Source organism: Sinohyriopsis cumingii, chromosome 12, assembly GCF_028554795.1.
Source record: "Sinohyriopsis cumingii isolate HCF-2022 chromosome 12, ASM2855479v2, whole genome shotgun sequence".
Classification (NCBI taxonomy): Eukaryota; Metazoa; Mollusca; class Bivalvia; order Unionida; family Unionidae; genus Sinohyriopsis; species Sinohyriopsis cumingii.
In genome coordinates, this window is record NC_142972.1 from 29476732 (window position 1) to 29592370 (window position 115639).

A 115639-nucleotide genomic window follows, 5' to 3' on the forward strand; every position below is an offset into this window, starting at 1 on the left:
ATGTAATCTGGGCTACTAGGTTCTTTTCCTGGTAGCCCAATATGTTTTATATATATATATATATATATATATATATATATATATATATATATATATATATATATATATATATGTCAGACCCTACATTTATGCAAAACAAGTAACAATAAAGCATTTATACACTTATACACATTCCTAACACCTCTTAAGAGAACAGTATTGGTAAATTCTGTTACATTAAATTCTCTGGAGGAAAGTACAAAATTTAAATGTCAGGACAGTAAATGCTATGTGTAAATCATGGACCATTTTTGAAGAAGTTCCTAACACTTTGGTTGTCATGGATGCTATTACAGTTATATGATTAACAGTTTCCAGGAAATCCCAACAGTAATCCCTTACAAGCATTATAATGAAATACAGCCACATCTATTACAATGTTGATGCTAATAAACAGGAAGTGGTACTAATTACGTTCCCACTCAAGAAAATCCCATAGACCTGTATATAGCAAATTTTAATTTATTTAAAAGTTTTACATTTAACATAATATAGCCCAATTTCACTGCAATCACTCATGTATTGTAGGAAACTGCAACCATTACTTAAAAGTGGAAATCTGTTGCAGTTATATAAACAATTTTTGCTAGCCATTAAAGATATACTGTAAGATTTGTAAACATTAAGTCCACATAAGCCTCCATTATGAGAGGTTATGTAAAATATTATCACATGCAATCAAAAAACGGCAACTGCCAAACATATTTAAATTTGTAGCATAAGTTTACTGTAGAATAAGTTATTGAATATACTGAACAATTGTTGTGTAATTCATGCTAATCTCATAATTTCTTTACCTTGTCCATAAAATGTCAAGTACTAAAAAAGTGTATGACCATTTACTGTATGCATTTCCAACTGCCTGACAGAAAACGACACATAACAGCGAAGGAGGCAAAAATGTTATCAAAAGAAACAATCATACCACATTTAAGGTAGATGAGGTTCTCAATGTGAATCAATAAAGATATTTAAAATATCATTAAGAATGTGTCTAAACAAATTGTATCAAAATAATGTTATCACAAATCAGAGACATTAAAAATCTATGTGACAGATAATCTGTGAGTAATTTCTTCTGAAATATTCCTAGAACTAATGTCCATGTTATTTGTATTCTCATTCTAACACACTGGATGGAACCTTCCTCTGTTGATTAAAATCTCCCTAGAATTCTTGTCCCTGTTATTTGGAACTCTCCTTCTAAGACACTGGATGGAACCTTCCTCTGCTGATCTGGCTGCTGGCCTCCTACATATAGTTTCATCTTTCCTGCAGAATATATGATTCAAAGCTGAATTAGCATCCTATACCAAGTGCCAGAAGGTATATCATTGAAATGCCCAGGGCTTACAACTCTTTTAATTGTTTCAAGAAGGTATATGAATGAAATGACTGGGCTTTCTGACCATAATACCTTAAAGGTACAACCACTACCTCCCAATCCAAACCTCGAAGGGAGTTCAACATTGTCTGGCCACATATGTAGGAGTCAGACAGTGATCTCCCCTTGATATAGAGACTTGCACTAAATACAATGTGTAATTTAGTTACTAATTAAGTGGAATGAATACTCTCCTGATAGGATTTAATTTATGGGAGGCTGTATCTGTATTATGACTAGTCAGACATTATTAAAATAAAACAAACAGAAACATATTTTGTTTCATATATTGGTTTCTTCTTCAAATCTGTTACCCAATCATAATACCTGAGGTGAATGGGGAAGAGATTGCGGAAATTGTATCCCCTTACCCAAGAGAGACCGACTCCAGTCCCCTAAGGTGTGTGAGTCTGCACTTGATTGAAATGACCTGGAGTATTAGGGAGAAGGGAAAAAAATGCACAGATGCAGCAAAACTTGTATTACTATATGCATGAGAAGCTGCCAAACAAAGCAGGACAGTAATGTGTTGCGCTACAGCATTAGGTCACAGCAGATCTAGCTGAACCTTTTGGTAAGTAAGACCTCTGAGGTAAAACATGAAGAAAGTTGACCTGACCTCCATCCCACAGCTTGCATAATGTCAGCTAGGGAACAAGTTGGAAAGAGGTTTTGCCACAAAAGGCTGAATACCCCAAGAGCAGGAGCCTGTTCATGGCAAATGAAAGCACAGGCTGTCATGCAAGATACAGACCCATCCTGATCGAACTGTAGATAGTCTGGGTCGACAGATAAGGCATGTACTTCACTGATTCTGCTTGTTTTAGCTTGGACAGATAAGAAACAGGTCTTATACAAGAGGTGAACCAACAATACTCTTGATAGTGGTTAAAACAGTGCCTTATTTAACCATGTTAAAACCAATGATAGTTCCACTTTGGGCACAGGGCCAATGCCTACAGGAATGTCTATCAGAATTGACCAGATGATCAGAGACATCTTTATTTTGTCCTATATCCTCTCTTCTGTGGTGACACAGTGTGTCAGAGATTGAGGAATGGTAAAAGTTTATCATAAAGGGAACTAATGTTTTCACTTTGAAGAGCCATGGTAAAAAGTGAGCTATTTGAGATTGGTGACTTAAACCGAGTAATGTGTTCTTCCTCACACCACTGAGAAAATTCTCCATTTCCCTTAAGATACTTTCTTAGTGGTTGGCTTCCTTGCACAAGTGATTCTCTCCACCACTTGTTGTGTGAACTGATTGTTCTTGAGGGCTTGTTCAATATGATCAAGACATGCAAGTTGAACAGATCTTAGTTCGGATGAATTTCCTGCCATTAAGGGTTGTTTGAGAAAATTATGAAATATTACTATTTTCCCTGGAATTTCTACTGTCAGGTTTCTCAAGATATTTATCCATTGAGCTATGGAACCAGAGGTGTTGGTGGGTAAGCATCAGAACCCAAAAGATCAAGCCAATACACACAGTACGGATGCCTTAGTCTGTCTTTTAGCCAACACATACATTAAGGATGCCTTGCTGTCTTTTAGCCAAGACATACAGTAAGGTTGCCTTGTTCTGTATTTTAGCCAACACATACAGTATGGATGCCTTGTTCTGTCTTTTAGCCAACATATACAGTAAGGACGCCTTGCTCTGTCTTGTAGCCAACACATGCAGTAAGGATGCTTTGCTATCTTTAAGGTAACACATACAATACAGATGCATTGCTCTGTCTTTTAGCCAACACATACAGTATGGATGCCTCATTCTGTCTTTCAACCAACACTTACTGTAAGTATGCCTGGCTCTGTCTATAACCTAAAATATACAGTATGAATGCCTTGCTCTGTCTATTAGCCAACATGTACAGCAAAAATGCCTTGCTCTTTTAGCCAACACACAGTCAGGATGCCTTAGTGTCTTTTAGGCAACACATACAGTAAGGATGCCATGTCCAGTCTTTTAGCCAACACATATATTAAGGATGCCTACTCTATCTTTTAGCCAACACATACAGTATGGGTGCCTTGTTTTTTCTTTTAGCTAACACATATGGTAAGTTTGCTTTGCTCTGTCTTGTAGAAAACACATGCAGTAAGGATGCCTTGATCTTTCTTTTAGGTAACACATATGGTAAGATTGCCTTGCTCTTCTTGTAGCCAACACATACAGCAAGGATGCCTTGACCTTTCTTTTAGCTAACACATATCGTAAGATTGCCTTGCTCTGTCTTGTAGCCAACACATGCAGTAAAGTTGCCTCATATAACTTATTCCTAAAAACAACTCGCCACCTAATTGGTTATACCTTCTAGGATTGGTGTCTCCACCTAGTGAATACAATGACATTGTGAAACAAGCCTAGTCATGCAACAAATTCATGAGTGCCAGTCAACACAACCAGTCATTAGAGGAGACAACTAACAAGAAAGTTAACTGTGGCTCATGTGGACACAAGAGCTGAAACACCCTACCATCCACAGATTGTGGGTCATTTTTCCCATCCCCCAACCCCAAGTGAATGAAGTGACTTAGTGACATGCATTGTGTGTCTCTTTCCCACGCCCAAATCCCAAGTGATTGAAGTGACTCATTGCTGTGGATACTGTGTCTTTCTTACCACCCACCATATTCCAAGTGATTAAAGTGATTCAATAATGTCAACTATATTTCTCTTTCATACTCCCAAATCCCAAGTCAAAAGTGACTCAGTGACATTTTAAGACTCACCCGCTTCTACAACAAATCCATTAGCATCTGTCCATACAGCCATGCTGTCAGGGGAGATAACAAACTGGAAATTAATTGTGGCTCCTTTGGACACCGAAAACCTGTCAAACCACACCAGCTGTAGCTGAGGCATTTCTTCTTTTGTGTCAAGCCATTTGATGTATACCTGGACCACCTGAAATATATAATAATAAAGAATACTTCATTTAACAGGCTCATGCAGAGTAACAGTAATATCACCAGTACAACTACTGTGTTGGAAGGCCCTATTCCTAGTTCTGGTCCATGCAAGTGTCGGTGATTGCTAGTGAGTCCTGGTACATGCAAGAGTACATGCAAGAGTCAGTGATTGCTATTGAGTCCTGGTACATGCAAGAGTCAGTGAATGCTAATGAGTCCAAGTACATGCAAGAGCCAGTGATTGCTAGTGAGTCCTGGTATGTGCAAGAGTCAGTGATTGCTAGCAAGTTCTGGTACATGCAAGAGTCAGTGATTGCTAGTGAGTCCTGGTACATGCAAGAGTCAGTGAATGCTAGTGAGTCCTGGTACATGCAAGAACCAGTGATTGCTAGTAAGTCCTGGTATGTGCAAGAGTCAGTCATTGCTAGCAAGTTCTGGTACATGCAAGAGTCAGTGATTGCTAGTGAGTCATGGTAAATGCAAGAGCCAGTGATTGCTAGTGAGTCCTGGTACATGCAAGAGTCAGTGATTGCTAGCAAGTTCTGGTACATGCACGAGTCAGTGAATGCTAGTGAGTCCTGGTACATGCAAGAGCCAGTGATTGCTAGTGAGTCCTGGTACATGCAAGAGTCAGTGATTGCTAACAAGTTCTGGTACATGCAAGAGTCAGTGAATGCTAGCAAGTTCTGGTACATGCAAGAGTCAGTGACTGCTAGTGAGTCCTGGTACATGCAAGAGTCAGTGATTGCTAGCAAGTTCTGGTACATGCAAGAGTCAGTGAATGCTAGTGAGTCCTGGTACATGCAAGAGCCAGTGATTGCTAGTGAGTCCTGGTACATGCAAGAGTCAGTGATTGCTAGCAAGTTCTGGTACATGCAAGAGTCAGTGAATGCTAGTGAGTCCTGGTACATGCAAGAGTCAGTGATTGCTAGCAAGTTCTGGTACATGCAAGAGTCAGTGATTGCTAGCAAGTTCTGGTACATGCAAGAGTCAGTGAATGCTAGTGAGTCCTGGTACATGCAAGAGCCAGTGATTGCTAGTGAGTCCTGGTACATGCAAGAGTCAGTGATTGCTAGCAAGTTCTGGTACATGCAAGAGTCAGTGAATGTTAGCAAGTTCTGGTACATGCAAGAGTCAGTGACTGCTAATGAGTCCTGGTACATGCAAGAATCAGTGACTGCTAGTGAGTCCTGGCACATGCAAGAGTCAGTGATTGCTAGTGAGTCATGGTAAATGCATACTAATTGTTCATAATTTCCACATCAGAAGTTATCATTATCCTTTCTTAGAAGCCAGATTTTACTGGGTGTAAGTTATTATCGCTACCCACCCCTAGAAGTCAGACTTTACACAGCATAAAAAGACATATAACAGTTTACAAAATTACATTCTTTTCTATGATATCAAAGTAGAGGTACCATAATGAGTTGAAAAAAGCACATAATCATCTCACTTCTTTTAATTTTTTTAAATCACCATTCTTAAATACTGCTTCAGAAGCTATTATCATTGTACCCACTAGAAACCAGATTTGACTGATGAAAGTCATGGGCTTTGAGTAACCCTGGAGCAAAAGTCAGCAGTACATGTATTGTTCATACCTCAATAATTACTGATTAGTTGTTACAGATAACGTATCACATGAAAAGCATGCTGCATGATTTCCATTCATCTGACTCGTATACGATGAACCATAGTCATTAATATGTAAAATTTACCAGTGATAATGGTTTCCTTTGCTTTTAAAATTTTGTATTGGTCACATCATAAAAATTAAATGAGTGCTAAGTGCCTTTCCAGAGAACAAACTGAGGCAGATAACAAAGGCTGGCCAGGGTATGTATTGAACCCAGGACCATAGAATTACAAGTCTGATGTTCTACCAACTTAGCTACCATGGTTCCCTTCTGAATGAATAAACATATCTATTCCTCCTTCCAAATGCTTTCCAGTGAATAAATAGTTATTCCTATTTCCAACTGTATTGGTCAGAAAGAACTTTCTAAGTAGTCTTGGATGTATATTGCATTGAAGAATATTTAAACTATCAAATGTAGGTAACTGTGACCTTTGTTTGTGAGGGTTGAGTACTAACAGATATGCATCCAATTATCAAAAGCAGAAACAATTTAACAAAATCAATGAAGCATGAAAAATGTCAGAGACTTCTTTTACAATAAGAAAATAAAACTTGTCAAGAAGCATCCACTTACTAGGTTTCATGATTCTAGCTCAGATAGTATTCATGCATAAAGCATACCAACACTCGTGCAGCTATGAACTAAATTCAAAACCTTAACCAAAGCCAGTATAATAAGATGAAATCTAGATCATAATTGCTTCTTTACATGTGGTAGTAACAGAGATGCATATAATCATCAATTTAATGATTATGCTCCAGAAATGATTACTAAGCACAAAATACAACTCAACTCAGTGAAGATAAAATATGAGTCATAATAACCTATAAATGAAATGAAGGTGTAGTAATCAAGAATATGCATCTCTTGACCATCTTTTGTGATTCTAATTAGAATAGTATGTACATAGCATGCAAAAAACCTGTATTGTCCTAAGTTAAATGCAAAAACTTAACCTAAGCCAGTATAATGCAAAATGTAGGTCAAAATGACCATTTCTATATGGGCGTTGTACTGAGATGTGTACAATTTAGTTTAATGATTCAAGCATAAACAGAAGAAGAAAACAAACAATTCAAGCAAAGTCAATTAGCATGAAATACAAGTGACAGTACTTTAACATAAGGGTGTAGTACTCCTCCAGATGCATCCTCTCACCAAGTTTCATGATTACAATTATAACTGTACTATATTGGGGGTAAAAAAACATACATGATCATCAGCTAAATGCAAATTTCTTAGCCAAAGACAAGTAGAACATGAAATGTCGGTTACAGTGGCTTTTCTTTGTTGTAAGGGTGTGGTAATAACAGAAATGAGTACAATCATCTATTTTATTCTGGCATTAACAGTTCCTGATAATGAACCCAATCCAGATAAATATGAGTCACAGTGACCCTCTTTTGAGATCCGGGTTTTAGTAATCATCAAGATGTATCCATTCACCAAGTTCACGTTTTGGCATTTCTTGGCTACCATCAGTCTCTAGAAGACAGCAGGATATGGGAATATATTTCCAGCAGTAGTAGCATTAGTGTTCATAGCATTAAAAGTATTATGAATTTTTACTTTATTGTGGGGTATGATATTTTTGGGGAACCATAAATTTAAAAGATTCAACATATAGCCTTTACTGTACTGATTTACTATTAAGTGCTAATACATACATACATACATACTACATACACACACACACACACATACATACATATAATGACTCAACCAACAATGAGCCTTCTGTGGAAACAATAACTTTCCAAATCTATGATTCAGTGGAAACGAAAAATTCCCCATTCCCTGAATCTGTGGAACCAATAACAAAACTTACCCAATCCATGAATTTAAATAAGAACAAAAATATTTTTTCTGTTAATAAATTCACTGAATTATGTCATTATTCACAATGCAAGTCATACTGCGTACATCAAAGTGCAATTACTAAGTGGGACACACTGCCCTATGCAAGATGGTTTTTCCCACATCCATTTCTGAATAAAGTGGTCAAGCCAATCAATTTGTACACATACGGTTCTGGGTTCATCCCTAGGGCATAAATACATCATGCAATATACTAATGGTTATCCATGATGTCCATGCCTGTCTATGTACTCAAGTTTATTCCACCACAAACACAACATCATTACATCACATTTACAAATTGTTAACACTCATCTATAAACTTAAGTAATAATTATTTTAACTTCAAATTAGATATAACATGGATACCTCGTCCCCATCATATTGTCCTGTGTTTGTAACCTGCGCCTGAACAGTCAGTGGATCCCCAGCCCTGATCTGTGACACGAAGGTCAGATTGGAGTACTGGAATGTTGTGTAGGACAATCCATATCCAAATGGATAGAGTGGATTCCCTGTGAAATATCTGTAGGTTCTTTCTTTCATGGAGTAGTCTGTCATTACAGGAATCTATAAAAAGGAAAAGCAAGACATAAGTATATCTTACTGTTAGGGTACAAAAATTATTAGATCCATGATTCAATCAGTCCTATCTGTATTAGACTAAACTGTATTCATTAAGACTGGGGATAAACTAAATATATTTGTCAAAAATATGGGGTGGTCTTATTATCAAGTAAATGCTGTCAAACCTGTCCCTAATGGTCAACTTTATTCACCAGTCATCTTTTAACAATGGCCATTCCGAATTTCCTGTATAAATGTCCTGTATGTAATGGTCACTTGCCTTCTGCAGTCGCAGACAGATATTTTCTAACTAAGCATTGGTTTCCCCAAGCCATACACAGCCACTAGTAAGTATCTACAGTATTGCTCAGTCAATGCAAACTAATATTTTCCTTCATGAGGAAGGCGTTGCTTAGATAAAAGAATATCATGTGAATTGATGTGCAAACATTTTTTTTTAGCTAACTTGTATTCACAGTACTCCAGTCATGTCGACATAGTAATTCAAAGGTGTAAAGGCATGAAAGTCTGTTTTTTTCATTAACGTAGAGGGCTGAAGCAATTTGTTTACTGGATGGCGTGAAAAGCAATTGAGTAATTGCAGCAGAAATGGAAGTCTCCCTTTTGTGCCAGTGTGACAGGTATAGTTGGATATCTTCATCTATTTGCCTGGGATTTAAACCTATCTCTGAAGAAAAAAATTAATCTTGGTGAAAAGATATGAGTAACATCCACTATTCATTAGGGGCTGGGGTCATTAAGCATTTATAATTTGTCTAAGATGCCAGCTGAAGGTTAGGTTCATGGGTCACAAAGAATAACCAAATATGTCTTCTTTTGATTTCCAATTCATCACAGGCTTCTCATATAAGCCAAATGTCTTTTAATCTTGGCTAGTTGAGCAACTGGCTTATCCAGATACCATTTTTTTAAATGTGAACAGCTGTTTCTAAGCCCAACTTGTATAAACTGATCAAGCACTTAGTCAGTCCTATGTTTCAGTTATATGTAGGTTGTTAAGCAGTAGAGATGTTTCAATGGTGGACAAAACAAAGATCAGTGATTATTTAAAGTCAGTGATGATTTAACTTACATGATGGATTGAAGTGAGCAGGATACAGTACCATATACTCTCACATATATGCTGAATAATTTAAGGGAAAAAAAGCAAGGAAGAAGTGGGGAGGTCGGCTTATATGTGGGTCAGTGTCTAAACTTTACAGTTGTTAAGTCTTTTTGCTGACTACTATAATGGCTGTAAATCTTGGGCCTTGAAAAAATAATTTTTTCTGTGTCCTAAGACTTATGTGCATGTAAAGAAAAAAAATCATTTTCTGTGTCCGGAAACTTATTAAACTGTCATAAAGTACTATGATTTTGTTATTATTTTGCATGTGCATATTTTCTTATTTCTCCAACATGAAATCAAATAAAGGCAAATACAGACTTCATAATTCACAGGTCACTTGAGTTTACTGGTGAGACTAGACTGAACTATAATGTATAGTACTTACACAGTGCAAATCATGCATAGCATCACTTAAATCCTTATTTATTCCCACACGTATTAGATGCAGATTTTGCTTTATTCATTGTTTCAACCAAATTGCACTTTTCCAGATAACATTTCAGCTAGTCCCTAATAGCTGTTTCATTACACTGAATCATGCGCTCATGAGTTACTCATTTTCAATGATACAGGTGATCCTACAAACTGAGGTAATATTTATGAAAAAGTACACACATTTAATTGTACAAGGCACATGACCAGCATAACTGTTACACGTTCACAAAGAGTGGTAATAATAATGCTAAAATTCTCATCACTGATCAACTAAGATGATCCTCAGTCTTTGAAGTTTTGTGTTTTGGCTGAACAACATCACAACTTTCCACACAATGCAAAGCTTGATGTTTCGGTGTCTCCTTTGTTGATAATTGACAGATCTGTCTTTTGTTTTCTGACAGCAATACAGGCCAGTTATTCAATAAAACCCTGAAACTGGCTTGTGTAAAGAGGGAATTTTTACTGGCAACTATACCAGTACATTGATGTGTAATGCATTTCATTCCATAATACAAGCATGATTACCGTAGTTTTGTAAAAGAGGGTGTAAGGCATACCTGTCAACTTTGCAGAAGCCAAGTAGGGAGACTGAATGAAAAATAGGGAGATTGGGAACTAAAATCGGGAAGTTTCTTGAGGCACTTTTTAAGCCTTGTTTTCACTAAATATTGACCAATCTTCTTGGTCAATTTTGTGTGAAATTCGCAAAGAACTCACAGTTTCTCCCTGTGACGTACCCTATTTTCATATCCTGGTCAGCTGTGGCCAAACTGTACAATAGCTAAAAGGTTAGTTTAAAATAAACAAGAAAGAAAGCCAGCACAACTAATTAAAAGTTAATTCTTATCGAGGCAACTTTTTTGTGAAAACGACTGGCCCTCCATCATAATTCAAAGAAACTATGTTCTGCACCACTCTGTGTAATGCAAGCACCAGCAATTGATGGCAAATAAAGGATGTTCAATTTCTTTGAACTAAAGGGACCTAAATACGCAGACCCTGGTACTGTACATGTGGCAACTATTTTTCCCTCATATATCCGACCTTATTTTTTTATTGTCAACCCACAAGGCATTCAGTATTGTTTATTATAAAACATGTATTCTGAATTAGTTTTTTGAAGAGACTGTGTGGTTATGTATTTTCATTCCTTCTTTTAATTTAACGATGGTAATTAACGTTTGTATATATGGTATAAAAATGCAAGATGATCACTCGTGTAAGTTTCTTTGGTGGGAATGGAGCTATAGCATATGGAGTTACAGCATTTATAGTGATCTTTCTTAGGAATGAAACTAATTGATGAAAATTTTATTGTTGTGGTTTATTTTGTTCTGGTTTATTTTCTGATTTTTGTATTGTTGTAGAGATATAGAAAAAATTATAAATATACGTGAATAATGTTTAAATTTAACATTCTATTAAGTGAAGAAGCAAATTCTTTCTAGTGCAGTAATTATTTCGTCACAACAATATTCCCAGGTGATACAACAGAACATGACATCCATGGATTACATATATATTTTATGTAGGACTTTATATAATTTTTTATGATAAATGAAAATTGAAGACAATGTAATATTCGGGAGTTCTCTGCAATATGAGGCATGTATTGACCCAAAAGATTAGGATGGGGGGGGGCTTGAGAGTTTACACGTCCTTTACATCAAAGCAACCTACAACTCAGCTTTTACAGTATTAGTGTAATGTTTGAAGTATTATTTCTGAAACTCCATTATTGTATTTTTGAGACATCATTAAAGTTTAGTGCAGTGGTGCCCATTATTTGACCCTAAGGGATGTACTTCATTCAGTTGAATGTACTTAATCCAGTGGGGGCCCCGAGTGGCCGAGTGGTCTAAAGCGCTCTCCGTTACGGATCACTGCCATTTCATCTCTGCGTGGGTTCGAGTCTTGGATTCGGCCAATGTGGGTATGTGAGAAAGCTTGCCAGTAGTTTCTTGTGGGTCGGTGGTTCTTTCCAGAGTTTTCCAGGTTCTTCCTACACCATTAATACTGGCCGCCATGTATAGCGTATCTTGTGCTGAAAAATGGCATTAAACCACACAACAACAACAACTTAATTCAATCCTACAATGTACATGCAGTGGCGCCATTATGTAAATATGCTCAGCAGCCTAATTCTCAGAGTTGAATCAAATCATACTGTGGTTTGTTGTGTTGTCATACTTATTTTAATGAGTTAGGTATTTACAACTTCACGGCAAAATAAAAACATAACTACTGGTGCAGTGATATAAAATGTCCAATGCAATAACGCATAAACCAACAATAACTGAGTCAAAAGAAAGAGGTAGTATTACAACCCACGAATGCTCAATTCTTGTCATCATTCGATCAAGTTATACACAAATTTGAATTAGGCAGAAACAATAAGAAAACAGAAAATTAAATAAATTACTTTTCAAGCAAGTTTATACCATTTCTTTTTAATAATCACACGTGCCAACCCTGAGAGAAGTAAACATGTAGTTTGTATTAAAATAAGTTTGCCTAAATAAATGTGTTTAGAACTTACCATGTGCATCCTGTGATGTCTCAGAGTTGTGGGTCAGCTTATACGTGGGTCTTGCACTTTTTTGTGTTTATACCTATTCAGTTGGGAGGACGCGTTATGTGCAAATGGGTTTATATGCAATTATATACGGTAATTATGTGTGGAACATAAATTTAAAAAAGAACATATGTGCATATTTTATGATTTTGTTGTAAAGTAAACATAAAACATTCTTGATAACAATAATAATAATAATAATAATAATATTCTGGGAATGGCATTTGTTCACACACCAATCTTAGAAGGTCAACATGTGTACATAGGTCACCTATGCAAAAATGTTACCTTGGCCTTTTCCCATAGGTGGCCACTATTCACAAGTTTGACTGTATATCCTTATTAAATACTTGCCAAAAAGAAACCGTAACAAATTGTGAGGAGGGTAAACTTACTACTAGGCATGAGCATATCACCTGATAAATAGGGCATTTAATTCCTACAAGCATTTTTATTTTCCTGTAGCATATGATAACCAAGTAGATTTCCATCCTACAATTCCCCTTACAGTAAATCAGCCAAAAATAACATAACACTCCATTATTTATGTCCCAGGCCTGTATTAATGCCCAAGACCTCTATTTTCAGTTTAACTTGATGAACAGTACTTGAATTAAACATCAAAAGCACCTTTTCACAATATTTGCTTTAGGAGTAAACTTTTATCTGATGTTCTAGAAGGGTTCCCACAAATTAAAATTTCCTGACCAATGGCACATTTTCCCTGACAACACATTTCATTTCCAACATACACTTTCCAATATTAAACATAACCAAATAAATGTAACATATTTCTTCAACGATAAGTCCATGCATGATGATTAGATACCATTTCAAGAACATCTAGAGTGGCCCTGAGTAGCCGAGTGGTCTAAAGTGCTAACCTTACAGATCGCTGCCATCTCACTTATGTCTGCATGGGTTCAAGTCTAGAGCTCAGCCTATGTGGTAAGTGAGAAAGCTTGCCAATAGCTTCCCAAGGGTCAGTTGTTCCTTCCAGGGGTTTTTCCATTCTTCCTCCACCAGTTACACTGGTTGCCATGTATAGCCTTATTTTGAAAAATGGCATTAAACCACATAACAACAACAACAACAACTTCAAGCAAATTTTATGCTAGAAATGAAGTGTTCCATGATATTAATTCAAATCCAAACTTTAGACAAATTTAATCGACTGGTACTATCGAGGGAAAAGTAGTGCCATTAACGCTGTCCTCGACCTCCCCTACAACCAACACTAAAGAACCAACACTATACCTTACATGCAACCAAACAGTATGTTTTTTTTCCCTACAACCAACCCAACAGAATCTTTCATTTCACATTTTTACCGAAGAATGTTATGTAACCTCAACAAAACAGATTTAAAATGGTTGAAAAATGTGCAAGAAAAAATCAAAAATACATTTAAGCAATTTATATAACGCTAATAAATTTGCAATTAAGTGATGAAATCAGCTTGAAATCATCATTGGCCATTTAAATATATATCTATGTTCAAATAAAACAAAATAACAATATCATGAATTATACTTAATCTTGGTGCCATATATAAAGGAAATATTGGAATTTCTTATTTCAAATTATTATATAAAAAAAAAAATTATAGGACATAAACTGAATATATGAACAAAAAGATATACACCATGGAACCAAACATGAGATGACAGACTCATCCTCATCCTTTTTTATCTGATTTCTCCTCCCAAAATTAAAGATATTATATGTAAAAAATGTTATGAGTCTATGCTTTAAAATAAGTAACAGAGAGCGTAAAAAGCAACAAGCTTTGTAAAATTCAACAATTAATTTATTTCCCAAGAATACAAAGTAAAAATTTAATACAAAGGCGCTTATGGTATTATGAATCAAATCCCCAATAATCCAAGAATTACAGACTGAAGTCCTAATAATTTAAACTCCATTCAGTAGAAGTCCAAAGTAAATCCAATCTGAAGGCAATGATGTGTCTGTGTTAGCATGTTGAGTATTGATATTACAATAGTCTTTTGTTGAAACACAGTAATATAATTCAAGGTTTGAATTCACAATAAATTCCAGTGAATCTCTCTATCCAAGAATTTTATCAGAGCACCTTTGTATTTCCAGAGAAAATAATCATTTGAATTCAATAAGTTAAAGAAAATAGAGTCCAGCCAGAAATAGTACTGGACACAACCATATAATACAACTTGACTGTACTAGAAATCAAAGCACAAATGAATTTTCACTTAAGTGACAAGATTATAGTCTTCTACATGATCTCAGATCACAAATACCATTTTCTGATAACTATTACTTAATGGAAAATAACCTCCTAGAATGATCCTGATGTTTATAAAATACAAATATCAGTTATTATTAGAAACCAGAACCTGGACTATGTCAAATACACACTGGAAATTCCAAAACTAAACCCAAATAAACATATTTACTTCTACTACTAATAATTCAGATTGCAAACTCATACACAATGACGACATGTTTAGCTATGTATTAGTTGTTTATAGAATTCAAAAAAATAATTCAGGTCAGGCAAAAATGAACTCAGTTTTGGACAAGGTTAAGTCCATTAAACAATGTTACATTACAACAGTGTGTAATGAAATATAAAAATATATATAAAAAACTATCTAATAAACAATGTAAAATATATTAAATACATATAACACATACACTATAAGTGAACAGGTTACATCCAGTCACATCCAAAGCAGTTTTACATGCAAGCATAACATCATTCAATTATTGTTCAACTACAATATCATATATCCTTGACTTAAATTACTTGATTATAATAAGGACCAACCAAGAAAATATATACTTGACGTAGATTAGATGTAATCAGGGGACAACAAAATTTTGCAGATAGCTGTTATTGTAGTCATACTGGATTTATGACTGGTACTATTTTCATTTACAACAATCTAGGTATCATATGAAATCTACCAGTGAGCACTCTATGTTGCTTTAGCCATCCAATTAACTGAGGAGTAGAGATAACAATATTTTCAAGATGGCTACTGTGGTGGCCAGATTGGATGTCAGATCTGCACCATATTCATTTAACATCAACTGGACATCATAAGAAATCTTCTGAAGAAAATCCACGTCATTATGACTTTCTGTTGAATTAAATTTGTGATAAAGACTACTACCATGGTGGCCATATTGGACATTAGATAAGCACCATTTTTATTTAGGACCAGCCTTAAATCATAAGAAATCTTTCAGTGAAAATCCCATACTGATATCACCATCTATTTAAGAGCAATGATAACTAGATTTTGAAGATGGCTGCTGTGGTATCCATACTAGATATCAGATTAGCGCCATTTTCATTTAGGACCAACTTAACAATATAAGAATTACAAGATGGTCTCTGGGGTGGTCATACTGGATGTCTGAGCATCATTTTCATAGACCATGGTATGAATGTGTCTGTAAACTTTCAAGGAATTCCTCAAGTAGTTTAGGAGGAATAGCAATAACAAACTTGTATTAACAGACATATGGACAATAGACCATCCCATAAGCTCTTTTGGTCTATGACCAGCAAAGCTAAAAATCATGCTAACAAAATTTGTATTGACAAAGTGTATCATGTCCTCAAAATAAAAACAAAAAATAAAATTCCTAATTCATTCATATAAATATCTAATCAGGACATCTATATTTAAATACCTAAATACTATCTATTGTATCTGAATACCATGTCTACATCAAAATTTCAATTGTTGATGTCATTTTTTTGCCTAATCATGCTAATAAGCTCTTTGGGATGCACCGAAGATCAATGGATGAAGAGACAGACAGATGAACAGACAGATGCCTGTGCAGATAGATGGATAAATAGATCAATAGATGAATGTAGGTACAGATGGATGGATAGATAGATCAATAGATGAATGTAGGTACAGATGGATGGATGGATGGTTAGATGGTTGAATGAATGTACAGGAAGATGTATGAAAAGGACTGAATCAGGATAAAAAACTTTGATGAAAGAAAAAAAAACGACACACACAAAAAATTAACTAAAGTGTAAACAAACCTTTCTATGAGAGGGGGTGGAGTTTGTGTATTATCTGTTGATCGGTACATACCTGATCAGCAGTTCTGTACCAGGTAAATGGCAGTCTGGCAGCAGGGTTGGCTCCAGTTCCTGTGTTGGTCAGGACATTATAAAGTGCCTCTCCTGTTGACTGGGCTGGGAAGAAACACTCCAATATGGCTGATATTTGTGGATTAGGGTCATACATAGTGATATTTACTGGACCAGAATTGAATAAGACCAAAATTATTGGAATTCCAAAACCTGAAATATTAAATTAAGAGATGTGAAATCTTATTATTAAGTATTACTGAAAGATTACTAATGTAGCAATAGCATTTAAAATGGTCATGTATTGAGGACAAGATCTTTTAAACTGGAACAATCTGAGCACCTTGTATTCGTCTTCTCTTTGAAAGCTAGTAATTTGACAAGTGAATACAAATGTGTAACTACAGTACAACAGTGTGTACTTAGACAAGTCAACAGGAACAGATAACTACTGTGTGTAATCTGACAAATGAATAAGAATGTATAACTACTGTATAACTGTTACAGTGTGTAATTTAATAATTGAATAAGAATGTATAATGACTGTATAACAGTGTGTAATTTGACACCTGAATAAGAATGTATAACTACTGTAGAACTGTTATGGTGTGTAATTTTACAACTGAATAAGTATAATAACTGTATAAGAGTGTGTAATTTGACAACTGAATAAAAATGTAAAAGTACTAGATAACAGTGTGTAATCTGAAAACTGAATAAGAATGTATAACTACTGTATAACTGTTACAGTGTGTAATTTGACAACTGAATAAGAATGTATATTGACTGTATAACAGTGTGTAATTTGACAACTGAATAAAAATGTATAAGTACTAGATAACAGTCTGTAATTTGAAAACTGAATAAGAATGTATAACAATTGTATAACAGGCTGTAATCTGACAACTGAATACAAATGTATAACTACTGTATAACAGTATGTAATCTGACAACTGAATAAGAATGTATAATGACCATATAACTGTGTAATTTGACAACTGAATAAAAATGTGTAAGTACTAGATAACAGTCTGTAGTCTGAAAACTGAATAAGAATGTATAACTATTGTATAACAGTCTGCAATCTGACAAATTAATACAAATGTATAACTACTGTATAACAGTGTGTAATCTGACAATTGAATAAGAATGAATAACTAATGTAGAACAGTGTGTAATTTGATAAGTGAATAGGAATGGATAACTACTGTATAACAGTGTGTAATTTGATAAGTGAATAGGAATGGATAACTAGTGTATAACAGTATGTAATTTGATAAGTGAATAGGAATGGATAACTACTGTATAACAGTGTGTAATATGATAAGTGAATAGGAATGGATAACTACTGTATAACTGTGTAATCTGACAAGTGAATATAAACAGTACAATATAATCATATTATATGTGTCTGTGATGTAAATAGTACAAGATTATCATTTCAAATATTCATATCATGGTCACTAACGTATCATAATATAACATCTTTCTATCTGTTACTTAAATGGTACAATATTATCATTTCATATATTGATGTCTGTTATATGAACAGAACAGTATTATCATTTCATATATGCATATATGCTATATACGAACATTATATTTTCATATATTCTTGTCTGTTATGTGAATAGCACTGTTCCACAATTTCACTCTCATAATTTCATACCTGTCAAGTGAACAAAACAGTTTATTATTGGTCAAGTGAATCAAAATTTCATGTCTGTCAAATGAACAGAAGTTTCTTATCTGTCAAGTGAACAGAACAGTTTCACGTCTGTCAAGTGAAGAGAACAGTTTTATGTCTGTCAAGTGAACAGAACAGTTTCTTATCTGTCAAGTGAACAGAACTGTTTTATGTCTGTCAAGTGAACAGAAGTTTCTTATCTGTCAAGTGAACAGAACAGTTTTATGTCTGTCAAGTGAACAGAACTGTTTTATGTCTGTCAAGTGAACAGAACAGTTTTATGTCTGTCAAGTGAACAGGACTGTTTTATGTCTGTCAAGTGAACAGAACAGTTTTATGTCTGTCAAGTGAACAGAACTGTTTTGTCTGTCAAGTGAAAAGAACAGTTTTGTCTGTCAAGTGAACAGAACTGTTTTATGTCTGTCAAGTGAACAGAACAGTTTTATGTCTGTCAAGTGAACAGAACAGTTTTATGTCTGTCAAGTGAACAGAACTGTTTTATGTCTGTCAAGTGAACAGAACAGTTTTATGTCTGTCAAGTGAACAGAACTGTTTTGTCTGTCAAGTGAAAAGAACAGTTTTATGTCTGTCAAGCGAACAGAACTGTTTTATGTCTGTCAAGTAAACAGAACAGTTTTATGTCTGTCAAGTGAACAGAACAGTTTTATGTCTGTCAAGTGAAGTTTCAAATCTGTTAACAGAATAATATTATACTTCAGGTTTGTTACATATATTGTTGAACAGGCAATGGGTAGCTATTCACTACTTCATATAGATTTAGTGAATCTTTAAGGTAATTATATGTAATGTTGAATAGGCAATGTACCTACATTCACTACTTAATGCACTGACATTCACTTTTTCTAGTTTATTATATGTATTGTTGGATAGGCAATGTACCTACATTCACTACTTAATGCAATGACATTCACTTTTTCTAGTTTATTATATGTATTGTTGGATAGGCAATGTACCTACATTCACTACTTAATGCACTGACATTCACTTTTTCTAGTTTATTATATGTATTGTTGGATAGGCAATGTACCTACATTCACTACTTAATGCACTGACAGTCACTTTTTCTAGTTTATTATATGTATTGTTGGATAGGCAATGCACCTACATTCACTACTTAATGCACTGACAGTCACTTTTTCTAGTTTATTATATGTATTGTTGGATAGGCAATGTACCTACATTCACTACTTAATGCACTGACAGTCACTTTTTCTAGTTTATTATATGTATTGTTGGATAGGCAATGTACCTACATTCACTACTTAATGCACTGACAGTCACTTTTTCTAGTTTATTATATGTATTGTTGGATAGGCAATGTACCTACATTCACTACTTAATGCACTGACAGTCACTTTTTCTAGTTTATTATATGTATTGTTGGATAGGCAATGTACCTACATTCACTACTTAATGCACTGACATTCACTTTTTCTAGTTTATTATATGTATTGTTGGATAGGCAATGCACCTACATTCACTACTTAATGCACTGACATTCACTTTTTCTAGTTTATTATATGTATTGTTGGATAGGCAATGTACCTACATTCACTACTTAATGCACTGACAGTCACTTTTTCTAGTTTATTATATGTATTGTTGGATAGGCAATGTACCTACATTCACTACTTAATGCACTGACATTCATTTTTTCTAGTTTATTATATGTATTGTTGGATAGGCAATGTACCTACATTCACTACTTAATGCACTGACATTCACTTTTTCAAGTTTATTATATGTATTGTTGGATAGGCAATGCATCTACATTCACTACTTAATGCACTGACATTCACTTTTTCTAGTTTATTATATGTATTGTTGGATAGGCAATGTACCTACATTCACTACTTAATGCACTGACATTCACTTTTTCTAGTTTATTATATGTATTGTTGGATAGGCAATGTACCTACATTCACTACTTAATGCACTGACAGTCACTATTCTAGTTTGTTGTGTTTATTATTGAATAGGTAATGCATTGACATTCAATACTTCTAGCTTGTTATGTGTATTGCTGAATAGGTAAAATGTAGACATTCGATACATCTAGTTTGTTATGTGTATTGTTGAATAGGTAACATGTAGTCATTCAATCCTTCTAGTTTGTTATGAGTATTGCTGAACAGGTAACATGTAGACATTCACTACTTCAATTTTGTTATGTGTATTTTCGAATAGATAATACTCACTACTTCAAGTTTATTCTGTGTATTGTTGAAGAGGCAAAGTGTATCCATTCAAAACTTCTTTCAGATCTAGTGTACAAGTTTCAGTATTTAGTTGTGGATGTCTAGGCTATATGCAGCAAGTATTTGTTAAATTTGGATCATTTACCAGATCAAAATTAGACTATGTAGCCAGGTGGTATCAGAGCTGCACATTAGAAAGGAATGTATTCATTTTCATATTTGTTTTTACCAGGTAGTGCAAAGCCCATTTGGATGCACATACCAAGAGCTGGTACCCACCCTTCCCTAATATATATCTGGCATGGACAAGAGGGGAAATTTCTGCATTGTGCAAAACCCAGCCAGGTCCAGGTAGATGGGCCAGGTATAAATCCATATATATATATATATATATATATATATATATATATATATATATATATATATATATATATATATATATATATATATATCCTTAAAGGAGACTAGAAATCAAAATTTTCCTTTTACGTATGTAATTCTCTACAGATTTTAATCCGACTGTCATGTTTATAAATTAAATATTGTAAGCGGGTAGTGATTTTACTGCATGGATAGTACCACGATTCCGTAAATTGCCGAGTTTTTCTGAGTTTTGATGAGACGACAGATCATGTGGTACTGTGACGCAATACTAGCCAGTCCTCGAATACAAACATAAACATTGGCGAGCAAGGCAGACGGAAGGAGACCACATTTGGGGTGCACATTCAAAACTTGAATCTGCAGTCTGATATAATAGTTTATGTACTGTACTGGTCAGTGCAAAATAATTTTTTTAGGCACAGGTCCCGGGCTGGTGACTTTTAAATAAACTCAAGCCCTGAAAGCCCTGACTGAAATTCCACAAGCCCAGACAGTTCATACCTGTCAACTCTCAAGCTGGGAGAAAAACCTCCAGATTTTGATGGTATTTCCTCATCTACATCCCGATCTCGTAATATCTCTAAATTTTTCGCAGCGAAGTCCCGATTATTACATTATGTCTGCCAATTTTCATTTGTCAGAAGAAAGAAAACCCCAACTCCAAACCATTTATAAATAGATATAACGTATGCAATCCACAGTCTGAACTGCCACACTGCACACACCGTAGTGATATGACTGAAAATTTTTTAAAGTTACATTAAAAATTCAAATCACACACACACACATCTAAATCCGGCACTGGACGAAATAATTAATATCACACAACAGCTTTTTTTTTTCTTTCTTTCTTCTTCAGTAAATAGAACATGACAATAAAACATTATTCAAGTAAATTTCAGATGTTTTTAAACAACTACAACTGTACTATAGTATAAAAAAATTAAAAGAATAAAATTGTCACCAATTAGCTTAAATGAATGATCACTGTGAAATTTTCTCTGCAAACAAAATCGCATCTCCATTTCCGCCGAAGAAACTTGGCCAGTTAACACCTGACATTCCTCTACCGTATATGTAAAGTTTAATTACCATGATTAAATTACAAGGAATAAAACAAAATATACCATGCAGTATATGTGACCCTAAAGAACTAATTCTGAATAAATATTTTGTTCAGCAAACAGTGTTAGAAGACTTAAACCTGAAGTCCATGGCATTCGAAGTAACAACAAAATAGGCATCGTTTATTTTGGCAATCAATTGCTGGTGCTTACATATACACACACACTGTCGAACATGGTTTCTTTGAAGTATGTTTGAAGGACAGTCCTTTTCACAAGATCAATGCAAGGATAAGGAGTCTGTTCATTAGTCACATCGGCTTTATTGTTTGCGTACTTAAATTAAAACTTTAGCTATTTTGCAATTTAGCCAGAGCTGACCAGAATATGCAAAATGGGCTTGTCCTGGGGGAATAATATGGCGTATCACATTGAGAAAAGGTACGTCCCATGGGCGCTCGCACATTTGGGCAAGGGGTTGGGGGTTGGGTCAATAGTGTCCCCCCCCACCAGTTTATATTGTCAGCCATTTAATGTGAAACTTTGACCTCTTTTCTTTTAATCGCTGTTATTTAAACTGCCCAAGGAATAGTTTTATATCAGTTCCAATCATAACAGATTACCATTTATACATATTACATGTATACAATGATTTTTTTAAAAATTTGTCATTTTTATAAGATTACTGAAAATTGTGTTTGCTCGAAACACGAAAGGTTTAGAATATTATTTTTGGCAAAGCCTCCATTTGATTAAAATCAAATCTAAATTTCACCTTGGACAGTAGTGATTTGATTTAGATTATGCCGTGTTAAGGCATGTATGTCAACATCTTGAAAATACATTTACTCATTTCACCAACGTGATCAAAGTTTCCTCAGGCAAACAATTTTTGTTTCGACAAGCCTGACGGGCACCTCACTTTGAATACAGGATGGGCCGGAACTAAAACCAGAGGGGCCCAGGGTGTCGGGCTATCAGATTTATTTTTAGCACTGCTGGTGTACATAAAAGATCTGTGAACTGATTGTTGCATTTTGTGGTCACTTACTCGGCCTTCTGCCTATTTTCGTAACTCGCACGTTTAACACTTTTCCCAGGATTTAAAATATTCAACGTTATGTCTGGAACAGCGCCAACTTTTAGTCTAGGCCTAGCATTTGCGTATCCTTGAGCTACCATTTTTTCAGAATCCCTCTCGTAACAGTCCTTTGAGAAATGTAACGAGCACATAGTGCTGTATGGTGTTGCTTTGAAATTGACTCGTTTGTAATAATGTATCCATTCTTTCATTATGCCTTTATCTTTCGGAAAAGAAAAAAAAATGTTGTCCACAGGCTTTTCTTAATGTTCTATTACACCTGTAAGCAACGCAAAATGGTACTGTCTATAACTCTGGCAACTACCACTTGGGCTGCTGGAGTTGCTACTATGACGTCACATCTCGAAAGTAACCGAATAGGCACGGAAATTTTGCATACGAGGTCACGGAAATTCAGCTCCTAGAAGATAGGCCAATATTTTAATATTGACATTACAGTCGCAGATGATACTTCAGAATAAGGTTTTCTACTATAGTACTTTTATTATTATTCTATATTTCCATTGGTTTCTGGTCTCCTTTAAGACAATATAAACTTGTTCCACTTTTTCAATTTACTGCAAACTGCCAAAATCCCACAAAATAACTCTTCAAAAGAACCTTTAAGTATTTAGGTGCCATTGCATGGAATAATATTAAAAAAGAAAACTTAAACTGGGATAAAACTGCTCAAATAATTAATGACAGAATAACTACGTGGGTAAAATAGAACAATTATATATTCTGTGTTCACCATTTCCTCAAAGCATTTCCAAGTAAATTTATGCATACATTCTCTTCATAAACATATGGCATATTAGGCAGTAGGCATTTCCATATATATCTGCTCAGACACTCTCTTAATAAGTTCAAACACACGTTATGTAAGGCAGTGAATAAAGAGTTGACATTTTTCACGGTTACTGCAAGTGTCCAGACAACTCTGATCTTTTACTTATTATTATTCTTAGTCATATTCTTGTTCAAACATTCCACATCATGTATTTATCTTGTTCATATTGTTCTAGTATCAGATCAAGTGTACAGACATACTGAGAGTTGTGTATTGTGTGCGTATTGTGTATGTAAATGCAGCGCGCGCTTAGGCACAGACATCATTATAGAGGGTATATAGGTAGATTAATCTTTATAACTAATTGAATCACCATCTCAAAATAAAGACATCATTATTATTAGCATCATTAGTAGTAGTAGTATTAGTACAGTACTACCTCTACTAACAAGATTTTCAAAATGTCAGTCCTGCGAACCCCAACAAGTCCCTCTCAGCAAGGCAGTGGCTACTGATTAGCAATACAAACCAATTTTCAGTAATGTGTAATAAAATATGATGCAGTGCTATTGTTAACTTAAAAAACATGCATTCAAAACATACTTAAGTTTGATCAAAGACTGATGCATTGAAGGCAAACGTTATATTAAACTAAAGTCACTTAGAAATTAACTGCCTCCAGTAGAGTTTCAAAAGCTGCAGTTCAAAATCCCATGGAACTTAATGGTTTCTTGCTATCTCCCAACTTAATGCAATCTTTAGAGGATTTTTTTCTCTCAATTTTACATGGTGATGGCAATCATCTCTCCGAACCATGAGACATACTCAAATCAATATGACATGATGTCCATTAAATGTAATTGTTGACTTTCTGCTTTCTCCAAGAATCTGAAAATTCCTTTCAAAACTTCTGTGTTGAGTGTTTAAACTTTTAAGGGGCTCACTGTCCCTTTCACCTTGATCGTGCTTTTTTTGCTGGATGCCAGTTTTAGAAAATGCTAATAAGAAAAGCTTAATCATGCAGACATTTTGCATGAAAAATATGAGTCTGACATAATGCTGTAAAGTCAGTCTGACGCCCTGATAAATTCCACTGAATCTAATATAGTACCCTGATCAAGATCAAACACACACAAGTCAGTATCTGAATTTGATCACAATGATCCTATTTTCAAACTTTTTGTTACTATTCCACAAGTCTGTAATTTATGTATCATTTCAGTAAGACTTGCAGGACAATTTTAAGGGTTTAAAGTTCTGAGATGGGCACTATGGTGACCATACTGGGCAACACGATAAAAAACCTGTGCTAACTGATGGACGGACACTGAACAATGTACAACAGGCCATCCTGTAAGGTCTAATAGATTTGTTCATTTGAGCAACACATCACTAAAACTTTGAGTCATTTACACCGCTGGTGTTCCAAAGAAGTTCAAAATTGTTTGTATCTGGATGCAATGGTAACCATAATTAGCAGCCATCAGAAGAGATATTTGTGGTTCAGTAACATGATTACTTGCTTGTAAGTCAAGTCCAACTGCAACCTGTACACTCAGATCTGCCATTTTATAATATGGCAGCAGATCCAGATCCTGACAGTTTATTAGTACTAATTAGTACAACACAGACCCTGATCTGCTGCGGCATTATGTCATGTCACTCAACTTGTATTTAAGTACATAGAAAATGTAAAAAGAACATACTTTTTTTACCCTGGAGATGTGGGGCCCCCAAGTGGCCAAGTGGTCTAAAGTGCTCTCCATTACGGATAACTGCCATCTCACCTGTCTGCGTGGGTTCGAGTCTAGGATTCGGCCAATGTGGGTATGTGAGAAAGCTTGCCAGTAGCTTCTTGTGGGTCAGTGGTTCTTCCTGGGGTTTTCCTGGGTTGTTCGTCCACAATTAATAGTGGCTGCCATGCATATCCTATCTTGTGCTGAAAAAATGGCGTTAAACTCCACAACAACAACCCCGCTGATGTAAATGAAATCCACACACAGCCATTCAAAATATTATTTTGGAACAGCATATCTTTGGGAGTATTTTCCACAAACATTTTACTTAATCTTTGGGTTTTGTTGGGTTTGATACTATTTTTCAGCACATGCTATTTTTCAGTAAAATGTCAAAATTGTATGTAGCATAAGTGTGTAGCAACTTTATTAAACAAGGTATCAAATGATGCAATCTGAATCAGAGACAGATGTACATTCTAAACCCTTATAGTTTTACATCTATTCCATGAGTTTTATTTGACCTGGTGGCATAGGTCAAAGTTCCTTTATTAATTCTAATCAATCCATGCAAGTGAACAAATATTAAAAATACTATTAAATTTTTAGAGGAAATAGTTCTGCTAAGACATCTCATCACAATATGCATAAGAGTGAAGATTATTTTGGTTTTCTCTCTTTATTTTTTTTAAACTAATGATTTTGGTCTTTAATCCACACTAAGTTCCATTTATTCCAATGTCTGTAACAGTTTAATAATTCTATTTAAACATAACAAAAGTAAATTTTAATCAAACTCTTAAGCCAGAAGTATTATCCTTTGGAAATATAGGTTTTTTAATGGCTGAAAATCTGCAAAATGTCTAGATTATTTGTTGTCATGTTTAAACCAAAACTTTGCTTTTTCCATGCCACTTAAGAGGATCTATCAGGGATCAGCAGTTTCCCACAAAGTGTTCATAAATTATTCATTAGTGAGGACTAGCACTCATAACTACATTGGTCAGGACTGGCACTCATGAGAAGCACCTCATAACTACATAACTACATTAGTCAAGACTGGCACTCAAGAGTACCACCTCAAAACTACATTATTCAAGACTGGCAATCATGAATACCACCTCATAACTACATTAGTCAGGACTAGCACTTATGAGTACCACCTTATAACTACATTAGTTAGGATTGGCACTCATCAGGACCACCTCATAACTACATTAGTCAGGACCGGCACTTGTGACTACCACCTTGTAATTACATCAGTCAAGACTGGCACTCATGAGAACCACCTCGTAACTACATTAATCAAGACTATCACTCATGAGTACCACTTCATAACTACATTAGTCAGGACTGGCACTCATGAGAAGCACCTCGTGACTACATTAGTCAGGACTAGCACTTATTAGTATCACCTTGTAACTACATTAGTCAGAACTGGCATTCATGAGAACCTCCTTGAAACTAAATTAGTCATGACTAACACAAAAAGAATGTAATGTTATTAGTTATCTTACCACCTCAAAACTACATTACTCAAGACTGGCAATCATGAATACCATCTCATAACTACATTAATCAGGACAAGCACTTATTTGTACCATCTCGTAACTACATTGGTCAGGACTGGCACTCACGAGTACCACCTTATAACTACACTAGTCAAGACTGGCACTTATTTGTACCATCTCGTAACTACATTAATCAGGACAAGCACTCAAGAGTACCACCTTATAACTACATTGGTCAGGACTGGCACTCACGAGTACCACCTTATAACTACACTAGTCAAGACTGGCACTTATTTGTACCATCTCGTAACTACATTAATCAGGACAAGCACTCAAGAGTACCACCTTATAACTACATTGGTCAGGACTGGTACTCACGAGTACCACCTTATAACTACACTAGTCAAGACTGGCACTTATTTGTACCATCTCGTAACTACATTAATCAGGACAAGCACTCAAGAGTACCACCTTCTAACTACATTGGTCAGGACAAGCACTCAAGAGTACCACCTTGTAACTACATTGGTCAGGACTAGCACTCATGAGAACCACCTCATAACTACATTAGTCATGACTGGCATGAAAAGAATGTAATGTTATTGGTTATCTTACCATATTTCATGGCATCCTCCAGCAGACGTGTCTGGTTGGTAGGAAGATCCATGGTGGACCTGTCATTATTTTCAGCTTCTAACTCCTGACCTGTAAGGCCATTAAAAGAGGAATCATATTATTCTCATCAAAATTCATTCCTGTTATAAGAGATCTGTAGAGCTTCATGGAACAGTCATGTGAAAAATGGAACAGTCATGTGATTAATGGAACAGTCATTCAATATAAAATTGCTAAAACAAGTAATGCTCCATGCCAGAAATTGCTTCCACTGTCTTTGGTATATTGCATTATTGATCAAGTTTCCTCACTTTCATTTATGGGCTGCTTCATTTCAACACACATCATACCCAAGAAATGCACAGTTTTTAAAATATATGCCAACATACTCTGATTATTCAAAGATTTCATGTGAAAAGAATACCAAATTCTGAACTGCATCTATGGATCACTACTCCAAACTAAAACTGCCTTGGTTCCAAGTATATTTTATTGGAACAGCCCTAAATGTATTTCCACATAATTTATGGTACTTAATTATGCTGCATCTCCAAAGCATTTGCTAAAAGGTTAAGAATATTACTGGTAACAATGCTAGGTAGTAGGCAACTGTGTGATATTTATAGATAAGAATGCTAGGCAACAGACCACAATATAGCATTTATAGTTAAGAATGATAGGCAACAGACCATAATATGGCATTTATAGAAAAGAATGCTAGGCAACAGACTATAATATGGCATTTATAGGTAAGAATGCTAGGCAACAGACCATAATATGGCATTTATTGATAAGAATGCTAGGCAACAGACCATAATATGGCATTTATTGATAAGAATGCTAGGCAATAGACCATAATATAGCATTTATAGTTAAGAATGCTAGGCAACAGACCATAATATGGCATTTATAGGTAAGAATGCTAGGCAACAGACCATAATATGGCATTTATAGGTGAAAATGCTAGGCAACAGACCATACTATGGCATTTATGGGTGAAAATGCTAGATAACAGACCATAACATGGCATTTATAGGTGAGAATGCAAGGTAACAGACTACAAAATGGCATTTATAGGTGAGAACATTAGTTTAACAGACCACAGAATGGCATTTAAAGGTAAGAATGTTAGGTAACAGACCACAGAATGGCATTTATTGGTGAGAGATTTAGGTAACAGACCACAAAATGGCATTTATAAGTAAGAACATTAGGTAACAGACCACATAATGGCAATTATAGGTGAGAACAGTAGGTAACAGACCACAGAAAGGAATTTATAGGTAAGAATGCTAGGTAACAGACCACAGAATAGCATTTATAGGTGAGAATGATAGGTAACAGACCACAGTCACTGGGGGTAATTATAGGTAAGAATGCTAGGTAAAAGACCACATACTTGCATTTATAGGTGAGAATGATAGGTAAAAGAACACACTGTGGCTTTTATTGATTAGAGTGCTTAGTAACAGAGCACTGTGTGACATTATTTATGACCTGTTATTATGAAAACAAAGAAAATAGCTCTAGTAAAACATATCTGGGACCCAGGGATGACAGTTTTAACATGGATTAGTCATCAATATATGCTATTTAGAATCCTGTATCATTTTCATATGAATAATTAATGTACAATGGCATGTACCTTTATATTAAACAAATTGTCTTCCCTAAAAAGGGTGTTATACAGTGTAGTATTCTTAAAAAATTAGTTTAAGTTTACAGGTACAAATATATGGATTTAATGAATTGTGCTATGTTCACAGACCACAATATGGCATTTGTAGGCAAGAATGCCCAATTACAGATAAGTGTGGTATTTGTAGGTAAGAATGCTATACAACAGACCAAAGTGAGGCATTTATAGGTGACAATGCAAGGCAAGAGACCAAAGTGTGGCATTTGTAGGTAAGAATGCTAGGCAACAGACCAAAGTGTGTCATTTGTAGTTAAGAATGCTAGGCAACAGACCAAAGTGTACCATCTGACAGTGAAAATATGTGGTAACATACCAAAGTATGGCATTATTTATGACACAAAACATGAAACCAATAAATATTTTGTTTGTTAAGTGTAGTACAGAAGCATTTTATTTCTTGTATAGATATAAATACATAGATAAAATCCATTCATAAAAGAAGTGATGTATGAAAGTAAACTTTTTCTTGTGCAACCTGCATTGGAAACTAAAGTTAAGCAAACAAAGACAAAACAACACTATTAAAAATGTCTGCATGATGGACAAAATTGCTGGTTAGACTGTAAGAACAAATTCATGTTACCATGACAACTTTGAATGATTAAACATCATCTTGATTAATCCAAGTAGAACAAATGTGAAAGAGCTTGTAAGATGGTTGACGAGAAAATAATCATGGAGTGATAGAAGTTGTTTTTTGCAAATTCTTTCCTGCCTCACTGATAACATCTACCAACACAAGTCAGTGACCTTATAACTTTGTAATTGTAATGCCTGCTCCATGGCAGACAACAATGATTTGTTTTTCCTGGAGAGCATGAGCTAAAAGTGAAAGGCACATACATCAAATACTTATTGCCCATGTATTACCCTTATTATGCTTTGCTGCCCATATATTATCCTTATTATGCCTTGCTGCCCATGTATTACCCTTATTACGCTTTAATGCCCATGTATCACCCTTAGTATGCCTAAATGCCCATGTATTACCCTTATTATGCCTTAATGCCCATGTATAACCTTTATTACACCTTAATGCCCATGTATTACCCTTATTATGCCTTAATGCCCATGTATAACCCTTATTACGCCTTACTGCCCATGTATTACCCTTATTACACTACCCTTATTACACCTTAAAGCCCATGTCTTACCCTCATTATGCCTTAATGTCCATCTATTACTCTTATATTGCCTTACTGCCCATGTATTACCCTTATTTTGCCTTACTGCCCATGTATTACCTTCATTACACCTTAAAGCCCATGTCTTACCGTCATTATGCCTTAATGTCCATCTATTACCCTTATATTGCCTCACTGCCCATGAATTACCCTTATATTGCCTTACTGCCCATGTATTACCCTTATATTGCTTTATTGCCCATGTATTACCCTTATTATGCCTGAATGCCCATGCATTACTATTATTATGCCTTACTGCCCATGTATTACCCTTATTACACATTAAAGCCCATTAAAGCCCCTGTCTTACCCTCATTGCACCCTAATCTCCATCTATTACCCTTATATTGCCTTACTGCCCATGTATTGCCCTTATTTTGTCTTACTGCCCATGTATTACCCTTATTATGCCTTATTGCCCATGTATTACCCTTATTATGCCTGAATGCCCATGTATAACCCTTATTATGCCTTACTGCCCATGTATTACCCTTATTTTGTCTTACTGCCCATGTATTACCCTTATTATGCCTTACTGCCCATGTATTACCCTTATTACACCTTAAAGCCTGTCTTACCCTCATTACGCCTTAATGTCCATCTTTTACCCTTATATTGCCTTACTGCCCATGTATTACCTTTATATTGCCTTACTGCCCATGTTTTACCCTTATTATGCCTGAATGCCCATGCATTACCCTTATTATGCCTTATTGCCCATCTATTACCTTTATTACACCTTGATGCCCATGTATTACCCTTATTATGCCTTAATGTCCATGTATAACCTGTATTAATTACTTCACCGTCTCCAGCATGTATTTGGCATTCATGATACAGCCTTACTCTGGTTCAAGTCCTGCTTGGTCAACAGGACACAAATTGTATCTGCAAATGGAATACACTCCAGCCCAGTTGATCTATGTTGTGGTGTTCCACAGGGGTCTGTTCTTGGACCCGTTATCTTCATTATGTACACTCAGTCGCTCTCAAGTGTCATAGATCATCATCCAGTGTCTCACCAATTGTACGCTGATGACACCCAAATATACAAATCAAGCCACCCAACTGAAGTTATGCTACCATCCAAGGTGTAGAGAGGTGCATTTCTGATGTGAAATCATGGATGACATGTAACAAGCTGCAGATGAATGATGATAAAACTGAGGCCATTCTGATCACAACACAAAGACTTTCTCATTCAAATCCTTTACCTCAAACAATAAATATCAGCAACACCAACATTAAATTCACACAATCAGTACAAAACCTAGGTGTTATTCTGGACAGTACTCTCACATCGCACCAACATGTCATGAACATATGCAAGGCTGCATATCTTAAGCTGAGACGCATCAGCCCAATTTGCAAATATCTTTCAGTTGAAGCCACTAAAACACTTGTGTGTTCATTAGTAATTTCAAGACTGGACTATTGTAACTCAACTCTGTCTGGTTCATCTCAATATCTGCTCCAGAAACTTCAAAAAGTTCAAAACACAGCTGCTTGGATCATGCTTAGAGTACCACGATTAGAGCACACGTCCCCGCTGCTCTGTACCCTACACTGGCTATCCATTCGATCCAGAATCAAACACAAAATTTGTTCTCTGTGCTATGTTTCACTGTCGGACTCTAGTCCAACATACCTACCCGACCTCACCCATGTGTACACACCAGATACTTACGCTCCTTTTCTGACAATCGTATACTCATTATTCCCACTATGAAAGCAAAGTCATATGGACAGCGTTCTTTTGCATACCAGGGCCCAGCAATGTGGAATGAATTGCCCACTGAACTTAGACACAAAGACACGGTGATCACATTCAAGAGAGCTCTCAAAACTCACTTATTTTGACCGCAAGAACAAACTTAAAGACCTAATAATGTTTCCTACCTTAAATATTCTCAGCATGTTTTTTTAATGTTTTCTAATTTCATGGTGTTTGTTTTTGTAATCATATCATTATATTTGTTTTATCTTATAGGTGTTGTCTAATGTTATAAAGCGCTTAGAGCTTCTAAGATTAGGCGCTACACAAAGTCCTCATTATTATTATCATTATTACACCTTAAAGCCCATGTATTACCCTTATATTGCCTTACTGCCCATGTATTACCCTTATTATGCCTGAATGCCCATGCATTACCCTTATTACGCCTTGTTGCCCATCTATTACCCTTATTACACCTTGATGCCCATGTATGACCCTTATTATGCCTTAATGCCCATGTATAACCCTTATTACACCTTATTGCCCATGCATTACCCTTATTATGCCTTATTGCCCATGTATTACACCTTAATGCCCATGTATTACCCTTATTATGCCTTAATGCCCATGTATAACCCTTATTACACCTTAATGCCCATGTATTACCATTATTATGCCTTAATGCCCATGTATAACCCTTATCACACCTTAATGCCCATGTATTACCCTTATTATGCCTCACTGCCCATGTATTGCCCTTATTCTGCCTTATTGCCCATGCATTACCCTTATTATGCCTTATTGTCCATGTATTACACCTTAATGCCCATGTATTACCCTTATTATGCCTTAATGCCCATGTATTACCTTTATTACACCTTTAATGCCCATGTATTACCCTTATTGCCCATGTATTACCCTTATTATGCCTTACTGCCTATGCAGTACCCTTATTATGCCATGCCACAACCTGGACAACTACATTACCAAGTCTGTTGTAATTTCCCCCACCCATATTCTACCATGCCACAATCTGGACAAGTACATTACCATGTTTGTTTGTCTCCACCCCTATAGTGCAGAAGTTGAGCACATGACATACAAACAGGTAGATGAATGAATGTATGAATGGATGGAGGAATAGGATGGATGGATGAAGGAATAATAAATCATGGAGATACCAAATGTGTCACATACAAACAGCAATGTATGAATACCTGTTCCCAGACAGACAACAACCAGCTGTGCTCCCTGGACAGCCTGAGCAATGGTGGATGGAAGGTATGTGTCACACTTGTTGTCTATACATCCTGGAGCCAGGATCACCTGCTGGGCCAAACTCTTCAGCCCCTGATAGGGGGTTGTGGAATACTGAGGGTCTATGTCTGCACTGTAGTCCCCGAATAGTTGCAGCAAATTGTCAGCCATGGGCCCAACAACCTATGGAATACAAGTGGAAATCAAGAGGTGAAAGACAAGCATGCTTCTAAGCACCATGACAGCGTTTATTATTATTTATGGTTACATGATGAAAGCTAGGCTAAGTTCAATTATCATCTGACTGGTTTTCCTTTTGTTAAAAAAAAGCAAAGCTTCCAACCTGACATGTTTGCAAATCAAGATACATGGCAATTAAAGCATGTAAGATATTCCACAAAAAACTCCTATTACTTGAATAATTGGTTACATTTCAAGAATCAAACTAACTTCAGACGCCAAACTTTGGGTAAATGATCAGGATAACACCATACAATCAATGGCAACCTTTCTTTTCAAATTTAATGCGCCTAGAGTTTGGAACTGCCTATCAAATCACCTACAAACCAATTCCTGATTCAAGAATTTGGAAGAGCCTTCCCAATGACCAACAAACCACCGATTTCAAAGAATTGAGGAGGTTGACATGAACCATGTCAGTGCCTCAGTGCAATCCAGATTTCAAGGAATTGAGGAGGCTGATATGAGCCATGTCAGTGCCTCAGTGCAAATGTGCTTTGCATTGAGGTTAATATGAACCGTTAGTGCCTCAAGGAATATCTGCTCTGCATTTTCAGTTCATCCTCCTTTCATTCAGCTCAAACGCTACTTCCTAAATTAGCATTTTACTTTTTTAGCATTGTAACTGTTAATCTGACTTTTTAACATTGTAACTGTTAATCTGACTTTTTAGCATTGTAACTGTTAATATGCCTTTTTAGCACTGTAACTGTTAATCTGCCTTTTTAGCATTGTAACTGTTAATCTGCCTTTTTAGCATTGTAACTGTTAATCTGCCTTTTTAGCATTGTAACTGTTAATCTGACTTTTAAGAGTGCATGCTTTTAACAATATTATAATTTCAACAAACTGCTTATATGTAGGTTTTAGTTCTACATTTGGTGTAATATTTATGTGTGCATGCTTCATGAAAAAATTGAACACTGTAATAATGTACATATGTACTGCTGCTAAGTACAGGGACTGAAATTACTTTTGTCTGAGGCTAATTTTTCATAGGCACAAACCTGTAATATATTACCAGCCTTGTCCCATCAGACCTTTAATATTTCTTAATTGTTCCTATAAACTTAATACTGCTTAATCTATTCAATTTCCGAGAAGAGTAATAGAACTGAACTGATGCAAGTGGATGCTGATCATTTGATAGTGAGAGACTGGTGTTGTAACATTAACAAAATTCAGCATATTTTTAGCAACCAATTTACTGAGCACCAGTCTATGATTGATCTTAGTCAATCAAATGTTTGCTTTTCCTCAGCTCAGCTAAAACCTGGTAAGTACTATATGGACTTACCGAATGTTTTAGGTGAATTTGCAAACCATTTATTAATCTGCAGGCCAAATTCAAGCACAAGGAATTTGTCAACAACAAGTAGAACTGTTGAACTGTAGGACAGCTAACATTCAAGTTCAGAAAAGAATGCCAACTATGATAAAAGATACACTAAGGACTGTATATAACTTTTTATCCTCTCAAGAGAGTTGATATTCTATTCAGTTTATTAAATATTCACGTATCAGACATGTTGCTGCACTGATGTGTGGCATTTACACACCTTAGGCTCTAAAGTATATATTGTAGTTTGTTATTTGTTGTCTGTAATAATAAATATTTTAAATATGTACTTGTTACATTGTTATTCTGTTTTATTATTGCTATGCATGTTATATGCTGTGTCAGTAAAATATGTCACCTAAAGCAAGTGTTTATAACGTTGTGCAGAATATGAAGATTAAGTTTCTTGTATCTTGTATTGGAAATACGAATGCTTTTGAAACAGAACAAATTTAGACCTTGTATCTTACCCCACCTCCCTAACTGATGACATCCTTTGAAACCTGCTACAAGTTTTAGTCATCTCTCTGCGATGGCTGACCATTAAAAAATTTGTTCAAAATTATTTAAACATGTCATAACCCCTCTGATGGTAATCTCTGGGCAAAATGCAAAATAAAAACAAAAACAGCAAAAATAATTGCTCTTTCAAATGGTTATCAGATGTACAACTTATCCTTTCAAGTTTTTAGGAATTTCAACTCAACTGTTTTTAAAAAGAGTAGAGAAAAGGCCAACAGACAAACAAAAGGATGGATTGATAGACATGGAGGATATGACACTGTAATTGACCTCTATTATGATGTGTGGGGTAAAAATTCTTCATGGATTAGTCAGGATATATTGTATCGTTTTAAAAGTCTGACTCTTCAAATCATGAAATGAAACTAAACGTACACACTTAAGAATAATAGCTCCCTGCAAAATATAAATTATACTTCAAAAGTCAATGCATGAACATCTCTACCCATCATAAAGTAACACAAGGGTCAGCAATTTTTTAATTAAAAAAAACATTCTCACCAACCGATATCTCTACCATAAAAAATATACCTACTGCAATTTTGTTGAAATATTTTGCCAATGGAAGGATGTTCTTATCATTTTTCAGCAGGACATAAGATTTCATGGCTGCTGTAAGTGCAAGTTTTCTATGCTCAAGGCTCTGGACCACAGAAAGGTTTAACTGCGAGTATGGGTTCATGGATGGTGGGTCGAACTCTCCCAGCCTCATTCTGGTATAGAAAAGAGGCTTTACTCTTTCTCTGACCAGTTCCTCTGAAACCTTCCCTTGCTTGACAGCATCAACTAAGCAAAAGTCAAAATAATAAGTAAAATCTTATAATAATAAAGCAATGTATGAAAACATTTAGCTCCAAGTCCAAAAACTTACAGTTTATAACTTTAATTTACAGTACATACTCATTTTAAGTTGAGTCAAACTGCACAGGTAGATCAGGGTCTATGTGCTCTATTGATTACTTCTAACAAACTGCACAGGTAGATCAGGGTCTGTGTGCTCTATTGATTACTTCTAACATACTGCACAGATCTGCAAAAATTTATGGCTGCACTCAACTTTTAATTAATCATGTATATATTGCAGAATAAAGCTAGGATCACAAAAGTTTGGAATATTTCTTAATCTGGATCTCTCTACTAGGCAATGGTGCACCCTAAATATTATATCTGATTTTGTAGTTATGAGCTTCAGCTTAAGTTCCTTGCTCAAAGTTCTGAAAATACTGGGTCAGGCCTGCTACAGTACAACCTATCTTGAGAGACCACTGCTCAGATAGGCCACCTGCTTTGACAAACCAGATTGTCAATGTAAGTATTTATTGAGTGTAAAGTGCTGTGACCTGTAATGTGACCACCTGTGTCAAGGGTCAATAACACATCTTTCTAGAAGGAGCTTTCCACTGTGTTTTCTAAAAAAATTTGGGCATGAAACAAGTTCAAAGTGCTAAGTGTGTGTGTGATTTAGATTTTTAACGTAGCTTTAACAATTTTCCAGTCATATTGCTATGATGTCTGCAGTGTGGCAGTTTAAGGTGATGTCTAGCACTGGGGCATCATGCCACAGACATGCAGCATGATGTCCCACCCAGTCACATTATCCTGATGCCAGGCCAACCAGTCCTAACACTAACCTCTTAATGCTGAGCGCCTACCGAGGCAGCTGTTAGTACCATTTATTAAAGTCTTTGGTATGACTTGGCTGGGTTTGAACCCACGACAGTTTTTACCTGAATTATAATAAACATAGAACAATATAACTTAATACAGTCTTTTTCACTTGAATTCCTCTACTCAAATAGAAACGTTTATGGAACTATGTGTACTGTGCTTGCAATGTATCTAATCTAGCAGTCGGGGATTTGGAGTTTTAATGGAACCAAATGTTCTGTGATTGCACAATATTTGGGGGCATTTGGAGCTTTCATGAACTACATGTACTGTGCTTGAATCGTATCTGATTTGGGGATTTGGAGCTTTCATGGAACCAAATGTTCTGTGATTGTACTATATCTGATCTAGGGGATTTGGAGCTTTCATGGAGCTAAATGTACTGTGCTTGCATTGTATCTTTTTGGGAGGGGGTTTAAGCTGGAACTTGAACTTGAGTTTCTTCCTCAAAAACTTGTGATAAGAAGGGACCTGCTCAGCTGTAGCAAAGGACAGCCTGATCAGCTGTCACAAAGTACGCTGCAGATTAGGGACTACAGTGTTTGTCCTACTTTAGAAATCAAGGAAATTTTGTAAACAATGACCAAAATGACTGTATCTGCAAAATGTTATAGTCCTTAACTCATTACCCCTGGTGCTGCGTACTGCCGAGCTCTGTAATGTCAAGGTCATGTATGATACACTACAGTGGGTGGTATTATAGAAAGGTAGACAGATGTAGCTCTACAATGATACCAACTTTCTAGTTGCACTACAAAATACTGAGGGAAAAATGTAATTTTTTTGACCCAATTTGCTTCCACCCAAAATTCACCGGTGGTTGGAATCCGATTTGTGTCTGGCTTTTAGACTTTTTGGCCTCAGATCTAAGGCAGCCTGGTCTGAACTGCACAGACAGACAAACCTTTGCAAAAAGTATGATAAGATGGGCATTTGGAATGTTTCTAACACAGCTAGGCATTAGGTTAATGGGGAGTCTCTTGGAAGCCGATGTATTAGGATGTATCCAGAAATAGCCCCCAAAATGTGTTTCCTACTCATATTTCAGGCAAAAACAACACAAACCTCCAGGGGTTAATGATATAATGAACGAAGATCAACTAACTGAATTGGCCATTCTGAAGTACTTTCATGTCATATTTATACTTGCAAGGGTTCACTGACTGATCTAAAAATAAAGGCAGAACGAAAAAGATTTTGTGACCTGCATCCTCAGTCCATTTTTAACCGCAACAGATAACAACTCTCACGTGGACGACTTATACTGACATCGTTATCTCAGATGAAATATTGGGTAATTGTTATAACCTTTAACTGATTTAAACTTGTTTTTTTAATTATATAATTCTTTTCTGGATATAATGTAACACACATTTTAAAAACAAAATGTAGAAAAAATAAACTGCAAGCCTACGGGTGATTAAACTTAAATTTTAGGAAAGTAAAACAGTAGGCTAACAAGTTATCACCATCCTGACAACAGTCCAACAAGATCAAAGACACTCGAGTTTAGCAAACTGAAATACGGTATTCAGTCCGCAGTTAATGTTTAATCTTTAAATATTTTTTATGTAAAAAAACAACAAATGTAATTAGTTGAGTAGTGCCAAGATTGGGCCCTGTGTCACACAGGGATGCCACACATTAAAGGGAATAAATATATCAAATGTTAATTTTCTTTTCTTTTTATTGAAAACGTTTTGTTGACACCACTGAAGTGCTAGATTATAAACAGTCCTGCTAGTACAAAGAGTCTCTGAAGCTTGATGACATTTAAAGAAAGCAGTCTAAAAAAGACAGGATGAGGATTGGTCCAGAGTGTGGGACTAGTTGTTGTTGTTGTTGTTGTGGGGTTTAACGCCATTTTTCAGCACGATAGGCTATACATGGCGGCCAGTATTAATGGTGGAGGAAGAACCCGGAAAACCCCGGAAAGAACCACCGATCCACGAGAAGCTACTGGCAAGCTTTCGTGTGGGACTAGTAACATTTACGCTATTGAAATCATACAATGTAAGGTGTCCAGTGTTATATTAGTTTTAATTTTCATGACTTTTCGGCAGCCCATAGCAATAGTTAAAAATAAACTATATCAATCTTTATTTAATGCTTATGTGCTAGCATTTCCTACAAAAGCCAACAAGATGTGCCAAAATGAATTTACTATAAAGTGGAATAGTATCAAGAATGACACAGATTTTGGCTGAAAAAGTTAACCATATGTTGCAAGAGCTGAAGACAATCTCCGTTACGAAAAGAGGATCACTTTCTAACTCTTGGACAAAACAAGCACAATCAGTCTCAAAACAAATTTCTGCTCAGGATAATTAAGAGTTCAATGAACAACCGACTGATATCTTGAATATCATTGCTTCTGAAACATTGCCTTCTACAAGCCATTTGGCTACTCCGAGAAATGCTACTGTTCAATTATATTTGAAATCCCAAACTGATGTAATAAATTCTGACCCCGTTGGTTTGTATAATCAGCAGAAACAAGACTACTTTCAAATAAGCAGAACTTAGAGTTGAGCTAGAGAAGCAAAATTTTTAATTTGCCGGAAAAATGTTGATCAAATTATGGTCACAGCTGACCGTAGACAATTACCCAACCATTGCTGAGTAAATGCATCCTTTAAATTCAGAGCTCTTGGCACAGGATATATTGTGTAGAGATCAAAACTGGTGTGACACCCATGTCCACTCAAGCCAATACTTGCTTCAGATTGTGAAGTGTGACGACAACATGTGCTGTTCAAAAGCACGAAGCTCATTCTTCCACGTGATAAAAGACAGATTTCTTCCCCCTCCTTTACCCCTTGTTCAAACATGTGAAGGGCTTAAAGTTCCAGAATGAGCAACAGATGGAGCCTGGCACAAATTTCCATCCTTATTTGCAACTCAAAGTCTCAAAATGGAAGACATTCTACCTAAGTCAGCAAACACATTTCGGACAATTCCATATGATCTTTGTTTCCTTTCACTTCAATCTGTGCTGAATGAGAAAATTTGCAAGATATGCCAAGTGTACTTCATCTCTCTGGTCATCCTGTGAAGTCACTCAGTCCTTCACAAACAAATAGCAGTTCCATCGAAGCACATCAGACCAATAAGAGTTGCTGCTAGAAGGCAACACAAAATGATGGTCATGCTAGCAAAGGCGGAGAATGGAGAAAGTGTGGATTGGATTGACGAGGAGGAGCTTGGTTTGGAAGGAATATCCCTTTCAATAAATGATGTTAATCTAGAAACAAATGGATTTCTTGTTCGTTCAATGGAGGATCAACTTACTTTGCCTTGGGATAATGATAAATATGAAGAGAAGTAATTCACTTACAAATACTTCAGATTTTAAACCCTTAGAATTTTTGTGGATTTATTGAAACTTTAATGTTAGTAAGAATTGAAGTGATTGATGTGTTTAATTTACATTTCCTTTTGTTTTTTGTTTAAAATTAATTTCATTTTTTTAAATAATTTTATAAACTTTTAACTAGCCATGCAGTCCGTGTAAAAGCCTGATTAATTAAATACTATTTAACATTAAAGACAGTTGTTTTGTCTGTATAGTTAACTGATTTACATTACATTAACTTTTCAGAATTACAAAAATTGCGTGGAAAAAAGCAGGGTATGATATTTGTGACATCACATAGAGGACAGTCTGGGTTTTTGTGACAAAGCGTGACATGGGGGAGGGGGTACAAAAATGGCAAAAATTGTGACGTCATATGTGGACAACCCCATTCAATCTGACTTCAACAAAACAAGACCATTGAAGCTGACTTCAGCATAAAAGACCATTCAATCTGACTTAGCAGAAAATACCATTCTCTGAATTCAATAAATATGCAGGTATGTTATGTAGCTTATTTGAGTGTGTTTAATAACCAACTAATTAAGGCTATTTTTTCAAACAGCAGGAACAAAACTTGTAAAGCATGTTTTAAACAGAAGAAGGAGTTTGCGCATCAACAAGTTAATGACATTTATTTATTTATTAACAAATCTCATGGTAATAAACTTTTTATAAAAAACATGGGAATGCTAAAAGCAACAATGTTAGTAGAAACTTGTCTAGCCATTACTATAGTTATTGAAATGAACTCACCAATATAATCATACACAGACTTCTTTACACCTGAGAAATCAAGATTAGTTCCTGCTTTTAGACAGGCTGCTACTGTGTCGACAGGTGTCTTGAGGTACTTGTGTGCTGTAATAATTAACTCGATAGCCCCCAGGTCACTCACAACATAACCTGTGAAATTCCACTCATTTCGCAGAATGTCTGTCAAAATCCTATCATTTGCACATGCTGGAATTCCATTGATGCTGAGTTATTGAATGAATAGAAAAGAACAGTATCAGTATTTTGTATGAGTGAGGACAAATGTTTACAAACAAACTAACTTTTGATTCAGCTGCAAATAATTACTCTATATAATATTGTCCAAGTACAAAACAACAGATAATATTTAGTACATAATAACATACAAGTACTAAATGGCAGATAATATTTAGTAGATAATATTGTACAAGTATTAAGTGGCAGATAATATTTAGTTGATAACATTGTACAAGAACAAATCACCAGATAATAATAATATTTAGTATAATAATGCTGTGTATGTACAAATCACCCGAAAATGAATTTCTTTCTAAAATCATACTGCAGAGCATGACCTCAAAATCTTGAGAAATCTTGCCTGGAATGACATTTGTCCTAAAGAGCAGTTTTCAATAATAATGCTAATAAACTCGCAAAGGAAAGCATTACTGTTCCATGATCAAAAAAGTCAACGAACTCGCAAAGGAAAGCATTACTGTTCCATGATCAAAAAAGTCAACAACCTTGCAAAGGAAAGCATTACTGTTCCATGATCAAAAAAGTCAACAACCTTGCAAAGGAAAGCACTACTGTTCCATGATCAAAAAAGTCAACAAACTCGCAAAGGAAAGCATTACTGTTCCATGATCAAAAAAGTCAACAACCTTGCAAAGGAAAGCATTACTGTTCCATGATCAAAAAAGTCAACAAACTCGCAAAGGAAAGCATTACTGTTCCATGATCAAAAAAGTCAACAACCTTGCAAAGGAAAGCATTACTGTTCCATGATCAAAAAAGTCAACAAACTCGCAAAGGAAAGCATTACTGTTCCATGATCAAAAAAGTCAACAAACTTGCAAAGGAAAGCTTTACTCTTCCATGATCAAAAAGTTAACAAACTTGCAAAGGAAAGCATTACTGTTCCATGATCAAAAAAGTCAACAAACTTGCAAAGGAAGGCATTACTTTTTATGGTCAAAAAAGTCAACAAACTCGCAATGGAAAGCATTACTGTTTCATGGGAATAAAAGCCAACAAGCTAGAAAAGGAGAGCATTACTGTTTTATGTTCAAAGAGGAATATAATGTCCAGTAGTTTTCTGTAATAATTCTGACAAGCTAGCAAAAGGAAAGCATTCGTGTGTCGTGGTCTAAAAATGGATGTACATGTATTCATGACAGCATTCGTGTGTCGTGGTCTAAAAATGGATGTACAAGTATTCATGACAGCATTCGTGTGTCATGGTCTAAAAATGGATGTACATGTATTCATGACAGCATTCGTGTGTCGTGGTCTAAAAATGGATGTACAAGTATTCATGACAGCATTCGTGTGTCGTGGTCTAAAAATGGATGTACAAGTATTCATGACAGCATTCGTGTGTCGTGGTCTAAAAATGGATGTACAAGTATTCATGACAGCATTCGTGTGTCGTGGTCTAAAAATGGATGTAGAAGTATTCATGACAGCATTCGTGTGTTGTGGTCTAAAAATGGATGTAGAAGTATTCATGACAGCATTCGTGTGTCGTGGTCTAAAAATGGATGTACAAGTATTCATGACAGCATTCGTGTGTCGTGGTTTAAAAATGGATGTACAAGTATTCATGACAGCATTCGTTTGTCGTGGTCTAAAAATGGATGTACAAGTATTCATGACAGCATTCGTGTGTCGTGGTCTAAAAATGGATGTAGAAGTATTCATGACAGCATTCGTGTGTCGTGGTCTAAAAATGGATGTAGAAGTATTCATGACAGCATTCGTGTGTCGTGGTCTAAAATTGGATGTACATGTATTCATGACAGCATTCGTGTGTCGTGGTCTAAAATTGGATGTAGAAGTATTCATGACAGCATTCGTGTGTCATGGTCTAAAAATGGATGTAGAAGTATTCATGACAGCATTCGTGTGTCGTGGTCTAAAATTGGATGTACATGTATTCATGACAGCATTCATGTGTCGTGGTCTAAAAATGGATGTACAAGTATTCATGACAGCATTCGTGTGTCGTGGTCTAAAATTGGATGTACAAGTATTCATGACAGCATTCGTGTGTCGTGGTCTAAAAATGGATGTACAAGTATTCATGACAGCATTCGTGTGTCGTGGTCTAAAAATGGATGTACAAGTATTCATGACAGCATTCGTGTGTCGTGGTCTAAAAATGGATGTACAAGTATTCATGACAGCATTCGTGTGTCGTGGTCTAAAAATGGATGTAGAAGTATTCATGACAGCATTCATGTGTCGTGGTCTAAAAATGGATGTAGAAGTATTCATGACAGCATTCGTGTGTCGTGGTCTAAAAATGGATGTACAAGTATTCATGACAGCATTCGTGTGTCGTGGTCTAAAAATGGATGTACAAGTATTCATGACAGCATTCGTGTGTCGTGGTCTAAAAATGGATGTACAAGTATTCATGACAGCATTCGTGTGTCGTGGTCTAAAATTGGATGTAGAAAATCTCAACAGATATCAGGTTATGCCAAATTTCATAAATAGAACCATTTTTTGTGCAATGGAAGTGAATAAACGTTGATGGAGAGGCAGAAAAAGGGCCAGATCCAGAAATATTCTTTAGTATCATTTAGAATGGGGGTGGGGGTATAAAAAGTAGGTGCAAAGACTGTTGACGGAACCTAAGTGGGGGCCCCAAAATCCAAAGCCCTGGAAACTCCTGCATTTAAAGCATTTCCAGGGCACTATTTTAACCATCCTATGGTAAAGAAACTTCCTCAAGTAAATGTTCTGGTTGTTGCATTGTGAGAGGGGGCATATACAGACTCTGATGTGAAGCAAATTAAAAGCCCTTGACATTAACCTATCATACATGCAACTATAATGAACAGCACATTATGATCCAAGGTAACCTCTTTCAACTACTTGTACTTATTCATCAATAAATAAGCAACTAGAAGAGATTTGTTTTTGAAAGAAAAAAACATATCACTCTCCATATCCCCAAAACAATGTATGTCCTTCTGTGACACTATCACTTGACAGAACATAAGAACAAATCTAGCAAAGTCAGTAATATGAAAGTTCGTTAGAAGTGTGATTAAGAAGATCCTCAATTTTTACAGTATGGATATCAGTCTTCAAACTAGTTCAGTCAATTTTAGTAGCATACAGAAAGCTTCAGCTTTGTAAAAATTAAATGCAGTTTCATGTTTGTCCACATCAAGGGACCCAAAGTCCAAAATCTTGAACCACCCCCTCCCTTCCAACGAACAATATCATTCTCAAGTGGTCCAGATGACTTAACACATGGCCATTTTTTCACTAATGTAATGTAATTCTGTATGAACACAACCGATTGTAAGTTATCTCCCAAACTTAATCTCAGGTCAAATTGACCTATTTTGCTACAGTCAGACAAATTCTTTCCAAGTAAAAATACATAATTAATATTCATAGTGACTTGCTCATAACTGAATACATGCAAGGTCTTGATGATATAAACTTATTTACTAACTTTTATTGAAACTGGGTGGGAAATATCATGTCATTAAAATGCACAAACTACAATTATTATAAAATCTAAGATAATGATGATATAAGATTTTTTACATGGAAATATCTTATAAATATTCAATATCCCTAGTGTTAACAATCTCAGCAAGACATAAAATGATCTCATAAATATGCATAGGTCTCATTCAACATCATGATTAAACAAGACTCCAACATAATAACAATGCCCATGGTAGTCAAGGAGTATTGCCTTGTTATGATTAAGACCACCAGATAATGAAGTATATATGATACACAATTACATGTTACTCCCATACTATAATAAGGAGTATATTGCCTTAAAGTAAAACCACATTATAAAGTACATGATACATATAATTTTATTACCACCGAGTGAAACTTGCCTTAAAAAAAACAACTGGTGTAATTAAGAGACTTAAAGTGAGCCTGAATTAGCCCATTTACCAAGCCTGATAAAAAAATCAGGTAGTTAGTTAGCCCATTTACCATGCCTGATGAAAACTGGGTAGTGAGCCTGTATTAGCTTCTTTACCAAGCCTGATGAAAACTGGGTAGTGAGCCTGTATTAGCTTCTTTACCAAGCCTGACGAAAACTGGGTAGTGAGCCTGTATTAGCTTCTTTACCAAGCCTGACGAAAACTGGGTAGTGAGCCTGTATTAGCTTCTTTACCAAGCCGGATGAAAACTGGGTAGTGAGCCTGTATTAGCTTCTTTACCAAGCCTGACGAAAACTGGGTAGTGAGCCTGTATTAGCTTCTTTACCAAGCCTGACGAAAACTGGGTAGTGAGCCTGTATTAGCTTCTTTACCAAGCCGGATGAAAACTGGGTAGTGAGCCTGTATTACCTTCTTTACCAAGCCTGATGAAAACTGGGTAGTGACCCTGTATTAGCTTCTTTACCAAGCCTGATGAAAACTGGATAGTGAGCCTGTATTAGCTTCTTTACCTAACCTGATGAAAACTGGATAGTGAGCCTGTATTACCTTCTTTACCAAGCCTGATGAAAACTGGGTAGTGAGCCTGTATTACCTTCTTTACCAAGCCTGATGAAAACTGGGTAGTGACCCTGAATTAGCTTCATTACCAAGCCTGATGAAAAGTGGATAGTGACCCTGTATTAGCTTCTTTACCAAGCCTGATGAAAACTAGGTAGTGTGCCTGTATTAGCTTCTTTACCAAGCCTGACGAAAACTGGGTAGTGACCCTGTATTAGCTTCTTTACCAAGCCTGATGAAAACTGGGTAATGAGCCTGTATTAGTTTCTTTACCAAGAAGGATGAAAATAAGTTTAGAAATTGGTAAGATGCAAAATCACCTTGTTACTATGGAGATATGACTCACTCAACATCATAATGATATATGCCTATTTACCAAGTTTGATAAAAATTTGCACTCATTACTGAACTTGTCTGAGATCATCAAGATCGTATTCCTATTTCAATTTTAATCAAAACTTGGATGACACTAAAAGACATCGAGAGTGATAACAATAGCTCAGCCAATCATATAAAAGATCACCTCAATAATCAGCATGGCTCTCACTCCCTATCAAACTTGTGTGAGATCTCACTCATATAAGCATACTGTCTAAGCTTGATCAGAATCAGACTGGAAATAAGGTTTCTGGAGTGTTCACGCTTGGTCAACCAATTAGATAGGTTAGATTTCAAGCACCAAGAATGGTAACAAGCAATTATTGAAGAATTTCATGATGGCCAATAGATGCAGGACATACTGTAGGCTCACAGGACCTTATAGCCAGATTACCTAAAACAAGAAGATTTGTGTTTGCAAAACATCACCAAACAAAAATCTAAGTCCTAAATGTTTTTAAAATGTATAACTGATATGTCAGAATTCAGCCCATTGGACCAGCTATATATAATACAAAAGACTCGGTATATGTCAAACATAACTAGACCATTACCTGTTAAAACTGCACATGAAACTATACGTCCCGGCTTTAACACAGGCTCGATGAGCTGGTAGGTAAGTAAGTCTAAGGTCTCTCTCTGTCACCTTGAGAACAGTAACATTAAAATGCAATATTCCTTTGTTGTGATAATGTTATGAGTATAATATTATTTCAATTATTCCTCAAAAAGTATGTTAGAATTTGAGCTGTTGAATACTTAGCATGAAAGCATTTCACCTCATAAATGGACTTAGAGTTCAATTCAAAATTCTGTCTCTACAAGACAGTTACGGGCACACCTTGCAAAAGACAATTTGTAAATAATATTATGAGGGTGTTCTCTGCAGGACCTAACAATTTAAAATGATGGTTTCACCACCAAAATCCACTCAAACTATCTAGTTTGGCATGTTCAGGAAATCCTTGTATTGAGGCCTAAAACTAGTATTATTTCTGCTCAGTGTGATGCAGGGTTTATAACATGGCTTGCTTTCCCTAAATTGTAAACATGCAGTGTGCAAAAGATTGTCTTCATTTGTGATAGGGTTTATTACTCGTTCATACGTAGCAAAGTTTTAGGACAGGCATAAGCTGTCATAATAACACAGTGACAACAAGTAAGTACTCTCTGTACTGAGTTACGTACCTTGACAACAAATAGAGCTGACTGCATACAGTTGCACGTGCCATGATCACATTATCAATAGTTTGTGGACATGATATGAGTGCATGATGAACAATGTACTGGGAAACACCCCAACCTTTCATGGAACATCTGCCTGATAATTTTTCCAGCTATCTGCTTAAACTTAACATACTGCATGAAATGTTCCCACCAAGCTGATTAAAACTGGCTCAGCCACCAATGAGAACAAAAAGAAATAGGATTTTCATATGGTAGCAATGGAAGGCACACCATTGTTAAAAACACAATTCTGGAACAGAACATTTTACAAAAAATTCCAAACAAGTCTTTTAAAAAAATTCCATTGTATAAAAGTCAAAAATTGTTCTTTAATCTTTTTGCTAAAGAAGCCACACCATTTCTAGAAGTGCCACCTACAATACGTACAAGACGAGTCGAACTGCAAACTTCAGAGACCCAGATCGGCCGCTGCATAATGTGCAGGCAGATCTGGGTCTGTGCAGTCTTTTTGTTTGCAGTTTGACAACTTATAAGCAAGTACATACAGCACATAAAATCTGATCAAGCATAACCAAATAAACATCTAAAATAAGTCTGATAAAAAATTGGCTCATTCGTTCTGGATAAGAAAACAAAAATAGGTTCCCATTGCTAAGCCAGTAATCCCAACTCAAAATCTGGCAGAAAATGTCTTATAAACAAATCTTACTTGATCGAAATGTGTTTTCTGCCTGGTTGCTAATGAAACAACAATATTGCCTGCAAAACCAAACACATATTCAAGACACATGTCCTAAGAATTATTATTATCTTGTTTAAACTAAACTGGATCAGCAGTTCTGAAGAAGAGGCTAAAAGTAGGTTTTCCCTAATGCTGCTATTGATTCCATGTTTCTGAGGGAGCCACCCCTGAAACCGCTTTGATGGAGCATGTCCTATGAAACATTCCTATAAACTTTGATTACAACTGTCTTTGCCGTTCTAGAGAAGTCATCAAAAAAAGATTTTCTGCATTACTGATATGGAAGCTGTAATGTTGCAAGAACAATATTGATAGAGTATGTCATAAGACAAATATTCCAATCAAGTGTCATAAAAACTGGCTTAGCTGTTCATATGGAAATCAAAAATGTTTTCCACCCAGTTGTTAAAGAAGCCACAGAATTGCTAGTGGAGCCACCAAGGAAACAATTTTAACAGTGAACCTGTTGCTTGGGGAGCCATCCTAAAGATAAATCTGACTTAATATTTTTATAAAAGAAATTTTTTTGTAAATTATGTTTCGCTGAGAATCACATTAGCCAGAGGCGCTTCATTCCCTATGTTAATGTCATGGGTAATAAATTCCAAGGAGAAATACATTCCTATAAAGTCTTATCAAATTTGGTTTTGCCATTCTGGCGAGGATGTTCAAAATAGGCTTATCATACGGTTGCTAAGGAAGCCACACTTTTGCTAAGAAAATTTTCTTCCATGAAATGATATGCATCCAAATAAAGCTACCCAATAATTTTAAAATACCTGCAAATTTGAAAGTGCCTAGTTCTGAATCAATGTGTGGGATCGATTGGGAAGATAATCCTTTTGCAAAAATGTTTTCTAAAAATGTGTTTTTTGTGAATACTGGGCCAGGAATTTTAATGATAATGAATAAAATACCAATGGTTCATATGAAAGTACCTCCATATGATGCAAGCAAATCAAGTCTCCAATAACTTTATCCTTGATCTACAAGGACAAGTGGAGAAAATATACGGTACAGAATTCAGTGTCATAAATTAAGCGTTACATCTCATACAAAGTTTGCCAAAACCTTGATACTTACTTTAAGTTGCCCATGTAACTTAATTTTGAAACACCAGGTTGAGACAAATTATTTCCATATGAATGAATACAGTTCCTTATTCGTACTGTTGAAACAAGAGTATAATCAATGATTAAATAGTTCACATCAATGACCTCCAGCAGCAACCATTGTAAACCTTATCATGCAGAAAATAAATTCAGACTAAAGAGATCTTGGCCCCTTTTCTAACTAAATATTTTTGTCAAGTTTTATTTATCATTACAGTTGACCTTTTGATCCATCTATCGATCTACTGACCTACCCACCCACCTACCTACCTACCTACCCACCTACCTAATGTAACAGGATAGAAAAGACTTAAGAGAATAGAAAAGAAGATACTTTTCTTTCAACTCAAGTTAGAGGTAAATAGTTAATAAGAAGCATTAATTTTCTGAAGTCATTGTTCTTACAATATCTTTGAAAATATATTATCATTAACCACCCTTAGAAAAAGGACGCTACTGGATGAAAGTCACAAGTTTTAAGTAACAATGGCGTGCCAGCCAGCAGTACATATTCATGTATCAAAAATTACACTGATTAGTCTCTACAGGTTAGGCATAACATGCAAAAAGTAAATTGTGCATTCCACTCACCTAATTCCTATACTCAAACATGTACAATAAACAATGACCCTGCTGTTATGTATCACAATATACAATGTATAGTCTTTAATATGTTAAGATGACCATTAAATAACACATTTAGTCAAACTTCCCACTGCACTGCTCAGAATGTACCTTCTTTGTAGGCTAGGATGTATATATGTCTAGCATGAATGAATCAATTCAAAAAGCAGGTCACAGAGACCATCATTTTCATTTATGATCAACTAAACATCATAAAACATCTTTAAGCGAAAACCACATGCAGATATGACAATTCATTCACGAGTTGTGATATCAAGATTTTCAAGATGGGATGAACAGCAACAATTTCATCGAGGACCAACTAGACATCATCAGACACCATTCAGTCAAAACAACACGCTGATACAACCATCCATCTAGGAGGAGCTTCAACAACAATATATTCAAATTAGATATGCAAATGTCACCCTTTTCAATTAGGTCCAACTCGACATTGTAAAAAGTCTTCTGGTGAAAACCTCATGGCAATATTACTTTTGTTCAGGTGGAGCAGTAATAACAAGAATTTAAAGATGGACACCATGGTGGCCATACTAGATGTAAGATAGACACCATGGTGACCATACTGGATGTAAGATAGACACCATGGTGGCCATACTGGATGTAAGATGGACACCATGGTGGCCATACTGGATGTAAGATGGACACCATGGTGGCCATACTGGATGTAAGATGGACACCATGGTGGCCATACTGGATGTAAGATAGACACCATGGTGGCCATACTGGATGTAAGACACCATTTTCATTTAGGACCAAATAGACATCATGTAGTAACACAGTAATTCTGAACATCTCTGTAGTAACACAGTAAATTCTGAAACATCTCTGAAGTAACACAGTAATTATGAAACACTTTGGGAGTCATGCCAATACTTAATCCTGTGGAAAATATCAATTTACGATATCTGTATTTAACCAAAACAGTAAATCCTATATTGAGCTTTACCATGGTGGTATGCACTATATCCGCATGACCAAGAACCATATGCTGCATTTGACTGAGGACGATGCAGCATATGCAACATTCAACTGGACTGTGTTTACTGACACAATGGGCACACTCTGGGTGAAATGCATCAGAGCATCTACCATCTTGGGCAAATATAATCTGATACCAGTCTATCAAAAGCAAAAAATCACAAAATAATATTTTATGTGTTACTGTGTTAATGAAATTGCTTCAATATGCTGAAAAAAACAATCCATGCAAAATTTTCAAAATCAAATATTTACCCATGCATCAAACGAGAATCTGGAGGCTGGGATGTTATCAGGTCCACCGTGGACAGCAATGACTTTACATCCAGAGCTAGTCAGCAGGTACCGGGAATGATTTCCCTGAAGACCCTGGACGTGGCTAGTTGCAATCACACCTGTCATGTAGGGGTCCTCACCATAGACCTCCTGAATGAACAAGAGGCAGGTAATTAAATCTAAGTACATCTAGTGGTCCCCACCATACACATCCTGAATGAACAAGAGGCTGGTAATTAAATCTAAGTACATACAGGGGTTCTCACCATACACATCCTAAATGAGCAAAGGCAGATAACTAAATCTAAGTAAATGTAGGGGTCCTCACCATACACCTCTTGAATGAACAAAAGACAGATAATAAAATCTAAGTACATGTAGGGGTTCTCACCATACACATCCTAAATGAGCAAAGGCAGATAACTAAATCTAAGTAAATGAAGGGGTCCTCACCATACACATCCTGAATGAATAAAAAGCAGATACTTAAGTATCCAAGTACAGACAGAGGCCCTCACCATACACCTCATGAATGAACAAAACGCTGGTAATTAAATCTAAGTACATATAGGGGTCTTCACCATACATCTGAATGAACAAGAGGCAGGTAATTAAATCTAAGTACATGAAGGGGTCATCACCACAACACCTCCTGAATGAAGAGGCAGGTAATTAAATCTAAGTAATATCAGTTAATAATTCATCATTGAAATGATGTGAAAACTCCATGTCCCTAGAGTAATGATAAAGTTTGAAAATATATTTTGGAATACAAATCTTATTTTATACTTCAAGAATCTACTAGAGAAATACAAAACTAAGCTCCTAAAATTTCAAGATCAAGGTAAAGGTTATGGAACACTAATAACAGTGCATTCATTAAAAGTTGTGAAAATTAATTTCAAAATGAGCTGAAAAAAGACAACATAAACGGTAATGGTAATTGAAGAATTATCATAGCACATTCTTTCAAAGTTTTCAATATTTCAAACTGATAAGAGAGAAGACCCAAACACTTACTGCCTTGAACATGACACTGTTCATAGACTTTTTTTAAGGATCCTCAGATGCCAAACAAGACCCCATCTCACTGTACACTGTAAACAGATCCCATTCCCAATGAAAAATATTTCACAATTATACTGAATTTCTAATGTCAGAAATTTCCTGTAGAAAATTTAATTCCCAATTGATAAAATGTTTTCCTAAAATGATGAGATGTGTACTCATTTACCATCATCCTACAATGATTTGCCCTGACCTCTTTTTTAATAATCTTAAAATGATATATGTCCTGTCCCAATTTGCAATCATCCTACAATGACATGCCCTGTCCCCATTTGTAATCATTCTAAAATTATAGGTATGTCCCCATTTGTAATCATCCTACAATGATAAGTCATGTCCCCATTTGCAATCATCCTAAAATAATGCGTCCTGTTCCCATCTGCAATCACCAAAGAAAATTCCTGCTCTTCTGACGAGTAAAATAAAAATAATAAAGGTTAATTATGTCCAAAAAAATCTGCCTAATGAATTCATGTTTTTGGTCCAACATAGCTCACTGACTGTATTTATTTTGTGGATAGCCACACTAATTATCACATCATGGATACTGAAAAATCAATAGTCATATCTCATTAATCACTAACAAACCATTGCTTTGAAAAACAATGGTAGAGGTGATTGTTACATACAATGATTCAAATTATGAATCATCTTTAGGAAATAATTCCCCTTCAAGGCACTGTACTAAAGTTACTGTCAGATAAACATAAAAAATAAAACATAAAACAATATTGTATTGCAGACAATGATATGTATAATGAGTAACAGACTGCAATAAAAATAAGTAAACATTGCATTTAAAAATAAACTAATGAAAAAGGTCAGGAAAATAAAAACACACAGAAGGAAGGAAACATTAGGGGCACAATTCCTAAATAAGAAAAACAACAAAATTCAAATGCATTCATTAACCTGCTATCTACATACAACATAATTTTGTATATAAATTTTTTTTTTTTTAAATCTTAAATTTTAAAGTTTTTCTACAAATCAGAAAAAAAAATCAGTAAAAATGCATAAAAAGTAAGCAACAATGTCAGATGGTGTTGAACACAAAAGTGAAATAGTTCATACATATAAGCAGTAAATTTAATGCAATCTTTGTCGCACTGTATGCATATAACTAACCATAAACATAAACTTCAAATGTTTCACTACGATTTGTTTTCTAAAACGTAACATTGTATAAAAAGTATCATATGTCCAATGCATGGTATCCATTCCGATTCTCCTGATCTATCCCTCATAATCTATACAAATCTACTGATCTATCCTATGCTACTGATCTAATACTCCTGTTTTCATCCAATTCTCCTATCCAATGCTCCGATCCAATGCTATTTATCTATCCAACACTACTGATCTATTGAATTCTACTGATCTACCCAGTTCTACTAATCAATCCAATTCTACTAATCCCTTTATGTATACCAACTTCTAATAAATGCATTCGTAGCAGAACAAAGTATGGAAAATAATATCCAGAGTGTGTGAAACCTGCCAAAAAAACTTGCAAACCCAATAGTCCAGTAAAATGAAAATACTACAGGTCTTGTTCACAACCATTATACAACACAAATTGTAGTAAGTGACTAAATGGCAAATTCAGGTAGACATGAAAATCAGCCTTTAGTAAGGTTATTAATATAATGAAATGTGGAAAATAAAAATATGCACAATATATTTATACTGTATGTCAAATTTTTTATATTTAATTAAATTCAGCATAACATCGCCACTGTTTCCTGTCCTGAACAACGATGCTTAATGTCCAGCTGCTCCAATCGATACATAACTAATCCAGAGGCTGGACATCAGAATCTCTTGCTGCCATTTGTTATGACTCTATGGTCTTAAACTAAGTAACAGAAAGAATCAAAACCAAAAAATTTAGAAAAATCAACAAATAATTTAATTATCTAAGTAACGAAAATGAAATTTCAAGAGGAACTTACATTATTGTGAACTAAATCCCAAATAATCCTAAATGTTCTATCACAAGTCCAAAAGTATAAAGTGTTCAGAATAAATTCCAATAATACTGAATGTGCTTATGTACAAATAGTCTTGCATTATCACAATGATATAATCCAGAATGTATATGACTGAGTCCTCAATAATCTCAAAGTACTGTTTTAGTCCAAAAATTCAATGAGCACTTTGTAATTCAAATGAACAATTTAAACAGATGATTCCACTCAAATTATGCCTCAACACAAGTAAAAATGATTCCAGGCTGATATTAAAATAGGAATGAATACTTTGTTGACAAAACCTCTGTTATACACATCCCTACTTGACCTATGTCACAAAGGCATTTTTCTATAAAAAAAAAACTCTACTGACAAAACCTCTTTTATATACATCCCACTTGACCTATGTCACAAAGGCATTTTTCCAAAAAACCTCAGTCATCTTAATGGAAAATTACACCAAACTGTAAGCAAGTTCACTTCCAGAACCTATTAGGGTCACAATCAATGCTAGACCACGAACTCGTACATTGGGGCCCCAAGTGACCGAGTGGTCTAAAGCACTCACCATTATGGATCAATGCCATCTCACCTCCGTCTGCATGGGTTCGAGTCTCAGGTTCAGCCAATGTGGGTATGTGAAAAAGCTTGCCAGCGGCTTCTTGTGAGTTGGTGATTATTTCCGGGGTTTTCCCAGGTTCTTCCTCCACCATTTATACTGGCCAACATGTATAGTCTATCTTGTGCTGAAAATTCTAGGATTATTTGTGATTTAAACTGCAATAACGTATATGTTCCTTTTTTTCAAATTTTTACTTTGCATTCATGGAAATAAATTACTTGTTGAATTTTACAAAGCCTGTTGCTTCTCACTCTTTTCTATGACTTATTTCAAGACCATAGAGTTGTAATACTAAGGCCCAGTTTCTCCAGCAGTTTTGGAAAAGAAATTTTTAACTTTCTCCAGAATGGCTGTGCAAGTTTTGATAAAACTTCGTAGGAATGTTTCTTTGGAGGTTCACTGTTAAAATCATGTCCTGGGTGGCTCCTCTAGCAATTCTGTGGCTTCCTTAACAAGCAGGAGGAAAACATTTTTTGATTTCCCTATGAACATATAAGCCACTTTTAATCAGACTTGATTGGAATATTTTTCTCATAACATACTATAACAATATTGTTCATGCAACTTCATTCCAAGAAGAAACTTTAATAAAATTAGAGGGAAGGTAATCTTGCCTGATTTCTTCCCCAAAGCGGATGTCTCATGATGTTCATGAAGGGACTGAAGCAGCTAAGGCCAGTACGATCACCATATTGTCCATGCTTTACAAATTCTATATGTTTTGCTCGAACCTCCTCTGCTGTAGCATGAGCCACATCATACATCAAGGAGGGACTGAATAATAAAAGAAAGAAAATAACATGAGCCACATCATACATTAGGGATGGATTGAATAATAAAGAATAAAAAAAGTCAATATGGCTGCATGGTATAAAATATATGGTAAAAGAATGATCTTGAATAAAGTTTAAAAAATTCAAATTTAATCTGCTCAACAATATGAAAAACCTATTCAGGAAGATCAGCATAGGTAACATTGTCAACTAGGTTTTTGAGCAACAACTTACTACCTAAAACTAATGAACACTTTCAAGTACAGGCCACCCCTAAATAAGGATAGCTCTTTATCCTGGTGAGGCTTAAAAATCAAAGTAAACAAAATATACTGAAAGTAATCCTTGACAACACATTTCCTCACTGAGATGCCTCAACATGCCAAGTATCATGGACGTAGGTGATCTGTGGTCTATGACAATGAGGGTCTAACAAATGTATACCCAAAAACAGAAAAGTCACTCAAAGATGAAAATTTAATATAATGACCTAATTTTAATATGGTCGCATTAAAAATGCTGATATGCATCTGCATTGAAAGTTTCACAACTGCTGGATAAACTGGGCCTATGTATTACAACTCTATGGTCTTAAAACAAGTCATAGAAAAGGGTCAGAAGCAACAGGCTTTGTAAAATTCAACAAGTAATTTATTTCTCTAGAATACAAAAAAGTGAAAAAATAAAACATATGGTATTGCAGTTTAAATCACAAATAATCCTAGAATTACAGACACAAGTCCTAATGATTAAAGTTCTGAATAAACTTTAGTAGAAATCTAAATTAAATCCAATGCTAGAAGTGTTGATGTACCTGTGGTGGCCCATGTAGTGGTGATGTGCCAACAGTCTTTTGTTGAATCACAATATTATAATCCAAGAATATATCCTTTAAATTTCACTATAAATTAGGTTTCTATTTAAAATAATGTTATTCTGATGAGAATTTTGTACTTCCAGTTAATAAATAATTTGAATAAATAAAATTCCAGCCCAAATGAACTACTAGACACAACAATAATACAACTGACTGCTCAGATCTTAAAGCACAAATGAATGATTTCTAGAAAAGCAAGATTATATAGCCCTCTACTTGACCTCAGGTCACAATTGTCATTTTCTAAAAATAAACTATTACCTGATATAAAATGATCTTTTAGAAGGTTCCTACTGCTTACAAAATAAAATCTTAGTTAACCCATACTCATAGGAAACTACCTGCTATGTGCTATTTGTTTACAGAAAATATAAAAAAATCAATGACTGAGGTCAAGCAGAAAATGAACTTGATTTTGGACAAGGTTAAGTCCAACATACAATTTTCCATAGCAAATAATGAAATTTAAAAAACATTTAAAACAATGTAAATTAAATATACACAACAAAAGAAACTAAGTATTTAATGAACAGATAGCTAAATAAAAAACACACTAAAGCATGAATATATGGTTACAATGACCTAGTGTTGATTTGGTAGAGTAGCTCTCCTTAACAGGCATCAGCATACAAATTTAAATACATGCAGATGAAATAGGGAACAAGATATTGAGGATGTAAAGAATGAATTTCTGAAAACTCAAGTCACAACAGTATGAAAATTAGGTCACAATGACCTAGATTTTGTATGATTAAGTTATTTTCTTTGAGATGCAGTCATATATAAAAGTTTAGGAATGTTGGTTTATTAGTGTCCAAGATACTGATGGTATAATGAACAATAAAAGTACAATCAATTATACAAGTTAGGTTACAGTGGTCTAGTTTTGGTATGGCATAGCACTCTTCACAAAATGAAGAGCTTGAAATTAATGCCAATCTGCTATCCTGAAGTTACCAATGGATCAATAAAATCCAGGCATCACTAATCCACTGGAGCAGCAAAAATTACTGAGTTGGCCTTTTCATTAATAGGTAATTTATCTGTTTGCTGAGTACCTACCAACATCCTGCAGTTGAAGAGGAACAATAAATGTTGACAGCAAAAGTGGACAGGTGTTAAACCACTCATCCAGTAAATTAGTGTTATTACTGTCAAAATATTCTTTGCACATGTACTACCCCCAAGCACTAATTCCATTACTAGTGATAACAAAATGTATAGAACCTCAGGCTTGTAATGACCAATCTGAAAATGTCACATTCTCCAACTCAACGAATAATCAGGAATTATACCAATGTATTTTAATATTCATATTGTTGTTGGTAAATGTTCAATGCATGGTGTGGTGACAACTGTAAACATGTTAAGTAATTGCAAGCTACCAATCAAATGTTTCTAAATATGGTGCTGCTTAACTTGCCAGACATACAAGTTTTTAATCCATGCTGCTTAGACCAAGAAACTGCCTGGGATCTTACGGACCTATATCTAATGATGAACCATATATGAATTTATGAACATTAACTTTCAACATTTTGTGATGAAATATACTTATTACGCTTTGAGTTGATTTTAATAAACAATAAAAGCTAAATTAAAAAATGAACTAGCTTCGAACTGAAAAGGTTGCTTCTTTGCTCTGGATAAATCATGGTCATTAGTAACTTCCCATACTCAGAACATAAATATCTTAAGAATTCAAACCTGACAATATCAAACAGCCTTCATCAGCAACCCTCAGAGCACAAATATCTTAAGATATCAGTCCACTTCAGGTGGCCTTTCATTACTAGCATCTGTCATCTCAAAAGACCCAAGTGGGCCTGATTTTGCTCAACTGGCTTACAGATGACCATTTCACTAAGCAGAATTATGTTGCAATGAACATACCCAATGTAAACTATCTCTCAAACTTTATACTGATTTTGCATAATTTACTTTATTCTGATAAAAATTCTTTCCAAATATGAAGGCATAATTAATATGCACAGTCTCTTGTTTGTAATCAATCCAATCCAAGATCTTGATAATAATGAACTCAACGGATGAAAAATATGGCATAATGAGAGGCTGCAAGCGCAGCCAATCAGATGGAAGATTACCTCATTAATATGCATTGATCACACTCATTACTGAAACAATCCATGATCTTAATGATATCACCTTATATACCATGTCTGATCAAAACTGAATTAAAATCGGACTTCCAGTGGTAATACTAGGCTCAGCCAATCATATGATTACACCATTATTATGTGTGAATCTCACACATTACAAACCCAAGATTTTATTGATTTAAGCCAAAATATCAAGTTTGTTTAAAATCAAATCAGAAACAGGGTTTCCTGAGTACCAAAAGACTCAGCCAATCAAATGTAAGATCAATGCATATGCATCCATATATCCCAAGTTAGATCAAAATCAGATAAAATATGTGGAAACAATATCAAGCAATTAGATGCAAGATTATCTCATTAATATGCATGGATCTCATTCATTATCAAACTCATCCAGAGCTTTGATACAACCTTACCTTTTGAGGTGAAGCAAGACTGAATCAGAAATATGGTAACCTGAGGCTAACAAGCTCAGCCAATGAGATACAATATCACCTCATAGGTCAATGTTTCACTTCTTACTGAACTTGTCTGAGATCTTAATTACATAAGCTTACATTCTGAGTTTGATCAAAACTGTATCAGAAATATGACCTCTAGAGTGGTAACAATGTCAGCCAATCAGGTAAAAATCATTTCATTAATATACACAGATCTTGCTCATTACTAAACTCACCAAAGCAGTTCATGAGATAAACCCATAATCCATGTTTTATTTAAATCATATCAGAAATATGGCCTCTAGAATGTTAACAAGCAATTGTTGATGAATGTATACACAACAGCTGTGAGACACAGGCCTTACCATAAGCTCACATGACCTTCGGGCCAGGTGTGTTAAAAATGCCACACAAATCTTAGGCAATGTAGCATTGATCTTAACTAAGGTGGGCAATGCTGGCAATTACTACATAAAACTTATAAATCAAGATAAGGTTTATAAATTAAATTTCAACTCTGCCAGTCTTAGCTGCAAGCAATGTTTCATCATCTGCTCAGTCTCATCTTCACTAGCCAAGGGTCATTGATCCATTTCATTCCACATCCTTAGTATATTTTGTTAGCTGAAATAATATCTACTGCTTTGACAACTGAATGGATGCAGCTAAAAGAAACTGCTCAACTTGATCAACTGTTATGTTTACATTTTTCGGAACAATCATATCAGCCTCTGTACTCAACAACACATACTGCATGCTAGTTTCTCCAATTTAATCATTTGAAGCAACTTTTAATTCCGAGTCAATACCTGTCAATATGAAGGAAATTACCTTAATTACCAGGTCACAAAATGTGCTACTTCTTTGGTTAATCGCTTCCGCTTGCTATATATAGGGACTCCTTTATCTACAAGATGGCACAAGTACTATTTCAGCTGGCTAAGTATGCCATGGGATGATGTGGAATAGAGTGGATTGATGACCAGGATTTGGGAGTTGCTAGTGTCTGCAACAGTTGTAAAATAGAACCAATTACCATTGAGTTGTTAACTATTCTAAACTTTATGATGTATTATTGCTAACTGCAGTCACAAAATGTACCTTGGATTGTGTTATTGTTTCCTTCTACTAGCTAAATTATACTGCACTTAGGAGTAAGTATTTATCATGTACTTACCTAGTTCTGTGTGGTAACTGGTGCAGAGCATTTATGCTTCATGTGCCAATAACACTAATGTTTTCAAAACAAACTATCATATGGTACCAAGTCACCACTTAAAGTACTACACAAGCTTACCTGGTTGGGCAATTAGACCAGTAATCCAAAGGTTACAGGTTTGATACCCAACTAAGCCAGCCTGGGTTAGCTGCCTTATGTACCCTTTAAAAGGCACTTTGCTCCCACAACCCCTGAAAGATCTGACCATTAATGTCCTGAAGGTTGCATTAAAACCAACCAAGCTACCAATATTCTGACTTACCAGGATTCCAAGCCTTCTTCACATCTTAACACATTGTATTTGTTTAAATGGATTTTTTTTTATGTTGCATATTTACATGAAAAACGAAAAAATGTTTACAACAAGCACTTCTACTGGCCTGATTGATCAAGTACTAGTTCTACAGAGTAAGGCGTGTTCCCTGATATTTATGCTTTTGGTGCGACCCAAAATTACAAATATCGGGGGAGACTTCTAAAACTGTAAGACTATTGTTAAGTATATGCCTGATTGTTTTGATATCCAGGCCTGGCCCTGCATCTGGACAGATGAAACAAGCCAGAACTTTTCAAATATGGTTTGAATTTTACTTTATCCTCCATGAATGTTACTCCTTTTAAACGTTAAACACACTTTGTGTCGACTCTTGAATATGCTTTTCACCTGAAGGAAGCTGCAAGTCCCAAAGCTTGTGGAAATGAGGTTGCCTCCCCTGCGCTAACTTGCCCCCTCAAGCACTCTGTGGCCCAGCTGTAGGGCCCGATACCCAGCCTATCAATGGCAGGGGCCGGGCCCCCATAGGGATCACCCCCTCCCCTCGACATCTGCAACATGATCTCGTCAAGAGTAAGTCGTCCCACCAAGTCATCAACACGAGCATCCCAAGGGAGGGAAGTGTTCCTGAATGGCATCAAATCACAGACATAGCCTTGGAAAACTGTGGCAGAAAGAACAAGTACGATACTTTCTAAATTATAAATTTTCATGGTAACACAAGTGTCATGCGACAGGTTAGATAATGCCTATACACCACTGTACGAGGAGTACAACTGATACGATATCGACACTTTTGAGTACCTAAAGCTAACACCCGGAAAGCCGACACATACCAATTATCAGCTAAAATTGATCAGCGGAGATTTCGGTATCCTACACATCGCGTCTGATTTTTTATTTCAAATATCAAATTTTATTTTCATTAAATATATTTCTTTTGCTCTTATAAATAAAAAAGAGAGCGTAAGAGGAAAACAAAATATGTCTTTTTCGTCTCATTTATTATTGTTCATTTATTATTATTATCATTATTATTATCAAAATTTAAACAGACCAATCCAAACGAATATATCTTTCCTGAAAGATTACATATATATATATCATAAATTGTCATTGATTAACGCAATTATGGAGGGGTACCAGTGGATGTGGCGAGAGAGTCAAATCATGTTTTATATCTATACGTGGAAAATGTCCTTAGGTTTCGATCTGATATTAAATTGTTGAAAGTGGTTGTTTTTAAATTGTTAGAGTTATCCTCAATATAGGTCACTTGGGGGCATAACAGCAAATCCTATATCAAAAACGTCCAGCTTGATGCAAAACGGAAAAATCTGTGTTAAATTCTTAGTTATAGGCTGTTTCCATGTGAAAGATTTACAGGGCACAGTGGGAAATGTAATGTTAGATATTTGGGGGGGGGGTGAGTTAGGGGGTGTCCGTTATTTTGTTATAGATACTATCCAACACACATTTTTTTAATACAATCCAACATACACATTTTTTTAATCACAATCCAGAACCTAATTTTGATTATTATCCAATGTCCCGTGCAAACTATTTAACACACCCTATGTAGAGACTAAAACCCTATGCCGACTATCCAAATTAAAGGTAGTAATCGTTATAAACACGAAATGCTCGCAAACAAACCACACTATCACACAAGCAAGGACGTGAAAACGATCGTCTTTGTCTCCGTTTTTCTCTCAATGAAGTGGTGCCATAACTTGTTCATATGCACCAGGGATTCAGTAAGCCTGGAAATCGTAGTCGTGACAAGTCAACGATAAGTGACAAAACTGGCGAAAGCACCGATTTATGAGGTATATGGTAGAAGAATTTTAACGTGAACGAAAACATTACATCTAATGATCGACATAGAGAATGTGAAAAAGAAGACAACGTCATTTTGAAAAAAAATAAATCAAAGCTTTTTGTTTGGTTTAGCCCCTCTACTTGTTCAAGGAAATTGAGCGCCATACGGGAATTAACATTACACCATCGCTTAACATACCGGTGGCGATATGGGCTCAAACGGGAAATCTGTTTTAAAATTGTACATAGATTTAACACGTGGATTGTATTATAGGGTAGAAGTGTTTATAGGGTCAACATTTTTATAGGATCAAATAGGAAGTTTTGTATGTACAATCCAACACATAAAATCTGCTAACTGGTAACCACTTTTTGATTACCTGACACTTAAATGCATGCATCGCATGCTAGTAGTTAATGGGGATGGGCTGGGGACAATGGGGGACATAATATTAACGGGAGGGGGGGTACCCTAGGGACAAAAGGGATTTTAACATGGGTGGACTACATAGGGACAAAGGAGTTTAACATAGGTTATAACTATTGATGATTGGGACTGTCATGGGACCATGGAAATTTAATATGCAGTTGGACTATTGAGGAGCAAAGGGAAATGTATGGAGACAAAAACATAGACATAGGCAAACAAACAACTATACAATAGACAAAAATTTTGTTTAGGCAATAGAGAATAGGCATCTTTTCTCGACATATGAGTGGCCCTGAAAAGGGACATTTAACTTTATTCTACTTTCTCTCCTCCCTTCTTCTTCTCCATCAGCGCCTCATCTTCTTTAACACATTTTTCTTCTTCTTTTTCTCATTATTGTCTTCATTCTCCTCCTTCTTCTCTTTTTTCATCTTCTCATTTTCTTCTTCTTTCATTAATTTCTCATTGTTAGCTTTTATCTGTTCCTTTTCCTCCTTTTCCTCTTTTTCCTGTTTTATAATTTCCCTTAATCTTTCTTTTTCTTTCCTCAAATTACTGATTTCCATCTTGACTCTGTATGGGTTATAACATCCATACTCCATCCTTACTAACATCTCTTCAACCTTCCCTAAATCATCCACCACCCCTTGCAAATTTTGCATTCTGTCTACGTGATTGCTCGCCATCGTTGTTTATTCAATGTTGAATGGCGCAAATGTTCGTTCGTTCGATTCAATTAAAGACGCTTTCGTCCTTTCGGACACGTGCGTCTAGTTAGCTCCAGCACCGATGGATATTTAGTTACTCGTACGGAATGGAATTAGTGCCATATCCCGTACGCTTTAATTCATACACCGTACGCTTTTTAGTTTTTTCCGACTCCGGGGCTATATAGAAGAGCCACTGGACATTTGATGAGTGGGAATCTCAGCGCACATACTCATCTTAACATATTCGATAATGCCTAATCAGCTATCATGTCCGGACCTGTGGAGGGAGACCAGGGTCCGAAAAAAGTGCTATGGGCGCCACGCAAAGTGTCCGTCTATCCAGTGGTTATCATGTTTGCACCCCCTTGTCCAAATTATAAAATTTGTCGTCTTGACGGAATTTTTAATGTAGACTCTATGTGCCGATTAACATTATCATTGTGTTAGCCAAAGGGCGAGATCCGCCAGTAGGTTTTTACTAGAGATTAGTTATTACATGGCGTATATTTTTAAGTTTTAACTTGATTCAGTTAATATTACAGGGCAAGATGGTTTGGGGTTTTGAACCACCTAATATCTCTTAATTTATTGGACCAGGTTTCATAGTATTTTATCAATTCTGCCATGTTTAATTGATAATATCCTATCCTATTTAGTCTGCATTATACTGGGGACCTGATGGTTTGGGCTATTGACCACCTTATAGTTGTTAATTTGGGGACCTATGTAATTAATATTCCTATTTTTTTGTGTCACCTTGTGTGGCTGGCCATATCAGCCTCGGGCTTTGGATGATTTATAATGTTTATTTGGGGATTTCTTTTTTATAGTGATTAATTAATTCATCCTGCAGTAGACGGTATATCAGGTCCTACTAGTTGTATTGTAGTAAATTTAGAGTATGTGCACGTGGTTGTAGTGCCCCGTTTTAAGCAATTCTTAGATTTGTGTGATTACTTGTTTGATTATTGGAATTTGGCGCCATGGAAATATTCCTGGCCCGAACTAATGAGCTAATCAATAGGAGCAAACGTCACGGAGTGAAGTGTTAGTGTGTTTCCATGATGTCCTGGTTCACTAGTAGTGAATTCCGACCAAAACCGAATGACTGTCCCTGAGTAAAATAGTACATATTAAAATCTAGTGGTATACATTGGTAGCGTGACTGCAAGGACAGCACTTACGGTATTAAACCGGTAAATTACACAAGGGCATAAATAAAAAGGGACTTGGCAGAGACCGTTTATGTCGCCATGCGGGCGAATATGGTGCAGTTATATCGGCGAAATGTGCCTGGCAAGCATACATTGACTGGCCTAAGGTGGCGGAGTTAAAATAGTTCCCATTGTTAGGGAGTACTCGTATATGTTCTAAGGCGTGAACGGTTGGTGGTACGGAAACATAATGAAGCCAAAACACGCAGATGTACGGTTGATGGATAGTTGACAGTTTGGTTTATCTGTGGTCTTGCATTAATTAGAGGAAAATTTAGGTATAGAATGGACACGTCGGGCTTTCTGATTTACAACTGAGGTTGTATGGAAGTCTTTGGAAAGTCGGGGAAACTTATGACTTCTAGTGAGAATCGCGCCAGGGTTTGACAACCGCTCGGTCAAGTAAATACCCGTGTGCGTGTAACAGTATTATGTCTAGTTGTTTATAGATACCCACCAGCGGTTCGTGGGCATTTGGTGTGTATAATTCTATCCTAGTTTAATTATTTTACCTTAATACTTGTTATTTAATATTATTATTTAAGTTGCATGCTATCTCCTAGTATGTTACTACTTGCATTGCGTGAGTTGGTGAGTGTAATATTGCCTTGTTTACTGATACTAGTTTGTTTGATACCTGTTACCACTGACATTGCTAAACTGAGTACGCCCAGACGCAATATGGCGCGGCGGGGCGGGGGGGGGGGGGGGGCAGGTCCATCCGTTTCAATCGTTATAGGGTCTGCCATATGCGTACTGGTATAACACCACACTCTATGCAGCTGATCTCCAGCTTTTCCTATAAGTCCTAATTCAGTTGTCCTGGCCCCCTTCCAAGGCCCGTGCGCTGCATTCTTAATTTAATCCTAGTCTATTAGAATCTTCCTTAATGCTTCATATTATTGATAAAATCACCAATGGTCGCATGTTTCTTATTAATAGGTGTCGGGGAGTCAATACTTACCTTTAATGGGGGGGGGGGAGTGGTCTAAAGCGTTCTCCGTTACGGAAACTGCCATCTCACCTCTGCCTGCGTGGGTTCGAGTCTTGGATTCGGCCTATGTCAGTATGTGAGAAAGCTTGCCAGTAGTTTCTCAAGGGTTGATGGTTCTTTTTGGGGATTTCCCGGGTTCTTCCTCCACCATTAATACTGGCCACCATGCATAGCCTGAAAAATGGCGTTAAACCCTACAACAACAACAACAACCTTTAATGGGAAGATATAAACGGTTAATATACTGGATGGTGAGTGGTCAAAATTTAAATTTTTCCTTTATTTCATATATCCAAGAGGAAGCAAATGATATTAAGATAGGATAGCGATGGGTTATTGTTTGGTAATTTAAAAAAAAAAATCAGGGTATGAACTCGAGGCATTTATCTTGGTCTGTTTTTCCCACAGCTTTTTCCTTTGTGTTGCGTAATGCAAATATCCATTCAAGGGCTTCTATAATCGCCCAGAATTCGTCAGTATAGACTGAGCAGTTGTTTGGTAGTCTGTTTCCTAGTACTATGTTCCTTTCTTGGATAAAGATGACTACCGATGTTCGATTTGGTTCTTTGTAAATCCACGGTAGTTGTTTTCTATTCTTTCATAATTTCCTGCTTTAAGATATGTGGTTGGTCTGATTTTTCCCCATTTAGTTGCGCTGAAATTTATTAATGGTGTTTTTCATTCCCATGGTGTTGGATCAAGGTAAGTTATTACTTTTGCTTTAATAGTATCCAATTCTAATTCTTTCATCATGTCGTGGATCCTTCTTCGTCCGGGTACTTGCGGAACTAGACGACGGCTGAAAGGGATTTTACATCTTTCAACGATTTTCCTTGTTGGGTGTGATATTCCATGCGTAGATATTCTTGTCGCATGTTTTAATAGCATCTCCTCTCTACTTATCGTAGAGGTGGCTCGCCTGCTGGGTTTTTCATTTCTTCTAAAGATGTATTTTTCAGCGTCCCTGTACAGATTGTTAGCGCCTTAAATTGTAATCTGTCTAGTTTCCTTAAAAGGTTTGTGCATGCTGACGCGTAAACCTGACAACCTTAGTCTAGCTTGGATCTGATCCGAGATCTGTATATCATGAGTAAGGTGTCCTACTCAGCTCCCAAACTGTTTCTTTAAGATTATTGAGGAGTGTTATATCTCTGTTGCACCTTTAGATTTGTTCGTCTATATGTTGTATCCATGTAAGATGCTCATCGGTGGACATGCCCAAGAATTTGGCCGCCGTTCAAAACGTATGGGTATGTTATTGAGTTAAAGTGGAGGTGAGTAGTAAGGTGGGCCACCCTAGCGTCAATGGAAATTAGCATTACAGAGACCCCTGGGCCACTCTAGCGTCAATGGAAAATTAACATGGAGAAAAATCGTGGGCCACTCTAGCGTCAAGGGGAATTTAACATGGGAAAAAGTCTTGGGCCACTCTAGCGTCAAGGGGAATTTAACATAGAGTTTGGGCTTGTCTAGGGACAAGGGAAATTGAACATGGGATTTTTTTTTTTTTTTTAAAAAATAAAATAAAATAAAAAAGGGGTAGGCAATGGAAAGGCTATCTCTTTTCGAGAAATATGGCTGGCCCTGAAAAGGGCCTTTGGGTTTATGTTAATGTATTCATTAACATAAAGGACACCGCATTGGTCTTCTTCTTGTCCTTAGGCTGCGTCTCACTGTTGGCCCGTAAATCAGCACTCTTTTGAGGCATCCTTGTCTTTCTACGTAGATCCTACGTATCCACAGACTGGTGTTTGTCCTGTGGACAACGGTCCACTTGGATCGGACATACATGGGTATGTCCGTCCTGAACATCATGGAAGACACAAGCGTAGAAGATTGCACATCGGTCCACATCTTGAAGCGACGAGAACAGGTGAATCAATGCACTGAACTGCGCTTATTTATAGGCAGAGGTAGGATTGAAACGGATTGAGTTCATTCACCAATCCAAACACGCGTTACAAAATTCAGTTACCCCGCATCCAATCCGAAGAGAGCAGTCTGTGACGTCAGTTGGTCTATATAGATTCGTTAGCGCTTGTGTGCAGTCAATCTATGCGACAGTGATTCAACATGACGGAAACTCAGAAAACGATCCAGTGGGGTGCACCAACAGGGGAGACTGCCCAAGGGAACTCGGACTTACTTTCAGAAGAGGTGAATTGGGATTTTGTGGATTTTCTCTCCTCGCAAGAATTTGTTCCGGAACCTTCGTTACCTTCTTCATTACCGCAAGTGGAGAATTTTAGACAGAGACAGAAAGAAGAATTGGAGAAATTTATACAACGACAAAAGGAAGCGGAACAGGCTTTTCTCCTACAGCAACAGCAGCAAGAAGAAGAGGTAAGAAAGAAACAACAGCAACAACAGCAAGAAGAAGTAGCAGCAAAGAAACAAGAGGGTGAAAATGAAACGGTCACGGTGCTGTTGGACATTTTAGCGGAGTTAAGAAGTCTTAAACAAATGTATCAAACTTCTTTATTACGACCGAAGAGAATACGACCTTCCCGAGCCAAACATGTCAACCCTGTGACTAAGCCTACCGTACCACCCTTAGTGATTTCAACCCAGTCATTATCATCATCAACATTACGCAGTCCAGAAGTAGGCCTTGGCCGTGGCAAAGGCTTAAGGCAGTTAAAATTGATTGCTTAAACTCACCCCTGCTCCATAAAGAAAAAAGGCCCTTTTCAGGGCCACTCACATTTCTCGAAAAGAAATACAATTTCAATTTGCCAATAACTCAAAAAAACCCCACCCATTTTTACCCCTATAGTACGTGTCTTTGTATGAGTGCGTGAGTGTAGCTTCTTATTTTAAAATCAAAACTGAAAGACTCTTACCTTATATCATTAATTTATTCTTTTATCCATTTTTTTACAATCCAATTCACAATTCACAACACAACACTTTAATGAAAAGTTCATTGACTTCTTGTTTAGTCTCTCTGTTTTTTGAATTTCTTCACAGTCTTTTCCTCATTATCTTCCCTTCTTCTTTTTTTCTTCTCCTGTTTCTTTGCCTCTTGTAAATAGAATTGTCTTTTTTCTTCCTCTTCTTCCTCTGAAGAATCCCTCTCTTCTTCCGAAGAATCCCTCTCTTCTTCTGAAGAATCCCTCTTTTCTTCTGACTCCTCTTGTTTCTTTTTTGGGCAATCTGGAGACCAATGTCCTTTTTCTTTACAATAATAACAGGTATCTTGACTTTTGTCTTTTTTAGTCCCTGTTTTTGTTCTTTTTTGACGGTCTGGACACTCTGAAGACCAATGCCCTTTCTTCTGACAGATATAGCAAGTATCTTGACTTTTATCTCGAAAGGAAGGAGAGTAGTCCGTAGGCTGGTCTGAAGAGAATTTTCTAATGACCCCTCGCAAAGCTCTGACGAAACGTTCCATCTGGTTAGTCTCTTCCATCGTTGTGCTCGGCTTGAGAGTGAAATGAATAGTGAAAGGACAAGACACACACCCTTTTATATACGCTGGTCTGCTATGACTATAAAGTAGCTCATGGTGTTTACACTTGAGTCATTTGACGTTTTACACTCAAGATGAAACGATCCCATTCATTCGAGAAGAAAGAAGAAGAAGAAAGTAAGAGGCAGAAACGTGATCTATCGCCTCGTACCAGAGCTGAAATCTTGGCACAAATTCATGCCAGTGATTTTGAAGAGGACATGAGTGAACCAGAATTAGAACCCTCTAAACCAAGTTCACCACCCTTAGTCAACCCTGAAAAATACTATTCCATTCGAGAGACGGAAAAGCGCTCCTCTAGAAAATTTAGAACCACGGCTTACACCTACACAGTGAAGTTTAAAGATTTCAAGGCCGACGTACCCTTGGAGAAAGCAGAAGGGTTTATCACCGAGATGTGGGATTCTTTGCTCACCTCACTCAAGCGACAATGTCAACCCAAAGAAGACGATCGCTTGACACTATCCATAGATCACGACGGTTTGAAATCCCCTGTTTGGATCGAGTTTAGCAGACCCGCAGAACTAACCCCTTCCAAAATCATGGACAAGATTCAACACGTACAACAATCTAATGACCAGTTTGACATCACCGATGGTAAAGCCACACTGAAAATGGCCCACGTCTCTCTTCCTCAAGGGACAGGACGCAAAAAGATGTTATTGGTGGACGACCTTCGCAACACCAAAACAAGTCTCGTCCGAATTAACAACCCTCATGACCAGATGTGTTTAGCCCGTGCCATCGTGGTGGGACGAACCTATGCCAACAAGAACGACACGGTAGAATGGAAAAGAACCTGGAAAACTATTCAACAATCCGACCGAGCCAAACAACGAAACGAAGCAGAACTCCTGTTACAACAAGCCGGACTGTCCAAAGACACACCCTGTGGCATTCCTGAAATGCAAAAATTGCAAGATGCCCTAGCTCCACGCTACACCTTGAAAGTGCACCCTCAAGAAATGCGCGGGCCTCTGTTGTTTCGAGGCCAAGACTTTAAGGACGGAAAATACATTCACCTTTATCATCACGATGAACATTTCGATACCATTACCAGTATCACTGGATTCCTGAGATACAGATATTACTGTGAGAAATGTGACTATGGTTATAATAATCGAGAGCAACACAAGCATTGTGGAATGAAATGCCCAGGATGTTTGACCTCTCCACCCTGTCTGAGTGAAGAACCAGTGCCTTGTTCGACTTGTCTGCGCACGTTTGTCAGCCCTGCCTGTTACCAACAACATTTGAAAACACAAGGTTCACAGAAGAAATGTGCTTGTCAACTGCTGCGATTGTGCCCTACCTGTGGACAAGGCATACTTACCAATAATGCCAAGGCACACGTATGTCGAGGAAAGAAAAAATGTCACATTTGTCACCACATCGTGGACTTGGAACACGAATGCTACGTGCAAAAATACCAACCCCCACCAGAGAAAGAGGACGGTCACAAGAAGAAAGGCAATTTCATCTTTTTCGATTTCGAATGCATGCAAGAAACTGGCATTCACATTCCTAATTTCTGCGTGGCTCATCGAGCGTGTGAGAAGTGCATTCAAGAACCTATCTTCAGTCATTGCCCTCACTGCAGCAAGATTCCCGGAGGGCGTGAAAAAATCTTTCGGGGGCCGAACACGTTAGCCGATTTTGCCCAATGGGTCTTAGACCCCGTCGACAAGACGTGGAGCCAAGAGGACATCGAACGTTACGGAGATTGTCATTGTCATGCCACGGTGATGGCTCACAATTTCTCCGGATACGATGGACAGTTTCTTTTGAGGTACTATACGGAACAAGGCACCGAGCGTCCTAAAGTGACTTTGAACGGAGCCAAAATCATTTTCATGCAAGTGGGACAAGTACAGTTTAAAGATTCGATGAGCTACTTGGCCATGCCTTTGAGTCGAATGCCTAAAACATTTGGAATGACAGAAATGGCTAAAGGGTACTTTCCACACTTTTTCAATTCGGAAGCCAATCAACACGCCGTTCTACCCCATTTACCTGAGGCTCACTATTACGACCCCGACAACATGCGTACCGAACAACGAGAAGCTTTCTACGCTTGGTACCAGGCTCACGCCTCGGACCCTTTCGACTTTCAGGAAGAAATGCTAAAGTATTGTCGTTCCGACGTGGACATTTTACGACGTTGCTGTGGAAAATTTCGAGAACTGTTCATGGTCGATCCTTTGAAAGAAGCTTGCACCATTGCCAAAGCGTGTTCCTTAGTGTATCGACAACGATTCATGCCTGAAAACAAAGTGGCTGTCATCAGTCCTCAAACGACCCACTTTGTCAAGCGACAATACTCGGTCAAAGCCCTACGTTGGTTACATTACTTGTGCGACAAGGAAGATAAATGGATTCAGCATGCCCGCAACGGAGGAGGCGAAAAGACCATCGGAACGTATTCGGTAGATGGCTGGGACTTAGAAAACCCCAAGATCGTGTACGAGTTTAACGGCTGCTTATTTCACGGATGTCCCGTCTGCTATCCTGACCGTGACACTAAAAATCAGTTTTTACAACGGACCATGGAAGACCTGTACCAGGACACTTGTCAGCGACGTTTGAAGTTAGAACAGGAAGGATACCAAGTGGTGGAAATGTGGGAACACGAGTACGATCACCGTATGAAAACCGATTCCGAGTTTAAACGCCTCGTGGAAAGTTACCAGTTCATGGACCCGCTGAACCCGAGGGATAGTTTGTACGGAGGAAGGACCAATGCCACCTGTTTGCTGTACCAAGCCGACGAAGAGAAAGGAGAAGAAATCAAATACTTGGACGTGTGTTCGCTGTATCCCTACGTGTGCAAATATTGTCGCTTTCCTGTAGGGCACCCGCAATTGTTAACGGAACACATCAACCTGAAGAACATTCGACAATACGAAGGCTTGATCAAGTGTAAAGTTTTGCCTCCCACGAACCTATACCATCCCGTCTTACCTCACCATTGCCAAGGCAAACTGATGTTTCCCTTGTGCCGTACTTGTCCCGAAACGTGCAACCAAGACCAACCTTGTCAGCACAGCCAGGAAGAACGGGCCTTGACGGGAACCTGGGTCAGCGTAGAATTGTTCAAAGCTCTGGACATGGGATACCAACTGTTAGAAGTGTACGAAATTTGCCACTTTCCCAAGACACAACAATACCGCAAGGGTGACCCTACTCAGAAAGGCATTTTCGCCGACTACGTGGATGCCTTTTTGAAACTGAAGCAAGAAGCCAGCGGCTATCCTTCCTGGTGTCACACTCCCCAAGACCAAATAAAATTCAAAGAGAAATACTACGAACAAGAAGGCATCACTTTAGACCACATCGAGAAAAACGAAGGCAGGCGATCGTTTGCCAAAGTGATGTTAAATTGCTTGTGGGGTAAAATGGCACAACGACCGTGTTTACCCAAGACGGAATATTTGACAGAACCTTCCCGCTACTTCCAGATGATTCACGACAGAACCAAATACATGAAACACGTGGACGTCGTTCGAGAGGATTTGATCTTGGTCAATTACGAAGAAGATCTGGACTTTGTACAAGACGACCCTTTTGGAAATGTCATCATTGCGGCTTACGTGACAGCCCATGCTCGCTTAAAATTGTACGAAGCTTTAGAACTGTTAGAAGAACGCGTCCTGTACTTTGACACGGACAGTTGCATTTACATCCATCACCCGATTCAACATCACCCTGACATCGAAGGAGACCGTTTAGGAGCCTGGACAGACGAGCATCCCGACGACAAGATTCTAAGTTTCGTCAGTGGTGGTCCCAAAAATTACGGCTACGAATACCGGGACAAACAAGGAGAAGTGCACACGACGTGCAAAGTGAAAGGACTGACTCTGAATCATCGTACCAGTCGAGTGGTCAATTTTGGGGTATTGAAAGAAGCCTTGCAATCGGGAGAGGATGGAAACTTTAAAGTGACCACCTATCAACCGAACAAGATTGTACGTTTACCCACTCATCACATCGTCAGTCGGCCCTTGGAAAAAGTCTATCAAATCGTGTACCAGAAGCGAGTTCGACTTTCCAATCATTTCACCTTACCGTACGGTCACGTCGGTATTGGTTTGTATATAAAAAGGAACCCTAGGCAAGATCGATAGTTCATTGGGACTACCAAGACCGAGCGAAGAAGATGAATACTTTGAAAGAGACATCGTTCCAGTTTGGGGATTGTAAAAAAGTTGTATCTTCCTCTAGTGTGACTAATACTGGATGGATAAGACCCATGCATTGCGACGGAAAATGTCCGGAAGGAAACTGCGATTGTCCATGTGGTTACCATTGTAATTGCGTAACGGAGTTTGCAGACGAGTGCGATTGTGAGCCTTGCGATGGGACCGATGCTGTACGTTGTGACCTGAGCGATGCCGTAAAGCATCATGGGAACTTTAGTGTCTCTACCCCTATCATGGAAAGTGATGCTGTGCGTGTCAAACCTGTGGGATGCGAAAGTGATGCCCCTCGTCCTCTTGGACATTTTACTGGGTTTCGTTTTAAAGGGGAATGTTCACCTTCACGTCTACCCCCCTACGGATGTCATCCAGCCCTGAGCAAACTCCTGCCCATGTCACTCAACCCTCATCGAAACGAACCTGTGAAAAACGAATATTCGTTTCCTGTGCGTTTGTCGGAATACTGCGACTTTGAAAATCGTCTTCAATCGTTCAAAGGAAAATGGCCTAAGTATCTGGGAGGACCGACCCCCGAAGAATTAGCCAGAGCCGGATTTTTCTACTTGGGCAAAGGAGATAAAGTCAAGTGCTTCAGTTGCGGTGTGTCACTTCACCACTGGGAACCGCAAGATTCGGCCTACGTTGAACATGCTCGATGGTCACCGAATTGTCATTACTTACCCTTAGTGGGACCGAGACATTGAAGTAACTTCTTACCATAATAATCTGTTCATGGATACTTTACAAAAGAACATTCGTGCTTTGCCTGTGGAGTTGAGAGAACGCATTTATCGAGAACTGGTCAAAATACAAGTGAAACGTAAAGAACAATTGCATCCGTTACGTCACCGGTGTTTGAACCACTGGTACCTGAAGGCTATACAAGGATTGATTCAATTGAAAGTGTTCCATCGGACAGACATTGATCAACGATCCTCTAGTTTTAAAAAGGATTGGTTTGGCATGGACGATTGTAGTTACATCATTGTAAACGTACTGCATCGAATTCCAGAGGAAGAGTTAACGAATTACCAACATCTTGAACACAATGTCAACTTAGTGAAAGAGGAAACTTCTGAACGAATTGTAATGTGTAGATTAGTGACTCAACGATTTAAATTCGACAATGAAGTGAAACCATGTTTGTGCAAAGAGTACATTTCTTGTGTCAGACCAAAGAGGATTTAGTATGACCTATTCATGGATACTTTGCTAGAGAACATTCGTGCTTTGCCTGTGGAGTTGAGAGAACGCATTTACCGAGAGCTGGTGAAAATACAAGTGAAACGTAAAGAACAACTGCATCCGTTACGTCACCAGATCTTTAACCACTGGTACCTGAATGGTATAAGAGAACTGATTCGTCAGAAATTGTTTCAGTGGTCAGACCTTGTTCAATACTTCCAGGCCCCCGATGATTCACGTGTTGATCATTTTGGTTACTTCGAGATTCACCTAGAGCAACCCATTGAGGAAGACGAGGTAAAGGATTACCAACATTTGTTACGTGGAATCTACTTAGCGGAAGAGGAAACTTCTAATCGAACTCTGACGTTTCGGTTACAGTATGCAAGATTTACATTCCCAACTGGAGAACGAAGATCACTGGCTAGAAAGTACGTGTATTCTTTTCGAAACAAAGAGACTATAAAAACAGGCTGCTATGCCACGACTTATGTCGTATGTCATCCAACAGATTCCGTGGAAGGAACTCAATGACCATATTCAAACCGTGGATCATTACCATCGATTATTACAAGAATTGTATCCATTCAATTTGGGACGACAAGTGGTGTGTGTCTTAGTGACTTGTTTTCTGGGATTTCGTTTACCAGCCGATTCTTTGTGGACTCTTTACGATCAGTACTTACCACCTCCATGGCCTTAAATGGTCACGAAAAACTCCTTTTGCTCAAAGCCTTGCGTTTTCATCTGGATACTTCTCGACCTCAACAGGAAAAAAAGATTCGTCAACTTTTAGCTACCCAAGACGTGTATGACGATGTGTGTTTAGCTTGTGACTTACATCCCCATTGGACAGATGTCCGTGCCTGGAAAGAATGGGGTTTTGAGGCTTGGACCCAAGAAGTGGCCCAGTATGCACGAGAGTTGTTCAAGGAAAAAAGTTACTTTTCAACCCGTGTTAGTGACGGTGCCAGAAGAACCCGTCACCCAGGACAGGACTGTCGTGGACAGGCCTGAAAGACCCTTTCGGGAGGACACTTGTGTGACCTTACCCCCTACTATAGAACTGGTTAGAACATTACCCAAAACATGTGGTTGTTGTACAGACACTTGTGTTTATTCCACATTCATAGTTATCATGTGCCTTTTATCCTTGTACTTAAGCCTTTGGCTTTTATGTATTTTTGTCTTTCGTATTCATGTTTGAAAAAAAAACATTCAATAAACGTGTTCTGAAAAAAGTATATAAACTCTTGTCTTGTTTGTTTTCGTGTCACAAGTGACATTTCTCACACCATGGCTACCTCTACTGTCTCTGCTCCCTCTTCCTCTACTGTCAAAGTCATCGATGAACACTTAGATCGTGCCAGTTGGGAGGCTTTGTATCTTCGCCATCCCTTTAACATGCTCATTGCTGGACCTAGCGGTTCAGGCAAAACCGAATTCGTCAAACGTTTGATCGAACATAAACATCATTTGATCGATCGGCCCCCTCAACGGATCGTGTGGTGTTACAAAGAGTGGCAATCGGCGTACAGCCTCTTGCGAGAAAGTCAAGGCGATTCCATCGTGTTTGTGGAAGGCATTCCTAAAGAAGACGACGGCATCGTCTCTGACTCCCGTCAAACCCATTTGGTCATTTTCGACGACATGTTAGGAGAAGACGAAGAAGAAATTAAATTGTGGTTCACGCGCAAAGGGCATCACCGTAATGCCAGTGTCGTTTACATCACCCAAAATTTGTTTCAACAAAGTAAAGCCCATCGCACCATCAGTCTCAATGCGCATTACGTGGTCTTGTTTAAAAGCCCTCGAGATAAATCGCAAGTGCAAGTCTTAGCCAAACAGTTAGGAACGCCTTGGCTGACTCAGGCGTACGATGATGCCACTCAAACTCCACACGCCTATTTACTCGTCGATTTGAAACCTACGACCCCCGAGGATTTGCGATTTCGTACCCACTTGTTTCACCACTGGTGCCAAGACGGAGGGCCTGTCCTGTACACGTCTCCGTCCTCGACTTCATTTCACTCCCCATGAAAAAAAATCTATAAAAACCTCAGACCCTTTCTCGTCTGCCTCACACAGTGTGAACATGACGTCCCTTCAGTCGCATCTTCCCGTCAAATTGATTCCTGCCTTGTATGGCATCAGTCGAGAAAAAGATCCACAAACACGAGCTCGTGTCTTAGAAGCTAGTCTCAAAGAAGTCTTACGATGGTTCACGGTGACGGCACGTCAATTACTCCAAGGAATCATTCAGATTCCTCATCAAACCCAACGCTTTTTCGATCGAAACAAAGTCGCTTTGGTCCAACTGGCCGATCCCCGCATCGACACTCAAACCAAAAAACAAATCATTTTGAAACCTGGAGGGAGCGGTACTCTAGGAGGGGTCATCATTCGCTCACTCTTAAGATGGGATCCTAATGCCCCCAAAGTTATCCCCAAGACAAAAGTCCAACGAAGCCCCAAGAAGAAAAAGAAAAAGACCAGGTCCCCAAGAAGAATAACTTCTCCAGTGGCAGGACCCTCCTCTTACCAAACACCACCCCGGAAAAAGAAAAAAAGCCCCCAGAAAAAGAAACAGAGAAAAAGTCCTCAGAAAAAGAAAAGATCACAGAAGAAAACTAGTCGAGAGGCACTTCGGCCAGGACGCAACCTTACACTCGCAAACCACGACCTGCCACAGCGGTGACTGCGTCTCCGGCAGCCTCACGTTTATCCACTTCTCCGTTGATGTCACCAGGAACTGAAGAGTACTTGGAGACGTTGATCACACCAAGAACTTCTCCGTTGATGACCCCCAAAAGAACTTCCCCAGTGGCAGGACCCTCCAATTTAGTGGCAGTGGCTGCTGCTCACAAAGTACCTTCTCCCAAAATCAAAGTCCATGAAAGATCGGGCATGTTACAAAGTTTACTGGATTTGTCCAAGCAAGAACTGGCTCGATTTAGTCCGTTACGTACCCCTGCACGACGTGTCATGCCTGTCCTCAAACTAATACGCCGTAAAGACAATCAGTGGCGACGCGTTCCAGTATAAAAAAGGCCCGTGACCGAGTAGGGTATCAGTGTTTTTTGGTGCTCCTAAAGACTCAAAGATGTCACCCTCCAGAAAACCCCAAGGAAAGAAAAGGAAAGGACTGCCACCACGTTTAGCCAAACATGGGGACCTGTTATCTGTCCTGTCCAAAGCTTCTCCACCCCTACGAAAAAAACTCATTCAAACGGCCTCCAAAGAGGTCATCGATACCGTGTGCGAATGTTGTTTGAACGTTTTGAAAGGCACGATCCCTTTGTCCAAACACCAGAAACAATGCTTAAGCAAACATCGTCACGTTCTTCGCCAAATGGTTCGAAAGAAAATTCCCATTCGTCAAAAAAAGAAGATGTTAGTGCAACGTGGAGGCATTTTGCCTCTCTTGCTAGGCCCCATACTGAAAGGAGTCTTGGGAACCATGTTGGGAGGACTGGTGGGAGCAAGATAAAAAGGCCTTCGAAAGTCCCAAGATCTCAGAATCGACCCCTGACAACCCCATGGAAGGACGAAAACTAGCTTTAGTGCCTTACAAACGATGGATGGAATACCATCGGTGGCAAGAACAACGGACCCCGCATTTACCTCCCAATCCCAATTTGAGCGAGATGTCCCAGTTACAACACGAATTGCAGTCCTTGATGGATCGCCAAGATTTGTCCAAAACAGAAAAATCGCAAAAGTACGGTCAACTCTTGCAACGACTGCAACTCTTTCACCAGAAAGCTTTAGACGAAACAGCTCTACCCACTTTGAAAGATTTTAAGACCTTGATGAAAAGTCCAGCACCATCACCAGTACCAGCACCAGTACCATCAGTACCCGTGACCAAGACAGAAAAAGGAGAAGAAGAAGAGGAAGGGTTTCAAACTCCACCAGAAAAAGTACGCAAGTTAACAACACCACCTACCTCCAGAATTGGATGGATTAAAAAGATGATGGCCACCCCTTCTTCCTCACAAGAGAAAAGGAAAGTGAAGACAGAAGTGAAGACAGAAGTGAAACAAGAACCGATATCCCCCACTCAGACATCCTCCTCCTCTTCGACACCTATTGCCGGTCGCACACGCAAAGCCTTGCAATCCAAGAAAATACCCCAAGAGAAAAAGAGTAGCATCCTCCAAGAGTGGGTGTCTTATTAACACACCAACCAACACAAAAAATGGAAAAAGTCTTAGCCAGCATTTACTACGATCCCTCCCATCCTGCAGGTTACGCAGGAGTTCAAAAATTGTATCGTGCTGCCAAAACGCGACTGAAAAGTCTCCGTTTACCTCAAGTGCAACGATGGTTACAAGAACAAGCTACCTACACTTTACACAAACCCATTCGACGCAAGTTTGCCAGAAGTCGCACCCGAGTGGAAGGCATCGATCATCAATGGCAAGCCGATTTAGCCGATGTCTCTCATTTGGCCAGCTACAATCGTGGCTACAAATATTTGTTTTGTGTCATCGACGTCTTTTCCAAATTTGCCTGGGTCGTGCCCTTGACTTCCAAATCGAGCAGCGAGTTAGTGCGAGCCCTGCAACGGGTGTTGAAACAAAGCGGTCGTCACCCTCTTCGATGGCAAACGGACAAAGGCACCGAATTTCTGAACCAAGCTTTCCAAAAAGAATTAAAGAAACGTGACATTCATTTTTTTACCACCGAGAATCCCGAATCCAAAGCCAGCATCGTGGAACGTTTTCAACGCACTTTGAAAGAACGCATGTGGAAATATTTTACGCATCACCACACTCTGAAGTACATCGACATCTTACCGCACCTGGTGCAAGCGTACAACCAATCTTACCATCGAAGCATCGGACGTGCCCCGCAAGACGTGACTCCCGACAACGAAGTGCTGGTGTTCGAGCGCCTGTTTGGTACGTCCCCGACGAGGGCTGTCCCCAAGAAAAGTGGAGAGTTGACCGTAGGAGATTGGGTGCGCATTGGCAAAACCAAACGCACTTTCGACAAAGGTTACTTACCTAACTGGACGACCGAATTGTTTCGCGTCACTGGACGAGTGCATGGTCGTCATCCTACCGTCTATAAATTGGAAGACATGAACGGAGAAGTGCTCAAAGGAACGTTTTATTTGCCCGAGTTACAACGTGTCACCAAAAAAGAAGACGACGTGTACGACATCGAAAGCATTCTCGAACGCAGAACCCGTAAAGTGGGCAAACGACGTGTCAAAGAAGTCAAAGTACGTTGGAAAGGATATCCACCCAGTTTCGATTCTTGGATCGACGCTTCGCAAGTCATCGACTATAAAAAGAAGTGACCATCATGCCCTTTCACACAACAGACGCAGCTACGTCGACCAGTCCTTCTTCCCCTAGTTCTTCTGTGCAAGATTTACAAAAACAACCCTTGTGGGTGTGGTGTGGAGAACGTGTGCCTAAAACGCAAATCGTCTTTTTCTGCCAAATCTTCGTGGTGTATTGTGTCATCGGGGCAGCCATCGCCAATTTGAGTTTGCAACAAGGAGACAAACAATTGTGGACCATTTTATTGAGCAGTTGCATCGGTTACCTTCTTCCTAATCCCTCCCTGAAATTCTCCTCGAACGGGAACATTGTGTCCAGTGCCAGTGCCAGTCACCAGTCCAACCACAATCAGAACCCCATTTTGGGCGGAGACACGCCTCTGACGTCCAGTAATATCCCCTCGGACAGCCACAGAACTCTGGAATTATGAGTCACCAAAACCAATTTTACTTAACTTTACCCAGTGACAGTTCCATGGAGGTGTTTCTCCACAACACGTTGTGCTGTTACACGGCCAAATTACCTCAGGCCATCCCCTTAGATCACGAAGCCCATTGGGAAGTGGCTTTGGTAGAAATGATTCACCCAACACAAATCCAAAACATCATTGAAGGTCAAAACACTTTTGACGTGGAAATTTTGGACCCAACACTGCAGCAAAAGATGACGGGCAGTCCTCAACATAACTCACATTCTGCAAAGGAGCTATTACCCCGCAGCAGTGACTCTTCTTCTCCTCCTCCTCCTCCTCTTTTCGTTTATCACTTTAAAATTAACCCAGGCCATTATTTTAGTGGTCAACATCTCGTGGAAGCCATCGCTGACAAATTCTATGCAACCTTTGACAAAGTTCTGACCGGACAAAAAAAACGTGTCACCATCGAGTACCACAAACTGTCTCACCGTCTACTCATCAAATTTGAAAGTGAGGAAAGAAGTATACGTATTAAATTTTGCCCTGAATTGTATGACATTTTGGGTGGAGACCTCAAAATGGTCACGGATAAGGACACCAAAAAGATTAAAAGGGCAGAGATTGACAACGACGGGCATTTTGCAAGGTATTTTCGTTACCCGGTAGAACTGAACCAAGGACTGAATTTGATCTTCGTGTACTCCGATGTGGTGGAGTACAACGTGGTGGGACACACCTCCGTACCGTTACTACGTGTCATTCCTTTCAAAGTAAATTCTGCCACGGTCACTGACGAGGAAGGTAGAAACACTTACCACATCCACCGCGAATTTGTCCATCCTCACTATTTGCCTGTCAGCAAGTCTTATTTGGACACGGTCAACATTGCTATAAAAGGAGATCTGGGACAAAATATTCCATTCACCAAAGGAAAAATCACGGTGAAACTCCATTTTCGAAAACGGTTCTCTCACGACTCGTAAGTAAGTAAGTCATGTATCCAGTGTACCGAGGGGTTGCACGACAGCGAGGACACGGTTTAGGAGACATGTTAAAATCGGCCTTTCGTTCGGTGGCCCCGGTGTTGAAACCGATGGTGACACGCGGATTGCACGCCTTGAAAGATGCGGCACTGACGCAAGGCAAAGAATTTCTCCAAAATGTCATCATCGACAAACAAAACCCTAAAGAAGCCTTCATGAGGGCAGGCAAAAATGTCTTGCTGCAAACGGGCAAAGACATTTTAGGCCGACGAGACACACCTATAAATGCCCTGCACGCTACTGAGTCAAGCATTCAGCAAGGACAAGGCAGAAAGAGACGACGAAGAAGAAAACACCCTTTCACCAGACTTCAAGCGAGAAAGGCCAAGAAAAGAAGAACCGTTCGAGACTTAGACGTTTTCGATTATTGAAACACAGAAAAAAATGATGCACCGAGAGTCTTGCGCTTGTTCCAAGACGGAACTGGATCTGTTTGCCATGCCCCCTACCATGATGACCATGCAAGAATCCCAATGGGTGGAATTTCACCCCGTCTCCTCATTAACCGATTCCGCTCCCATCGAGTTTGAAATCAAAGGACAGCCCGAAGATTACATCGATTTGAATAGCAGTTACTTGTACTTAAAAGTCCAAGTTCTAGATAAGGATGGTGGTGAAGTAGATGACGCTGAACAAATAGCTCCCGTCAACAATTTCATGCATTCCTTGTTCAGCTCAGTGGATTTGTACTTGAATAACAAACTAGTCAGCAGCAGCATGGATACTTACCCTTACCGTGCCTACCTGGAAAATCTCTTGACGTACGGAATAGATGCCAAGGATACTCATCTCAATGCCTGTGTGCTGTGGGTACCTGACGAAGCGAGCAAGTTCGACAAAGTGGATGGAACCAATCCCGGCTTTGAGGCAAGAGCAAGCAAAATCTTAAACAAGAGGAGTTTAGAACTGATGGATCGTTTGCATTTGGACATGTGGTTGCAAGAGAAATATTTGCTGAACGGGGTGAATGTCCGCTTGAGACTGAATCGCAGCAGTGCCGCTTTCCATTTGTTGGCTGAGGCTGCTAAGGCTCCTAAAAGCAAAATCGAAGAGGCCAAACTCTACGTACGACGCGTAGAAGTGTTACCCAAAGTGGGTAACGACATCAGTCAAACGTTGAGCAGAACGACCGCCAAGTATCCCATCCGACGTGTGGAAGTGAAAACGTTCACCATTCCCGCTAACCATCATTCCATGATCGAAGATCATCTGTTCCAAGGACAGTTACCCAAGCGTTTAATCCTTGGTATGGTCTCGAATTCAGCCTTCAACGGAGCCTTCCCTGAAAATCCTTTCAACTTTCAACATTTCAACGTGAAGAAAATCGAAGTCAGTCGTGATGGCAAGACCTTGTGTACCCGACCTTTCGAACCTGACTTTAGTGACAAGAAGATGAATTACTTGAGATCGTACTTGTCCCTGTACGAAGCCACCGGCCAGTTAGGAACCAACACCAGTCACGGCATTGAGTACGAGGATTATGCAGGAGGCTATGCTTTGTGGGCTTTTGATTTCACTCCAGATCAAGGCAGCGACGAGGGGCATTTCCACCCTATAAAATCAGGCCAGATTCGTGTGGAACTTCAGTTTGCAGATAAACTGGACAAGACAGTGAACGTCATCCTGTATGCAGAATTCGATAATACCATAGAAATCAACAGTTTGAGAGAAGTCATTCTAGATTATTAGAAGCCATGGAAGACTGTTATCCCTCTTTACCTAGTGGAGAAACTTTGGACATGGAATGTGAGGAGACCGTGGAAGGAGAAGAATCTCAAGACAAAGACGAAGAAGATATCATAATGAAGTCGAGATGGCCAGAACAAGAAGCCCATTTAGTCTGCTGTTTTGCCAAACACTTGGTAGACAAAATGACGGAATTGATCAAGAAAAATTGTTATGGATGTCAAAACGATCATCCCAGTCAAATTCAACACGATAAATGCCTAATGTTGAGCCAAGAAGAAAAATTGGACGAGTATCTGGACGAAGCTTGGAGTCTCATCTCGAACAAAGACGTGTTGCACCAGTGGTATAAAGACTTGCGTGAACATTCTTGTCCACCATTAACCACTCAAGAGATCCATCGTATCGAAGCTCTCCTGAATCAGAGTGAGGAAACAGAACGAATAACCGTTTATTCGTCAGACATTTTCAAGCAAAAAGTCAGGATCGAATTGACGACTTATTATTACCTGTGAAGAAGAAGAAAAAAAAACACAAATGGATACCTGGGAACTTTATTACCTTTTGAACCACAGTTCGTATACGGCTTCTTGGAATCCTGTCGTCTGTGCTAAAGATGAACTCCCTCATCGCAAACCTAAAGACCATCAAGCTTACGTGATCAACACGGACGACAGTCATCTCCCAGGAACCCACTGGGTAGCCGTCTACTTTCCTCAAGAAGGATGTGTGGAATATTTCGATTCGTACGGATTGCCCCCTTTGGAAGACGATATCATCGACTTTATGAGAAGAAATGCTCAAACCACCCGATTCAATAACGTGAAATTACAAGGCACAGATTCCTTGGTGTGTGGACAGTACTGTGTGTATTTTCTGCATCATCGCAGCCTGGGCTATTCCTTAGAACATTTAGTGACTCATTTCGATCCTCGTTCTTCTGCTAGAAACGATGTGAAAGTAGATCGATGGTTTTGTGACCATTATGCTTATCTTTTGTCTCAAGCTAGGAAACGTAGTGTCCATCAATGGCCTAATGATTTCCAACAGTGGAAATCACAATTTCATTCACAACGTTGTCAGCCCTGTTCAAAGTAGATTGTCTATTGAGAAAAAAATGTTTGTCATTTGAAAAAAAATTGTTTGATGTTATAGTGTTGGATTATTGTTAAAAATGTTAGAGTTGTTGTTTAGTGTTAAGTGATTTTTGAATAAAAAATGTTGTGTTTTGAAAAAAATGCCTTTGTCTTTTGTTTAGCTATAAGAATGTTGGATTGATGCTCTTTCATTTCTTACTATCCCTCTCATGAACGTTGCGGCTCGAAAAACCGTGTGGGGGATGTTTTCCTTCACGTCCGCGCTTTGACTTTAAGAACCGGTTTGTTCCCAGTCTAACCATCCATTGTTGACTCATCCTCCTACGAAGATGTGCTCCAAACTAGCTAAGCTCAACGAAGCCTACGTGAATTTGCATAGGGTCAGACACAGTCTGATACCGAAGCCAGAAGAAATAGAGAATGTGAGAATGTTAAAAATCACTGAAGACCTGATAGAAGAGCTCTTCAGAGAAGAAATGAACAGGGAAAAAGAAGAATGGACAGAGAAGTACAGACTTCAGAGACAGCAGCAACAGCAGCAACAACAGCAACAGCAGCAGCAACCTGAACCTGACAGAGGCTTTGTCGATTGTCGTATCGACACCAAAGAGTTCTTCTTCTCTTTCCGAAGAAGCAGACCTATCGCCAGAAAGTCTATCCTCAGAGGACATCGCATTCTTAGAAACTAAAAAAGAATGCCATAGCAAAACAAAAAAAACAGCCCTTTTCAGGGCTACCCAATACTCTAGAAAAGAAATAACGATCGATTTGCCAATGTGTGTAGGTAGAGTAGTGTGAAAATAAACACTAACTCTTTCTTAAAAAAATGTGAGGGTATGTGTTTGTGTGTTTGTGTTTGTAAGTGATAAAGTAGGTTGGTGTGGATAGTAGATTAAAATGATGTTTGTTTTTTTTGGGCTGTTTGAGGTGTATATTTGGGGTTAGATTGGATTGCTTTGCGTATGTGGATAGTCTATTGAAGTGATTTATAAAAAAAATTACAATAGTGATGGGTAGCATAAAAAGTGAGTGAGTGTTTCTTTTAGGTCCGCGCGTTGTTGTTGTTTTTGGTCATGATCTAGGTAAGATCCATTTCATGTTATTAGGGGGATGTTTTCCTTCACGTCCGCGCTTTCACTATAAATTGAAACTCGCTGGGTAGTCTAGCTACCCTTGTTGATTGATCAACACAGCCAGAAGAATGAATAGCAGAATAGTGAAACTGTTAGAACTCCAGATGCACCTGGAATATGCCAGGCGCATAGTAAACGAACTATCAGCGGAGGCTATCGTAGAAGAAGCAAGAATGAAGAAAGAAGAGGAGGAGAGAAGAGAGAGGGAAGAAGAGGAAAAGAAAAGAGAAGAGAGGATGTCGTTCAATATTCCCGAGACGGAGGATTGGGGTGTTGAAGCGAATCATCCTCCCTCTGCGCTCCCCAGAAGAAAGGTGAAAGAAGACTGGGGAAGAAGATGCGTGTGTGGCGCCAGGCCAGGACGGTTAGTTAGTTAGTCAGGTGCTTTCTTGAAAAAATGTCACATGGGACAGAGTGCTCTTATGTGGAGAGAGGCCAGGAAAGACTGAGGAAAGGAGAGGAGTTGATGAGAAAAGTGATGGAGGTAGAAGTCAAGAAGATTAAAGAGAGATGGTATAAAGAAAGAAAAGAAGAAGAAAATAGAAAAAAAGGGATGAATTTGAAAAACTGAACACAAACTGGATGAAAATCCAAGAGAAGTTCCGGACCATGGGCCACCCGGACTGGCTGCCGGAAACAGAAAAGAAAAAGAAGAAAGGAATGATGGACAAAATAAGAGGATGGTGGAAGAAGTTAAGAAGTTAAAAGAAGAAGAAAAACCCAAAGGCCCTTTTCAGGGCCCCCATATTTCTCGAAAAGAGATAGACTTTCCATTGCCTACCCCTTTTTTTATTTTATTTTTTTTTTTTTAAAAAAATCCCATGTTCAATTTCCCTTGTCCCTAGACAAGCCCAAACTCTATGTTAAATTCCCCTTGACGCTAGAGTGGCCCAAGACTTTTTCCCATGTTAAATTCCCCTTGACGCTAGAGTGGCCCACGATTTTTCTCCATGTTAATTTTCCATTGACGCTAGAGTGGCCCAGGGGTCTCTGTAATGCTAATTTCCATTGACGCTAGGGTGGCCCACCTTACTACTGAGGTGGGGGGGGGGGGACTCTCCTGGTTTTGGCCTTAGGGGAGAATAAACCCCATATTGTTTTTTCTATTTATATTTTGAATCCCCATTCATCGGACCATTTTCCTGTTGTGTATAAGCCCTTTTGTATTTCGCTGATAACGGTTTCGCTGGAGAGGTTGCCTACTTTTCAAATGCCGTTATCATCTGCAAACTGTGACAGATCGATCTGAGTCTGGTTAATTGATTGATCTAAACTATTTATCATAATATTAAAGAGTGTTGGGCTTATTACACTTCCTTGGGGTGTTCCATTTTCTAGTGTATACGTTTCTGAATAATCATTGCTAATCCTCGTTTCAGTTTTGCGATTTGTTAGGAAATTGGCTATCCGTTTATGCATACGACTTGTTATTCCATAGTGGTTTAGTTCAGCAATTTGACCTTTTGTCCAAAGTAGGTCATATTCTTTTCCAGGTCGAGAAAGATGGCAATAATGTGTTTATCGCAATTGCGTTTTGCATTAAATGCCAATTTTATATGCGATTCTAGTCTAATCAGTTGGTCAGTGATTGATCTTTTATTGTGGAAACCACTTTGGTTAGGATATATTAGGGTATTTCTTTCCAAATGATGTTTTAATCTGTTGTTAATCATAATCTCTATGACTTTACATAGGTTGTTCGTTAGTGATATGGTTCTATATGAGTTAATATTAGTTGGGTATTTGGAGGGATATTTTTGCACATTTCGTACCCCAGTGAGTCCTCCCCCGGGACAGATGATTTCTTGGATTTGATGGCTTTATGCCATTCATGGATATTGAAATCATCGTTGAGGTAATTGGGTTGGTCTCCTTTGTCTATAAATAGGTATGGAAAATTAGTTTCGACATTTATTTGGTGTTGCTGGAATTTTGCAGTATGGTTAACGTTAGTGCTCATTCCTACACAATGTCTTGCTAGTTTATTGGCTTTTTTGTGTGACGTTATTGCCTCAGGGATCTTTGGAATATTGTTTATTGGTATAGCTTTAATGATTTTGATTTACCCCAATGCTCCATTTTCTGGGTTTAGTCTTGTTTTTTCTCCACTGTTAAAGACAAACTAGGTTGTTTTCCAATACCCATTTCTCAATGATCTTTGGGGTAAAGGATTTTTACTAGGGGTTAAATGAGTGTCCTATAGGCATATAGTAACAGGTTTGTCAATTTCCTTGTGAAATTTTATGATTAATTCTGAGTCATTTATTATAAGCCCCATGCAGTTTCCACTGTCAAATATGAAATCGCTTGCGATGTTCCATATTAGTTCCTAGCAGGGTTTTAAATAATATTGGAGACGAACAGCGCTAGTTTGTCGGTACAATATAATTATCCAACAAATGACATAGTAGTCGGCAAGTATGTTGTATGGGATGTTGTCCTCTGTTATCATCTTTGCTATACCGTCAAATAAATCTCTAACGTTGATTAGGGGGAAGGAGCTTTCCGATTCTGCATCCATAGATGGCGGGGGGGGGGGGCTTTATTCTGTTTTGGTCTGTTTCGTTTCATTTAGTTTTCTCCGAGATCTTATGTTGTGCCCTTGGGTCTACATTTCTGTTCTTCTTTGTGCTGTTTTCCTATACTGTTACATTTGCTATTGCTTTTTGCCCTGCTACGAGTGCTATTGTGTATAATATTTGGTCTTCTGTTGTTGCCGTAACTGGGGTTCATCCTTGTACCATTTGATGTGTACCTGTTTGTGTGAGGTACTTATTTATTTCCTTGCTTGAGTTATGTACGAAGGGATACACTTTCCAGGGAGGTTTTCCCCTGGTTATGCGTCCTTGCCCGCCTTTTCAAACTGACATAGCCATATATAGTACATACAACATACAGACATAGATGGATGAAAATCACACACAGATGGCAAAGATAATAAATATCTTTTAGAGACATTAGAGTGTCCCCGAAAAGGGCCTTTGTGTTTTGTTTGTTAACACCATTCCGTTAACATAGAGGGCATCGCATAGGCCCTCTTCTCTTCTTCAAACTTCTTCTGGCTTCTGGACCATAGATGAGGACTTTCTTCAGACAGCCTTGTCTCTCCATATATTTTCTTCTTTTCCAAACGCTTGTATCGGTGATCCAGATTGTCCATGATGATCTGACATACATAGGTAAGTCCGTGCGGAACAGCATCGACGATACGAGGGTAGATGATTCAACGTTAGTCCATATCTTGTGGCGAGAACAGGTGAAACGAATGTAGTGAACCGCTGTTATTTATAGTGGAAGAGCGGATCGAAACGGATTGAGTTTTTTTCACCAATCCCAATACGCGTTACAAAATTCACTTACAGTGCGAAGTCTGTCTTCCAACCCAAAGAGAACTGACTGTGACGTCACATTCCCTATATATGCGTTATCGTCTGTACGCAGTGAATCCATGCAACAAAATTGTCAAACTTGACGGAAACTAAGAAGACGATGAATTGGAGTGCACCGGCCATGGAGACGAGAAGCGATGGCATAGCAGCGGCTACGAAAGTCAACAGTCTTACTTCCAGAAGTGACCGATTTTCATTGGGATTTAGTGGATTTTCTCTCTTCTCCGCAAGAGTTTGTTCCTGTACCAGCACCTTCGCCACCTTCTCCTTCTTTATCACACGTCGAGGATTTTAAGCAGAGACAGAAAGAAAAATTGGAGAAATATTTACAGCAGCAGAAAGAAGCAGAAACTTTTTTCTTTTAACAGCAATAGCGAGAAGAAGAAGAGGCAAAACGAAAGAAACGATAGGAAGAAAAAACAGCAGAGAAGAAACAAGGTCTAGGAGAGAACGAGGACAGAGAAAATCAAACGGTGACGGTACTCTTAGACATTTTAGCAGAGTTAAGGAGTCTGAAAGAAATATAACAGACTTCTTTAATTCGTCCCAAGTGAAAAAGGCCTTCCCGAGCCAAACAGCCCAACCCTGTTACTACACCTGGGATACCCATCCAAATGATTTCTACCAAATCATCGACAGGAGCCAGTCCAGAAGTAGGCCTTATCCGTGGCACATGCTTAAGGCAGTTAAAGCGGATTACGTCTCATTCCCGAGTTTGTTTTTTTAAACAAACAAATACCCAACGGTCTTTTTCAGGGCCACCCACTTCTCTCGAAAAGAGATAGCATCCATTTTGTCAACATCAATTAAAACTCAAAATCCTTTTTTTGCCCATGATGTACGTGTGTGAATGAGTGAGTGTAGGTCCTTATTCTAAAATATCAAAACCAAGAGACACTCACATTATGTCTGGTCTATTCTGGTACAAATTTTACAATCCAATTCACAACACAACACTTTAACAAGTTCATAGACTTCTGTTTCTTTGCTCACTCTCTCTGTTATATATATATATATATATATATATATATATATATATATATATATATATATATATATATATATATATATATATATATATATATATTTTTTTTTTTTTTCACAGGTTTTTACTCCTCTTCTTCCTTACTTTCTTTTCGTCTTCTTTTCATCTCTTTTTTCTCTTTCTATCCGTGTTTGAGTTTTTCCTTTGTGGAGGGTACCACTTCTACCTGTTCGGAACCCCTCTCTGCCTCTTGCTCGTGTTTTGAAGACCAATGTCCTTTCTCTTGACAATGATAGTAGGTATCTTGACTTTTTGTCTCTTCTGACACCTGTCTTGCTTTTATGACGTTCATGTCCACTATGTAGCCTAATGCCCTTTCTTCTTACAGATTTAGCAAGTATCTTGACTTTTATCTCGAAGGGAGGGGGAGTAGTTGGCTTGTCTGAAGAAAACCTTCGTATGACACCTCCCAAAACTCTGATCAGAAGTTCGATCTGTGTAGGCTCTTTCATCTTTCTGGTCGGTCTGATAGTGAAATGAATACTGGAAGGGAAGACGCTGACCCTTTATATATACACTGGTCTGACATAGGCATAAAGGGACCCACGGCGTTTAAAATGTAGTCATTTTACGTTTTGCAGTCAAGATGAAACGATTGCATCATTTCGTGGAGAAAGGAGAAGAAAGTGTGAGGCAGAAGCATGATTTATCACCTCGCACAGTAGCTGAAGTATTGGCTCAAATTCATGCCAGCGATTTTGATGACATGAGTGAGCCAGAATCCAGGCCCAGTTAGTCTACACCCAAACAAAGTCCACCACCATTAACCCATCAAAACTACTACCACATTCGAGAGACAGAAAAGCGATCCTCTAGAAATTTTAGAACTACTGCTTACACGTACACGGTGAAGTTTAAAAATTTCGAGCTCGACGTACCGTTATAGAAAGCAGAGGGGTTCATCACTGACGTGAGGGATTCTTTGTTAACCACACTGAAACGATAATGTCAAGCCTAAGAAGACGGTCGCTTGAGACTTTCCATTCATCACAACAGTTTAAAGTCCCCCGTTTGGATCGAGTTTAGCAGCCCATCAGAACTGAGACCTTCCAAAGTCATTGATAAGATTCAAAACGTTCAGCAATCCGACGACAAGTTTCACATCACCGATGGAAAAGCGACACTGTTCATGACCCACGTGTCTCTTCCCCAAGGGACAGGACGCAAAAAGGTGTTATTTTTGGACGACCTTCTCAGCACCAAAAAGAGTCTCGTCCGAATTAACAACCCTCAAGACAGGATTTGTTTAACATATGCTACCGTGGTGGGACGAACGTATGCCGACAAGAACGACACGGTAAAATGGATAAGAGCTTGGCAAACTATTAAAAAATCCAACAGAACCAAACAACGAAGAGAAGCAGAATTCTTGTTACAGCAAGCGGGGCTATCCCAAAAAACACACCATGTGGCATTCCTGAAATGCAAAAATTGCAAGACGTCTTGGCTTTACGTTTCACCTTGAAAGTACACCCTCAAGAAGTGCGTGGACATTTGTTGTTTCGAGGCGAAGATTTCAAAGTCGGAAAATACATGCACGTCTATTATCACGATGAACATTTCGATGCCACCACCAGTATCTCAGGATTCCTCTGATACAATTATTTTTGTGAGAAATGTGACCATGGCTATAACAATCGAGAGCAACACAAGCATTGTGGATCGAAATGTGAGGGATGTTTGGCCTCTCAACCCTGTCTTGACGAAGGACAGAAACAAGTGCATTGCCCTGCTTGTCCGCGAACTTTTCTCAGCCCTGCCTGTTACCAGCTACATCTGAAGACGCAAGGTTCACAGCCCAAAGGTGCTTGTCAACTGCTGAGATTGTGCCCAACTTGTTGATAAGGCAAACTTAACAATGCCTAGACACACGTATGTTCAGGAACGAAACAATGTCACATTTGTCACCAAATCGTGGACTTGGAGCACGAATGCTACATTCAAAAATACCATTGCAAGCATCAAGAGAAAGATAATCAGAAGAAAGGGAATTTCATCCTTTCCGATTTCGAATGCATGCAAGAGACTGGCATTTACATTCCTAGTTTCTGCGTGGCTCACCGAGCCTATCTTTAGGCATTGCCCTCACTGTAGCAACATTCATGGAGGACGTGAAAAAATCATTCGAGGACCGAACACGCAAACCGATTTCGCCCAGCAGCAGAGAGGGTGAACAGACCATAGAATTCCGACAAAATAAATAAAACAAACAAATAAATCATCTCGTAGAAAGGTCCAGATTTTACAAATGAACTTTCCTTGAGATGTTTATTTTTGCAATAACCGATTGTGTTAATAAAACCTCAGTTCGAAATAGTATCTGAAAAAATAAAGTACTCTACGTGTTTATTTATTTCTTGTTTATTTTTTTGACGACCAACGTTGGTAGGTACCCTCTCTGCTGCTATTAATTTACCACCATACCAAGTTTGATGAATATTTTTGAACTCGTTCTCGCTGTCGTTTTTCCTCATCTGTTTCATCTTCATCTGAATCTTCGGAATTTGTTCTATGTTTCAAGTAATATTCAAGTTCTGATGGTGGTTTTTCTACTTTGGGATTTATGTTCTTTCTGTGTTTATAATATATCATCAAACTTCTGTATCGATCTCCACCACAATTTTTGCAAATCTGATATAATCCTCTAACGCCGTTGTTTTCAACACATCTTCGTGGACCAGCATGAGGATTTTTCTTTATAAGATAATTATGTTTCTTGCAATATTCTCCACGGCACCTTTTGTTGCATTTATCTGTTGTTCCTTGACGCAGCCACGCACAGTTGTTCATTATCTATTTAATTCAATTTAATTTTATCATCACCCCTGTTACCCAAATATTTTATCAATACCCACACGATATCTTGTTCTTGGATCATGTAAATTTATTGTTATAAATCCATGCGGGGTAGCTTGCGCTCGTGAGAAGAAATTTCTGAATTTAATTATATCCATGTCACCACCACAACAGGTTTGATGAATATTTCGCAACGTGTGTGTGTCTACGCCATTAAACACAACTAAAATGTTGCAGTTGTCTCTGATCACTTTTGGTATTTGTGTATATCGTTGAGTAACATAGATCACGTCTGTATTTTTATGTCTCCCTCGGGAAAATATTCTGGCTGGATTTGATTGTTTATCTAGCATCACATCGTCGTATACAACTAAATTATTAATAAATCCATCTATGGAATCTACAGATGGTGCTTCATCAATATCGGTTATAAACTCTATAACATCATTATCTTCATCCAGTAATCGCGCGTTTTCATTGAAATCTTTAAGTACATCATAACATCGTTGATCATCAACGGATGGTGCTACTAAATACAACTTATCCCATTTCAACCATCTCATTATCAGATTAAGTAATAATTGCGTCTTACCCGATCCAGATGGTCCTATGATAATCATTCTGATGGAGTTCGGTAGCGCAGGATGATGCTTAACTGGCTCTCGCTGCCGAGTTGCTGAGAAATCAATTATATCCATATATATTATAACATGAATCTATATTGTTTACGCTTTTAAGTTAAAACTCCAACTATTGATTTAGCTACGGTTACAACAAAAAATAAAAAAATAGCGTACGGTGGAAAATGTTCTGTCTGCGGTAGAAAGAAATTTTCATTTTTACCTAATAAGCGGGGGGGTGATATTGCTAATTTGATGTCAAAGTTTCCAGGTGCTCCATGGGCTAAATACAGCGGAGAAAAACATCTACCAGGATATAATTATTGCGGTCCTGGTACTCGACTCGATATCAGGCTCGATAATCAAGATCAACCAAAACCAGGCGAGGAACCAATAAATGCTATTGATCGAGCTTGTCATGCTCATGATGTAGCTTATAAAAGTAAAAATCTACAAGATAGGCATATTGCAGATGTAAAATTAATTCATTCATTAAATTCTATAAAAAATAAAAATATTAGAGAATCATTAGCTAATTGGTTAGTAAGATCCTCGATGAAAGGTAAATTAGCGATTGGGGCTGGTAATTAATAATGGAATCAATTTATTATTCACCGAGAGGATACTGGAGAGGCAAAGCAGCAATTGGTAAACTTGCTGATGCAGCATCGGTTAAACATTCTACTGCTAAAACGTGGTTATCTAAACAAGCAATATGGCAAATTTATCTACCACGTCCTAAACAAATTCAGTACTCGTATTTCGATGTCAGTGTTCCTAATGAAGTTCATCAAGCTGATATTCTGTTTTTACCGCATGATACTGTGCGTAGAAAAACATACAAATACGCGTTAACCGTAGTTGATGTTGCAAGTAGATATAAAGAAGCAGAGCCACTATCAGCGAAAACATCATCTGAAGTAGCCGATGCGTTTGAACGAATTTATCAACGAGGACTCGGACCACAAGGTGGTCTGCGATGGCCACAGCTGCTACAGGTTGATCCTGGTAAAGAATTTCTTGGTCCAGTATCATCGCTGATGAAACAACATAATACCAAAATACGACGAGGTCATACTGCAATTCACCGTGATCAAGCAATTGTTGAGCGATTTAATCGAACACTTGCTGAGCGGTTATTTGGATATCAATACGCGAGGGAATTTATTCAGGATAAAAGATCTCGTGAATGGGTTGCAAGATTACCAATCGTGATAGCTGCATTAAATAATGAGATCACACGAACAACCAACATGAAACCCATTAGCGCGGTCACAAAAAAAAATATACCAACACAACGGAAAGATGCTGGAAAACAAAAAATATTAGGTGATGTCACAGTCAGATATTTATATGAGCCTGGTGAACTTGAAGGTGGTAGCGCGAGAGCAACTGATCCTATTTGGAGTGTTACCACACACAAAATATCTACCGTGACAAGATCCACTGGAAGAAATGTAGGCGTTTCCAGACCTGCAATCTACAGATTAGATTCTGCTGCTCCTCAACGTGGATTTACACGTGAACAACTACAAATAATTCCCGCGGATACACAACTACCGCCGCGATCACTTCGGTGATTTCGATCACTTAACTAGCACCCAAGGCGCTAGCGCCAAGGGTGCCTGCACCCCGACGTCGATTACACTCAAGACAGGTTAACATGGTATTTTCTCGTGTATGACCGCGACTATTATCTTTTCTATCTACGGTAAATTGTCTTGAATCATTACTCGAATATCGCCATAACATTATACAATTACAACTGATGCAATTATTGTTCTGCTGCTGTTTTAACTCAATAAATTCAACATCAAGATCAAAGTCACGTTTATTTTTTTTGTCAGATTGTTTGTATCCGATTAATTTTTTTCTTATTATATCATCATCGATGATGTTAAATTTATCAACGATTTCAGGAATTATAATTCTACGTAATTGAGATATATTTCTGACCCTCGATACCGCTAAATAAACTAAATTTGACCACTCGATGCGATCGTCTACAATCCAGACTCGTGTGTCAGAAATAGTTAATCCCTGAGACGAGTGGATCGTCATAGCGTATCCCAACACCCATGGAGATTTGTCAGCGCGTAATGCATCTTCGACCACACTGATATCAACGGCGACAATATCATTTAATACGAGATTCTGTTTCCTTGACTCTGTCAAGGGTCCTGGAATATCAACATTAATATTCTGTTTTCGTGTATCTGATGGTCTATAACACAACGGTACGGGTAGTTCTGAATATTGTTCTTTATGTAGTTGAAATAACTGTTGTTGTAAAGCGTCTCTGATTATTTTTCTACTTGCTACGATCAAATCGGTGGGTCTCCATGAGTTCAAAAAATCACTCATTGATGTCTCTAAGATTACTCCACGTATTATTTCACACTGAATTTTGTTTGATTGTAATCTGATTAATTTTTTAAACTCCTTCAAATTTGCATCAAGAGCTCTATGATCATCATCTATTTCTTCGTAATAATTAACGAAATTTTTTAACCAATCATGTGGAGATGGTCCAACAAAGGGCGGAGGTTGACCATGATCGCCACACATTATTATGGCGGTATTTTTCGTCAACAACCAATCAAGAAACATTTTTAATGTATCTAATGACACCGTACATATCTCGTCCCAAATAATTATTTTAGGTATATATTTTTCTCCCATTCGCTCAGGAGTCCATGTATCTCCGCGCCACCGGAAGAAACTATGATACGTGCACGATTGTACTTGCCGCTGTTTCATCTCACGTGCAAGTCTATGTGTGGGTGTCAGCACGATTATATCTGAATTTCTAAAAACATTAATCGTTCGAGTTGTTTTGCCGCATCCACCAGGTCCATTGAGATATACTGTCTTATATCTGGTTATTGGATCACTCAACGATGGTGCCTTCGACATTTCTGATATTTTATTACCCTCACGATAAACATCTCTCACTGGAACATCTGCTGATTCTGTGTAATTGTGTAATAGTTCCTTTTTTATTCTCCACGAACCCCATCGTTCATCATTACTTGTAAATTTCATAACAGGTTCTAAATATTTACTTGAAATATAAAACGAGTCCGTTGCGACTCTGACTGCGGCCTCAGGAAATCTATTAATCATCGATAATAAATTTATAGAAACATAAGCCAACATGGAAGATCTTAGATGAGTATATTGCGGGGATACGTCATTTATGTAACTAACGATCGTACCTAATTTTGTTCCGTCGGATAAATAAACACTCTCTCGATTTACAAATGTATTTTTCGCCGTTGTATCAGCGATTATAAAATCGTACTCGTACACACTATCATCTGAATACAGGCTCATGAAACGGATTCAATCGGCAATGTTTCAGTCGCTAGCTACCGTAGAAGATGATCATGTGAAGGAGTTCGTTCCTCTTTCTACCGCCGTAGAAAGAATTAAGTCGTTATTATCCCACGAGTATGAGGCAAAGAAAACGATTAGTACTCGCATAAGACAATTAAGAAAAATAATGTCAGATCGTGAAACGATCCAAGGTAACTTCGTTACTGATGAAACGATCCAAGGTAACTTCGTTGGTGAAACGATCCAAGGTAACCTCGTTACTGATGATAATGAAAATGAAAGTTTTGGTAACACTAAATTCAGGATTAGTTGAACTTACCGAGATCATCGTTATCTTTGGCGGAGTTGTGTTGGTCACGATCTGCTGGAGTAATTCTGTCATTATTGATACTTGTATCTTTAATACCTTCATCGTATATTTTGGTCATCATTGAAAATTCGAAATCAGATATAATTCCATCACTGAGACTCGCTGATAACAACGAGGATAATTTCGAGTATGCTACCGTCACTGTATGTAATTTTATTTTGTAATCGGATAACTTTTCGTTCGTACAAGTACATATTTTTTTTGTGATGATGCCAAGCACACCTGCAATAGTTGTTGCTGCTGAAATACAGATAGTTACAACTACTGGTGCCATCGTTGTTAACGCTGATAATATTACACCGGTTCCAGCAACAACAGCGGATACTGAATAAACAATCACATCAACGATAACCAATCGTCGTCGATATTTTTTTACTTTTACTGTATATTGATCAACTTGATCTTTTAGCGCCGCCTGCCATTCACGTGCTTGATTGTATCTGTATTGCGCACCGTCCATATATATTTTTATACAGTAACCAATTGATGTGCTTCAGCTACAAATTCCAAACACCACCAGAAGGATGTTGCGGTTAATTCCTTATCAGCTACTTCCAGAATAAATATTTCTTCGGTTCCGCTATTTAATACAACAGATACAACCCCGGAAAACCTGTCGGTGGAATGACGCCATGGAAACGTTGTAAATATTTCAAATTTTGCAGCACTAAACACAGACAGCCTGTACACGCCAGTGACTGTTGCGGTATATTTGATAGTATTATTTTGCTGCGACCATGTTGCAAATCCCGATGATACCGTGCATACGATGTTTGTGATATGCCTGGGAGTTATTGCAGCTGGAATTTTAATCAAATTGGTTTTACTGACAATCTCAGGAATTCCCGCTACGACGTCTTGCTGTGTTTGTTTGATCGTGTCTAGGTTATTTTTGATATCAACGAGTTTCATGTCAATGACGGAAGGAGTTCCAAAGAACTTACTTATGGCATCATCGGTCCTTTGAAAATTTCTTCGATGCCTTAAAAAACCGGTTACGTGAACATCATATTCGGCCCGTAACGTGGATAATTTACCGTCTACGGTGTCGACGTATTTTTTTGTTGCTGCGTCTTCGTCAGATGTTGGATCCGCTAAAACTACTATTTTGTTCCCGTTCATGCTAAGTTCACCCATCATTGTGTCACCGGTGTTTCTCACGCGATTAGCAACACTTTTTGCAATTTCATCTCTGATGGTTTTAAGTGACATACTTGAATCTCTGATTTTGCCGCTCTCAGTAAACACGGGAATATTATCTGTAACTGCACCAAGTACTCGCCGGACTATATCATTCCATTTGATATTGCTGGTTTTTAGTTTACCATATCGATCTTGAAAAATAACAACTTCATCTGGATCAACTCCAGCAAGGTTCATAATATCAGCGAGGTCATCTTTAGTCGCATACTTTGACAGATCAACGTCGGATTTTATTTTCTTACTAGTAGAAGATCTTCCGTAAATGTCAACCATTATAATAAGATCCGTTGTTTAAAATGCTTTACGCGCAACATATCGGTTGCTTGTATAATCGTGCACGACTTTATGTGGTGGCCTGGATGATTTTGATATAGCGTCGAGTACATTAATTACTTCACGGCCGCATATTGGCGGATCTGTCATTGTTTGTGTTGGTAGCGTTGAATACCAAACTTTGGAACCTCTAGTTGCATGGAGTGGTGCAACATACTTGATAAATTCAACAGGTGGAGCTAACCCGTACGAATCAAAATAAACAATTCCACGCGGATCAACCGCGTATGATACCCAATGAGTACCAGGTCCGGAACGTTTGTCAAGATTAATAATACCTGTTTCAAGTTTGTTTGGTTGTTTCGGTAATTGATCTCGCATAAAAACACCTCTAAAGGCAGATATTTTTAATTTTTTAGCAGCATCAAGTAAATCAAAATTTGATGATGGAACGTTTAACGAAATGACCCTGGAAGCCTTAGGCCTCTCCCCCAACGAGATCCCGGTAATCTTAGACCGCGTCCCTTTTTTTTGTATCCCCGCCCTGTTGCTTTCTTTAGTGCCATTCCAGCTGCTGTTCCAACAGCACCTAACGCGGCCGCTTTTGCTACGGCTGGAGCAGCTGCAGCTATTAATGCCGGAATGGCCGCAAGAAGTGGAAATATACCACCCGTTTTAACCATGTCTTTGATGGCGCTCGGGGAGAGATGGAATTGAACTCCAGTTTTTGATTCTAGGGCTTTATTGAAATGTTTAATCTGATTATTTGTCAACGATAATTTGTTTGGACCACCACTAATATGATCTCGTTTTAGTGATATTTTAGTTCCGCATTTGTTGGCGGTTTTTGTTTGAAGCTTTTTTACCTGACCGGGGGTCAGAGTAACATTAACATGACTATACGACATTTTTATATAAAATATATTTTTCTAAATAACACGATTAAAGATTTTCCACCGGTGCATCAACGACCCTCATTCGACCACTGCCACCTTCAAGTAACATGGCCTTGTCGCTAAGTATGACCGCGATCGCTCTGTAAAAGGCACCACCAGCTGGTGGGTTAGTAACATGAGCTCGAAAGTGTATATCAACAACAGATTGTTTGGATAAATCAAGATGTTCTAGTGAAAAATAATAAATCGGATATAGACCTGTAAAATCTAGTTGTGATATTTGCAAACCAGTATCTATATTTTGATCACGTCCCATGAATGACATTAAACGATGATATGCGCGCGCTACATGATTTTGTGCATAATTTAGTTGTATATCCTCAGATGGTTCTTGATGTCCATTTATCCGTAAAGAAACTTCACTAACTCCAAGGTTATCAAATATCATATGTGAACGTTCTTGATCATTTATCCGAGCATTATCTTGTAGTGCAATAAAAATATGTCGTGGTGCAGAAACACCCTGTTGTGATGCTATATGCCATGTAAATAAACCATTAATATTGCTTTGAACAGCATCTGTGGTTACTGTTAACCATGATAGCAATGATTTACCGCCTTGATCCATAAAAGATAGTAATTTTTGTTCCTCAGTAATAGATGGAGTTATTACTGGCATCCACAATGAAAGTTTTGATATATTTACTTTACCCCCGGCAACACCATCACCTCGCCAGATTGCATCATTATCATCACCTTTTCTTACGAGCACAATTGTGTGTTTAGCTCCAAAGATGACTTTTCTAACATTTCTGCAGAATCCAAAGATGTGTGATAATGGAATTGCACACGAAAAATTTCTATTATCTCCCGACAGCGCCGCCCGGCGTGTTGCAAATCCTAAGTTGTAAGTCGCACTAACACTTTTTATAATATCAAAAGCAGCACCCGGTCTGTCTTCGTGTTCAAAATCAACCGGTTGTGGATTAGATGCAGTAACTTGTTCTGTTCGTAACTTAATATATTGAACATGATCAGCGTTGTTGGTAATATCCTTAGCAAACATCATTGTTGGACCAGCTGATCTTGTAAAGTCGTCAGAATATCTGGCTAGACCAATTATTGTTGTAGCAACATCAACATCCTTCTGAACTGATTCAATATTTTTTCCATCAATCATGTATGTGGCGCTATCAAACAACGCCATAATCCCGTTGTTGACAAAACCAACACGTAAATTAGCAGCATATGGCGTATTAGCTACAACATTCGTTACAAGTCTACCTTCTACTTCAATAAACGCCTCAGCGGGCAAGAAATATCTACTTGTATCATGAACCTGTAATTCGATTCTTCCCCGCTGATTTGGTAGTCTTGCGTCATAAGAATAAAATTGATAATCACGTACTGACTCGTACTTAAGGACAGGTGCCTCCATATCAAATGCTGGGTCTGATTCGCGCCTGAACATTTTATTATAGTTACCATTTTTCCAAATGATGATCATCGTCGACGAAGACCACTTCCTGCTATTAAATTTGCTGTTATATTTTTTTCCGCTTCTTCAGATATCGCCGCTAGTTTTTGATTTGCAGCCTGATTTATTATTTTACTTACGTCTGCAGGCATCACCTCAGTACTTGCCAGTTTCACCGGTGGTTGTTGTTTTCGTCGCAATAATCGTGATAATCTTTCTTTGATCGCCGAGAACGCCTTACCAGCAACATTGACAATTGCTCCAGGAGCTTTATCACGAACAATATCAATAGCCTTCATCGATAATTGTTTTGCAACAGGTGCTACTTTTGGAGCTATCCTTGTAAATAATCCCCGAATGACATCACCAAGTCCATTTCCGTAAATTGCTTCATAGATTGGTAATCGTGAGTTTACCGCTCTAACCTGTGTGGGTTTACGATGATTATCATGCACAATCATCTTATTTTATTTACCATTTATCTAACAACTAGTCATCAACGAGCTCATCAATAAGTTCTCGGTAAACGCCAATATCCATGATACCACCTTGAAATAGTCGCCGACAAATATCAGCTGCTTCATTAATTATTTCTGGTGAATTATTTCCGGCACGTTTTCCTCCTATGAGAACTTCTAACCGTGACACATCATTGATGATATTATCAGGACATAAACCAGATCCTGTTTTAGGTTCATCTTGAGATGTTTTAAATACTGGTGGTTGCATTACCGGAGTAAGTACTTCAGTGGTGACCGGGAGTGATCCAGGTGGTGAATCTGTCGGTGTAAATGTCATTTTCGGTGCAGAAATTTTACGTAAAGGTGAAGGAATTTTCTTCGAGGAGGGTGATTTAAGTGACTCTTTAGCCTTTTTAATTTCCGACATCAACCTTTGCTGTGACGAAGAAGATTGTTGTTGTTCTATTTGTTGCAGAGGTGGAGGAAGCTGATACTGGGAGGACTCTCCTTGTTCTGGTTGTTCCCGTCTCTCTCTATAAAGTCTTTTTACTTCTTCTTTAAGTCTTTTAAATTCTTGACCTCTAGCTTGTTTTTTATTGTAATATACGCGATATATCCATTTAATGAAATTATCATCATTTGTTTTTTCATGACCGGGTTTTAAAATACTAGATTTATTAGATATATTTTTTGATATCATCTCAGGTAATCTCTCTCTTTCAATATTTCTAATTTCCTCAACAACTCCTTCGTTAAATCTTGCAATTAATCTTAAGCTCTCTTCTGCTGTTTTGGGTTCAGATGCAAGTTTTTTTCTCACATCGGCGACTTCAGCACGAAGTTCTCCAATACCTTCAAGTATTTCCTCACCAACAGGTGGAGGTTGAGCTGCAGCTATGTCAGTTGGAAGGTCTCGTAAAATCTTCTTTGTCTGTTTGGTTCTTTTTGCTGTTTTTTCTAATACCGGAAAAATACCCTTTTTCCTCCTCTCATCTTCCTCCGCAATATCTCCCCATATAGTTTTTTCAGCAGCCGCCGCAGCTTTCTCAGTAGCTGTAGTGACGGGTTTAAACAGTTTTTTAGTGTCCTCTTCATACTCAACTTGTGCTTCTTGCTGCGCTTGCAAGTTTTTTCTAAATGAGTCTCTGACAGGAAGAAATTTTTTAATTATTTCTAATCGTTCTCGTGCTGTTCTTGCAGTATGAGATTCTGGATGTACCATTTTATTATAACATAATAATTTAATTAATATCAGCAGAAGAGGAATACAGAAGTTTGATGATATATTATAAACACAGAAAGAACATAAATCCCAAAGTAGAAAAACCACCATCAGAACTTGAATATTACTTGAAACATAGAACAAATTCCGAAGATTCAGATGAAGATGAAACAGATGAGGAAAAACGACAGCGAGAACGAGTTCAAAAATATTCATCAAACTTGGTATGGTGGTAAATTAATAGCAGCAGAGAGGGTACCTACCAACGTTGGTCGTCAAAAAAATAAACAAGAAATAAATAAACACGTAGAGTACTTTATTTTTTCAGATACTATTTCGAACTGAGGTTTTATTAACACAATCGGTTATTGCAAAAATAAACATCTCAAGGAAAGTTCATTTGTAAAATCTGGACCTTTCTACGAGATGATTTATTTGTTTGTTTTATTTATTTTGTCGGAATTCTATGGTCTGTTCACCCTCTCTGCTGCTCGCCCAATTGATCTTAGACCCTATGGACAAGACGTGGAACCAAGAGGACATCGAACGTTACGAAGATTGTCATCGCCATGCCACGGTGATGGCTCACAATTTCTCGGGATACGATGGGCAATTCTTCTCAGATAATATACGGTTTATTCCAAGCCCATTTTATGGTTTAAGTCAGTATTGGACTGGGTTTGACCGGTTGTAAGCGGTTCAAACCACTTCCAGCCGTTTCAAATTATTTCAGACCAGTATATTTTGGTTCAGAAGCGGTTCAAACCAGTTTATTTCATTCCGATTTTATAGTGTAATTCTGTATTTTACAGGGTTTGACCGGTTTTAAGCAGTTCAAACAGGTTTACTTCGGGTTTAACAGGTTCCATTCGCTTGAAAGCAGTTTTGCTGGTTTAAAACCGGTTTGATCCGGTTTATTCCAAATAGATGTTATGGTTAATACTGTTTTGGACAGGTTTTGACCCTGTTTAAGTGGTACAAACCGGTTCAATCCGGTTCAAACCTGTTCCATCCTTTTCACACCATTTGAAAATAGTTTATACTGATAATAAACCTGTTCATCCCAGGTAGATTTTGTAAGGCTGTATTGGACAGGTTTTGACCGTTTTCAAGCGATTCAAACCAGTTCAATACGGGATCCAACCGTTTCATTCCGTTTCAAACCAGTTAAAAGAATTTTATTTTGGTTCAAAACCGGTTCAAACCGGTTTATTCCAAGTAGATTTATAACTAAGGCTGTATTGTACAGGTTTTGACTGATTGAAAGTGGTTTAAACTGGTTCCATCCGTTTGAAACCACTTCGAACGAATTTATCCTGCGTTGAAACCGGTTAAAACTGGTTTATTCGAAGCCGTAGTTGTAGTTTAAGTTTTTATTGGATATGTTTTGACCTGTTTTAGGCAGTTCAATTCGGTTCAAACCGGTTCCATCCGTTTCAACTTAGTTCAAACCACTTTATGCTGGTTCAGTGCCGGTTTGTACTGGTTTATTCTAAGTAGATTTTATGGTGAATTCTGTTTCGGACAGGTTTGGCCCCCTTTTAAGCATTTCAAACCGGTGCAATCCGATTCGAACCGGTTCCATTCGGTTCCAGACCTACTCGATATCGTAACCGAGGATCATGCGAAGTTATTGTTATAAATCCGTGTGGGGTAGATTGCGCTTTTGAGAAGATTTTAAAAATTTTTTAATCATACCCATATCCCCAGAACACCTAGTCTGATGAACATTTCGCAGAGTATGTGTATCGACTCCATTAAACACTACTAAAATATTACAGTTATCTCTGATCACTTTACGTATTTGTATATATCGCGTCAGTGTTTTTGTGTCTGCCGCGAGAACTCCGATGAAGTAATTTGATCGCACGTGTTGTTTTACCAGAACCTCTCGGTCCATTGAGATAAACAGTCTTATGTCTGGTCACAGGATTATATACCGATATTGCAGATAAAAAATTTGATATTTGATTTTTTTTGCAATAAATATCTTTGATTTCAATGTCTGCAGATTCAGAATAACTAAGTATCTTTTCTTGTTTTATTTTCCATTCGCCCCATGATGCATCAGTGCCGATGTGTAATTGTTTTAGCAATCCTGTATCTTTTTACTGATATAAAATTAATCTGTGGCGATTCTAACTGCGGTATCAGGAAATATGTTTATCATCGATAATAGGTTTATCGAAACATAAGCGAACATTGAAGATCTTAACGTTACTTCTACTTATAGATGTGTTTCTCTCCGTTGTATCAGTAATTATAAAATCAAGCTCAGCATCATCTATAATTAATCTTGTATAATGTCGTTTATGATCATATGATCATCCGTGCGTAAATTTGCCAATTATTTTTCTGCCAAGATCTTTTGTGAGTTTATTCTCAAAATTAGTTATATCAGGATTTTCGTCATCAGGATATTTCTTTTGTTGTGGTAACCAAACTATTTTCTGCGGACAATATGATATAATTTCTTCACTTACAATTAATGATGTCAATAGTTTTACATCAAGCATATATCGTAATAAAACTATTGGTGACCACATTGCCAAACCAGACATAACAAATCAGATGATGACCTTTGGCAACCTTAAATGACTCGATACAAGCGAATCCAGTCAGGTCAAAATCTGGTAGAGGTCCATTTTTCGATACTCTAGTCAACTCGTGTGTTAGATGTCCAGATCGCTCAAAATATTTCGAACAGTCTCCCATTCCAAGAAAACTTCCAGGTTAACATGTAATCGTATTAACCGATATAACATCCTTATAATCGTATTTATTATTCCACAATCCATCGTGTACGTATTCCACACAACTGCGTTGTATTTCTTCAAGAAAATTTCACCGTGTTGGTTTCCATGACTTTTCCTTCTGAGCAAAATGAGCAGCAACCGAATAAACTGTAAAACAATTACTCGGTAATTGTTCAACTTCGTCATGGGTATATTTCAACGCAAGATTTTTCATATCTTCGTGGAGAGATTATGCACGATAAATATCTCCATTAGGTCGCACAAACTTATCATAGTTTCCACCATCGGAACTATGAAAGAGCCAAACGGATACAGGATCGCTTTTACTAACATTTCTGATAAAATCAAACATATCACCGTTATAGAACTTAACAGTTTGATTTCATGGAAATATTGTCACCGCAGATGTCCACGCATCTTCATTATGATCAATTATATTTATCGGAGCTCCTTTCGATTTATATTTCGATTCGTACAAAATCTCTCCTGTCATTGTTGTAATATTATTAGAAATTTTAGTTTCTTTCCCAGTTTAGCAACATCTTTGATAGACGCTGTGGTATCTTTAACTATTTTTGCCCACTCATTCTTTTTGTACGTATTAGATCCGTTAAACCGTTTCCACGTATCGCGTTTGTGAAATGTTCTGTAATTCACTCGGCTAAAGAATTAATTTCCGACAATTTTATTGGTTTGAGATCAACGCTAGGTGTAATATTCAGCAGATATATTGCATAAATAACTGAGGTCACAGGATACGTTCGTTCATAACACGGTTTGTCAGTACCACTCAACATTCCTGGTTTGGAATGTCTGTTTAACGTAACAATATTTCCAGTGTGAAGACGGACAGGGTCACGTTTATCATGGAAAATCCAAGTATCGTCTAGCTCCGCAAACAATTTTGCTCTAAAAAGTATCTTTGATTGTCGAGATAATTAAAAATCGTCGCTGTTCTTTGGTCATTCATTGTAGCATCGACAAAACATTCGATGTCGCGAATAATTCTGAATGTTGACCACACATCGCCGCAGAATTCTTTTTTGGTGTCATGAATATTTTTCTTCCGACAACCAGAGCTCGCCTCTGCAAGTCAGGGGTTCTTTTGTCAAGATCGAATCTAGCTTTAGAAGGTTCGATTGTAGATAATCTCTCAAACACTTCCTTATTATAAATAAGGCAAATATATATTTAAATTTATTATATATATATAATGATTCAAACAAAGAAAAACTGTAAATGGCTAAATATTGGTTATAAAACACGCTGTAACAAAGCCTGCTTAACAGAATTATGTGGACTACACCTACAAAGCGTGTAAAGAGGGTGTCTGGGACCAAGAAACTTGTTTGAAGTGTGGTGTTGATATTAGAGGAGAAACGCAATTGTATGTGCAAAGTGGTGGTAAAAATACAGAGAGCTGAAACGTATTATGAACTTTAAAAACACCGAGGAATCTCCCATAAAATACGCTGAAGACAATCTAGCCAGATTTTCAAAATAATCATTTAGAGAAATAATATTATTATATAAAATGGAGCAAAATGAATTTGGAAAACATCACATCATCAAGAAATATGAAGCATTTTGTGATGGTATTATCAGGAATTGTCGATTGAAAAAATAATTCAGTTTTGTCACTAATGATGTTTATCTCATGTTTGGTGTTGGGAAAAATTATTACTCGCATAGGTTTTTGGACGAGTGTTTCCATGGACCAATCGAAGACGGTCTTTTGATCGAACATATTAATTCAAATCCGAAAAATAGTTATTTGATTGATTTACATGCTATTACACAGTCAGAATTATGCACGTGGTGGTACTGGTAAGCACATGAAACTGCAAAAGTTGTGAAATCTCTGAATATAGCTGCCGAATATTTTGATATTTGCAGGCGATTGGTATAATATCAGATCGGCGTTTTCGAAGAAATATAAAGAAAAATCATTCCAGTATCTCCCGGTTGTGTTTGATGCAAACAGATGAAGGGAGATAGCATTGTCAAGCAAAGATTTCTCCGGTAGCTTAATTAAATAGTTTACCCGCTTGTTGTGCGTAATGACTTTAGCATTATTTTTTTCATCGTAACTATTATACAGTAATAGCTGCCTATGTGTAATTAGCTGTCAGTGGAGTAGCATAATTTGCAATAGTTCAAATTATTAGAAGGATATTAAAAACTTTTAACTTCGTCATCGTCAAAATCAAGGCCGAAAGCAGTAAATCACATACCAATACAGCTATATTATTCTTAGATTTCTAGGTAATTAGCTGCATACAACCCTACATGTATGAACTCGGCAGAAATATATATGCGATTATTTTATATGGTGTCTTTCGGAAAATGGAAATAAATCCACGCTGCAGTTTACACCAGTTATGATTTACTCAGTATAATGATCATTTGTAGCAACCCAGCATAGGTAACTTCACAATAATTTCTGAAACATATGTCTGCAAGGATCGTCCGTTGGTACAGTGTTAGAGTGGCTGATTCTCATACTCGAGGTCTGGCGTTCTAATACCGTGACTGACAAGTGTCGATGGTGGCGAATATTTCGCGGTTTTTCATTAATAATTGGGCGCTCCAGCCCCAAAGGGATTTCATGTACACTTCCTCACCACGTCGAACAACGTGGTGTGTGCGTTTTGCATTCTTCCCGGGGTTTGATATTGGGATGTGCATCAAAATGAATGGCATAAAAAAGAACTCTGAATCTCTAAAATTTCGTTTCGTTTAGGGTTACGGTGCGTAGGGTGGATATTATGCAAGAATTTGTGGAGCCTCCAACAATAAATAGTAGCGTGATGTGAGTTCTCAATCTCACAGAAGGGGGCTTCACAAAAATATTCAGAAAGAATGTATGCCTAAGGAAAAAACATAAGAAAGGTCTCACAAAAGGACCCTATGGAAAGACAAAAAGGCAAACGATAGATATATATTACCAGCAGAATCATGATTCATTAAGCTGATTCAACAATCTATGTTCCAATCCTTGGCGACAGTCAAAGACACAGAAGTTGAAAAATTAGTTTCTCTCTCACGCGCGATTGAAAAATTTCGATCAAAATTATCTCGTGTATACACGGGTAAGGCAGATGAGGAAGATTGTTAGATCATGAAACGATTCATTGTAAAAGTGAAAATGAAAGCGCTGTCACCAGTGACGTAGAGACTGTGAAATTGAATGTAGTGAAAACGTCATTTAAGGGGATTGTAAAAGTGAAAGTTATGATAACAGTGAGCCATTCAGCTTTTCTGGGGTAATAGATTGCGAAAATGAAAACAACGGCAATGATTGTGAAAGTGAAAGTGCTAACAAAACAATAAAAGATGTAATGTTTATTCTGACAATGATATTTATTTCTATTCAGATTTATTTTTGCTCAATTCAGATTTATATTTATTCTGAATATTTATTCCGAAATATTTTTATTTCTAAAATTTGTAATATGTATTTTTTGTTTTAAGTATGATTTTCATTATTTGAGTATCATCTACCCCATCAAATTATGAAATCAGTCCTGTCATTATTATTTTGAGTACCATTTACCCCAACAAATTAAGAAATGTGATCGATAATCACAATGTTAAGGAACATTTACCCCAGCAAACTCGATAATCAGTGAAGAATAAGATTTTTATTTTATTCTGATAATATTTATTCAGATTATAATATTTATTCGGATCATAATATTTATTCGGATAACATTTATTCCGATTCAGATTTATTTTTATTCAGATTATAATATTTATTATGCAATTTTCTGTTTTAAGTAGGATTTTCACAATTTTGAGTAAATTTACCCTATCAAATGATAAAATGACTGATTTTCATAATTTTGAGTAGCATTTGCCTGAAATATATACAAGAATCAGTAAAAAGTAAATTCCGTTATAATATATTTATTTGTTCTTTGACAAAGTCATTGGTGAAATTATTATTTTTTCTTTTTTCAATAAGATTTTCATTATTAGGAATACCATTTACCCCATCAATTTGATGAAATTGATTGATAATCTGAAAATTATGGGTATTTACCCCATCAAATTATAAAATCTGATTTTCACAATTTTAAGTACCATGTACCCCATAAAATTATAAAATCTAACTGATTTTCAAAATTTTGATTCCCATTTACCTGAAATCTGACTGATGATCCGTAAAATAATAAGATGTTATAATGTATTTATGAAAGTGTAATTTTTTGTTTTAAGTAGGATTTTGACAATTTTGAGTAACATTTACCCCATCAAAGTATAAAATCTGACTGATGTTTACAAATTTGAATACCATTTATCCAATCAAATTATAAAATCTAATTTTCGTTAGAGTACTATTTACCCCCATCAAATTATAAAATCTAAATCATTTTCGTTATTTTGAGTACATTTACCTGAAATCTCAACGAGAATCATTAAAATAGTAAATTCTGTTGTAATATATTTTATTTCCCCTGATTAGTTATCAGGATTGAAAATCAATCACAAATATTAAGATCTATCATCTTGCATACGATTTATATTCAAAACTTTATGTCACAAAGCATGAAGTTGTCCGGTTTGGTCAGTAAGTTTGAAATGTATCCTTGATAATGGCGGCTTATGATATCGCAGATAAACCGGATTAATGGGTTCTTGTACGATCAAATACCCAGGAGGTACTTGAGGTGTAAATGTATACAAAATATATCCCTGTTTGGCCTTACTTGATTTTTCAAGATCTACTTGATAACTGCGATTAGTTGCATCACATACAAGATTGACAGCGATCGTTGTTGTTTTAGTTACAATTCCTGGTGAAACATGACGACCTCCATCGTATGGATCATCGTTATACTTGAGAATAGTTGCTGTTGGGGCTATTTTTCTCCATGCATCAACGATTTTTAAAAAAGTTTTCATTGATAATAACAGTGACTGTTTTCATTAGTACTTCACTGTTAAATATGGGTAGTCTAAAATTTGGAAAATCTATTTCAATTATTCTATAATGATTGATAAACAGACGTTCTAATGTTATCGGTTCAGCGTATCCAATACCAAATGAAGCTACAGGACTAATATCTTCATTATCACTAGCGACTACTGTTTCAATAATAATTTTATGAATAAATTCGAGATATGATTCAGCTTGGTTTAGATGATCTATTGTTTCAATAATCTGTTGTTTTGTATCATCATTATAATATTGGGATAGAGAAGAAAACAGATTTTGCAGATCTATAAGTGATTTAGAGTGTTCAGACTGAATACTTCTGAAAAAAGTTTCATTAATATATCCTTCATCAATGAATGATATTTCCTTCATCATCAAAGTTATATACAGTCCTTACTAATTTAGGAAGTCTCATACCATCAGACGTATGAGATTTCCAAAGATAATAATTTCGAGATTCTGGAAGTTGTATAAATATTTTTTTGTCCATGGAGAATTAATCCTGTTGTGGTTCTAACGGTCCTTGATAAACAGGTCCTATCTCTGGCCATCCTAAAACTTTTCGGATTGACGACTGATATATATCCACTGCATAATCTAGAGAGTTTATTTTTATCACCGCTGATAATGTTGGTTCGTGAAAAGTGATAGCTATTCTGGATTACTTTGCTGTGACAGATTTGATTCTGCGCTGAAATTCATCGTTGATTTGTACAATTTGATAATTACCTGTGGGAATACTAACAACTTGCCAATCGGGGGTTCCATCTGGTTTATTTTTATACCCAAATACAAGTAAATTATTTGCTTGCAACCCACTGAATGAAGTATGATCTAATATTTGGACAACTATGATATACTCGTAATTGTGCTAGTACTATTTCTTTCACTAGAATTGCAGTTGGAAAGTTAACACTGAACTCAGAATTGGTCGAGCTTGCTGATACTATTGTGGTTTTGGACGGAGTTTCACAAACGACAATCTGTTGTGGTAATTTTTGCAATGATAAGATTATTTATAACCCTTGATTTTAGATCAGGATTTCAAATCCCGATTTTCTAAATCTGACGTAGACTCTGACAGTCATTGCCTTGTTGTAAATTGTAATCTTTTCTGAGAACTCCGTATCTGATATTATTCCATTGCTAAGGCATGATGATATCAACAAAGATAATTCGGAGTATGCTAGCGTCGTATGCAACTTTATTGTATACTCATGCAATTTTTTATTTGTACAAGTATTTTTTGCAATGATATTAAGAATACCAGCAATTGTTGTTGCAGCTGCAACACAAATTGTTACAACTGCTGGTGATGTCATTGTTATTGTTGGTAACAATATGCTGGCTCCAGCAATAAGAACAGACACCGAATACACAATTATGTCAATGACAACTACATGTCTGCGATATTTTTTTACTTTCACTGTATTCTTGTCAACGATATTTTTCAGCTTGGTTTGCCACTCACATATCTCATTGTATAGGTAATGTTGAACGTTGATTGGGGAGATGATTATATTTTAAGTAGGTGATAGTTTAGTGACTAATTCAAGACACCAATAGTAAAACAAACCTAACAAAAATTATTCGGGTTCCACAACAAATGTTTCCTTTTCATTTTGCTCCAACATTTATAACATAGATACAGATGATCCAATTAGTGGATAAGCCATGGTATTGTGGTAGATATCGTAAATGTTGTAGTGCCGAGTACTGAGAACCTGTATATACTGGTAACCTCAGCGCGATGTTTGATGGATTTATTAAGTGGTGTCCATAATGTTCATCCAGATGGTTCAGTATATACTACACTGTCAGTAATTCATTTATGTCAGAGAGCTTACTGTCCATGACTGGTGGACTTCCAAAAAATTCATTACTGGCTCAATGTTTTTACGAAAATTTAAAAACGTTTGTACATGATTAAACTATTCAGATCTAAGTGTGGTCATTCCATCATTGTCATTAACGAGTTTATCATCAGAATGTTGCTATCATTGAAGCATTTCTTCGTTGCAGCATCGCTTGATTCTGATTCTCCAAGACCAGTAATTTTATATTAGTCATATTGAGAGAACTAGTCATTATATTGCATGTGGTAATAAACGATCATTGATCTCAGTTCTGATTGTGTTGTTATTGCTGTCTACATATATGTTTGTTACCACATCATCATCTGATTTTAGTTCTCTCACATTTATAATTTCTTCCATGAATGATAGAACTGATTCCTCTGATTTGTCAATTTTATCGTTTTTACTAAGCACCATTAAGTTAGCTTCTGTTGCATCAGGAACCCACAGAAAAATATCCGTCAACGGGGTATTACTCGTCTTTAATCGTCCTCTTTATCCTGAAAAACAATGACTTCATTTTGGTCCATATTTGCAAGACTCAAAATATTAGTGAGTTCATCCTTTATCTCATCGAGGGATGCATATTTAGATAAATCACCTCACTGAGTTTTCCTCTAAGTAAGACTCAAAAAAGATCTTCCGTAAATATCTACCATTATACTTTAAGTTCTGTTAAGATTGGTGCATAGCTATACCGTTTACTTGTATACTCGTGCATGACTTAATGACGTAGTCAGGGACCTTGACACAGCGTCGAGTACAGCAATTACTTCATGGCCACATATTGGCGGATTAGTTATTGTCTGTGTTAGTAATGTTGAATACCAGACAGGAGTGCCTTGAAGATGAGTGCTTTGCACTTTGATGACATATTTTAAACATTCTATTGGTGGCACCAACCCATATGAATCGAAATAAACAATTCCACGTGCATCAATGAAATCAAGTTTGGACATAGGAAGAAGACGCTTTGTGTCTAATGAAGTATCCTGGGAAGTCTCAGACCTATTCAGTACCAATGAGGGGTTCCTGGCAATATTAAACCGCAACCTTATCGTGGGCCTGACAATCTTAGACGACCGGGTTGCGGCATGTTTGGTGCTCTTAGACGTCTTCCATGTTGTGCCCGTGATCTTTTTAAAAGTTTTCTGCATGAATGATTCCCTGTCCAGTTGCTTCCTTTAATGCCATCCCAGCAGCAGTTCCAACAACTACAAGTGCAGTCGCTTTAGCTGATATAACTGCAAGAAGTAGAAATATACCACCTGTCTTAACTGCGTAATGGCACCCACAGAAATATTAAGTTTAATGCCAGTTTTTGATTCTTTGGCTTTATTGAAGTCTTTGAGTTGACATTCTGTCAATGATAATTTATTTGGACTACCTACAATTTGTTCTTGTTTAGTGATATTTTTATTCCACAGTTCTCTTTTGATGTTGATTGTAGTTTTTTTAATCTGACCAGGAGTCAGACTGACACAAACATGATGACATGACATTATAAATATCATGAGCGATTTAATTACATATTTTCTACTGGGGCATCAATAACTCTCATTCATCCACCAACACCTTCAAGTCTGAGAGTATGACAGCGATTGCTCTGTAATTAGCTATAGCTCCTCTTACCACACAAGCTCGAAAGTGTATATCAATGACAGATTGTCTAAATAAATCTAGGTGTTCCAGAGAATGTCATCAAATGATATATGCACATGCTACATAACTTTGATCAAAATTCAATAATATATCTTCAGATGGTTCTTAATGCCCATTTATTCTCAATGAAACTTCTGTAACACCAAGTTTTTCAAATATCATTGTACTGTGTGGTTGTGAATTTACTCGTGCGGCATCTTGGAAAGCAACAAATATATGTTGTGGTGCAGACACACCTTGCTATGATGCTATCTGCCACGTGAAGAAACCATTAGTGTTACTCTGAACACTATCTGTGGTCATCATCAACCATGATAATCTTGATTTACTACCAGAGTCCATAAAAGAAAGCAACCGTTATTCCTCAGCGAGTGATGGTATCATTATTGGCATCCACAATGAAAGTTTTGTTAGTATTATTTTACCAGCATCAACAACAGCAGCAGGTCACCAGATTGCTTCATTGTCATAACTCTTTCGCACAAGTACAACTGTATGCTTGGCTCTAAAAATAACCTTTCTGACATTTCTGCAAAATCCAAAGATATGTGAAAGTGAAATTGAGCATTAAAATCTTCTGCTTCCATCCTTTAGTATTGAGCGATATGCTGCAAATCCTAATCTGAATTCTGGATTAACACCATGTACCACCGGCCACACATCAGCGTCATTGTTGTTGACAAAGCTTCTTGGTCATCTTATACTGCATGTTGCTAGGGGGTTAGTAGTATCCTTCATAAACATCACTGATGGACCAGCTGATCTCGAGCAATCATTGGAATATCTTGCTAGACCCAATATCGTCGTGGCAAAGTGGATGTCTTTCTGAATTGATTTAATATTTCTTCTATCGATGATATACATAGCACTGTTGAACAACGCCATAATGCTATTATTAACAAAACCAACACTAGCATAAGCCCCATATTCAGTATTATCCGTTTCTTAAATTTCACCTTCTACTTCAATAAATGCTTTGGTGGGTAAGAAATATCTGCTTGTATCCTGAACTTGCAGCTCAATTCAACTACGCTGATTTGGCTGTTGTGCTTCATAAGAATAATACTGATAATCACGCACAGACTAATCTTTGAGAATTGATGCGTCCATGTCCATGTCAAATGCAGGATCAGATATACGTTTGAACATTTTAGTATAATTGTTATCATCTAAAATGAAGACCACTTCCTGCTATCAGACTAGCAGTTATATTTTTTCTTTTTCTGACAGTGGTACACCAGCTAACTCTGCTAGTTTTTGATTTGCAGCTTGACTTATTATTTTACTAACGTTTGCAGGCATTACTTCAGTGCTGGGTAATTTTACTGGCTATGGTTTTCATCGTATTAATCATGCTAGTCTATCCTTGACAGCTGAGAATGTTTTACTAGCAACATCACCAGCAGCACCAATACCTTTATCACAAACGACATCAATAGCTTTCATTGATAATTATTTTGCAATCAGTATTGCTTTTGGGGCTATCCTTCTAAATAGACCCTGAACAACATCACTGAGTCCATCATCACAGATCGCTTTATTGGTTGGTAATCACGAATTTATCACCCTGAACTTTACAAGTCTACGTTGAGCATTATGTATGATCATCTTATTTTAGTCATTGTATCTAATTACATTACAATTAATCACTGTGATAATTATCCATAATTTCATCAATAAGAGACTGATATACATCCATTACACCACCTGTAAATAATTGTTGACAGCTGTTTCATTGATGATTTCTAGGGAATTATTA

General features: G+C 37.5%; 1 protein-coding gene across 1 annotated transcript; it reads right to left on the bottom strand.

The window, feature by feature from the left end:
• Positions 1 to 485: 485 nt before the first annotated feature.
• On the bottom strand, positions 486 to 61723 carry LOC149786167 (uncharacterized). The gene is made up of 12 exons (XM_089976520.1): positions 61268 to 61723; positions 55789 to 55948; positions 51491 to 51661; positions 47122 to 47213; positions 41478 to 41701; positions 36234 to 36484; positions 33558 to 33780; positions 27741 to 27830; positions 16652 to 16863; positions 8206 to 8406; positions 4160 to 4334; positions 486 to 1311 (listed from the first exon to the last, which is right to left on the bottom strand). The coding sequence occupies exons 1-12, from the start codon at positions 61588 to 61590 to the stop codon at positions 1196 to 1198; spliced, it is 2238 nt and encodes a 745-aa protein (XP_089832646.1). The 5' UTR covers positions 61591 to 61723; the 3' UTR covers positions 486 to 1195.
• Between the last annotated feature and the right edge of the window lie 53916 nt (positions 61724 to 115639).

Bases quoted from the DNA above. Each gene is read 5' to 3' on its own strand.
- LOC149786167 (XM_089976520.1), bottom strand. From the start codon at position 61,590: ATGAAAATTTATAATTTAGAAAGTATCGTACTTGTTCTTTCTGCCACA. The intron at 33,781-36,233 runs GTAGGTATATTT...TGTATTCCATAG, and splicing joins AATATTTCAACAAAATTGCA to GTTGTTGGGCCCATGGCTGA. The intron at 1,312-4,159 runs GTGAGTCTTAAA...TATATTCTGCAG, and splicing joins TGGATTTGTTGTAGAAGCGG to GAAAGATGAAACTATATGTA.